The sequence below is a fragment of the Ursus arctos genome, unplaced genomic scaffold (assembly GCF_023065955.2).
Source record: "Ursus arctos isolate Adak ecotype North America unplaced genomic scaffold, UrsArc2.0 scaffold_7, whole genome shotgun sequence".
Lineage (NCBI taxonomy): Eukaryota > Metazoa > Chordata > Mammalia > Carnivora > Ursidae > Ursus > Ursus arctos.
Window position 1 is genome coordinate 77,178,374 of NW_026623089.1, and position 144,179 is coordinate 77,322,552.

The window sequence follows — 144,179 nt, forward strand, 5'->3', positions numbered from 1 at the left end:
TGAGCTAGAAAGCCCACAGAATTTGAATTTATAACACTAGGAATAAAGAGAGGAGGAGCCTAAGGGCACCTGGGTGGCTCAGTCGGTTAAGAGCCCAATTCTTTATTATGGCTCAGGTCATGGTCTCAGGGTCGTGAGATCGAGCCTGCATGGGGCTCTGTGCTCAGCACGGAGTCTGCTTGAGATTCTCCCTCCCCTGACCTTCCCCCTGCCCAAGCTCTCTAAATAAATGAATAAATAAATAAATAAATAAATAAATAAATAAATAGGTAAATGGATGGATGGATGGATGAATGAATGAATGAATGAATGAATGAATAAATAAATAAATTTTTTTTTTAAAGAGGAGGAGCCTTAAGGTAGTAAGCTTGGGCATCTGTGGCTTTAGGAAATCATACATGTAGGCAAGCAGAAACCAAAAGTCACCTGGTTCCACCTTCCACACTCAGAAAAAGTAACTGTCATCTTTCCCATTTGATAACCAGGTACCTGAGGCTGCCAGCAGTTAGATTAACAGGTCTAAGGTCATGAAGGTGGGAAAAGGATGAGGAATCTCTCAACCCAGTACATGGTTTACTTTTCCTATTACATCTGAATAGAGAGAAACTGAGGCAAAATCAAATAGTGCTGGGGGTAGATATGCCATTGCTAACATCCAAAAAAGAAAAAATCATAACTGCTTAATTGCCTTGGTCTGATAATTGCTCTTCTCTTGATGTTGTTGTTTTTTGACACCATCAAACCCCCCACCGTGGAGTTGAGGAGGACACTGAGACACGTGGCAGATAAGCAACTTACTAGGTCCCATAGTCAATGTCTGGTGGTGCTGTCTGCCTCTGGAGCATGCAGTACTATTATCCTAACAACTCCTGGAAGTGTCTGGGTTCCAAATGACTTTTCCACCTTTTTGTGTGTGTTAGTTTAGTACTCACAGGTATCAGACTCTCATCCATGCTACTCATGTTCTTTAAACATGCATCTGCATCTGTAAATATATTACTGATGAACAGAAGAGGGGCGTCTGCAAGTCAGCGAGCACCATAAGCACTATCCTTGCAAATCCAAAGCATGAAGAACCTCTAGAACTCTACATAGCTGGACATGGTCTCAACTTCCAATGTCTCACTTCAGCCAGGATCCACTTCACATCCAGACTCCACTTGAAAATGAACTCTGTCTTGTTTTGTGGGTTTACTGCATCTATTATAGTGGAGAGGACACAATCATGGTGAACATATACCCAAGATGTCGGTGGGGTCTATATGTTTCTAACATAACCAGCTAAATTATCTCTGAAAAAGAGCTGGTTGAATTCAAACAAGAGAAGACTGAGAGACTAATTGTGAAGTTTCTATTTACACTCAATTTGGGTCTTTCCTGGTCCTGATTCCTTTGAACTTGAACCCTGCACTCTCAACATCCACTCCATCCTATTCCCACATCCCACCCAGCACCATGTGGAGCCACCAACCTTCCCTGTTACTCAGGACACAAGACTTTGAATATTAAAACCAGGATAATCACAGGTAAATCAGGACTATTCACCATACTGCCTATTGTTTACTGAAGAAAAGGCTGGTAGAAATACGGCCCCAAAGACCCCTTCCCCAGGGAGCCTGATCCACGGAGCTGGGTCCCATTGCTGAGAAGTGAGCAGACTTAGAGTCTAGAATAACTTTCATGATTATAATATCCATCACTAGCACTGTCCAAACCATTAAAAAAGTTTTTTTTTTTTTTAAATCTCACGCCCCACTGATGGTGGGTCAGTAGTACTGTGTTTGTGAACCAAAGGGAGAATTATTAATAGCTTCTGGAGCAGGAGCAAGGTCTACCCATTAATGCTTCAGAAAGAAAAGCACTAATGGAAAAGTGCCACCTTGTTTCCAATTTTCTTTGTTAATGAGCACATTTCATTCTCAGGCCAGCAATGACTGGTTCAGAGTCCCTGGTGCCGCGGAACTCTAATCTAAAGGCTATCTTGCTCTGTCGTGAGATCACAGTGTGGATAAACGCTTAGATGTCCAGGCTTGAAAACAGATCTGGAAATTACAACTATACAAAATGTTTTAAAAAGTGTTATCTCTTAAAATCTCAAGTCGAGCGCAGTGATTCAATGCAGGAGAAGACGACAATCATTTATTAAAATCTCAGGGTCTGCCTGAGCCCCGAGTTGCCTCATACTCACCAGGGGTAAGGCCGGTTCTCCTCCTGGTCCCTGTTGCCTGCCTCGATCTCTCCCCTGCAAGGATAGAGGAGTATGAGTCACAAAGAGACAAAGAGAAATCCCTATCCCTAGGGAAAGCAACACATTTTGAAGTAGGAATTGATTGTGAATCTCACCACTTGCTGATACCAACCCAGTGCACACCATGACCATCCCTCAGTTTGATAGCAATGACCTCCTGATTCATTTCCCTGCTCCCTCCATTTCCCCCAGAGCCAAGTCCTCACCAAAGAGGCAGACTATGATCTTTTTGAAACCAGACATCAGACTGTGACTCTTGACCTCAGACACTGTTGATTCCCCGTCATACTCAGAATAAAATTCGAACTCCTTACAATAGCTTATAAAGCCCTATGCCCTGTGGCCCCTCCTCTCTTCCCCAACCGTGACCCCTACCACTTTGCCCCTCACTCACCGAGCTTTAGCACCCTGGCTTTGGTTGTACTTGAATGTGTTGAGCTCATCATTCTTTTAGGGTCTCTGTATGAGCTGTGCATTCTGCCTGGAATGCCCTTACCTCAAATCTTTGCAGAGATCTTCAGTGAGGTCTCAACTCAGCTGTCACTTCCTCAGAGAGAACTTTCCTGCCACCCTATCTAAAATAGCATCTCTGCCCCAACCCTGTCACTCTCTTTCCCCTTTCCTGCTTATAGTTTACAGATAGCATGCATTTCCTGACTGCATGTGTGTGTGTGTGTGTGTATTATCTATGACACACACACACATGTTTTCTGGGTCTGAAAATACAAGCCACTATTCTATATAGTAGGGAAAAAGCAGAGTGTGAGAAGGATTTTGGTTGGAATTTAAGTTACTGTTGATATTGTCTGTCTCCCTCACTAGAATATAAAATCCATGAGGGCAAAACCTTGCCTCCACAAGCACTGTCATATCCCCAGTTCCTGGCACACAGTAGGTCTGTGATTGAGGGAGGGAATGAATGAATACATGGATGAACAAAGAAACAAAACACACCTAAGTTCAATGTCTAGCTCTTCCACTTCTAGGCTATGTTACCTTTAGCAATTTACCCAACTTCCCTGGACCCTAATTTTCTTCACCTCTAAGGTGAGCGTAATTACCTCCTCCTTCAAGAACTGTCATGAGGAGTAATTGAGATAATTCATCTGAATCCTCTAGAGAGTGGGCTAGAACTGAGTAGGTGCTCAACAAATGTTCCTGACCCTCACCCATCCCTCCACCTTTCCAGGGCTACCAAATCAGAGTAAGGCGATGCTTCACAAGTCAACAGAGTAGCCACTGGGTTTTGCATCACGAGTTCATGAATCCACCCAAGTACTGAAATTCTACCATTTATTCAATTAGATTTCTGTGTCCCTGCCTATTCCTATAAAAATGCAGCTATTCCTGGAAGAAATATTCATCAGGTTATCGCCATCTTGATAAAAATCATTTTTCAAATAGTTTTTCTTTATGACTAAAAGTCCTGCAAAGAAATAGAAATCAGAAACCAAAGCTGCCAAAGAGCAGCTTCCTAGGTGCCTAGAGAGTGTCCCATCGACCATCACAGCCTGAAATCGGAGTCACAGCTAAATCAGCAGAGATAAAGTAACTGGTTCTTGAACAGGAATGATGAAATCGATTATCTTCAACACAGACATCCCTCGAGGTTGGCAGGTTTGTTGCTAACTCATCGATGGATACTCCTGGGGGAAAATTCGTGAGTGGCCAAGCCAGACACAAACTGAATTGTTTTATTGGCTAGAGAAATGATTGTATTAAATTAAACTAATGGTGATATCATTCCGAAAGACCTTAAGATTTCTTTATAATGTAGCCAAGATGGCCCCAGTCCTACCGTGATTCAGCTTTATACTTGTGCCTTCTGTTCTGCTTTTACTCCTAGAGGGAGAAGGGGGAGGAAGAGGCCATAGTCAGCTGCTTTCTCTTTCTTTCCACCACCCCTCCTACCAGGATGCTCTGAAGCAAGCTCACCGAAGCCACTCAGGACACCACCAGAGCCTCTGACCTAGTCTGAACCTCTGCTGTTGGTACCCCCTCCCCTCATCTCCCTTCAATGGTCCTGAAGTACCTCACCAACGCTGTCTCTCCTGGCCTTATAGAGTCAGTAGCCTCAAAATACCTGGGGTCCCTGGATTATAGAGAATTTAGAATCTGGGAAAAGTCCCCAGAAGCCTATCACGTTGTGGGTAGGGTCTATGACATTGGGGGATTTCAAGGATGTAGCTTTTACTCATTTAATCTTCTTCAAGGACATGCTTCCCTTCCAAACCTCCATCTGCCACCCCCAATCCAGATAAGCTTTTGAAGTTGAAAGCCCTTTAGAAAATAAATGAAATTCTATCATTTTATAAAATGTATTCTGTTTGGGTTGCCAAGAGATATTTTAAAGTCTATCATATTCAAGTATGTGCAGTTAAGGGTAGGTTGTTACTGACCAACCTGGTTTGGCTGAGATGTCGTAGCTTACTTTTGGTTCCCTACATAACCCCTTGTATAGTTTTAAGCCCACATTCCTAAAATAAATGGCTCTTGATTCAGTAAACAGACATAAATAAGACTGCTCTTTGGATAAACATAAACCTTATTTTTATGGAAAGTGTTGTTCACTCTTTATACACCCATACCTGAAATTCAGCCAAGATGGTCTCCTCTCTTACAGAAATCTGTGCTGCTGCTATTTCTTAGAGAAAGACTTCTAAATCAGGGAGCTTGGAGGAATGACCTAAAATCTCATCAGTGTCCTAAATTCTGTGCTAGTAATTTTGGAACCATAATTTTAGACCATGAGATTGCACTGAGAGCTAATAATACTACAAAAACTTGTTGCTATCTTTTCTAAGCCTAGATCAAAGGTTTTATAAGCAAAGAACATTAAAGCTCTAAAAAATGAATCATTACTACGCCATTTTCAGGACAACCCAGATTAATCTTTTGTTTTGAGGGGCCTCCTTGTCCTTTCTATGTACTAAAGGCAGAAGAAGGGATGGACAGCAAAGTCTTGTTTAATATCAGCTTACTTCAATGGTTAAAGAAAGATTTTTCAAGTAAAAATTTCCTGACTTGTGGCTTAATATTGTATAACAATCTTCCTTGCTGTTAAATCTGCTGGTGAAGAGGAGAAGAAAATAGGAGACGGCTCCTGGGGTCATTGTTTATTTCAAGGTCTTCCCAGGAACTCTCGCAACACATCAGTGACAACTCTGCCCCATTGGTTGTTTTCTCTATTTTCAATTCATTTTGTAAGAAATTGAGTGTGTGCTAGAGGCTAAGCACTTTGCTAGGATCTGAAAGGCAAGTTGACCCCATTCCTACTCTCCACGTAAGAGCTCAGTCTTAGAGCTCACTTATTATGATCAGTGCCCTAGTGAGAATGACGAAGTCATCATTATTTGCTTCTGGAACCCCTCCACCTTCCTCTCAGGGCTTTGCTCTCTCCAAAACCTCAGTTCTAAAGCATTGCTTGGAAAATAGTTCATATTTATATGAGTAAATCCATCATTAACTTCTCCTTTATCTTTACCTACAATCCATCTTCCCCAATAAACTAAGAATTTACCATATGGAAGAAATACAGTAATATATGAGTATTTCATTTCCAGGATAACACTTTTTAAAGAAGACCCCAAGAGAGGATAAAGTTTAGCTCAAGATATGCAGCCTCCAGCAAAGAACTTTCAGGCTATGAGGCATCCAGTAACCTCGTGCCTTTCATCTCTTCTGGTTACAAGAAGTAGAAATATACTAACATCAACACAAAGTAGAATTAATGAGTACACATGTTTCATGGACCAAGAGCAGAGAGTGAAGAATAAATAAATGGCCATCTGGTGGCATCTTAACTGGAAACTGGAATGATCAAAGGCAGTTATTGTTCTCCATCCCTCTCTTTCTCTCTCAGGGACAACAGGATTTCTAACACCCATTCCCCTGAGTTTGATCCATCTTCTGTCCTCAACCAGCTTCTTCTTCCGATGCATCTTGCACATGGCTCCCTGTGGCCAGCAGGCCTAACTGTATACAGTTTCAGCCCTTCTAGCCATCACCGACTATTATCAGTCTTAGTTCCTCTATCCAAATATGAAGGAGGAAAACAGCAAGAGAATATATGAGTCAGAGTCTGACTGGTCCGATTCATCTCTTCAAGCCAAGCTATACAATTTGCTGACTAACCAATGCACAGGCAGATACTGGATAAGGTACTCACTTCTAATGCAATTATCTGGACCCATAAAGTATCAAGATACCAGAATATGTAGGGTTGTCTACATGGGATCTGGATAGGGCAGAATGTTCAAGAAGTCTGGATATGGGCCAGGAATGAAACATCCTTCAGTGGACCCAGCCTCTGTATTCCTAAACATGAAATATCTGTAGGTTGTTATACACCAGAATCAGCCCCTCCTCTCTTCCTCCTTTCCAATTATTACAAATGTTTTTTGTTGTTTAAATCCATTTCACATTTGTTTGTTTGCCTCCCACATCTCTTTTGTTCTCCTTTACTTTAGGCTCTCAACCTTCAGAACGTACTTAGCATTGAAATGAAGCAAAATCCACATGGATCGTCCAACAACCATGATTGCCCACTTCTGTGGCAATCAGGAAAGAGGGTCCATCTGCAGTTGGCCGTAACATCGAGTATCATCGAGACAAGTGGGCAGAGAGAATTGGATGTCCCAAAATGCCCTTCACCATGGATCCAGAGAGGAGCCCAGGGGTCCCTGCATTGCCCTTTTTTCAGCTCACAAGATTGGACTGACCCTGTTTCACAGCAATATAATTTGGTTCCTGTTTTATACCTACATGATCTCTTTAAGTCCCGCTCTCCCTTTGTCTTTCTCTCCCTCCTCCCAGTATGTTAGCCCTAATCTCAGCTATTGGTGGGGGGGGGGGAATTCACTGCTGATAGCAAATTCTCCACTTGCGCACAATACAGTGGCTGGACAAACTATGCCATGGGAGATAGAAAATAAAATCTTCCCTGATATAAAACCTCATTATAAAATGTTCCACTAGTCTACAAATTCAACTATCCTTTGGTGACGTCACAAACGTCATGTGATAGTGATGTATTGGATAGCGTGGAAAACTTGCAAAGTAAACATTTTTCTTCCCTTCAGATATGACTTTTTGATGGATAGGAGTCCCTTGAATATTACAGGAATGCTAAACAGAGTGGAAAGTACTCAACCAAGTTCCCTGGCTCTATTATTGCATCTATTATTGACTAATCTTGTGACTTTGGACAAATTGTCTAACTCCTGCTACAGCTCCGTTTCCTTGAAAGTCACGTGCTGAGTTGGATGCTAAATCAAAGACTGTTGGTTGCCAGGAGTAATTTGCCCCGCCCCTTTCTTGCTGGTGGAGCTCATCTCCCACAATAGAGGCTGAAAAATTACCATCTCACTTCTCTAGCCTCCTCTGTAGTTAGGACATGAGCATCTAACCAGCCTTGGCCAAAAGAAACTGATCATTTTACATGGGGTCTTCTGGGAAAGGTGTCCCTTCCTACTGAAAATAAATTTCCCTTCTACATGCCTTTGGAAGCTCTCATGTCCAGAGCTGTGGTAGGCCATCATGACTCAAGGACGAGGAGGAGAAGAGGATTATATAGAATCTGATCCAGAGACCTGCCACCTTGTGAGCTGCTGAATTACAGACCCTAGAAGTTATTAAACAATTTGTTCTCATTCTATTCTCAGCCATTTTCACTTGGGAATTCCATTACGTACAGCCAGAATACATCCTTATTGACTAGATACCTTGGTCTCTAAGACCCTTTCCAGCTTTAACAACATATGATCAGATAAGAGACAAAGAAAGCTGTCCTCTTGATAGATAAACTGCAGACTTGATTTTAAGGATCAGTAGTGAAGGGACTTCAGAAAGCAACCCCAGACTCACAAACATTGAGAGCAGCGTTGTTGATATGCTGTGGCTTGAAAAGCACAGACACGAACCCACCCCAAACATCTCCCACTATCTATACCTTGGTTGGGGGAAGGAGCATCTTTAAGTGCGTGTCTGTAATATTCTGACTGCCCATCAGTTGAACACCCTTCCTATTTTAGGAATCTGCCTTCCACGATGGAAACCCAAGGGACATTTACCCTCTTCCTATGCCTGGCTGCCAGAGTAAGAGAAGATGGCTAAGGCCTAGCCAGTTGAATTCTCCTACACAGAATTGTGAATCTTGGGAAGTGGGGATGAGGGGTACCAAGGCAATACTAAAGTTATTGACATCCGAGTCCTTGGCCTTGACAGGGCAGTGACCCTATCACCAGTGTTGACTTCCCAAGCAGACTATGTCTGTGGTGTGAACTTGAATAAGAATCCCAATGCCCAGTCTCCCTTGGTCCTGCCTGCATTTTGAGACTGGTCCTTCCAAAAACTTCTGGGAGCTATCTTCAATATATTTCGAAAATACTGTTTTTTGGTTTCAGCTAGCCAGAGCCTGCTTTTGTTTATCATAACTCAGAAACCCAACTGACACAGTCAAAATCTTGAATGTGACGAAATATATCTTCAAAAGTCTAGATTTCATACAAACCTGTGAAAATAGAATTTGGAAGAAGAGCTGACATGCTTGAAGGACATCTGGGACTTTACAATACCTCCGGTCCTACTAAGAGAGGAATATCAGCGTTTGGAGGTGCTGAGGGAAGGAAGTCAGTCCTCCCTGAAGCAACCTCAAACATCCCTGAGAACAGCCTCCCCAAAGACTTCAGAATATCATTAGTGGTCATTTATGATGTCAGCAAACACTCTTCATTTCTCATTGTCTCCCTTCAGGGAGAATCATGATTGTCCTTCAAAAGAGTTTTTAACATATGCTTAGTGAGGTGCGTGTGTTTGAGAACCAACGTTGAGTAGAATATGACTTTTATTAAGAGTGACACCTGCCAGGATGCCTGGGTGGCTCAGTCGGTGAAGTGTCTGCCTTCAGCAGACCTCAGGGTCTGGGATCAACCCCACATCAGGCTCCTTGCTCAACGGGCAGCCTGCTTCTCCATCTGACTGCCACTCTCCCTGCTTGTGCTCTCTCTCTGACAAATAAAATCTTTAAAAAAAAAAAAGAGTGACATCTGCAGAATTGGCTTGGGACAAAAAACCCTACACATTCTCCGTTCATGGTGGAGTGGTTTCCCTATCCCCCAAAGACCAGACTTCCTGCTGCAATTATAAAAACAGGTTACAAAATTAAATAAAAGGAAAACATAAATGGGAGCTGTATCAAAACAAAGATAATAAGTTCACTGTAGGCTAACATTGCTGGTAAAAAATACAGTGAACAAAATAAGAGGGAAAAATATTATCATTAGAGAGAAAACAGGCATCAGTACAGTTGAATTATCATATAGTGAAAGAAAAATAAAAGATTCAAATCAATAAAAGAAATCAAAAGATCGGATTAAAATGGATAGTGAAAAGGAAAATAAGGTCACAAATAGAGATCAGAAAGGTAAACTGAATCCAAATGGAAGCACTAGAGTTAAAAACTCTAATTCAAAACAAGGAAATATACCAATGGATGCAAAGCTCTAAAATGTGTGTGTGTGTGTGTGTGTGTGTGTGTGCGCGCGTGTGTGTTTTAAATAAAAGCCACTCCATTCTCAGTAAAGATAAGAAAATGGCAAAAATCAAAGCACCATCTCTATGGGAAGCTTTAGTCTCTTGAGTGGGCTTCAGGAACAGAGACCGAGGGAACAAAGACAAAGCAAGGTCCATCTATAACCTCCTGGGATAATTATCTTGTTCGTTCTTACCCTTAATTAAGCTAATGCTCTGTCTCAAACAGCGAAAAACATCCCCGACAGGTGAGCACTACAGCCGTCTCCATGTTTGCTTTGCTGTCACCTTTCAGTGAGCCCCTCCTGCATACACATGAATATAAAGCCAGTCACTTTCACATAAGTTTTCTTATTTAATTCCGTCCACAACCCTGGTTCAGTGAATCTCGAGCAGTATCCACACGCCGGGTATGAGCTGCCTGTTGCTGCTGTCAGAAATTACCAGAAATAGAGTCACCTTAAACAATACCAATGTTTTTCTTACAGTTCTGGAGGCCAAAAATCCCAAAAGAGTTTTATAGGGCCAAAATCCAGGTGGTGGGGTGGGCTGGTTCTTTCTTCTTGTCTTTTCCAGCTTTGAAAGACTGTTCTCATTCCTCGGGTCATGACCCTGCGTCAAAATGCCTATTGTCTCCCTACTCCTAGCACTACACTGTCTTCTCCAATGCTGAATTGTCTTCTTTCGTCCCTTATAAGGACCTGTGACTGCATCAGGTCAATCCAGATAATCCAGGGCAATCTCTCCACCCCACAAGCTCTAACTTAGTACATGTACACGGTCCTTTTTCCATAGAAGGTGGCATCCACGGGGTCTGGGGCCATCACTCAGCCTCCCACACACCGGTTGTGTCAGACTTGTTCGAGGTGTAGGTAGTTTAGTTAATAATATCGTAACCGCATCACTTTCCCCATTTTGATGATTATATTAAAATGAGGTGAACTGTCAGTGTCGGGAGAAAGTGGACGAGGGGCATACATGAAGTCTAGCTTGGGTAACATTTCTGTGAGTCTACAATTTGGGAAACCAAAAGGATATGAACAACGGCAACAACAAAGATTTTCCTGGGAGTTTTAGGAAAAACAAAGGTCCTCAGTTCCCTCCCAGGATGATGGAATCGCGTCTCCGAAGGCAGAGCCTAAGGGTCTGAGACTGAGACAAGCACGTGACCCTGCTTCACGAGAAACTCCTCCAAGCAGAGCTCATTTGAGATTATGCCAGGACGCCTCCCAAGGTTATCTGGCATCTTTCAGAAATGTCAGTGCTCAGGCCTACCCCTGACTGACCAGTCAGAACGTCCCCTGGGCATGCGGTCTGGGAATCTTGTGTTTTAACACGTTCTCCAGGCGATTCTCTGGCACATCGTACTTTGATCAGCACCTGACTGCACTTTTAAAGGGTGGGATGTAACTATTATTATTCGCAGTCACTTCTAGCCTGAGATCGCTGAGGATCAGTAAATAAAATACTGAAAGTAAGGTAGCTACTAGGTTCCAAAACCAGAACAAAATTCAGCTGAAATCCTCATCAAATTGTCCTTTAATTCTGAGAATTCACTTTTAAGGGTATAGCAGTAGAAAGATTTTACTGATCTTTCCCACAGTGAAAATATATTACTCTGAAGGAACAAATCATTAAGATGAGCCAATTACAGGGGTACTTGGGCGGCTCAGTTGGTTGAGCACCTGACTTCGGATTTCAGCTCAGGTCATGATCTCAGGGTTGTGAAATCAGCCCTGTGTTGGGCTCTGTGCTCAGCATGGAGTCTGCTTAAGATTCCCTCTCTTCCTCTCCCTCTGCCCCTCCAGCCCACTCATATTCTCTGTCTCTCTGAAATAAAATCTTTTTAAAAAGATGAGCCAATTACATTCATTAATCACACATGAATGAGGTAACCTGCTACAACCAGACCTGAATGAGACTCAGGATCGTAGGTCTGACAGCCAGAGGGAAAGGTGGTATCACTGACCCCACCATATACTTCAAACTATCAATCCAAATAGTCCTTCCTGCAATTATTTATTCTACTGTCTACATAAGCACACTCATCGTTCTCAGATATAACTCTCCAGTAATGAGATCCAGAAACTGTGAGACTCTTACTTCTGGAGGGATAGATGAGGGGGCAGTTCCCGATGTGTGCAGGAAGGAAGAGCCTGTTCGCACTCCAAACACTGCCTGCTTCTTGGGCCCAGTGCACCGAAAGACCTAGAGACTAGAAGGGCACTTGGTAATGCAACTCAAAGCAAAGTAAGAATCTGCCACAACAAAGTCTTCTGAGAGACCGACCATCACAGCAGGTGCCAGGTCTGGTCGCAGGCTGGGGGCAGGCCTGCAGGGTCTGAGCACCCCCTCGGTACCACTTTCCACCTTGGCCCAACCTGGGTGGAAGAGATGGAACCTCATGTTTGGCAGCCGGCTCCAGAAGCGAGGCAGGGCCCCAGGAAAGCAGAGATAGACATTTAAAAGCATCCGAAGGAAGAAAGAAGTTTCCGCCAGGACCTTGAGGGGAGTAGTGAGCTGTGGAGTGGGAGGGGCAAGCCAATGAGCCACTCACACCCGCCACCTGCCTGCAGACTCCATGTGAGTTAACACGTGCACATTGAGGCTCAGTTATGTTTTCCTGGACCAGGATGTGTCCAGCTGATTGCAAGGATGTTCACTAATGAGCCGAACCCCCATCCTACCCACAGGCAAAGAGAACTCTGAATGGGCCGAAGGGCAGGAACAGACGTGGGGCTAAGCCCTGAGTAAGCCTTGGTGGGAGAAGAAAATCAACTTCTCCAGAGTCTATGGAGGCTCTGTGGGTGAGCCCAGAGCCACCATGTGGGCCTTAGGCCCAGGCCATCCTCTTCCACCAGATTCTAGAACTTAGCTCTGTGCACTCCATGGGAAGCTGGCCGGCCTCCCTCTCTGAGCTCTTGCAAATACTAGAGACCCTTCAAAAATGTGCTGATTTCAGATCCTCATTTTTCCAGCCCATAAAACCTCAGGCTATAGAGAAAATCTATTGATTTTTGAAGGAACAAAGGTGAGGGAAATAAATTCTAGAAATTATTCCGGGGCCTGTTTGACACTTCCATCAAAACCACCTACAGCCTGATTTGAATTAATTTTAACGTGCTTTGTAAACCACTCAGGTCCTTAGTAGCTCTTGCTGAGGGATGGAGGCTAAGAGCCTCCAAGCAGAATGCTAGGAGGGGAGAAACACACTTTCCCGGCTCTCTGAGCTGTCCTGCCTTGCTGGCCAGCTTCCACACTACCTGATTAAATCAGGACCTAAATTTGTCACTGACCTGTTTTCCCATCTCTGGTGTAGTAAGCTCATGCAAGCCCAGTGCTCTGCGGTTATTTCTATGTGAAACTTAGAGTTAACCTAGTCTGTCTTTCATATCTGAATTTTGCGAACAGTAGCCTAAACTTCTAGTTATCATCAGAAGCAGGGAATGACCCAATGGTGTCAGGGCAAAAGACGCCCAGGAGAGATTCAAGCCAAGAAAAACAAGATGCCCCTCCATGAATGAGCTCATACACGTGCTATTTCCAGATCCCTGCTGGGGACACAAAAGGCTAAGGAGAAATCCGAAAACTCACGGAGCTGACCTGACTCCATTCAGCATTTTTGAAAGCCGTGGCTCTGCACTGATTGAGAACAAGTCTCACCCCAGCACCGTCCCAGCCCCTGGGATTGAGAGCTCTTTGGTGAGGTGTTCGATGCCTAGAATTCTAGAAGAGGGCACACAAAAATAAAATACACAGCTCCTGGTCCCCAAGAGGAAAGACGCATGAACATTGACAAGGGAGCACAGCAGGTGCCTAGTTGGAGGGGAGCCCTTGCTGGAGGAGCAGAGACGATGGGGGGCCTACCCAGACCGACAGGGCGCAAGACCTGAGAGGAAGGTCGGGGAGGGAAGGATACTCAGAGGGAACGAAAGGGCCAGAAAAGGAGAGAAATCCTCCACCGCGAGGACAGTTCAGTGGGCAGAAGCAGCACCAGAAGGCTTTTGTCCAAATGCAGATTCCCAGGCCTCACCCCCTCTTGAGTTTATTGTCAACTGGTCTCTCAGTGGATCCCAGGAATCTGATTTTTCGCAGCATTCGCAGACGATTCTGTCACATGGTCCTAGTCTCCATTTTGAGAAACACGCTGCTGAAGCCAATCCAAGGTCACAGCCAGTCTCTCAGGCACAGTGCTCCAGCAACGCAAAGAAAAGGTGTCAGGACTCACTCTGCCTACTTTTTCTGCTCTTTCAGCCGCCATCCGCTCACACCCCACTCCTGTTCTCCCGGGCACCCTCAGGCCCTCCTCTGCAGACACGAGCTCTCTGGAAAGTACACTCTTGGCTTCCCAAGGTCAAGGGAAGGTCTTGAGTTACTTGTGACCAGGATGCCTTTGCTTTTCATCCTGACCTCCGAAGAACAAAAACCTTTGTCTTTTATGAAAAGATTGTGAAACATCCTCGGGGAGGCAGGATTACTTGCAGGGGGGTCAGGGAAACTTTCGTGGGGAGCAGAAAAATTGTGCCTTGTGGGGGGGCTATTTATTCAGTTTGTGGGAAGAGCTACCCTAGAGCTGTGGGAGCCGAAGGCTCTCAACTGCTCACCCACTCCCGCCTCTCACTGCCGACCCTACCCCACCCCCGCCTCTCAGTGCTCACCCTACCCCACTCCCGCCTCTCAGGGCTCACCCTACCCCACTCCCACCTCTCAGGGCTCACCCTACCCCGCTCCTGCCTCTCAACTGCTCACCCTACCCCACTCCCACCTCTCAGGGCTCACCCTACCCCACTCCCGCCTCTCAGTGCTCACTCTACCCCACTCCCGCCTCTCTGGCTGATGCGCACTGGGCCAGTCATCTCTGTGCAGTCCAATGAGTTTTAGGCCTCCCTCCCTATTTTCAGAAGATAAGGTGTGACAGCCTCTGATAAGGCCCAGGAGAGTCTCCCCGAAGGGTTCTTGAGCAGGCCTGTACAAAGCATCCAGAAACATCCAGAAGAGGAAAGAAGTTTTGAAGGGCTGATGGCGACAGGAGTCCCCCAGGTGGATACAGCTTTGTAAGACAATTCACACCGACCACCCAACCCTGTAAGGAGAAGCTGCTCAGGACACACCACTCGGCACTACCTTCCCCAACCAGATTGGTCTCATTTCTTCTGTCCCCTGTGGTGCCTTTCCGTATCGCGTCCCTCCATAGCTGGTGCATTCCCTGACTCGGATGTGTCCGCCTTCCCAGTCTCTCCCACTCCCATCCTTTGGCCTGTGCTCCTGCACAACCCCACTCAGGGCCTCCTTATAGGTCCCCGGGTGCCCCGCAGTAACCACAGGCTGAGAACCAGCCTCCCGACCCCCATGCACCCCGCCAGGGCTGCCAGGGGAGTATCCGCCAAACATGGCTACTGCCTGGGGAATCCTCCGTGCAGTGGCCCCCAACAGCTCCATGAAAGAGCTTCTGCAGCATGCCTCCCACCTTCACCCCACACAACAGCCTAACAGATCTTCACGCTGGTTCCTTTCAAGGCCTTGTTTGAACTGTTGGGGCTGTTTTTAAACTTTGTTTTCAGAAATGTTCTAAGTGTATGTGGTCCCCATTCAAACAGTGCAGAAGGTATGAGGTAAAAAGTATGTCTTCCTTTGCCTGCGACGCCCCTCTATGCACCCCTTCCCAGAGGCAATAACGCTGCTGGTTTCAGAGCTACTTGCTGCATCTTGATCTCTGTGGATACATGTCCCCCTTTTAAAATAAATAAGAGCACACTACCGACACTGTTTTGCACTTGGCTTTTGTCACCTACTAGTGTCTTAGACATTGTTCTGTACCAGTACGTAAGATCAGATCACCTTCATCCTGTTCAACAGCTGTGTAATTTTGCATTATAAAATTTATCACAATTTGTGTCACCAGTACTCTAATAAACAATTTCATGAGTGCAGACTTTTGGTACTAAAAATTATGCTAACTCACACATCTAGCTCCAGTCAGACGCAAGTTTACACTGAAACTAATGAGGCCCATCTTCCATGTCTCTCCCTTGCAGGAGTCCTTCAGTATACTTTTTCCCCATAAAGAGGGAACCACAAAATTATATATATGCTTCAAGACCCACAAAATCTGGAGCACCACCTGGGTATAATATAAATTGTCTATGGGAGCAGAGGCCAAGGGCATATTTTACATTTTGAATAATGTTGCTGAATTCCAAAATTAAGTCTGTAACCCACTGTTCTCACCACCTCCCACAATAGCCCTGGGCTTCTCTTGACACCCCAGTAAGCTACAACCCTTTGCACCTTGCTTCAGTTACTCCAGTGCTCATCCTTTCTTCTTCGTGGGGCTGCAAGCACCCTGAAGTCAACACTCAGGTCCTCTGTCTACTCTGCCCAGCACCCGTCATAGGGCCTTTGCCCAGCAGACACTCAAAAATGTGTTCCATCTGCTTGAAGTCCTTTTCAGATGCGATGGATATATAATCAGTCAACAAAATACTTATTAGGTGAATATTAATATTCTGCATCGCCTCAAATACAATTTAATTTTAGATCTTGTCCATGAGATACCAGCTCTGCCAACTTCACAGATTTAATGAGTATGCTCTTTCTCATCATTAAAGTCATGTAAAAGATAGTATGGAGTGGTGGCCCAAGGCCAAAGACCTACAAAATACTACCTAATATGTTCCTTTCCCTCTTCGTTATTAATATTAAGCCACTGATACTGTACTGTCAATAGAACCTTGCAAAGAAATTTAATTTGCAAATATGAAGAAGAAAAGCTTATTGAAGCCAACACATACTGGTTACTTCATTCTCATTATTTTCTATTACTTTGCCACGGAGGCAAATCTCATTTGTTAGACAGAGTTGGTTCTTGACAAAACAGTACCAGTATTAGAAAACTCCTCAACTTGCTTGCAGTGTTTGCCAGTAAGTTCGGAGGCATTCAAGTTAAGGTGACCAGAATATGCAGGCAGTTCAATCGGCTGGGATACATCATTTCTCATTTTAAGCAATATTACGTTTAGCGATGTTGGAATCTGTGCTGAAGGCCTCATTTTTCCTTGATCTAATAAAAACTTATATGAGAGAATCCCAATTCCATTTTAGCATTACTGTACATTAATCTGAGCCTCTTTGACTACCATTAGATATTTCCTGGATTCCAACCCAGGCAGTCCCTCCAAGCTTCCTAAAATCTCTTTCCCTTTCATTAACACCAGTACCCTATAACTTTGATATGCCTCATAATCCCCCGGGAAGTTTATTAAAAATACAGCCCCCTAGTCCCATCCCTACAGTGGGGACTCAATCATTTCTCTCGTCAAAGTCTACTCCCTACCACATAGCCTTGACATCACCTGGAGCTCATCAGAAATTCAGACTCTCAGGCCCCACCACAGCCCCACTGAGTTAGAACCTACCCTGTTAACAAGATCCCTAAAAGATTCATACGCGCTCTAAATCGAGAGAAGCACTGAGCTATACCCCTCTTCTTTGCCCTCTTTTCCATTTGTTTCCTTGACTCCAACCCCTCTTTGTCTAGTCAAAGACATTATTCCTTAAATCACATCTTTATTTTCTTCTGTTGTCACCATGTGAGATACTGGAAGCATAGAAGTGAATGAGTCAAAGGTCCACCACTGTGGAGTTTATGTTATCTTCAGGAAGACAGATAATAAGTAAGAGTAACAAATGAAAGAAAATAGGGAATGACTGGGATAGGTTAAGAAAGAAAGAAACACAGCAGAACAAGAATGAGGCAGGAACCACTATTCCTATTTTACAGACGTGGAAACAAAGGTGAGAGGTGACAAAGTAAGGAGAGAGTCACCCAGCTAGGAAGTGGCAGGTCTCTCTAAAACCCGAGTCTACTGTCATGACACCTTTGCTATTACGGCGTCATGGAAAACCAGGTGGGATTCATCCACACCCCCTTTTTGGCCACCAATGAGATTTTGCTCTTATTTTCCCAGGATTTCTGACCCCTTTGCTCCCAATTCCACAGTGGGGAGGAAAAAAAAACCTAACCTTTCACCCCAACCCTAGAAGGTCCAACTGTCCCTCCCATAAATAAGAAATAGACCATTTTGTCCATAATTTTAAAATTCCATCATCATATCTCTGGGGAAAAAAAAAAAACACCTACTTCTCTATATCGACAATAGGGATGCATCCGTATCACCGATAGTGTCTCCTTGAATCTTTTCCCTTAAGTGAAAGAGGTAATAAGCTAAAACACACACCTAGCTTACAGAAGAGAACCCAACTCTTCTCTCTTCCAAGTTAGAAGGACACTTGGCCAATACCAGTCAACTTTAGGCAAATACCTTCCCAAAGAGCAGTGTTCAATTTTCACAGGCACTATGCTAAAATATCCTCACCCAATGCTGATTCTCTGAAATGTTGCTATCATTTGTGATACAATAGAAATACTCAGGTTCTAGAATATTTTAACCAACCAACCACAAACACCATATGTTTGTTCCAAGAAAGTCTTTTACAACTTTGTCCGTATTTAAATGTGACGACTACAAATAGATTTTATTTTATACAAATATTTAAAAGAAAATTTTGTGCTTGGGGCTCCTGGGTGGCTCAACTGGTTGAGCATCTGCCTTCGGCTCAGCGAGCCCCTCTCAGCAGGGAGCCTGTTTCTCCCTCTCCTTCTACTCCTCCCTGCCCTGCTCATTCTTTCCCTCCTCCTCTCTCTCTCTCAAATAAATAAAATCTTTAAAAAAAAGAAAATGTAGTGCTTGTTGTATCAGGTAATGGGAAGAGATTTTGGTTTCAACAATAGTATTAAACCTGAAAAGTGTGCCTTGAAAAAAAAAGTGCCTTGGCATCATTAGTTTAATGCAAAGTAAAAGAAAAGCATTGTATACTTGCCTTTCAACATTTTTTCCACCGTCCCCCTTTGTGTGTGATCCCACGTGGTTTTCAAATTTGACCCTGATTACTCTTAATCATGAATATTGCCAACAACTGGCTTATAAAACCAGACGTGAGCCATGCAGTAGATGGCTTTTCCTTACAGACAAAGGCTAACTGAAGAATGGGCCCATGAAGATTTTTCTCTTCCTCTGGATTTTGCTGTGTGGGCATGTGCGGCCCGAGCCAACCTACTGGTAATGAGGCTGACACATTAAACCAAGAGTGTTGGCTGAAAAATGGAGCCAGAAGTTCTAATACAAGCAGAAAGCCTACGCTACCTGAGGACATCCAGCTACCATGTTTTATCAAACCTAACATGCCAACCATTGTAAGATACACCATTATTTATGCACCACTCAGAAAAACCTCTATCCCTGTGACATAATGCTTTCTTACATTTAGATTTTTTCAAAACTCTGTTATTGAAATAGTTCCTGTAGAGTTATCTGGGCATAGGTTTTCATTATATCTCTTTTTTAGACATAATAATAGGACGCATGGGGGGCGCCTGGGTGGCTCAGTCGTTAAGCGTCTGCCTTCAGCTCAGGGCGTGATCCCGGAGTTCTGGGATCGAGCCCCACGTCAGGCTCTTCCGCTGGAAGCCTGCTTCTTTCTCTCCCACTCCCCCTGCTTGTGTTCCCTCTCTCGCTGGCTGTCTCTCTCTCTCAAGTAAATAAATAAAATCTTTAAAAAAAAATAATAGGACGCACAGAAACAAATTTAAGTTCACCTCAACACTTCACACTTAGCCTGGCTCCCCTTAGATCTAGGTTTCTCCATATATCATCCTTTTCTGGGCATTAAGGGCACTGATGATGGCTTGTTTTTTTTTTTTTAAAGGAATGGTCCACTACCTTCTTCAGGACAGTCCTCCGACCCAGTGGCACCCATTTTTCAAACATTGATAATGCACGTCGAGCAATGACCATGTCGCACTTACTGCCTGGCCACCGGTGATTGTAAGACATGTTGAAATATTAGAATATAGAAAACATGTCTTAGGGTCACTGGAATACAAAAATGTGCCAATTCTTGTCCTTCTTGTTGTCGTGAACCCTAACCATCAACACAGGACCATGACCGCCGAGAGGCCACCCTACCTCCTGCTAACTGCAGCTTCAGAATCAGATCCAACAGTTGGAGAGGGAGGGACAAGAAGAGGGTCTGAGTTGCGGGATCCTATAAGGCAACAGTGATTTTTTGCTTGAATGATGAAACATTGGTGAAACATAGCACTGTGTCAGAAAGCAATTCTTCAAGGCCATGGAAACTGGCTGGCAATCGAGATTATAGCCACATTATAATTCACTATCCAACACACCCAGCCTGACTGAATAGTGTCTGACATTATTTGCCATAATACAAAGAGGAATTTGGTATAACTGGTTTAGAATAAAGTGTTCTTAAGTCAGTGCAGTAAGTGATGGTCTATGTTCAGAGTCATTAAAAAAAGATGTGTTTATCACAGACTATGAGGGATGCCAGGTAAACAGAGCCTAGAAGCAATCTTTATTAATTAGAATATAATTTATATTCTAATTGAATATAATATTGAATTATATTCTAATTGAATATAATATATTCAAGCTAATAATATATTCACAAGAAAAATAGAGACTCATCTTGAAATTAAACGTGCTCCAGAATCAGTTGTGGGCCCTGAATGAGTCCTCAGCTTGTCTCCCTATATTCCCTATCAGTCCTCCATTAAAATAAAATATTTAAAACACTCTAATATACTTTGATCTCCAGAGGAGAAAGGGAACAATATTAATAATAATAAAAACAAAAAATAGCTATCGTGCCCTGAGTTCCTTGTGACAAGCATTGTATCATGCCCTTAATTACACAATGCCCCACTTAATCCTCACCTGTGAGGTGGGCGTTTTGAATAGCATCATTTCCTAAGGGAGAACACCGAGGCTTGCACCTACGTGTTAAGGAACTCGCCCGAGGTCTCTAGCTGGGAAATGTCAGAGCCATGATGAGTCAAACCTGGTCTTTCCATCGCCTCAGCCTAGTTGCTTTCCCTTACACCTCACTGCCCATTGTCGCTAACATATAAGGTGATAAAATAAACCCAGGGGTCCCAACTGAGCCTTTAATGAAGATCAGGAGGGTTCCTTATTCAACTTTCACCAGGACAGTAGAGTCACCTGCATGGATTTATATGCGTAGCTTACTCAAATTGTGGAGTTCCTCATGTAAATTGGGAGATGTGGGAAATGGTTGGAAGATGCGTAATTTGCACATCGAGGGAAGAATTGACAACATTTGAATATTTTCTTGGGATTTGCACTGACCCTTTTGTTTCCATTGACAGCGATAGACAGTACCTGGTTGTATGGAAGTATAAAGAGAGAGAGAGAGAGAGAGAGAAGGAAGGAAGGAAGGAATGATGGCAGTGATGACAGACACACGGACATAACCTATAATTAGACTTTTTGGAGACACTTATCATTTTTCTCAGTAGCAATATTCAGGGCTGCCTATGGGCAGAAGGTGAGGCCATCTTGGGTTCAAGCTCTTGCTTACTGGCTGAGTGACCTTGGGCATATCTGTAAAAGAGGGAATTATGTCTTCTTTTCAGAAGTTTAGGACTGGCATATGCGCTGTGCTGTGCTGTACACGGTGTCTGACACATCCTTTCACTCATTCATTCATGGATTTTTCCACTCTATGTTCACTGAGCACATCCTATGTTTCAGGAATGTCTCTAAGTACCAAGGATACAGCAGTAAAGGGTGAAACAAAGTAAGACACATACCCTACTCTGATGAAGTTCATGTTTTATGAGGAAAACTTCATTAAATAAAGAATTAACTATGAAAACCAAACTCAAACAGAGCAACTAACTAAAAGAGCTCCCAACAGGCAAAGCTGGAACAATAGGAGCAAGAAAACACGTATCTGATTAGAACCCAAAGTATAAAATAAATATTCATGAATCCATACAGATGTAAATGAATGAATGAGTAAACGGGGGAGAAAAGACTAATCTCCCATGCAGAAGATTTCCAAATGTGGACACCGTGGCTTAGTCAGTTGGAACAACCAACTCTTGATTTTGGCTCAAGTCATGATCTCAGGGTTTTAGGATCAAGCCCCACATTGGGCTCAGTGCAGAGTTTGCTTGTCCCTCTCCCTCTTTTCCTCCTCTCCACCCCGCCCCCCACTCTCTCCTCCAAAATAAATACATACATGGCACATTACCTCTGTCATCTTCCTAAAAACCCATCACTCCAGTCTGATCATGAGAAAAACTTCAGATAAATTCCAATTAAGGGACATCCTACAAAATTATTGATCAGGTACTCCTCAAGACTGCCAAGGTCCTCAAAAACAAGGAAATTTAGAGAAACAGTCTCAGCCAAGAACTTAAGGAGACATGATGTGTAAATGTATTTGGTATTCCTGGGTGGAATCCTATGACAGACAGGTCAACTTTAAGGAGATCAGAATGAAGTATTGATTTTCATTATAAATAATTTATCAATATTGGCTCATTAACTATAACACATGTGCTATATTAATATAAATGTTAATAATAGTAAAACTGGGTGCTGGATAAATGGAAAGGTACTGTCTTCACAACTTTTCTGTAAATGTAAAACTGTTCTAAAAATAAAGTTTAGGGGCGCCTGGGTGGCTCAGTCATTAAGCATCTGCCTTCAGCTCAGGGCGTGATCCCGGCGTTGTGGGATCGAGCCCTGCATCAGGCTCCACCGCTGGGAGCCTGCTTCTTCCTCCCCCACTCTCCCTGCTTGTGTTCCCTCTCTCACTGGCTGTTTCTGTCTGTGTCAAATAAACAAATAAAATCTTTAAAAAAAAAACCTTTTTTTAAAATTTAATTTAAAAAAATAAAAATAAAGTTTAGGGAAACACTTGTAAAAAATCCGGAATGCACTTGTTCTAAACTCTAATGATCAGTCTTTTAAAAGCTTTTTAAAAAATTGCTCCTAAAGACAGGCCTCTGGAACTAGAAGAGGCAATTGCTAGATTTGACTTCTGGCTTCTGTTTTTGCACATTTATAAATGGTTTTCCTGAGGCCGCGTTGGAAGAGCTGAATCTGGGCTCATTAAAGAGTAGCTAATGTTTTAATTCTAAGATTTGCTTGTTAAAAAAAAAAAAAAAAGGATCTCCTTCCTTAGCCAGAAATCTATACCACTGACTATTGAAGTCACTCCTGTGAGTCAGGCTTGCCCAGAGCCACTGCCTGGGGAGGGGACAGTGTCCCCCCCAGAGCATGATGGTTCTGTCCAAAATGTTGCCATTAATTAGACCATCAGCCTATGAAGGAAACTAACGTGTATTAAATGCCTGTGTGCTCAGCACGCTGGTGAGGTCCTCAAACAGAAAATCCCTACTCTTCTACAGCACTTCTGAAGATAAGTATGAAAACCCCCATTTTCCAGATGAGGAAACTAAGGTTCAAAAATGATGTGGCAGACTGGCCAGAGCTGACTCCCTGCTTTTTCTATCAGACGTGAAATAACTGTTTATTTTATATGCCACAGGACAGTCCTAATGAGATGGAATCAGGTTTAAAGGCCTGTCCTAGCTACAGGCATATGAGAATGCACAAAGCTCACAGAATGGTAAAAATGTCAATCTACTTTTCCTGCTAAAAATTAAGAAAAAAAAGAAAAGAAAACAACTCCTCTGGCATAGTCAGCAGTCAGATGTTTGAACTCAAAGGAACTCAGCAAAGTAGGTCTTGCTGAATTAAATGTGCCTTTAATTGGTGTTTTGGTTGAATGTCCCTTTTGCAGCAAACGAATCCGAAGTAAGTGCCGTTAACATGGAGCTCGTTTTCCAACTGAGTGAACGGAATTGGGGAGGTTGTAAAGTTTGGTTGTTCTATTTTCAGTGGTGCTCTGTTGTCTGAAGTTAATGGGTTAGAAGTAATCTGTGTGGACAGGCCAATATATTTCCAGCAACCAAATCCAAAAATACTCGAGCTGGCCAAAGCAAACACACAACCTGTTCTGCTTTTTACAGTGCGAGCCGCCTTCTCTCAGCGCAGGGCTCGGGCATCCCAGAGCCCCCCACCCCCGCCCCCCAACACCAGGCAGGGCTCGGGCATCCCAGAGCCCCCCACCCCCGCCCCCCAACACCAGGCAGGGCTCGGGCATCCCAGAGCCCCCCACCCCCGCCCCCCAACACCAGGCAGGGCTCGGGCATCCCAGAGCCCCCCATCCCCGCCCCCCAACACCAGGCAGGGCTCGGGCATCCCAGAGCCCCCCACCCCCGCCCCCCAACACCAGGCAGGGCTCGGGCATCCCAGCGACCCTCACCCCGGCCCCCAACACCAGGCAGGGCTCGGGCATCCCAGCGACCCTCACCCCAGCCCCCCAACACCAGGCACACGGTGTGTGTTTTGACACAAACTGCATATACTGTGAGCCCTGACCCGGTCTCTTTTCTGTTTCTGTCAAACAACAGCATAAAGGAGCTCTTCCCTTCCCGCTTCCTTAGTAAACCTTCCTGGATAGTGAAGTAAATCATTGGAACTCCGGTTTTGCTTCAATAATCTACGGCTAATAGCCTCTGAATACTTCAGAGTCCGCCAGACAAGGGTGAAGCACTTTATATAATAATTCTCAAAATACCCCATTTTGGAGAGAAGGAAATTAAGCATCAAGAATGTAGGGGCACCTGGGTGGCTCAGTGGGTTAAGCGTCTGCCTTTGGCTCAGGTCATGATCTCAGGGTCCTGGGATCGAGCCCCGTATTGGGCTCCCTGCTCAGCAGGGAGTCTGCTTTTCCCTAAGCTGCTCCCCCTGCTTCTGCACGCTCTGTCTCTCTCTCTCATAGATAGATAGAACATAAATAATTTCTCCAAGATTTACAGGCACCCCACCTTCCCACCGGGTATGACCACTCGGCCCGGCATCCCAGTGAGTCCTGTCCCAGCAGAAACTTAGAACCCACCAAGTTCTGAAGCTGGAATTCAAGTTTGCGAGCTGCTTCTCCATTTGCCAGCCTCACCTCAGGTCACTTCTTTCTCAGTTTTTTGACTGTAAAAGGAGAAGGTCAAAGGCTCTTCAAATCTCATTCTTTCTCCCTTCTTTCCGTGGCTGGGAGCTGCTCCCGGGCGCCCCACAGAAAATCCGCTCGGCTTCCCTGCCTACAGCTAGAGCCCCACCCCCACGCCGGCCCTGCAGGGGCTCAGACCACGAAATAAACGGAGTTTGGCTGCTGGGAGGGAAGCTAACACTTAAATGGTGTGGGGATCATGCCAGTGGTCAAGGGCAACACCCCTCTTCCAGCGAACAAAATGTAAAGGGAGCCCTCTCGCCCTTCTCTCTTTTCTTGACCAACTGCATTTCAACACAACAAATTCAGTTTTAATAAGTATTTTTCACCAACCAATGCATTTAGCAAACACTTTACCAATAGCGGTATGTAGATCTTACATTAATAATTACTATTATAAGCAATAACCAAATACATTCTTATATCAAAATGCAAGTAATACTGAAGTACTTTTAGCTGCCCATCATTTCTTTTTCATGGTAACCTATTCTTTGTTTTACTGAATGCTAATTTCTTTCAGATCTTTCCGGGGTAATAATTCTTGGACATTCTATGTTCTGAATTGGCTGCTCAGAGCTGCCTCTTCTCAAATGCTTTTGGACCTTGACTGTTCATTTCTTAATTTCCTCATCACTGTTTTACGATTATTGAATATCTAATGTAGGTTGTCTAGTGAACTGCCTCTGGCGTGCGCACACCATGTGTGTATGTGAGCGTGAACGCTGGCTGGTGGTGGTTCCTTAGTCTGTTGCCTGGATGCTGGGTTTCTGTCTCTCCCAGTCATAAGGTACGTGTGTCAGTCCTTTTCTAGTGGCCGCTCCCACGTGCTGAGCCTTGAGAGAGCGGCACCTGCAGCTTCATCATTTCCCTCTCCCAGTGATTGCCCACGTCTGTCCAGCATCTAGACCCCCTCCCAACTTGCATCTTCCATGATCCTTAAACTGGGAAACAGAACCAACAAGACGTGTGTGAGTGTGTGTGTATAAATATGATTAGAATTATATATGAGAGAGAGAGAGAGATTTTAAGGAACTGGCTCACGTGGTCTTGGAGCCTTGGCAAGTCCACAGTCTGCAGGGTAGACTCTCAGGCTGGCGCCCAGAGGCGGTCTGCATTATGGGAAGTGGTCTGCTTTGCTCAAAGTCTACTGATCTAAATGTTAGTCTCATCTAAAAAAATATCCTCACAGCAACATCTAGAATAATGTTTGACCAATTGTCTGGGTACCATGGCTTAGCCAAGTTGACCTATGAAATTAACCATCACAAAAATTCCCTCGGTGGGTGCAGATAAGAGAATTGAGATTTGGAGACATGACATTTCTCCCTAGCGATTAAGTTACTACGTATAGCACAATATACCCCTTGGGATAAAAGTCCCATGAAAGCAGAGACTGTGAGGTGCCTGGGTGGCTCAGTTGGTCAAGCATCTGCCTTTGGCTCAGGTTATGATCCCAGGCTCCCGAGATGGAGCCCCACATCAGGCTCCCTGCTCAGCACGGAGTCTGCTTCTCCTTCTCCCTCTGCCTGCAACTCCCCTGCTGGTGTGCACTCTCTGTCAAATAAATAAAATCTTTAAGGAAAGAAAGAAATGGAAGGAGGGAAAGAAAAGAAAAAAAAGAAAAGAAGAGACTGTGCCTGCTGCCTCCAGTAACCCCATTATCAAGTGTGATATAAGCACTCAATGAAAATTGTTCCTTCTGCTGCCATCCTATAGGCTAGACATCTTGATAAACTTCTCATTATGGAAAAGACTAGTTGCCCACCCCAAATCTGTCTTCATAGTAAAAAAACTTTATCTGATTTGGGCCAGCCTTGGAAGGACAGGTCCCCCAGATAGAATCTAGGCAAGGCCATATGACCAAATTTTGACCAAGGAGATGTAGGCAGAAGTGTTGAATGGAACTTTGGGGATTTAAGAGCGGGACACAACTTCTAACTCCTCCTGCCTTGCAGTCTGATTACATAGATGACAATGAGCTCAGTCAGGATCCTGGCACACCACACTGAGGGTCCCATCCTAGCTGAGGGCAGGAAGGAGGCTGGGCCCCTGATCCAATCTCACAGCCACCCTGCCCCCTCTCACTGCTTCCTCTGGATTTACGTTACATAAGAAAGAAAGAAACTTTTGTCCTGTTTAAATCACTGCTATTTCTTATTATAAGAACCCAAACTTAATTCAAATTAATATAATTCCCACTAAAAGATCTGGAAATGTGGATAGAACATAGCACATTCATGTCAATGCATAGGTGATCTCACACGAAAGAATACAAATTTAAGGAGGGTAAAAAAAAAAAATCAGGGAGCCAGGACTCTTAAATGAACGGCACCAACCAATATGAAACATAAACTGGAAAATATTTGTCCCCTTGCAAAGGGAAATGAAAGTGGAATTTGTCTCAATCTTCTCTCTGAATGAGATAAAATTTCTGCTATTTTTAACCACTGACCTTTCCTTACACAAGTGTTAGGATCTATATAAGATGTATCTTACATCTCTATATAAAATATATGTACTTACACATGCATACACATATACATATGGCTCACCTACATTCCGCGTTGTCTCAGAAATTCCAAGGCAAGAATATTTAGAAATGTGTCCCAGAAATACTCCCTCACAACCCCGTGGGCAAACTCGGGTGGCCCAGGATTCCCACATATAAAAAGCACCTACTGAATATAACCTCACAACCTGAAATGACAAACTTCGAGGACGGAAGACACTTTCAGAGAGCGAGGACAGAGACAACAATTCGACCGCTAATTGCCTCATGTACTGTAATTATCATGTACAGTCTAGAAAAGAAATATGCTCACCATGTTTATGAAATAAAAGATGGAATTTAAAACAAAGAAAAATAAACAAGACTGCACAGCTCTGTAAAAAGAAACCAAACAGAACTTCTAACACACACACACACACACACACACGTGCATCTATGTTTATGCATATTTATTCAGCCAACTTTAAAAAACTCAATGGATGGATTAAATGGACGGTTCTAAAGCAGATTACAGTGTGGGGAAGGGAATTTATGAACTGGAAGGTGTATCTGAAGAAGTTACCAAAGTGTAATCCGAGTTGTAAAGAGACGAGTAGCTCAGTCCAGGAACACCTGAAGACATGAAGCTCCAGAATGTTATAGAAATGAGGAAAGACACACGTCCCCAGCTGTGGGAAGCAGAAGGCTTCTTGAGCAGTCTGTGCGAAGACAGATCTGGCAGTGGGGAGCCATGCAAGAAGCCAGGTCTGCCCCATCTGGATGGACCACGGTATAGCCCAGAGTGTCCTGAAGAAGAAAAGGAATGTACCAAGTGCTGGGCATGACACGAACACATGGCTCATTTAGTCCAAACAAAGTATGGTAAGCTGCAGATAATCCGTTCCATCTCACAGAGAGAAAACCGATGTTCAAAGACGTGAAGGAAGCTTCCAAGGGCACTCAGAGTAAACAGTAAAAGCCCGTTCCTTTTGCTCCAGCCCTGTGCCATTTCCTGGTGTGAGACCCCTTTGCACAAAACATGAAACCCCTTATTATCTCATCTTCTCTTCTTCAAAACAAGAGGAAATCTCCCTCCTGCTCTAATCGCTTCCCAGAGTGGCCACAAGGATGAAACACAAACAACACATACAACATTTTAAATTCTAGAGCTCTGCGATTCTCAAAGCACATTCACGTAGACGACCCTCCAATGTAAACGCATGCTGTTCTTAACCAACCGTGCCAATGATCTTGGAGCTCCTCGCGGGAGGCTCCAGTTTTCAGAGCCGTACATTTCAAGGTCTCATAAAAATCTCAGTTTTCTGTTTGCTGGCAAAATGGAAGGACAGTTAACCTTCAAGATGCCTTATAAAACTGATTAATATAAAATTAATATAGATAAAAATTTTCTATGAATCTGGCACTGGGCTAAGCATCTTCTGCACTTTCTCTCCTGTGAACCTCACCTGGACCTAGGAGATAGGTGTCCCTGTTGTCCCCATTTCCAGACAGGAACACAGAGGCTCAGGGAAGTTAGAAGACACGATTGAAGTTAGTTCACTCGTCAATGGTTAGTTGATTACTTCAACCCAAGCAGCTGGACTGCAAAGTCCATGCATGTCCTTAAACATTGTACTCCACCAGCTCCTAATACTGATACTGACTTGGTTCCTGTGAAGACCCAACAAAAGTGCTTTGCAAATGGCAAATGCTCACTTGAAAGCTAAGTTTTCATTTTGCATAAACCACAATGAACACAAATTAGGAATTAGGCCAGTTATGGTCACAACCTCAATTTTGTTTGAAAAGTTAATGCTCTCTTTACAATAATCTCACCAGTGACTTCAGCCTTATCATTTGAATAGGTATGAATGCACACAATTAGCATTTTATTATTCTACTTCTGTTATTAATCCCCAAGTTCTTTCAGTCTTTACCAAGGAAATTTTTAAAAATCACCCTTTTTAGTTCATCGATCAATGTTTTCTTACTTGGATGTGTAAAGCCTGGGTTTGCTGAGCTATCCAGAGGTGGTGTTATTGCAAAAACATTCAAGATGCCTTATATGATGCCACATACAACTTCTCAGGTCCTTTGTTGACCTGAAGAATTCAAAATATCAGTTGAGCGTGAGGAGTAGTATATTTGTGTGAAAGGGGAGGAAAGATTATGGTTAGGCCTGGGAGTGCGTGTGGGGGATGCACAGGTGCACACAGATGTTTTTAAGTAAAACTAAATCAAAAGTAAAGTAAACTCAAGGAAATAGACAATGACATGATCATTAAAAAAGATGGGAGGTGCCTGGGTAGCTTAGCCCATTAAGTGTCCGACCCTTGATCTCAGCTCAGGTCTTAATCTCAGGGTCATGAGTTCAAGTCCCATGTTGGGCTCCATGCTGGGTGTGGAGCCTACTTTAGAAAAAGAGAGAGAGAGACAGAGAGAAAGATGATGTAATAACCCCTCTGAAGAAATTATCTGAAAGCTAGCGGAGTTTTTTCTGTGGGAAGTTCTTCTTTACAGTAAAGAAAATAGAGCACAGCAAATTACACAGATTAAAGACCCAATGATTAGTGTTCTCTAATATTAACAAAGGAAAATACCAGATTGGTACTGGATTTTTTTTCTAAAATTGTTCTTTTACAAAAACCAGTATTTGCTTTTGCTTTGGGGCTGAACTAATAATATTGCTTAAAAAATGATGCAATGCGACATGTGGAAACTCTAATTTCAAGATCATTCATCAAACCCAAGAATGACTATGAGAAAGAACAGGAACTGAGAAGAGGAAGATACTCCATTCATGTTTAAAGGACAGAGTGTGGAGTGTCCCACTTGCTGCCATGATTTTTAGAGGGAACCTGGCCTAGATGAATCCTCAAGTCATTTTATCCTACGGTTAGGGCATATTGAAAATACTATTCAAAGGTGTCAGGAGAACCAAATACTATTCCCTAGAGCACAAAACAAAGGAGTGTGTGTGTGTGCACGTGTATGTGCACACGCATATGTGCGTGTTTTAATCAACTCAACACTAGATGGCTCTAGTTGCAAAACCAATAGGTTTCACAAGTCTAAAATCCTAACGTGACAGCAGAGAACAGATGGCTTCTAACCTCGTGAATCAAATTCCGCTCTCTTCCCACATGTTAGAGGCATTAAGATCAGCACCACGCTTTCGGGTTTAAAATGCTGTGCACCTTTGAAAGAGCAGACTTACCTCCTAGAAGTCCTTATTTCACAGATTCAAACATTGCACTGACACAGCCTTGAGGATGTAGGTTTAATTTGCTTGGTAATTATTCCACTCAGCGCTCTGATAGTACTCTATTATTTTCAAATCACTTTCACATATGCCAATTCATTTGACCATCTCCATAATCATGAGGCAAATGTTGTCCTCATCAAAGGCTAGGACACTGAGACTCACACGAGGGGCAGAAAATTGCTCAAGGTTACTCATAAGTGATAGCTCCTAAGTGATATAGCTCATAAATGATAATGGTAGCACTGGCTTCCCCAAATACCAGCACCTGGCTCAGAGTTCTTTCTATACCATAGACAAGGAGAGACAATGAGACATTTGCCCTATGTAGTGTGTCTGGTGTGACCCTTTCCTTTTCTAGAACATTCCATTCCAGTTCATTAAATACCCCCATCAAATACCCAAAATGCAGTTTGACTTCGTAAGAAATTGGAAACAGTGAAGAAATCTTTTATTGAGGTAGGAGAGGGAGGAATTTGGCTAGGAGGGGAACTTCTTGCTCTTGGTAGTCTTTGGCTTTGAATTACATTTGAAGTTTTTTTAAGCTTCATGTTTTACCTAAGCCATCAATAAATAATCAATGCTTTTTACCCAAATATGCCAGCTCTGCTGGGTGGCAAAGTCAGTTTGATATTTAAGGCAACATAAGTTAAAATCCATAAGTCAAATAATTCCCATGCAAATGAGCACTCAGGATGGACCCCTCTGCATATTTCTTCCGTCATGTTCTTTCTTGCTCCAATGCCAACACCTTAATCTCAATCACCATTACTGGCCACCTCCTCTCTAACTGGTCTGTCAAATACTTCACCCGCCTCAAATCCAAATCTCCAGCTCTTATTTGAATATATATGTGAATAAATAACCCTAAGACAAGCATACACTGATTTTTGAAAAAGGAGAGAAGTAGGCAAGGTTATCCCATGACAATTTATTCTCAGTGTTACACCCAAAATACACAAATAGGTCATGTGGTTCACTTTCTTAAAATCCTTCCAGTGACTTCCCATTGCCTGGGGACAGCACTGGAAATCTGCGGCACCAGCCTCTTCCCCCCACTCACCCCCACACCTGGCCTTTTATCAGTTATTTGAATGTGCCGAAGTCATTCAAACTCAGGACGCCCACTGTGCTCTTTCCAACTGCCGTAATGTCCACCTTCATGCCCACCCCTTTTAGGTCACAGATGTTCTGGAAGTTTCCTCAACTCCCTCCCAGTTCCACACTAGCTTAGGTCCCTATGTCCAATGTTTTGTTTCGCATCCTGTACTCCTCCTTTGTAATACTTATTCCAACTCTATGTAATTAAGTATTGTGGGGACTATTTGCTTAATGTATATACTCTGCATCCAGTCTGTCAACTCCTGAACCCCTAAAGACTAACATTATTTTGAAGCTTTTAAAATTGTGCTTCGCAATAAATTTTAGATCATAACCAGTACACACACACACACACACACACACCTGAAAAGTTTCAGGAATATGCCCCTTCTGAATGTGATTCACTTGATAATTTCTACTCTGTTTTTAAAATGTTGGCTACACCCCAGTTTATTGAGTTTACAGCCTGCTAATAGACTCAACCCTCATTTGAAATAACCACTCATCTAACACAATAGATAGCAGATAGTAGGTCCTTGGTGATTATTTATATAATAGACAAATGAAAAAAATACTTACCAGCCACCACTTAAAATGATTTGTTTTTGTTTGCATTGGATAACAGTTGAGCATTTATGGGTTTGTCCCTCCCCGGAGAATGGGGCCCCAGAAGGCCTAACCCTGGCCATTCTGAGTCCAGCTATTTCCCTTGACTGGTCTGACGGGATCAGGGTCATGGGGTGATTTCCCCTTGGCCCCATGCCACAGACTGTCCCCTTAAGTACCCTCCAGAAAGAGAGATTGTTCGTTATTTCCCTGTTTACTGCGACTGTTATATCCCTATCGCTGCAAAAAGAGAGAACTTAGAAAATAAAAAAACTTTTCAGCAATATCCTAATGACACCAAATTCATTACTGCCTTTGCTCTTATGATTCACATGTCAATTGTCCCACTTTATCAGACTTTAGGGCTATTTTAACTTATTTTCAAACACTTTGGTTTAACGTGAGTATAGCCCTATCTTGTTGAATGCAAGGACCCCTCAAATAAGAAACCAATTATTTTTAATAGCTAGTTAATAAATGCCTTCTTTTACCTGTTGCATTTTTCTGTTTCCACCAGATACCTAAAGTCCCGGGCTTTTCTCTCCTCATCTCTACTTCTCACCATCCAGGCACTGACCACACAACACGGCAAAGAAAACCCTCCCAGGACTGACAGTCTTAAAATATCCACCATTCTCTGCAGGACCAGGCAAAGTCAAGTCAGAATCCTCCATCCATGTGGGAACCACTCGAGGCTGGGCTTTCTCCAGAACCACCCAGCAAACTGCTCGGTGGGGGTCCGGTCCCAGGGGCTCGTCCAGAGATGTGTCCCTCGTGCAGCTGTGTATCTGCAGGGGGCATGAGTGCCCCCACCCAGCTCACTCCCAGGGCACAACTCCAGGGGAAAGAGTGTGTTCTGTCTCACCTGGTCATGCATCACTTTGGAAGAAGCAGAGGAAAATCGAGGCTTCCACATGTCTGAGAACTGGAAACTGGAAGCCGTATGAATATTCCTGCAACAAGCTTTATGTCCTGCATTTTAGATTCCCATGTGCTTGGTTGACACCTCTTCCTCTACGTCCATATTATGGAAGGATTGTTCATTCTGCACTTTCCCGTGGCCCACGTGCTTCTGTTAATGGTGGCTCCTCGAAAATTAGATTCCTCTTACTGGAACTGAAGCCAAGTGAGAGTAGCCTCTGGTTCTAGGGGGCTGGTGGCTTCTAAACCCTTAAGCCAAAATGTACTCAAAATTGGGAGGGCTTTGGGTTTTGGGGGTTTTTCGTTTGTTTTTTCAAGCGGGCTTTATACCTTTAAGAAGTTCCTCTATAGACTTGAGCTCTTAACAGAACTTAGAATCTCGAGGTTGTATCTTTGAAAATGTCACTTCCTTTATTCTTCAAGAAACACAGTTCCACTGAGGTTTCAAGCCATGAACAAAAGCTTGGGATCTCAGGTAACCCAGTCCGTGGCTGACAATTACGTGGTCACGGTAATGTGAAGTCCAAATGAGCAGCTTGCATAAAAAAGAAGCCTGTTTCCTTATCCCGATCCAACCCTATTTACTTGGTATATAAATGCTTTGTGTATTTCATTCTTAGAAGCCAGCATTTATCTGCATACTTCACCTGAATCTCCGCACCTTATGCTCTACAGTGATATAAAAAAGCACGAACAAAAGGAAGAAAGACTCTCCCAAATGTACCTTAGACTTCAGATCCCTTTGACAGAACAGAAAATAGGGGAGCTAGCATAAATTAAAGGCTAGTTACCCAAACTGCAGTGAGTTCTGCTTTTTAAATATGCAACTCACAAAAAACGGCTTCAAAAGGATATTCACATCAAGGGGTTTTAACACAAAAATGTACTTTAATGTTGTAAACAAAGGAGCCTGGCCCTTTTGTAGATTCTGTGGGGCTGTAGTGACCCAGTTATCTGGTCAAAGGGCTGTATGGATGCGAGGGACAGAGCGAGTTAAAGTTTAACTCCCAGGAATTGTAAACCAAACCTAAAGCCACAAACCTTTGGAGTTTGATATGTTGATTAGAGCATAACCAGAGTGACACGTTGAACTCGCCATAATCAAGGAAACCTTTTCCGGGTGGGGATCTCTGAAATCACTCAGGTACGGTCCATGTGTTTTGCTTTTTCTTGCTTCAACTCTGTGCAGCTGTGCGGTGTGGCTCAGTGGGAACGCAGTGACAACAGCTTCTAACTTCTTCTATCTAGAGCATAATGCAGGGCACTTTCTGGCTGTTTTTATGCTAACGGAGAAACATGGAAAACAAGAGAATATATTGGAATAATCCTATAATTTCAGAATGAAATGGCAGCCGGCTTCTGCTACTTGATTTAATCATTTCTGAGGCTAAAAAGTAGCCTTACCCCCTCGGGTTCGAGAGTAGGGCTAATGTTTCCGAGAAGTTTATCTAGCAGTAGGAAGACAGCTGGGAGTGTTGTGGTTGGCTATCTGTCCCGGTCCTGCGACCCCCGGAAGCATAAAATATGTCATCACAGGAGGAACAGCATTAACGTCACTGGCAGATTCTGACTTCTCCGTATAGGTCGTAATTCCTATTACACCTTAGATTTCATATTTTCAATTCTCTCCTTCCCTCTCCTTTGTCCTTCACAACCACCCAAAACCAAATCTAAAACACAAAACCCCACAGAAAAGAAACCCACACAAAATCACCTTGGTGAATTCTCGCTATCTCTTTTGCCAGGATCCTATTCACCTAAGGAATGCCTTAAGCTATTTGCTTTTCGTTCTAGCAAAAGAAAAGAAAAAACAAAACAAAAACAGACATGGAAAATGGCTTTGAATGTGTTAAATCTCGACCTTGGGGAGAGCTAATTATTAGATCTTTTTCTCGGGTTGGTTTGGGCCACGGTGCTGCAGAGGCTGTATTTTCACACGACCATTTTGTTCACCCCAGAAAGGCGATTTAGAACCAAAATATGCTATGATTGTATCTTAATATTGCATGGTGCGCTGGGTGTTATACGCAACTAATGAATCATCAAACTTTACATCAAAAACCAGGGATGTACTGTATGGTGACTAACATAATATAATAAAAAATTTAAAAAAAAAAAAAGAAAGAAAGGTGTCAGAGCACTTAACGGAAATATCCATTCCTACCAGAAACCTTTCAAACTCTGATTGAAATACGTTTGTTCCATGATTATGAGAACGAATCCCAAGGAGAATGGGCTCCAAGTTGGACAAGTGTATTGACGGTAGGCTGGTCAGATGTTGTGCATCTTCAAGAAGGGGAGGAACCCAGCGTTATTCGTGCACCGTGCAGGATTGGGGTTTTGCGACATATACACTGACAAGCTCAACTTAGGTTAGAATTTAGAAGCTTCAAAGATGTGCTGGTCTGGTCTGAAACATCCTTTATGATCATGTGCTGAGGTATATACAGTAAGAGCGTAGGTCTGGGTAGTAACCGTGCTTACTAGATCAAATAAGAGCATTTAATTGTTGAAGGGCTGAAGCCTTCCCCTGCTAAATACGGAATAATAGACAAATGACTTATTGGTTCATATTTCAGAGCTATATTTTCCAGAATTCTATGATACTGCCCATTTGACACAATTCTCACATTTTACTGTCCCAATTTATTATTTATCAGGTGAAAGGGAAAGGGGGAAAAGAATTGGGAAAAGGAAAGGAAAAAGAAAAAACCTAACTGACATGATGGATAGGAAAACACTGAATATTTGGTTATTATTTTTAACCAGGCTAATACCAAGTTGTTTGACATGATGGATAGGAAAACACTGAATATTTGGTTATTATTTTTAACCAGACTAATACCAAGTTGTTTGGTGGCATTTCAAATACAACATTTCCTGCACTGTATTCAGTGGATGTTCATAAATGTGGCTTAAATAAAATGACCGTATTGTCAAGTGGAGGAAAGGTAGTCAGGTACTTTAAAGCAGGTCTTGTTTTTACGTGGACGTTTGGAGTGATATTAACTGACAGACGTTGACTAAGTGCTCGATGGCCAGGTGTAGCCCTGAGCACTTTCCATGCATTCATCTGTATTATTCTTAAACCAGTCACATAAGGTAGATACTATTATAACATTTTACTAATGAGAAAATGGAACAGAGAGTAGTTACGTAGCAGGTTCAACATCACCCAGTCATGAAACGAAGAGCCAGATTCCCCAGCCGGGGGGTCTGACTCCAAAGCCCGAGCGTGTCACCATTGTAACTGTCCTCCCAGGGACGGCGGATTTACTGTGTGTGAATGTACGCACTTCTTGTGAGCATCTAGGAGTGTGAGATGTTTCATTTCCTAAGCTTCCTTTACGACAGAACACCTTTCAGGAGCATCTATTAACACGCCTCAGAAATGGGATTCCTCAGAACACAGATTAAGAAAGAATAAATCCCTTTTAGAGCTCACATTCTGCATTCATAAAACCAGAACCAACCGAAATCACCACAGCTGAACACATCTGAGGGACCTGATGGCCTAGCTATCTTCCATCAAACAGGACCATGCCTCTCTTAGAGACTTTCCAAAGCAATTCTAGAAAGAACACTGGACTCCTCTCCTGACAGAGCTTGGCTGGAAGGCGGGTTCCCAAACTCCCGAGCTGTATGACCTCGAGCACACTACTTAACTTCTCTGAATTTCAGATTGAGTGTGTTGTGGGGATAGAATCCACCCTGCAGAATTCAAAGAAGTTGAAATGAGATCACAGAGCCAAATAGTTAAAGCATGATCCCTGACCCGTGGTAGGAATTCCGCAAAACTCTCTTCCCCTTCCCACTGCACTATCCCACAGTCTCCAGAAAAATGTCCTGATACTTTCCAAACTTACCCATTAGTTGCTCTTTGTCAAAACTCTACAGATACAGTTTAAATCAAAAACTATACACAAGTAATAAAGTTCTGATTAGTTACCAAGAGTAACCGTATTCTATTTATCCGAACAAAAAGACAAAACCTCTTTTTTTCTTTTATTCTAAAAAGACAGCAGGAACAACAACAAAACATAGTATGCTTTTGTTTTAGAGAACGTTGTTCAAGGAAACTCGTAGCTAAAAGCCCAATGCCCCTTTCAGCGAAACCCACAGGGCAGCCTGTGGCCATGTGTGTTCATTTCATCACACAGCCAGTTGATGTTACAAATCTGTTTCAATAACTGTCTTTTAAAATACTGCCATCCCTTAGCAAGCTGGGGAGTACGCTGGGTACTGTTGCACAATTGTTGTCATTACCTTATGTGTCTCTGAATGACTCAATCAGTTCAAACAAGACGGTATTGATCGATGGAGGATAAACACCATTTGATCTTATTCATGGAAACAGTAACCAGGCTCCTCTAAAGTGCAGTTCTAACAGTCCCAGCGCCCCCTGGGAAAGCATCTGGAAAAGGAAAAGCACCACTGCAGTGACATTACCTATTAGAAATCTAAATCCCATCTGCTCCTTGGCAGATACTTAAGATCCAGCAGCTGTTAACCAATGTTTCCTGCTGATTGGTTCAGGAGAGCTAATCTATCATTTGAGTCCATCCAACTTAATCCAACTAGAATCTCAGTCCCAAGAACTATGTAGAATCTTTAATAAATTAAGGTTTTGTGTTGAATATTTTTGATTCATCCAAATGGAAAATTTAAATATTTCCTTTTATAATAATGGCTGCCTTGACTAAAATATGCTGGTACCTTGAGCTCCCTAATTTGATTTTTTTAAAGATATATAAACTTAGCTTTTTTTTTTCCTTATATGTATATATAAGTGGAATTTTATCTATGTGGAAAATATTTTCCAGGTTTGTTTATTCCAATAGGGTTCCGTCCCTGGTAATAGTAGGAGGAAGGCCATAATGTGGACTAAGATACTTCCCTCCAGTTTGCAAAGGTACGCACAGTGTTCTGCCCCCAGGAACAATATGGCTAACAGAATCAGCACATGACATTTTGGCCAGAGAGAACGGCTAAGTGAGCAAACTGGTTTGCAATTCTATAAACTCCCACCTTCAGTGATGTAGTAATGTCTCCTCTTCTTCCAGTAGTTAAAATTGATCATTGTTTTGGGATGCCCAACTCACTCAAAGAACACTACACTTAACAAAGCAGAATTAATTACTGTTAATACTTTATTTCTATGGAATATTCTAGTTTACAAAGCATTTTAGACAGAAGCATTTAGACTTTAAAAAAAAAAAAGATTATTTATTTGAGAGAGAGAGCCTGAGCGGGAGAGGCAGAGGGGGAGGGAGAATCTGAAGCAGACTCGTCACTGAGTGTGGAACCCAGTGCAGGGCTCAATCTCACCACTCTGAGATCATGACCTGAGCCAAAATCAAAAGTGAGACGCTCAACCGTAGGAGCCACTCCAGCAGCCCGAGACTTTTCTAATGCCAAATTTCTTCATGCTCAATTCAGCATGCTGACTTTCTTCAAGGTAGGTCAGTCATTATACCTCATTCCAGTTGTGCAAAGCTGGTTAACTGCAAGATGTGCGTGCAGAGTCTAGAAGCCCAGCTGGGCTCATGCAGGGGAGGGCGGATTATGTAAGTTTCACCTACTGTACTGGACATAACTGCACTGGCGATGAGTTAACTAAGACGTTAGACGAAACTGGGAAGAGAGGATGAGAATCCCCGTGGAAGGTAGAGGAAAACTAGTCCCATGGAAGTCCCAGAAGGAAACGATCCTACAAAGATTTCAAGCATGGCACGTGAAAGAAGTGAAGGGAGGGACGCCGGACTATCTCCTGGAACACTGGCTGGGCGTTTGCAGGGTTTTATGTATCGAGGCAACTGTCTTTCCTTCCTCTCAACTCATCTTTCATATTCTTCTACCCATCTTTTCTGTTAGGGTTGCATTTAGTGCTCCTCTTTCCAGAAGGGGGTTTCTGCATGAAGGAAATTGGCTTCTTATATCTGTTTAAACCTTAATCCCTCTGGTTACTTTCCGAGGCAGTCAGAGATCAAAAGTTGATACCATGGGGGCGCCTGGGTGGCACAGCGGTTAAGCGTCTGCCTTCAGCTCAGGGCGTGATCCCGGTGTTACGGGATCGAGCCCCACATCAGGCTCCTCTGCTATGAGCCTGCTTCTTCCTCTCCCACTCCCCCTGCTTGTGTTCCCTCTCTCGCTGGCTGTCTCTATCTCTGTCAAATAAATAAATAAAATCTTAAAAAAAAAAAAGTTGATACCATGGAGCGAGAGTCTGTGTTGGCACATGGCAATGACTGGGTCAGGAATCCTCTTTCCTGAAGATCCCCAGCAGTGCCTCACAATGCGGGCATTGACTGCCAACCAGTTAGAATCGGCACCCTACGATGATGAGGATGATAACAACAATATGAGTAATAGCTCTTACATGCTGACATAGCTCCCGCCCCATGCTGGGCACGGAGATGAACTCATTCAACCCTGTGGGATTCTGTGGAGTGGGTGCTATCGCTATGCCATTTCTCCAATAAAGAGGTCAAGTCTTAGGAACATGGAGAAACTTACCCAGGGTCACACGGCTAAAAAGTGGTAGAAACAGGAGTGAACCCCAGCAGTCTGGCTCATACCACATGGCAGACAAGGTGTGACAAGAGCATGGAGAAGTGCTGAATCTTGGAACTGGAACTAAATTTTGAGGTCCTTTATTGGACAGAGAATAACTAAATGAGTTTCCCAAGAATAAAAGACATTTTTTTTAGTTGTCGTTAGGGTAAGAACCCAAGTGCAGACCCCCAGCCCTTAGGCAGGTCCTGCTCCTTATAACACCCCCCTCCCCCAGTCAGAGCACTTCTAACTCAGCCCGAGTCTCTACACAAATCCTGGGAGACGGACTAGCAGAACCCCTAGGATTACCAGGGAAATTCCCTTCTCTCTGAGTCCGGCCCTCCTTGCTCTGCATGCATGCCGGCACGGCCTTAACTCAGTTAAAGGAGACCCATATCGTGACTTCAAGAGAGTGCCAGGCACAGATCACAGAAGAAACCTGCAGGCACCATGAACACAGGGAGGTATCTCCAAAAACGCAGAGTAGTTGTGTTTGAATGATTTGGCTTCCACACACCCAAATTCTATTAGGGTCTGAAGACACAGCACCTCCCACCTGGAGGACACACCCTTCTCCCAGGGGGGAAAGAATAATTGGGCTGCTAGGTCTATACATGCTCAGGGAGTCCCATATTTAAACTGCCCTAATTTGGAGCTTTAAATGCAGACCCAGATGTTCCCAAATAGCAGCTCCGCCAGCCTCAATGGAATTATTCATTTAGGATAAGAGTGTGCTTCCAGAAGTTCCTTGTTAAAATACACACTAGTTGGGATATGGGGTATAAGTGATAGAGACACTTTGAGGTATTGACGTGCAGGAACACATTAGCCTAAAATCACTTAGCAAATTAACTAGCCTGGCCAAGCTTTCCAAGAAGGGCATTTAGGATAAGTCCATTGTGATGGCAGGGAAGAGAAGATGGAGAAGAGGAATGACCAAGGATGGAGGTGTCATAGGGAACCAAGAGGAAAATTTAAGGTGTTTGAATGACAGCTATTTGTCTGATCTTTGAGGAAGAGTTTACTTATTAATTGCGAGTGATTATTAAAGACATTTGAATACCACACTTACCAGTTTCCTCCATGTCTCTCCCTCACTACAGAACAGGTACTTAAGACAGGTGTGCTGACCAGAATTGGAATCATCCAAGAATGTTGGTACATGGCCTTTTAAAGATATTTTAAGATAAGAGAAAAACCTATAATCTAGAAACTTCTAGAAACTCTTATTTTCACTTGCCTCTCAAAACAAGCTATAACGTCAAATACTTCCTATAATAGTAATTTAGTATTTCAATATTTCAAAGGATCCCCTAAAGCACAGTGATCTAAAGGACAGATTCATAGCATGGCATATGGTGAAGAGAAGACATTTGCTCTGCTAAAGCAGGAGCCTCAGACCCAGAATGCCTGGGCCTGGATCTTGGCCACAAAGCAAATTAGTGAACTTCTGTGAGCCTGTTTCCTCTTCCATAAAGTCAAGGTTATTTTGTGGATTGGATCAGAAATTACACACGAGATGCCTAGAACAATAGCAAACGAGTGTGCACAAACCTTAGCTGATGTAGCTCTAACAGTCATCTCATTCCTGTGTTGCTTTCCCAGAAGAACATGGCTAGAGACAGAGAGAGGCTATGAGGTCAACGTGTAGAAAATTGGAGGTCAGATAGCTGAGAAAGAACTCTCCCCTCCACTGGCCTGGTGGAGCAGATTAGGGACAATTTCTCCTTGACACCGTTGCAGTTTTTCCAAGGCAGAGATGTTCTCTGTCACAGGCGGGGTCTCCTAATCAAGTCAGCATAAAATGATTTGAAGGAACCTGGGTCATTAGCAAGGTAAGAGAATAGAAATCCAGATCCTCACACCAGAGCGCAAGCCTCTAGGCCTGTGTTATTTTCATGGTTACAACAAACAACCTATCAGGACTCAAAGCCACTTACAAAGATGCATATTAAAGAATAACAGGGTTATTAGCATGAAAAAAATGCAGGAATGAGATAATTCAACCTGTCCCCAAGTCAGTCCCCTGCACAGGCACAGCAGCAGACCCCTGAAGAGAAAACTATGGCGGGAAGGCCTAAGGGAAGCATCAGGACTGAGGAGGAAAGGACTAGGGGTTAGCATCTACTTCAAGGGGAGTGGCTGGATGGAAGGGAAGGAAGGAGATTGCTTGGGATTGCTGTGTTAACCTGTCCCCTGGGACTGACTGATGGACAGTCTCCACCTTGCTCGAGTTCAGCATTATTCTAGACACTGTGCTGGATACAAAGATGTATTGTACTTCTGTCCCTAACTTCAAGGGGCCCATGAAGAGTTCCCCAGGGTTCCCATTGCAGTCTTAGGATATTTGATCTCTCCTTCTCCAAAGTCTCTTACTTTGCTGGAAAATGAATACTATTTACTATGCTGCATTGAAGGTTCCTGAAAGGCAAGAAAGTTATCTTATTTCTTTTTCAACGCGCAGACCTAACACATTGCTACGCACATAACAGATTCATCCTATTTGCTGAATAACAGAGCCACCTAACTGGGCGGAGCAGGACAAGAGGTAGAGGAGGCCAAGAAAAACAGCACTGAGTACCCCGTACCCTATTCTGTGCTGTGTACTTGTCCTATCTTTTTGCACCACTATGGTAACACCGTGAGGCAGGCATCATGATCCCCAATTTTGAAATGAAGAAGTTGGGATCTGGTTAAACAACTTGATCCAAGTTTACAAAGTTCTTAAGGGTAGGGCCCCAACATTGGCACCTGAGTCAGTCTGAATCCATGATCCCATGGTGTGTCTGCTGTGGCACTTTCCCCACTTGGGAATCAAGAATGAACAACGAAGGGCAAAATACTGTGTGTTGTATTATTGTGTGGTGAGACTAGAAAATTAGGAGAGAACCAAGTCTGGAGTAGTCAGGCTATACGGAATTTCCATTCAGTCCAGCAAATACGTGTGAGGAAGTGTCTACTGAGTGCCAGGCTCAGTGGAAGGGCTGGAGCTAAAAAGATGAGTGTCCATCCTTGGGAAGGGATGATCCTCCCTCTCTTCATTTTCCCACCTGTCCCTAAACTAGTCCTTCTGCCTCTAACACATTCTCAGCAACACTCATGGAGTCGCCTTCCTAAAGGGCACAGGGACCTGTTAGAGGAGTTCTTCCGTGCTGACTTCATAATAAAGAACACCCTGTCATGCCGGGATTGACGGCATTCTTGCCTGCTCACCAGCCTCACCTGTTGTCCCTCTCACTCCCTATCCCCTCCATTCCACTCACATTCGGCATCCCAACCATACTCAACTTCTCCATCATCCATGCTGTTTTCACTTCTATCTCAGTCCCCTAGAGTCCCTGTCTCCCTTCTTCTCCTGACTCCTAGGCTTCTGGACTGGTCTGAATAGAGAAAAGTTATCCACTGGAAATTAATATAAAGTTGGATACATTTGATAGGTGATGACATTGGTTGATAGGGTTGTAGAATATGGGGCCATGCAAAGTCTTTGAATAGGAAAGTAACATAATAAAATGGTCGAGAAAATTAACGGGTGTTACACAGAGGATGTTAGAGTTGGAAAAAAGGCTGGAGGGCAAGGCAAGAAACAATCCAGGTATGAAATGATGGTTGCATACCTGATAATTAATGGCCATGGGAATTCAAAAGAAGGGCAAAGTATCAGAACTCAGTGGCTGACCAGATGTAAGGAGAAAGAACTTATAAGGACAATTTATGCCAAGGCGTGAAAGTTAGCATAAAATCAGAACCTCTATAATCTAATTTTTTGAAAGGAAACATAAGGCTGTCTTTCATTACAAGTGTCACATTGCCTCAGGGCTACTGTAATATACAGCTTTAGATAGTTGGATTTTTGTAAGCTCTACTGGAGGATCAAACATATTTTATTAATCAGTGGTTGGCAGTCTTGGTGAGAATTGAGTGTTCAACCTAATTTTCCCAGATTGGTCTGAGGAAACCAGATGCAGCAATTAAGCTCAAAAGGACAATCTCAACTAGAAAAAAAAAGAAACATAATAACACGAATCCAAGAGTGAATGAAATACAGCACTCACAGCTCATCAGGCCCTGTAATCGGCCACACAAATAATTGGTCCCAGAGCTATTGAACAAACATCTGCTTTTCGGCTAAGAAACATCTACGTGGCATGCTGTGATTACCACTTTCCCAATTTGTAAGTCAACTTAGAAATTAAACATATATGCAAAGACATTCTGTTCTTAAGCTATGCCATTCTAGAATTTCTAACCTCTGCCAATTCGCTTCCCAGGGATCCTTAAGAGAGTGGGGCATGGTGGGAAGAGTTGGGTATCATTACATAACAGCCATCTGTAGCCTGATCTTACAGTTACTGGAAACATGACCACACAGAAGCCATTTACATATGTGTATTGGCCAGGGTTCTCCAGAGAAACAGAACTGGTATTCCAATCAGTACATATACAAAAATGGTTTTGCTGTTGCCATTGTTCTAGTACCTATAAGATACCAGTACTAGCGACGAGCACCTCTAAGATATATATCTGTCCATCTAAAAGGATTTATTGTAAGTGGTTGGCTCACATGATTATGGAGGCTGAGAAACCTCAAACCCTGAAGCTGGCGAGCTAGAGACCCAGGTGGGACGATGTGTATTTCCAGCCTGAAAGCCAACAGGCATGAGACGCAAGAGCCATTGTTTCGGTCCAAGTCCAAAGTCCAGAAAAGATGTATGTCCCCGGGAAGGCAGAGTTCTCTCTCACTCAACGTTTTTGTTATAGTCTGATCTTCAGTTGACTGGATGAGACCCACCCACATTTGGGGAAGACAATTTGCCCTCCTCAGTCTATATTTAAAGTTAATCTCATCCAGAAAGATGTTTACAGACACACCCAGAATAATATTTGTCCAAACATCTAGGCACCCTGTGGCCCCGTCGAGTTGATACATAAAATTAGCCATCATAGAACCTTAACGGAGTGTAGAGTTCATATGTTGTCTGGCTGTAAATCTCCTCATTGCTTCCCTACTGCCCACTCTGCCCTCTGACACATGCAGTTTCCACCTGTTGTTCAAGATTTCCCAAATCATTCTGGGATTAAAAAACATGTTCATCTCTCAATCTTCAGTGTTACCAACAACAGATCACGTATGAGGGTCTTTCAGAGTTTCTGATAGTCTTATCCAAGCTGAGCCAAGGCTGAAGGATTTGTAAAGGAGTTGGCGGGGTCAGAGCCAGTTACAAAAGGAAAGGGGTGGATGGAGAAGTCTCCCGTGTGATAGCATGGTACCACCACTGGCCGCCAGGAGTTGGTTCACACTTGTGTGTTTATACACATTCATGTCCACACACGCATGCTTGGGAGTTCAGATATACATATATACCCATATACCTACATACCCGCAGAGGGAGCAGCTTGAGTTTGTCCAGCCAGGGAGACTATGGAAAGAAGCATGGGAACTAGGCACAGCAAGTCACAGCAGGAATATAAACAACAAATTGGTCAGTCCTCACGGAAACGGAGTTGAAAACAAACCACTTGAGCCAAAATCTAATAAGAGTGCGATTTTTTTTTTTGGCATTTCTAAACACTAGCCATTAGGAAAACATTTATTCATTAGGAATGATGAAAATGTAAACAATTATTAGAGAAAATATGGAATCATTCCCCCTTTATCACCTAGTGTCTACCTTTCTTTTATAGGCTTTTTCTTCTCTTTAATACAATCTTCTTTACATGATGTCTCTTTAGCAGGCGGGATAAATGCAATTATTGTCCACTGTTTTGTTTTGACATTTAACATATATAGACTCGAGCTTCAATCAGCAGTTCTCAACTCAGCTGCCAATCAGTGTCACTTTGGAGGCTTATAATGTAACCATTTCCAGGGCCCCCGCCCAGACCATGTGAATCTGACCCCCTCTGGGGTGGGGAGGATGCTGCCCCAGTATGGGTGACTATAATGTAAGGCCAGGCAGGGAGTCTGCTCTTTCTCCAAAGCTCCTGCATCTCGTATCTGCTGTCAGCTCATGTTGACTAAAGCTATTCTTAAATGATTTATTTTTAGTGCCAGTTTGGAGTATGCTGTATAGTGGTACAATATTTTAAGGATAGGGCCCTGCTTAGCAAGTTATGGCAAGTCACAATTAAGGAATTTGTTCAAACGGGACACATCCTCTCAACAGGAGATTACAGTGAAGTTGTTTTTCGGAGTATGATAAGGGGCACCTGGGTATCTCAGTCAGTTAAGTGTCTGCTTCGGATCAGGTCATGATCCCAGGGTCCTGGGATCAAGCCCTGCTTCGAGCTCCCCACTCAGTGGGGAGTTTGCTTGTCCCTCTGCCCCTCACACCCGCAACCCCCCCACACTTGTGCTCTCAAGTGTGTGCTCTCTCTTTCTCTAATAAACAAACAAAATCTTTAAAAAAATTGAGGAGGGGAGATTTAACAGAGTGAATATGACTTGCTAAAATCCAGGAATGCTTGCAGTTAAATCCGAAAGTTCTATTTTGACAAAGCATGCGTCCTTGCCTGCACATCCTTGTGTAATTTACAGTTTCAAGCTAAATTCCAGGGATTTAATGGCTTCTTGTTGATATTTAAAGGGCATTTTAAGCAAATAAATGTGAAATGTCTTTTGAAATGGATCAAATGCTCCTACTCTATTCTATCTACTTCATAACATGCTAAAAAGCGAGAGGTGGACCTCATTGGACCACAAATTATGCAGTTTTAAATACAAATTTTAAGTGAAAATATATGGTTCTATTTGAAATTAACTTTTCCCTCAAACAAAACAAAATGAATGTCTAGGCGTCAGGCCTGTTTTGCAAGAATGATGATCTGTGCTCCAGATGGACATGTTTAACTCTCCCAAGAGTTGGGTAATTTTTTCTTTTCAAATGAGATTGTATCTGGTTCTTAATTCTAAATTAGTACTTAAAAAAATAAAAAGAAGAAAAAAATTGGAAGGACACACCTTCTCACTCCTTGCATGTTCATAATGCTGAGATTTAGTCCAGGGGTGTAGGTGTATATAGAGAACACACACAAAAATTACAATACAGTCACTTGTCTATTATACGTGTGCTTGTTCCTTTTCTCTGATAATTTCAAGTCAATAGTTCCAATGGAATTTTGTCTGGTATAGTTTTAGTTTCTCCATAGATATGTTCACAACAGTGCAATTTCCCTAGTGTCTCAGGTTTTGCTATTTTAAGTTACTCTGTCTAGGACTTCACATGACTCCAAATAAGACGGTATATAGATTTAAGCATCAACAAACAGTCATCAAAGTATCAGCTGGCCCAAAGCATCTTTGCCAAAATAACAATTTCTTGACAAAACTACATCATTAGCATGGCTTCTCTATGGCTGTTAACACCTTGTCTTAAAAGTAGGCTGTACCTTCCAGGTGGAATCAGCAAGTTCGTTAGTCAGGGCTGTCACCAGGGGAGGAGAGAGAACAAAGTCAAGGATTAAAGAGAGTAAGAGATAGGAAAAGGAAAAGAGAAACTATAGGGACATTTGAAGGTAGAGGCAGAGGGACAGAGAGGCTACCCCACCCCCAAAATTGTTGTGTTTGGTGCCTATTGGAAGTACTTGTGTCTGTTAGCAACCCATGCCCCCATCAGATGTTTGGCCCATAGCCACTCCCTCCTCTTCGGCTATCTACAATCCAGAAGAGCTAAAGGTCAATGGGAAGAAGGAACCAACACTTTAAATGGAAGAATACAAATTAACATGGAATCCAAGTCACATCCTCCCAAGTGATACATCCCCTGATCATCTACGAGGGCTCTGCATTCTGCCAAGGAGCATGAAGTATGAGGTTTCGGGGGGTATGAGCAAGTGCATAGCAGGGAGCTGGCAATGACCATGTATCCATTTTGGACCATGTCCAAAGGGGGTCAGATCCTGAATGTGTCCCAATGAACCATCACACAGTCTACCCACAGCACTACTCAGATGATAATAGCTCCTTTTCTTTCTAGCAAAGAAGCTGTTACCTGTGCTTTTGATGACCCAAACCACCTGTCCCTATGAAGAAGACACAAACTCACAGTATCTGCCTCATCAGGTTCCTCATGGTCATGGGGTTCCTCACAGAAACTCTTTAGGAAAAGCTGGACAGATATTATAATCTCCCTACTCCTTCTGCACCATGCACCTATTTTTGACTACAGTAATGAGGAGCACAGACTCTGACCCCAGAGTACCTGGATTCAAATTATGTGTCTGCCACTTGCACCTGGGTGACCTTGGACAGACACATTAACCAACCTCCCTAACTTATTACCTGCATCATAGGAATGATAATACCTACCCCACTGAGTTTTTATGAGGGTTAAATGGTTTAACATATAATAAGTGTTCAGGAAAGGTTAGCTCTGTTCATTATTTGCTGTGTAATAGGCAAAGCCAAGGTATCTTGATTTTTTGTTTTAACTTACCTTTTCTGATCTGATGACTATATTTAAATAAGTTTACAAACTCTTTTTATTTCTTTTTTTTTTTCTGTGAATTGACTGCTTGTGCCCTTATTTGTCCACTGATATGGGCAAATTATTATTCAATCCATTTTTATTATTGATCTAAAAGTATTCTTTGTATATTACAAATACTGATTCTTGGTCTATTGTATAAAAATAGCAATCATTTTCTTCCTGTCAGTGGCCTCTTTTTAACTTTATCGTACCATTACAGATATTTATATTTTTTTTAAGATTAATTTGAGAGAGCATGCGCGTGATGGGGAGGTGGGGCAGAGGGAGAGGGACAGAGGGAGAATCCCAAGTAGACTCCCTGTTGAGCACAGGGCCTCCATAGGGGCTCTATCTCAAGACCCTGAGATCATGACCTGAGTTGAAACCAAGAGTCAGATGCTTAGCGGACTGCACCAAACAGGCTCTGCAAATCTGTTAGTCTTTTCATTTGTGGGGGTTGAAATGCCTGGTTAGGAAGCCCTTCAGATTATAAAAACGTTCCCCCATCTTTTCTTCCGATAGTATACAGTGTTTTAAAAGGGTTTTTTTTTTATGAATCCACTTAGAATTTTGATATATGCTATGAGATGATAAGCCAACTTTTTTCTCAAAGTGTCTATGATCTATCCTTTGAAATAACTTCTATCGGCAAATTCCAACATAGGCAAAACTATAGGTCTAGACTTCTTTTTTCTTTCCGTTAATCTGTGTATTCTTATGCCTGTTTTAATTTTAACTTTTAATTAGGTGGGTTCCCAGCAACGCTACACACTCAGTACATGTTGTGGCATTTCCTGAATGTTTTTCCTGCCAGATGAACTTTAGACCCAATTTGTCAAATTTAAAAATAATTTACTTGAGGTTTAAATTGGTATTGCATTAGATCAATAAAATGGGAAGAACTGAAAATTTTCAATAATAATGCTTCCATGCATCCAGGCCTTAGATCCTTCAGTATGATTTTATTATTTTCTTCATAAAGAGTTTGGATACTTCACGTTACCATTATTCTTACAAGTTTTGTTTATATTGTTCAGATCTTTTCGTTTCATTTGCCATTTCTGCTTCAATGACAAACTTGTTTTTACTGTTCTTGTAGTATTCCTTTATTCTAATTGTTCTGCACTGTTGATTTACTGTCTTTAATGAGAATGAATGATTGCAGCGTTTCACTATTAAGTATGTTTGCTGGGTGTTTCTGATGCTCTTCATCAATTACTAACTTAACAAGTTTTTTTTTTTTCTAAACCTATAGTGGGTGTTGAATTTTATTGAGTGCCAGTTTTAATTTACTGGGATAATCGTATTTTTTCTTCCTTATCACTGAAATGAATTCATAGAATCCCTAAAGTTGAATAGTCTTTGTATTTTGGTGATAAATGCATTGTTTATTGTATAGTAGTATTTTGATACTTTGTTGTATGTAGTTCATATCTAGACTCATATGTGATGTTGGGGTCCTTAGTTTTCCATTTTGTGATATATTTGTCTGGTTTTGTATCAGAGATATGAAATTGACGGATTTAGTATAAGTTTTCCATTATTTTGTATGTTCCAAAAGCTTTATATAATGAAAGAATTATTTGTTTCTTAAATGATTTATAAAACTTGCCCAGTAAAACCATCTGGACCTTGTGCTATTTCGGAAGAAGACAGTGAGTTCTTTCATTACAGTGTGTGGTTATTAGCTTATTCAAATTTTTATTTCACTCTTGAGTTTTCTAGGTAACTGATCACTGCATCCATATTTGTGAATGTAGTGATAAAAATAGCAAGAGTCTCTCGTCTGTGGTTACATCCATTTTTCCCACCTGTTTTTAAAATAGTTTTCTCCTTTTTACTTTGTTAAGGTGGCCAGAGGAGCTGATTCACCAGTCTTTCAATCAGCTCTTACATTTATCAAGTCTACGGATTTTTCTGTCTTACTGATTTACTTTTGATTCCTTCTGATTTCATTACGTCTACTTTGTTCTGTTCCTGGCCTCTTTAGCTAGATCCTTGTAGTAATTTTCAGTATTTTTTTCTAATTAATGATCAACACTTTCCCCAGAATAGAATCTTGATCACATCTGAGTCTTTGTTCTCATTGGCATTCATTAATTAGCAACATTTAACTTACTTTTTAAGTTATTAGAGTAAGAGCTATATATTATACAAAGCTAAAAATAGCCAAAAGAGAATGACAAGCTGATTTGTTTCTCTAGTTAGCCTTTTATAATGCCTTACGAATATCAAAGTTAACACAAATGAAATCAGACTACTCCTGGTGTTTTTAACCTGCCTTTTTTTTTTTTTTTACTTGATGCTATTCACAAATATCTGTCTGAACTATATATTCTACTGGCACAGTTTTATTAGATGCACTGTACCACCACCTGTTCAAATATTTCTTAATCACTGATATTTAGATCATATCTCATTTTCATTACAACACTAACATGCATGCTCTCTCACTCTCTCTCTCTCTCACACACAGACACACACACACACTGAAGACTTTAAGGATTTTTCCTACTGAGAAGTGACAACAAACACAAGAAACCACCAGATCAATTATTAAAGCAACATGAAAGAAGTCAACATAACACATTCAAAACTGCATTTCTCTGTCCCTCGGACAATTTTTAGAAAGGAGAATAACCTTGCCGAAGACCCCAGATGATGCTAAGATGAGTCAACCCAACAGCAGACAAGGAACAAGAAGGAAATATTTATTGAGAATATTCTGAATACCCAGAACTTTATTCGGTGCTCTCATATCCATTATCTGATTTATTTGCTCCTTTGCTAAAAGATAAAACAAAACAAAACAAAACAAAACAAAAACAAAAAAACAAAACCTTCAAGTTAGGTATCAGTGCTCCTGTTCTTAGAATAGGAACCAGAGTCTTGGAAAAGTTACAATCATGGTGGTAGGATGGAAATTTCAATGCAAGCTTTTGTTTCTCTGAAGACGTGCAGCCTATTATAGACAGAGGATTTTTTTTAATAATTGTAAGCTAAAATATCTACTATGAACAACTGTAATTTTTCTTTATTTTAAGCCTTGTCTAGGCCCAAATTGACCAGGCCCAAATTAAGGTAGGATTCATTACTAATGCCTTAATAACACAGAAGGGATTCTGGTTAACTTAATTTTGGGGCTGATAATATATTGATTTTTCAAAATAAGATGCCACATATTGGGATTTGGTGAGATGTTTTTATGGCCACATTTTGGAATTTTATGTATGCATATTCTCTGTTAATTTTGCTATGGTTCGTGATACATGGCCAACTAAACAGCTATCACATGAATTCACTTCCAAAGTAAACTTAAGGCTGATTGTAAACGTTTCCAAGGAGAACGTTAGAGCTAGTTTCTATTTTTTTATCAAGTAATGTGCAATAATATTTTCTTAGCATCAGTAGGGAAATGCGTAAACTTTGGTCATCAATCCTTCACAGACCATGTCGATACAACTGGAACTCCTTCTGTGTAAAATTCCCAGGAGATACTAGATGCTTGGAACTCATGATAAGCTTGCATGCTGTGAGAGTTATCATGCAACATCGGTGTACAAACAGTGGGGAAGCCCGGATTGGGTCTGGAGAGGTCCCAGTGGCTCGCAAACACCCCAGTGTCTTCCGCCTGGTTACAAAGGAACATCTCTCCTCTGCTTACCAAATCAGAAAGAGTCTTTCCCTCCACTCTGTGTCCTTAATCATCCTCTTTGGAAAAAGTCCATAAAATACATACAGAAACCCTAACATTAACAAAACTACTCGTTTCCTGACTTAATCGCCTAGCTTGGTGCCCGGCACGTAGTAGATATTCCTTTAAAACTTGTGGACCTTTTTGTTAAAGTTGAGGACAATTACTTCATTGCGTTTTTAAACCAAGGAAGCTGCTAACTTGAATCTCTGTCTTCAACCTTCCTCTCCATGTTGTTCTTCTCGGCTTCTCCTTCATACCATCAGGCCTGACTTTGCTTTTCCAAGCTTCTCTTTCTGCACACATTCAGCATATTTTCCATCCTGCCCTTCTTACCTTTGTCTGTCTTGCCCATTTTACTATTTTAAAAAACAAACTTGTTTTCCCACTTTCTCTGTTACCACGCTGCCAACTTATGTCCCACCAGGGCTCTCGTCCTCCAACACTGCCTAACTTCGGGCAAACCTAGGTGACAAATATCACTCACAATCCCCTCGTAGTTTCCCTTCCACGACTTGCAAGCCCATCAATATGTACAATTTTTCCATATGCTTTTCTTCTTTATAGCCCAGGATTATAAAGTAAGGGCAGCATAGAGTATCCCCCTCACAGCTGTAGAGGCAGAAAAGTCAGCATTTGCTTCCCTACCTGCTTCTCTCTCTTGTCACCTTATCTTTGTCTCCCTGCCACCTTCCCTGAGCCAGGACCCACTGGTACCTCAGTCACCAGGGTCAAGGGTCAAGAGCAGCAGCTCTGACCTTGCCCAGCAGTGAACTCTGGAAATTTCTACTGAAAAGTCTCAACCAAGTGGAATGAAATGTTCATTTCAATCCACCTGTGACTTTCAGGAAGGCAGAGATCTTGAACCCTCAATAATTTCTAGGTCCTTCTTTCCTGAATCAAGTAGGCTCCAATGTTGCAAATAAAAAACGAGAAAGGCATTGAAAAGAAGAAAAGTGAATTCAAATTGTCAACTCTAGTTTTCATCACTTTGTACTTCTTGGCTCTCTCCCAAAGTCAAGAACGTATTTGTTAATGCAGTGAAACCACTGACATTGATTTCTCACAAAACACAAATTCACTCCAGGACAGAACTTTCTGGAAGTGATTGGAACAAGAAGAATAAAGAGTAGGAGATTAGAGGCAGATTCAATTAACTTCAGATCAAGTGTAAGTTACTCTCATTTATAAAATGCTAGTCCAAGGTCTTTCGTTTGTTCTCCAGGTTATTTATTGAGCACTTAGCATAATGCAAGGCTAAGCCTTCTGGGCAAAGAAAGAGGAGTCCTGCATAGTCCCCACACTCAGGGAGCTCACAGTGTAGCAAGAAAGACTGCCGAGCAAGCAGATAATTACAGTATCATGTGCAACAGTACATGGATGTATGGGCTCGCTTGAGAGCATTAAAGTAGCAGCACCTAATGTGACCCAGAGAGGGTATTGCAGGAAGGCCCCCAGAACAGACGTTTCCATCTGACCTGGAAGGATAACAGGCCAACATAGTGAAAGTTAGATGTGGGAAGGGAAGGGGAAGGAATGACATTCCAAGCAGACAGCCGACAAGTGTTAGACAACATGGTAGCCCCCAGTGGCAGGAAAGGGAATAAGATCACCAGAAGGGAATGTAGGCTTGGAGGGACGATGTATCATGCCAAACACGCGAGACTTTATCTTCCCAGAAAGTAATTTTGAAATCTTACCCCTTAGAGATTAATTATAATAATAATAATTAATATAATAATTAATATAACAGATAACCCTCATTGAGCTGTTATCAAATACCAGGAACCACTTTAAATATTTTAAATCTATTCCTATTTAATCCTTAAAACAACACTGTGAAGTCGGAACAATTATTATCCTCACACTTGATATGTAAGGAAATAGAGACTCAGAGTCTCCGCTTGAGTGACTGGACGCAGAGGAACAGAAGAGGGGAGCATCTTTATATAGAAGATTTGCTGATGAGCATCCATTTGAACCAAGTATTCCTTTGCTAAGAAAACACACGAAGGACCAGGACACATCGATGGCAGAGCAGTGAAAGTTGGCAGAGCTAGAAGAGTCCTCCGGTTTCCTGGATTATGAGTCCCTCCCTCACCCCATTTTCAGACTGAATACAAAGAGGAAGGAAGGGAAAGGGACCTATGCAGGATCCTGCCTCATCCAGTCGGGGGGGGGGGTTTCCCCACAGTCACTGTGCTGCTCCTGCTTTGCACCAGCTCCTCCCTCCAACAGGAGTTACTAAAAGACGTAAACTAAGCCCTTCATCCTCCTAGTAGCACTGCTTGCAAGCCCCATTCACAAGGGAGTGAACCAATGGGGGGGTCCCCGATTCTTTCCTGTAATGCTGACTCTGACAGTAAGTTTTCTCCAGTGACTTCCATTCACTGCCCCTTTCTTCGCTCAGCCATTCTCCTCAGAGTAACAGTGCCTTTCCACGAATCCATGTACTTTCTTACTGCAGAACCGGGAAGTTGGGGTGCTCAGTGATTATGCTGTCTCTCCCTTTCTCCTTTTTTTTTTTTTAATGACAAATATCTGTGCCTAACACTAATCTAGCACTATGTGCCAGGAACCCTCTCAAAGCTCGTTCAACATATTTATACACGTAGCACTCACAAACCCTGAGAGAAACACTACCACTTCCTGAGTTGAGGATGCACGGACGCCAAGAGGTTAAGGCATTTCCAGGAACACAGCAAGAAGCAGAATGAGGATTTGAATCCAGGGTCTAGCCCCAGGGTCTGCATCCCTATTCAGTTCATCTTCCTTGACATGACAGGGCGTGCACATCTCATCACTCATTTATTCTCAACATCCTTTCTGTACTTGGCTTTCCCCATCCACCTTCTCCTCCTGGGTCTCCTCTCCTCTGGCCTATCTAGCTGTTCCAGTTCATTCTCCTTTGTAGGTTCCTCCTCGTCTCCCTGACTTCCAAGAGCTGGAGTGCCCCAGAGATCAGTCCTTGGACCTACTTTCTACACTCAGCTCGTAGATAATCCCACCCAATTTCACAGCTTCAATATCATCTCTAGGCAGATAGCTTCCCAACTAGTCTCTCCTGCCTGGAACTCTCCCAGGAAATTCCAGCTCATGGACCCAACTGTCCATCAGCCTCTCCATGTGGCTATTTACTGGGCATCTCAAAGTCAGCATGTTGACAGTGGAGCTCCTGCTCTTCCCCAAATTGCTCTTGCCCATCTGAGCTAATAGCAGTTCTAGTCTTCTCATCACCCAAGCCAGAAAACTGGATGTCACCCTTGACTCCTCATGTTTTCCTCTCATGATGCATGCAGTGCATCTGGAAAACATATCCAAGATACCCGCTCTTCACCACCCCCGTCCACCCCTGCTCCCTCTTCCCCAGAAGGTGCAGTGGTTTCTGACTGGTCTCCCCACTTTGCCCCGTGAGCCATCTGCTGACTAGAGTGAGGTCAGAGGTGAGTGAGGCCCTGCCTCCAATGTACATGTAGGGGTATCAAAAAAACTCAGGAATCAAGACAAGTGGTGTTTTCATGCAATATTTTTTCAAATCAGAATCCATGCCAAAAATATCCTAATGAACAAAATCGCAAACTCTTTCATGAAAACAAGATAAGAGTGTTGGCATCACTTCCCTGCATCCCAGCCCGGCCAGAGTCTCTTCAGTGTTAGAGGGATCTTGTCAAACATCGTGTTGATCCTCTGGCTTCACATCTCAGAGCAAAAACCAAAGTCCTCACCGTGACCTGCAAGATCCTTTATGGTCTGGGCCGCCATTATCTCTCTGATAACTCCCACTTCTGACCTCATTCACTCAGCTCTGTCCCCTCCCCACAGGTCTGCTCCCTGTTCCATCAAGAAGCTCCCACCTCAGGGCCCTCATGCTTGCAGGCTCTCTGCCCCGAGTGGTCTCCTCCAGACACATCGCTCACGTCACCAAGTCTCGTCCCAAATCCACCCCATTGGGATCACACCATCTAACATTTCACTCCCTCCTCCCACATACACACTTCATATTCCTTATCTCTTTATTTTTTTTCTCCTGAGAAACTCTCCTCGACACCTGCATGTTTCACTTGTTTATGGTTCTCTGTCACCCACTGGAAAACTCTGAGATTTTGGCAGGAGAGGGGTTTGTTTTGTTCTCTATTTCCCTAGTGTCTCAAAAAATTCTTGACCGATAGTAGGTACTCAGTAAACTTCGTAATGAATAAGTGATACTTGCTGAGAAGTATATTCATATACTTATTACTCGTGAGTGCTCGCCTTCGGTGCCAATGTTCCTAATACCTACTTTGTGTCGGTTTTGAATCCTATTGCCTCCATAAATTATACTGGGGACTACTCTTTCAAAACGCAGTGGTCTCAGATCTGAACAATTACGGGATATTCAATTAAAAACTGTATTGCACAATCTTTCTTCCAAAATGACCAAATTTAACATAAGTTTGACTTGCTTAAAAAAATATTTATCTGGGATCCAAGTTCATTCCTCAGATTAGATCAATGTTGGGAGAGGGGATTGTTTTTGAGAAATAAACATTGAAGATGAGGTGTCTCTTGCAGCAAATTCTGAATTTTATTTCTATACCCTGATTTCTAATGACTTGGTGCTATGTCGAGATGTTATAGAGATTTTCTCAACAGTGTCAGAGTGAGTTTGTGTGATCAAAAGACCTTTCTGGGTAACAGTGTCTTTAGTTACCTTTACTAATCATTAACCAAAACTAAAGGTAGGTCTTGCAAATAAAACTTGTCGCTTCACCATGAACTGTTACGTTTTGATGGAAAAGATGAGGCTCAGCAAAGAGCCAATCTGCACCTTGGCCAAAAGACAATAGACTTTGCCTTCAAACATCTGGAAGACACATGATGACCAAAGTGACTCGCCTCACCAGATCCCAGTCCGTTGGTGGCCTCCCTGCTTTTGCAGGTTAAATCCAGCACTGGAGGGGAGGAGTGGTGGTGGGGAGTTGTTGAGAGTTTCCTGATGAAAAGACAATTTTAGCAACATTTGGGAGAAGTGCAAGAGTTACATTTTGTCCTAAAGGCTAGTGTTCTTTGGAAATATTCCAAATGCCTTTTGTAGTTTTACTTTTTAAGAGGATTTACTTTGCTTCATAGTGTTTTCTAGAACTGGAGTCAGCAGCCAGTTAGCCTTATAAGCTGAGTACAGATTTCCTTTCACGCCCTACCCTGTACATCCGTAGAAAGATGGTTCATATTACAAAGTTGTCAGTAAAGCTACGTGTCCCAACCTGGATGCTACATGGGTATCAAATCACCACCATCTGAAACATAGTTTCAAATTTGCCTTAGCCAAGGTAAAAAGATAGGATTGGGGGAAAAAAATTACTTGGGGTGCCTGGGTGGCTCAGTTGGTTAAGCCTCTGCCTTTGGCTCAGGTCATGATCCCAGGGACCTGGGATCGAGTCCTGTATTGGGTTCCTTGCTCAGTGGGGAGCCTGCTTCTCCCTCTCCTGCTCCCCCTGCTTGTGCATTTGTGCTTTCTGTCAAATACATAAAATCTTTTAAAAAAAAAATCACTGCCTTTTGCAAAGGATAGCGACAGAAACTGGTACATTAACTTAATGGGCGTTCCTTAACACACAGCACCTTAAAACAGGGCAGGGGGTGAAGCTGGCATGTGGACAGCACTGACTTAACACTACTTGAGAGAATGAATGAGTCCAAATGGAACTGGCCAGGGTGAGAAGAAGGCAAGAATTACTAGAACAATCAAGGGCCGAAATGGCCATGCTTATATGTGAGGCATGAAATTATTCTGTCCCTATAAGAGCTGATGAATAGTCCCTCTGAAATTGTATTTTTCTTTTGTTCTCTATGTTTTATTGAAAGTATTACTTTCTAGACAATGCTAGATGCTGCTTGTCTGGGAGTTTGTCTATTAGTTAATATTTTAATAGAATACATTGAATCTTTTATTGACATGATCACCTCAGCTTTACTTTTCACCCATTTTTTAAACCCATTTCCTACACTATTAATAGGTCCATTCATTCTGAATCTTTAAATGACCACCAAAAGTAGTGTAGGACAACTCAACACACACACAGCACCGAAAAGTCTTTAAAGGGCCTATGATGAAAGGCATTCAGTCTGCATGTGATTCAAAGCTCTGTGAAATACTTCTTTGGTTTTGGTTGGCAGAGGACAGTAGGCAGAGTGAAAGCCAAGCACAGAAATTTCCTGAGCCCCGACACTAAGCAAGCAGGTCAGTGTAAGCCCCTATGCCCCCTGGGGGCCTCCAGAGCATCACACGACCACAGCCTGGACCATTCAGGATGGCCACACCCTTGCCCTGCGAACCTCAATTATCACATTTGCAATGGGGTTCAAATTATGTTCCCAAATAAAAAGTACAGACGATAAAATGCTGAAATCGCATCTTCATCTCTACATAAGCATGGAGATGTGTACACATTTAGAATTTCTTACATTTTTTGCCAAGGGCTTCCTGTCCTCTCCGGAGTGGTCTAAGTGATAGGTGATCCGGGTGTTAGCAGGACCTTCTAGCCCCACGTAAAAAAAATCTATTGCTCTTGTTTTGTTAAAACCCAAATGACACCTTTATTACACAGACTAGTTTGCAAGATGACTCCTATAGACCTGACACCAGCACACTCCGTTCTAGAAATTTATCTTTGGAGGATAAGTAGATAAATGTCTGAGGTAACACACTGAGTAGACAGATAAAGCTCACTCTCAGGATTTTCATACTTTACCCTCGTTGGTTTGACTTAGTAACCACGCTCTCTTCCCACATCTGCAAGGACCATTCTGCACATTTGTCATTGACATGAGCTAATTTGTTTTTGAGCATTTGGTGACATTCTAAAATAATTGGATTGCGATTTACTGATCTGCATTCTAATTGAAGGAGTATTACTCCTTTGTGACTTCTAAATTCCAACTAAAATGGAACCTTCCTAAAAAATTCTTTTTTATTGAGGACATTTCACCAGCCGTGTTTGTGTGTGGCTGTTCGTTGCTCTAACCTGAATGACTTATTTATAGAGAATGTTTCCGAAAGATGTCCTTCATGAGAAGGACAAGTCTGGCAACAGTAATTTACTTAATTTATCTTAAATTTGGTTTCAGTGAGCAACCCTAATTAACCTGATTTTTTGCTGATAATCACTCTCAATGGAATCAAATCACAAATCCGGGGATGGATTGAGCGGCACTCAGAAGGAAGCAGCCCTCCGCGCCCTGGTCCAGCGCACAGGATATAGCTTGGTCCAGGTAGGCACTTGTGACATCTGCTGAGATCCACCATGGAATTCACTGAATGGTGCAAATATGTCCTAAGATGCAAAATGTGAATGGTCAGCTGTGTAACTCTTGATGAATGTTCTTTCCCGGGGGGGGGGGTGGGGGGAGAAGTCACATAATTTCAGTGTTACAGGTACCCCTGCACGTGATGTTCCTTCTACTCTGGGTTATGAGCTTCACCTCAACTGGTCATTTGAAAGCAGAATCCGCGTTCACAGTCATAAAGACAATCGTAGCTTTAAAAGACCACTTTGATACATGAAATGTCAATTGGAATTTACTACCCAAAGCTTTCTCTGAAGTAGAGCCATGCTAGTCTTTCAAGAATCAGCAGAGAACCAACTACCCCTGAACTAGCTTTAGTTTCCAGAGAGATTCCCTACTGCAGATGCAGGAAGACTCCTAGATGTGGGATCCCAAGACCGACCCTTTGGTCACCCCCTCGCTATTCCATGATGTTTTCTCATAATACCTACCCAGCCAAGTTTAGGATCTGTAATAATTTCTATGTCTAGCATTTTTAAAAAGGAAAAAGTCCTACAACTGACTATTCATAGATGTAGGTTGTTAAGAATTATCTATAGATTATTGCTGTTTCTATGGAAGCCTCCTTTAGAGAGGTTTGGAACCATTGAAAAGAAAGCTAGTATTAGGCATATTAATGACCTTACTTGAAGAAATAATGTTGCCTTTTTACAGTAAGACAAAGTATTTTCATTCCCAGCTGTAGTCTTTCACCCACATACTTTTCAAACTTAACCAAACCCATATGCTATTACAAATAAAAATTTCATTTAGATAACAATAAAACATACAGCATCCTTTTATTACATATTCCTTTGTCAGTTTGTTACAAAATGTACTACATCTAGTTATGTTAGAAATGTTATCAAAAATACTTAATTTTTTTTTCTTTTCACCTTCTTTGTATCTGAAACACTAATGCAAAGACAGTGGTAGTAGAAAGCACTTAACCACTTTTGAAAAGCAATTTATTAATATTTGTATATAAGGATTTTTGCCTTCTGGAAATAAATCTGTAATGGTCCAAAACATAATGATAGGAATACATATAAACCTGTCGTCTAGCATGGCATTATTTTTAATACCTCAATATCACAAACCTAACTGTTTAAAAGAAAATTATTAAGTAAACTATGAATATATAATCATTATATGCATCAAGTAGAACTTTATGAGAATTAACCACCAAACATGTAAATTGTCTATTCAATTTTATTCAAAGCACTACTTCCTCCTTTTCTCCCAAATGAAGTTCAGGGCATGTCTCATGACTTTTCTGGTAACTTTCAGGTAATTAAAAAAAAATCTTCCATTAAATAATAATATGTCTACAGCAGTATAATAAAAACTTCAGAGTTAGAGCTATTTCCTTCCCCAAGTATGTCAGGGTAGAGGGTGATTTCTATGTTCTTCCTTTATGCTTTCAGAAGCATAATTTCCCATGCCAGTTCTGCTAACTATGCTTTCTGACTCAGAGCTGAAGCAGAAGGAAGGGATCGAAGCAAAGGAGAGGGGGCAGTGTGTGCTTGACCCATAATCAATACTGGGCTTTCTGGGCCTGGCAGGTAGGATCATGAGAGATATCCTTCATTCCATTGTTAGGCATCTCTCACCTGGCTTCACTCTCCTCTGGCAGGCCACTTTCCTGGGCCTCTGACTCCTTCTGCAGAGCTCTTTTTTTTTATTATTAAAGATTTTATTTATTTATTTGACAGAGACAGCCAGTGAGAGAGGGAACACAAGTAGGGGGAGTGGGAGAGGAAGAAGCAGGCTCCCAGCGGAGGAGCCTGATGTGGGGCTCGATCCCGGAACTCCGGGATCACGCCCTGAGCCGAAGGCAGACGCTTAACGACTGCGCCACCCAGGAGCCCCTGCAGAGCTCTTTTTGACACTCCAAGCAGCCCTCTTGGGGAAGACAGAAGAGAACCCCTGATTCCTACATGTGGCCAAAGTCTAGTTCCCTGGAAGGACTCACACATTCTCTGACCAGTAAAACCTGGAGGTATGGTTGCCACAAAGCAACCACCTCTCCTTCTCACCAACATCAAAGCAGCAGAACCCAGTGCTCTCACCATTAGGTATTTCAGGAGTGAGTTAGACCTCCCAGCCTGGTGTGTTCCCAAACACAGGGGATGCGTGTCGAACTCTCTGAGTCGCTTCCTTGTTTCCCCTGCCTCGGGTAGACTGAAATGCACCTCACGATTCCTCTTACTTGGGGGATATTAGGATCCACAACTCACCAGCAGTGGTCTCTAAATGTCTTTGAATGTACTCCAAAAACCCCTCTCAGACTCCCCCATTGCTTTTCTAAACTCAGGGATGGGGAGCAGGAGCAGGGAAGAGGTGCTCAGTCAAGGATGTAAAACTATAGCAGTTTCTTGCTACCTCCTCACCCTGCTTGGTGGTCCAGTGACTTGGTTTCCTATCCAAGCCAGAGGCCAAAAAGAGTCCCATCCATCTTAAAATCCTATTGCAAATGAAATAGCATTCAGTCATCAAATAACCATTTTAAAAAATTCTGGCTAACTGAACATAATAAAAAAATAATAAATATTATTCAAAGTTTCAAACAAAATCTGCAGGACAGAAAATTGTAACATATTATTACAGCTATGTAAAAAGTTTACAGATAGCATATTTTTTAAAGACTCAAATAGTGAAGGAGATGATTTTACAAACCGAAAGCAAGGATTTAAGAACATTTGCAGTGTAGAGGGAAGGAACCGATAGGGCTCTTTAACTTTTATAATTAAAAATGTTTCCCAAATAACCCTAAAAATATATGGCCGATCTGCATATTACTTTGAACTTAAATATTCAATTACATTCAGAAAATGCTAATAATGAAATCACAAGTTAATAGCAACTAAATAATAGTAAGCATTTAGTGGGCACGTCTATTCTAGGTGCTTTGTATAAATTCATTCATTTAATCCCTACAATAACACTATGATCATCTTCAGTTTCCAGATAAGAAAAACAAGGCACAAGGAGGTTAGGTACCTTGCCCACCATTTATAGGCTATAACTGCACTGCTATTGGGCAGAATTTCTGGCAAGATTTACAGAACTAAGAGCTGTTATAATATTATCTTTACGATGCAATCTTAGAGATTAGCATGACAGGGCATGCAAAAACTATTTTGTTGGGCCTAAACTTTGTAGCATGATTCACTTTGAGTATTACTATTTGTTAGCAGAATGACTAATTGAGCCAGAAATTCTTCAATAATGTAAAAGCTAGAATTCTAAAACGTAGCTCTCCAGATCGAAAGCCTCTAATCAAGGTCTAAATACATAACATGACTCGGTTCAAACATTTTGGATGAATTGGAAAATCCCTCCTGATTTTGGCTGCAAAGTATAGGAAGTCACCCAAGACTTCAAATGGGGGACCTGTGGTTTAACCTGCTCCTTGCCACATACAAGTTGTATGATCTTTGACATGTCCCCTAACCACTCTTGGTCTTAATTTCCAGAATACTGGCTAGGTCCTGCCCCCACTCTACTGGTCATGATGTGGCAATCCTGGGATCTGCACACTCTAGTCACTGGTCAGCAGCCCAGATGAACTGGCTGGAAAAGGAAAACCTCATGTTGGAGGCACAGTCTCAGCGTTTTGGGACTTAGGGGAGACTCTTCAGCCTTCCCCTACTTCAGCCTTCAAAAAGAGGGCAACATCAGGTTTCCTTTTTCAAAAATCTCTGTACAAAAAAAAGTAAGAAAGAAACAGCTCAATACAATTCCAGGAACATACCCATAAAAAGACCATTCAAAATTTGATGGTTTTTGCTAAATTAGGTTTTGAAGGATTTATTTTTTTTGGATCTTCGCAGCCTTGGAGATTGAACGTTGAATACTTGCAAAAGGAGAACTCAGAAACCGGAGGGTGACTAATTGGTGCTCTCTTATCACTAGCAGGACAAATACTGCCATCAAAAATAGAATTTTGCAGGTTACTTAATAACGTGAGCCAGTCTTTTATATCCCAACTGATGCAACACTTTGTGCCTGTGAGGGTTTGAATCATTGTTAAAAAAAAAAAAAAGAGAGAGAGAGAGATCACAAAGGACATCTTTGCATATTGATAGCTGGAAATCTCATCAAAGTACCTTGAGAATAAAGGAAAGTCAATGCCCTACCCTGCATTTAGTAGACATTCAATAAATATCGATAAAAAGTGATAGAAATTAACATTGACAACTTAAACTTTCAACTTTACATCTGCATTAGCACCACATAGAAATATTTTGGAAGGAAGTCTGCTGCAATGTTGTTACTTTGTCAACAGCCTTTGTCTCCAGACGATGGAATTATGTGTGGTGCTTTTCATTCCTACTTTTTCATTCCTAACTGAAGTTGCCAGATTTCCTAAAACAAGGGTATTTTTGAGAGTCAAAGGAAAAAAATCAGATTATGCTGATCCTTTCTTCAAGAATGCTTTAATGATGTGGGTCATAAACTCTGATCTATGATGATCCTTCCATCTGGAATTTTCTCCCTACAGCCAGAAAAATCCATTTTCATAGATGAGCATTTTCAGCAAACTTCCCACCCAACATGTGATTAGTTTACATCAATTTTAATTCTAGTAAAACTAAAACGAAAAATATATTTAATTAAGATCACCCTCGAGTAGTCCAAATATTTTTAAAAGGATACTTTATCACATATTATTTTAAAATAATTACCATATTTATCATGTATTTACCATACTTATATGGTATATACTTATATATTATTTTTAAATAATTCAAAATATGGTCTGTATTAACACTGTTGTCCAATCACCCTGATAATCTGTTTTCTAAAAATCATTATGACACAAATTTTTATGAAGTATGACAGGCCCATTGCTTTCTTAATCCAGTGGTTGTCTTTAGTACGCATAAAGGATTTTTTTGTTTTTCTGTTCATTTCCTTAGTCCCTCTAATTGAACACAGTGTGTTAATGGAAGGCCCTGGGTTTATAGAAGATGCAGCGACTGCCCTAAAATGCATAAAAAGTAGTTGCGATGAAAGTGAGTTTATCCAAAATTAAAAATGGTAACATAAGAGCCATTGTGTGAGCAATACAGCTATGGGTGCCTCCTTTCTGTATGGAGCCATAGAACAGACCATACCCGACCTCATGAGTGGGGACAAATATTTAGACATAAGGATGTTCATCATAGTGGAATTTATAATGTCAAAAAAATAGATATACCCTAAATGCCCAATAAAATATTACCAGTCACAAAAAATACGGTCACCCTTCTATTTCCCAATTATATAGTCACGGAGAACTAGGATTTCAAAGAAAGACATGGAGAGACATCCAAACATGAATGTTGACCTAAAACTGAGAATGCAAAGCTGTACATAGTTTCCATATAATAGTCTGAGAAATTCTTTACACACAGGAAAAATACCAGAAAATAAAATGTAATCTCTGATTAGAGTCAGCTTTTCTTGCTTGATGCTCTTTTTTCCCCCCAAACTTTCTATAATGAGTATGGACTATTTTTATTATAAGGGGGAAAAAAATCTCATGAAGTTGAAAGATGTTCTACGCAGCATTCAGTCAGCAGTCAACAAATTGGGAAATTTTCATGGAGAAAACCTCATTATTAAAGGTACAGGATAGGTCCCTGGGTCCATTAGGCTGGTCTTTCAAATCTTTGTAATGCTTGAAATTTGCTTAATATTGATATCGTCCAACCCGTTCATTCTGCAGTCAGAAAACAAGCCCCAGAGTTCTACAATTCAGTAGAGACATGAGCCAGAGGTCAACATACTGAGCCAGGACTCAAATTTGGCTACCACCTGTTTTTGTTGTGATTTTTTAGATTTTGAGGTTTTTACAGAATTGTCTTTTAACAAGCCAAAAATATCAACTACCTGGCCCTTTCCAGAAAAAGTTTGCTGACCTCAACCTAATGCTTACTCTAGTACTTTGTTGGAGAAGCTAATCCACAGTGTTTAAAGAAAATTCCCCATAGCACAAATGAGTGTTTCAACTTCCTTAATAGAAGCGGGCACACCCTCTTTGTCACCCACTCCTACCAGCTCACGCCTGAGCCTCCTTCACTCACTCATTGACTCCACAAAGAGGGCCACAGTTCCCGCCTTCATGAAGGCTATCCTCAAGGGGAGGCAGAAAATAATCAAGTAAAGAAACCAAAAAATTACAGATGGTGGTAAGTGCCATGGGTATCATAAACCGGGCAGTGTGACAGAGCGTAGCAGGGAACCCTCTTCAAGCAAGAGGCCGCTGCAGCTGGAACTTGGAGGATGAGCACAAAAGCCCTAGACAAAACAGCGTCCGTGGCAGAGGTGGCCACAGCACTTCTGAACAGCAAAGACATTAGTGTGTCTTCATTCCGAAGACCCAGTAGGATTGCACCAGATAAATAAGAGAAATAAGTGGGCTCCCTCCTTCCTTTCTGCTATGAACCAGCCATGAGGCTGGGTTCTTGGGAACAGCACCCTCAAAGTAGGAACAAAATGCAGCTTCGTTCCCACCCCTCAGACTTTGCTTGCATGTTCTCTTATGTGGAATTTCAATGCAACCACATATTTTAATTCTCATGTGCTCATCTCAACAAACGTGTACAAGTCAGAAGGTAGAAAGGATGGTGCTAGATCCACATATATGGGATTAGGATACCATCCTTCTCCTAAGTGTGCCCCAAATTAACCCCCTTCAGCTCTCTGGTTTTGGATACTGTCCTTCACTAATTTTACTTGGGTAGTTAAGTTGCAATTTTTTCTAATGAATAATGCAATGAAAATAAGCAACTGAGGATACCCGTGTTTACAACCGGCTTCATCTAGATGAGCACAGGGAGAAGCAGAGGGAAGAACACAGTGGCATCGACATTCTTTTCCAACCACCACACAAAAATCCTGGGGACAGAAATAGGAATTTGACTTCATGGTAAAATATAGCTCCCGGGTCCTACTTCTTCCATTGCCTGGTACCACCTGCTCACGCCCCTGCTATCCAAGGACTTAAGTCATTCACTAAGTGTGTTAATACTAATTCTTTAAATAGGTAGACTGAGCATGAGAACAGGACGGGGCCCGTGGATCATCACAGACACGTGTTTCCCTAAGCTTATCGCCCCAGCCACCCACAGACCAGCTTTTAAACTCCTAAGAAGAGTTTGCTCCTACTAGCCAGAAATGCCAAAAGCATGGTGTGGAAGACTCCAAATGAAGGAACAGCTCTGTGAAGCTTTTTGTGGAAAATGTATGCCTGACAGGTGATGGGAACTTTGGGATCCCAAGAAATGGGAATGGATTCCCGAAGCTATTTTCAAACAGCAATGAATTTCTTCTCAAATTGCCTGATAGAGAATTGGTTAGATGTGAGCTCTTCAACTGAAGGTTCAAAATCTTTGCAAACTATGTCTGAGAGTGTCTTCCCTTTAACTAGAAGCCCATGGGGTTTTCCATGTAAAAATAGGTGTTGATTTCGTGACTTAAGTACAGGGAAACATGGACAGCTCTTTGGGACTATGGACTTGGCTTGTGGACAATTTCAGCATTTCTTAAATTGTTACTTTAATACTGATCAAAATAAGTAGCATTATCCAAATAAGTATTTTTTTAAAGATTTTATTTGACAGAGATAGAGACAGCCAGCGAGAGAGGGAACACAAGCAGGGGGAGTGGGAGAGGAAGAAGCAGGCTCATAGCGGAGGAGCCTACAGGGACTCGATCCTGTAATGCCGGGATCACGCCCTGAGCCGAAGGCAGACGCTTAACGACTGAGCCACCCAGGCGCCCCTCCAAATAAGTATTTCTAATAGTGAACCCAAAATAAGTGACTCTTCATCTTCAGAACCCAAACTTTATCAGGAGATTCAAAGATAGCTATCTAATGTAGGCAAGGACAAAAATAGTGAGATCACAGCACCATACAATCCTGAATTTGCATAGGATGTCAGTAGTTGTGAATCTTTTTAATATTGTTTCAGAGGTGCAAGGTAAAGAATGGAGACAACGTTGAATGGCGCATTGACACAGCATTAAATGACTTTGAATCTCAGAGGAAGAATTTATTTTACAGCTGACCCCTGAACAATATGGGAGTTGAGGGGCTATCCCCCACACACAGTCAAAACTGCCTGTTAACTTTTGACTGTCCAAAACCTTAACCACTATTAGCCTACCGCTGAAGCCTTACCAATAACCTAAACAGTTGATTAACACATACTTAGTATGTCGTATTATATACTGTCTTCTAACAATAAAGCTAGAGAGATGTTACGAAAATCATAGGGAAGAGAAAATATATTTACAGCACTGTAAAAAATCAGCACGTAAGTGAGCCTGTGCAGTTCAAATCCGTGTTGTTCAAGGATCAACTACACTTTGGATTCTCTTTCAAACTATCTGATAAGAAAAGTTAGTTGTGGGAGATACGTCTTCAACACCTCCCCTTAAACACCTTCTTAAACACAGAGAACAGGACTTGGGCTCAAAAGTTCTAGAAAACAAACCTCGCTAGAAGGTGATCATGATTTCCCGCTTTGCAATTGTTTTTATAATTATCTTCCAGTTGTGAGAAAGGATCCTGGTATTTCACTTATAAGAATGATTGGGGTTTTTTTTATAAGTTTCTATAAGAAAGGGAATTGATGAAAGAAAATCATTTAGTCATAGCCTAGGTGGCAAGCAATCAGAGACATATTGGGAACTTAAGGGTGCTTTTGACTAACTCACAAAACAGTCTCTGAACATTTTCCCACCTTCAACTGTGGGGTCAAGGGCAGTCTCCCTTTCATCAGCATCCTACCACCCTCACAAGACCTTTGCCATTACCCGGTCAGCCCTGTGCTTTGATAAACGAAGAATTTAAATTCAGGAAAGTTTAAGTGCCCTGCTAAATCCCTCAGCTCATCAGAAATTAAAATTCATGGCAGATTTGGTAAGGAGAATAATTACTGTATAAAATTCTTCTCATGCCAAAAAACAAGTGCATTAGGTGGAATTCTTCTTGGCCCGTGTTGAACTCAGTAGGACAGGACAGGAGGGCAATCACCCAGACCAACATTCTTCATCTGCAGGTGGACAAATGTCTTTATCTGTATGTGCACAGCTTTCTATACTTTAACCAAATCTCCATCAACTATAATATTACTCAATTTGAAAAGGCAAATTGTATCTATAATAAAAAGTTGGATGGGCCTCTTGAATAAATTACACTTTCTGAAAGGTAAAAAGACCAAATGGACAAAGGAATCACCAAAGCGTTCACCTAGTTATTTCCTGAATGGGATGGAGAGGCTCCTGCAGACCACAGCATCGTCAACAGACATGCGCGGAGCCGGAAGCCGGAAGTGAGTGTGAGCACGGCGAATCCGGTCTTGCTCGGATAGATGCTGTGCGGCCCCTCGTTAGCTGGTCTTCCTTGCAACGTGTGAACCCAGGGTCTTAGAAATGAGTTGGCATTTTACTTTTCTTCTTTTGTAAAAGCAGATACACTCCAAAAAGTTTTACTGATTTTGAGTTGTGTGTAAGGATAACCTTGAATTTAATATTCCCATGAATTGGCCCAAAACTAGTACTGTAAAAAGCTCTACAAAATACAAGCTATGCTTAAAAGACTGTTTGCTTTTGAATATTTCCAATATTGAGATACTGAATTCCAAAAGAGTAGTTTGCCACACGTAATCCTTTAAGGGAAAGGGCAACTATTACAGATTATTAAATGCATCATTTGATAGCACAAATTAGTTCTGCCTTTACAAGACCATGAGCAACCTGAGATGATATTAGGAATATTTTAGTAGGCAATAGGGCTTCAGTAGTCAGCTTTCCAAAGTGAAACAAGAACATGATTCCTATTTTGCTAAAAGTCATTTTCGTGGAAGAACCATGTCACACATTTTTTTTAATAAAGATCAAATGTAAGGGCTCTGTGGAGAGTGAAACAAATCACTGTCAAGAGCCCAAAGCTATGTGCATTTTTCATTGTGACTTTTGCCATAAACATAAACAATAACACTATTCAGAATTCATTAAATCAGCTATTTCTATTCTAGTTAATTCTAAAAGTAAACTTTTTCTCACGTAAATGGAAAAGCCACAGGTTTTATACGGCAATTACATGTTTTCTATGTACAATAAAATGCATAACTATTAAGATAAACCAATGGCCTCTAAACTACCTCCTATCTCACACACTGTACTTTCAGAAACACTAAGCTATATGAGGATAAAGCTAAATTCATATTTGTCTATTATGTTCATGCTTTAGCTTTTCCTCTCAGTTTTGAGATGTAGTCTCGCAGTTCTATAAATTTTAACATCCTATTTACTCAGCCTTTACATCACAATTATTATTGTTCTTCTTTTTTTAGAAAAATGATACCTGACATGCCTATTGGATATGTTTTGTAAGGACTGTAAAAAATATAGCTAATAAGGGTAATGTCAGGTTCTACAGTATATAAGTTAAATAAACTCTGCTTTCTAAAATTTCTCAACGTAAGAGAGATTTAGCCAACCTGAGGTCACTGATCTTATGATGTAAAGGTAAATAAATAATACACAAGACAGATCATTATCTTTATATAGTATTAACAAAATGAGTATTCCCCCATAGCACTGTCTGTTGGCTTCAGGGGACAAAAAGGTCATAAGCAGACCAATGGTAAAATCACATCTAAGAGAATCCTTTTGGTCCATCATTTAAGTACTCTAAGATTCACACTGAACTCTATGATATATGAGATGTATAGGTGGTAAATAGATGGGAATAGAGCTCATGTCTAATAGAGAAGTTTATTCACTCTCACAAATCAATAACTGGGAAAATATGGTATTAAGTCACAAACTTCAAAAGACACAGTCCTGAAACACGTTCTCGATACACTGACATCGGCTGTTGAGAACAGTGTCCAAGAGTCTGGACACAGAACCAGTGTCCTGGGCATGACCCTGGTGACTGCCATACTTGTGAAGGTGAAAAATGCCACCAAGCATGAGTGGATTATCCAGCACTAACAGGAACAGAAATAAATATAAACATAGCCCGTTGGAAATTGGGCAGGAGAACATCTGAAAGCAGTTTAGTAAGGGAATATACACAATTTCTTCTCCTTGGCAAGAAAAAACAGGGACCAAAGAGAACCACAAAGAGGATTATAGATGTTTTCCAAAGACTCGTTCAAGGAATGCAAATTGTTGCTCAGGAAACTTAAAAAAACCAGACTGTATGAGGGCTTATTAATTAATCTCCTTCTAGTTTGTAAATGGGCTCACTTAGAGGTCTGGTCTCCAGGTTTGGTGAAACTAAAAAGTAGGCATAGCACAACATGAAGACTCGTGAGCCTGAGAAGAATGCCACCATGACCTTGAACAGTATATATGCCATGAAATTCACCAGAATGAGAATCATAGGACCTTCATTCTAGTGTTTCGTCCAACAAATTAAATCAGTGTGACTTTAAGTAAGTCACATAATATCTCTGATCGCAGTTTCCTTATTTGTAAAATGAGTATATTGGGTTAATATAAATACCAAAGAAAAATATTATTACAAACGTGGGCTTGGGATTCAAATTTTGTCTTTGGCTCTTACAGCTTGAGTGACTTTGGACACAGTCTGTGCCTTGGGTTTCTCATCTATAAAATGAATAATATCACCCCCATAGGTTTGTTGAGGAGATTAAATGACTTAATACATCGAAAACCCTTAGCACAGTACCTGACTCAATTAGGGTTAGCTGTTGTGGAGTGGTTTTTTTGTTGTTGTTGTTGTTGCTGTTATTATTACATGTAACAGAAGTCCTCTTTCATCAATTATACAGGAAAGGAGTTTATTAAAAGAATGTTTGTGGAAACTTTGATTTGGAGAACTAGATTTAAGAGTAAGCTTTTAGGAAGGTTTTCAAGGTTTTTTGATGGTGAGGTTTCAGGAAACCACATCACAAATCTGGAATGATAAGAAAATGTATCATGGGGTGTTCAACATTGAAATTTGCACCATTATGATTTCTGCACCAGAACTCAATTTTACTTTATTGGAACCATGACTATCCCAGCAACAAAAGAAGCTGGAATAGCAAGTATTTGGCCTTTTTTAAAACTCCTGTAGGAAAATGCAATTTGTCTCAGATTCCCCAGATGTATAAAAAGGTCAGATGCCAGATGGCCAAAATGAACTCAGTCCATTTGACCTCATGCTAAGATTTATTGTTTACAATCATTTAAGAAAGTTTGGGTGGTTTTATTCATCATCAAGAAGATGGTATACATCATTTTTTAAAAGACTCTTGTTCCATAATGAAATGCTTAAAATATCTGTGACAGAGAGACTCTCAAATACTCTTGATATATAAACTGAGTTACTAAGTAGGCTCAGTATCCAGTATGTGAATTACACCCACTGGATTTATAGTTAGAATTAGGTCTTCATTTTTTAATTTACGTAGTTGAAGGTTTCTATCTATTTATGTGCTACGAGAGTAAATGGTTTCCAAGTCTTTGATTAGAAAAATAGAAGTTACGGAGCGCCTGGGTGGCACAGCGGTTAAGCGTCTGCCTTCGGCTCAGGGCGTGATCCCGGCGTTATGGGATCGAGCCCCACATCAGGCTCCTCTGCTATGAGCCTGCTTCTTCCTCTCCCACTCCCCCTGCTTGTGTTCCCTCTCTCTCTGGCTGTCTCTATCTCTGTCGAATAAATAAAAATAAAATCGAAAAAAAGAAAAATAAAAGTTCCCAGAATTTAATGAACATTCTCTCATGAAAAAACCTATATTCTTTTCTCTCTGAACTATTAATACATTTGTGCTACTGGGGGAATGCATCCCACGAGAAGGACTTCAGCCAGGAGGGGAAAGAGCCATTATAACTGGGCTTTATCTATTTTAAACTCAACTATAAAAACAGTGCCAAAAATACTAGCAATCCAGCTCCCAACTGTCCTTTCTGAGTAATGGACAGCTATTCTAATCCCATGACTAAGGTCCTGCGCTGTCTTAAATTGGCTAGACTGCCACCACTGGTGCATTCCAAGCCCAGCGGGTGGTTCGTAGAGCAGATCTCCCCCATGCGTGAACTTTGTGTTGTCTCTGAACCAGCCAGACTCTGTAATCCCAAAAAAATACCCTTGGGGAGTTTTTGTCAAATGTTTATAGAAACCATGAAAAGACAATAAGCTTTCCTGCCCAATCATTTTGGCTCATCAGCAGACGAATCCTCCTATTCACATGACGAGCACAAAATAGTTCGGTGATATTTTTAGCAATTATAGCAAGAAAGAAAGTTGAAGGGGAAATTTAAAAGATCAATCTATTGGTTGCCTATTTATTTTCAAACTATCAGACAAAGCCTCTCAAATCAGAAATTCTGGAATGGCTACTTTAGTATTATGGGATGAAAGTTTGGTTTCTTCAACCTAAAGAATAAAAATACTGCCAAATTTCTACTATGTTTATTCCAATAATCCACTGACTAGACCTCTAGACATCTAATACATACAAAAATGGCCTCAGAGGGATCATTATTAACCAAATGGCAGACCAAGCAGGTGGATTTTGGTTTGGCGATAGAAATATGCCTCCTTGTAAGCAACAGACATCAGATATGTCCTTCCAAAATTTGTGTAGGAAAATGATTGGAAATTGGAAAGGATTTGAAATGTAGCAGAGTGTTTGCAATTTAACAGCATGATAATTTTTTCACAAATGAGTATGTAAACGTATGGATCTGTTATTAACAATTAGACTTCCATATAACAAGGCAAAATGTGGGGATTAAGCTGATGGTCTCTGAAACCAGACTGCCTGGGGGCAAATCCCGGTTGTGCCTCTTCCCAACCATGTGACCTCAGCAAATTACTTCATCTCTCTGGGCTTCAGGGTTTTCCTTAAAATGGGGACAGGAGTAGTCCTTAACCTCTGACACTGTTGAAGGGTTACAACAATGTCTGGCATGTGTTAAGTGTCATATAGGTTTTTGTTAGAAAATAAGTAACTAGAAGTTTTAATATATCTCTGAAAAAATCAACTTCATATTTTTCAGAAAATTCTTGGTTGAGATAGAGTTCATTTAATTCTTCAGGCATTTTTTTCCCCTAGAAGTAATTCTCTTTGCTACAAAATTCTGCTGCTAGATGATTCTGTGAGAATATAGGGGAAGAAAAAAATACAGGAACTCTTGAGGCAAATATTTAAATATTTAGTAAAATAAATAAACATCCTGTTGTTGGAGAAAAAACAATCACGACAACGTAGAACACCCATCTGACACCTTATTTTTTAATTTAAAGTAATATTATATAAATTAGGCATAAAAAAGTGATCCCAACCAGAGACATAATTTATAATGTGATCTAAAAGCCTTTGAGCTAATACTTATAAAATAATTGAGAAAATTCCGAGTTGGTTTATATAAAGATTTAACAGTGAAACTGGAAGCTGTTTTACCTTTGATTTTAAACAAACTATCATATAAAACAATGTATTTAAACAACTACTATATGACTTTTAAGAATACACATAGAAAAATATTTGCAAAATTGGAAAAGCAAACAAATTTAATAGGAACTACTTCCATAGATGGGCAGGGTGACGCATTGAGAAATGTTTCTCTTTATCTGATACGTTACTATGTTTTTCGTCTTCCGTATTACTGTTTTTTCCAACATGTATCATTTTATAGTATAAAACTTCTTAAAGTATTACTTACAGAAGTTAGCAATGAATGCTGGTATTTGGTCCCTTATATTCACTTTTCTCCAAAAATCAGAGTAAAGTCTAATGATCAAGGGCTCTGTCTGAACTTAAGCGGGAAGTAAGTGTACCCTTCCCCAGAAAATATGCTATTTCAAATCAGCAGCAATGGATCAGACAATACTCTACTTGGGGCCCCTGAAGTTGCTTTCAGGTCTTTAACCTCTAGAAAAAATAAAGATAGCACTGCTGTCTTTAATATCTAATAAAGAGAAGAACCAGAACTACTCCTCCCCATAAAACGCCAAGGGTTTTTACCAAAGGTTGGTTGGTTTTACCAAGGGTTGGTTGGTTTTACCAAAGGTTGGTATTCTATTTGGACTGAGAACAGTACTGGTCCCCACAAAGAGATCTAACATCAGTAAACCCCTCTCACCATATTGTCGGCTTTGAAAACAGATTGAAGTCCCTCACTAGCTACCCCCAATATTAGCCAGTCCGGTTCTTCGAATGTTAATCTTTATAATGTTTCTATTTAGGGGCTCACATGGCTTTGCTTGGCACATGAGACAGCCCAAATCAAAGGAGGCAAGAAGAGAATTAGTAACTGCTGACTATATATCACATGCCTAGAACAGTGCCATGCATATTTGATGTATTTTCTCCTTTAATCAAAAAGCCAATGTTATCCCCACTTTGTATATGATAACACTGAGGTTCTAAGAAGTCATTTGCCCAAAGTCCCATAGCTAGTGAGTCATGGAGCCAGACAGCCCCACTCCGGAACCCTCACTGCCATACCACAGAGACTCCATATTACAGCAGAGCCCTGGATTCAAAATCTAGTCAGATCCCATGATGATCAGGCATTGGTAAGTTTGAACGACAATAATCATAATTAATTTGTCCAGCACTTTACATGTTTTCACGATACTTATCGCAAGCAAGTTGTTGAAGCACAGAGCACGGTATTCAAATCCACATAAAGGAGACCTCGACTTTATGCTCTGCCCAGTTCACTACTACTCGTCAATGGTAAATAGGTTCCTTATCATGATTTTGAAAATAATTGAGGAACACAAACTAAAAGTTTTATCGTTTTCTTCTCTGCCTCATACAATCCACCGGGATTTGCAGGAAAATGGACAAAGAAAATATGGCGGCCCTCCACCGGGCTGGGATGCTGCACCCCCAGAAAGAGGCTGTGAAATTTTTATTGGAAAACTTCCCCGAGACCTTTTTGAGGATGAACTTATACCATTATGTGAAAAAGTGAGTCCAAATTTAATCTTTTCTTATCTTTCAGGGGAAAAATATGACACACTTTGCTTAGCGCTCATTTTTCTTGGTCCATAATGCCTTCTCTTCCAATTGCCATTCCTCAACATGGACAAAGTCAAAACCTTCCTGTTAGTGGCTGTCCCCTTATTGTCACTGCCTTGAGTAACTCCTCCTGCTACTGACAGCTTGACCTACCACTGCTGCTCACTTTCAAGTTCTGATCCTTGATCCTCACAAGTGCACCAAGTTTGCAGCAAGATGACTATCAATCTATAATAATACTACCACGACCTCTCCAAAATAAGATATTGCTCCAACTTAACATTTTAATATGGTTTTCTAAAGTGTACCATTTCACATTCAAAGAGTGTGTGTGTGTCTGTCATGGCTCAAATGTGTACCTATACATATTGCTTCAGAATGAAATTTCCCTCTACAGGTTTGATTTGGCTGCCCTCATGCATCAACAAGATTAAGAATGGGGTTTCTCAGAGTCATTATATAATTAAGGAACACATTTCCTCAGTTTTAATTCCAAGTCATATATTGTAACTAAACCCAAAGCTAAAGGGAGAACAGAAAATTAAAATTTATTTTCAATATTTTACCAAGCAGTGCTTCAACAACCACATTCCCGGGAAATTTAGAAAAATTAGAGTCTAGCTATTTCTTTCCCTAAATGCCAAAGTCAGTTGTGTGCATGTGTTTAACTCAGCCTCCAATTCAGAACTGCTCCTAATTTTATACAAACAATCTCATTTGGCATGTGCACAAATTATGAGGATTTAATTCTGGAAGAATTTTATGTACTGAACTTGAAAATAGCCCCAAGAAGCACCTGAAACTGATGAAACATGCTTGAACTCTTTCCTAATGAGCCCTGAATAGATAGGTGTCCACCACTGAATACCGTGGGGTGCGGTGGGGTGGGGTGGGGTAGGGTGGAGAAGGCTGACACACGGGGTAACCAACCACTAAGAAACACACATTTAATGACACCTCTTCTTCCTGCACATGCCTGTCCTATCTATTAGGGCCACTGATCATATAGCAGCCAGCAAGAATAAGTTACTGAGTCTGGGTTGCTGGAGAACATGTGGGGTAGCAGGAAGAAACAGTATATAGGCAAAGCAAAATAGTTATACTCAGAAGAATAGAGTGCCCTCCTACTGTGGAGCTCCTGACGTTGGGCTGATTGTGTAAAACTAACATCTACCTTCAGCCTCCAGATCAAAACAACAACAGGAATCCCCAGATGATCCTCTGAATCACATCTTCCCTGGGCATCTTGAGGTCATGGTGGGAGAAAGATAAGAAATCAGTTAGCAAGGTTCCAAGTGAGCGTCCCCTTCAGTGGTAGAGTATGACCAAGTAAAGATGAAACTATGGAACCTTGAGAGGGCAAGGCAGAGGACAAAGACAAATCTATCAAGAAATTGTGCTTCTGATGACAAATGTGTTTTCAGGTCCCGAGGACAATGGATAAATCCACAGATATTTGTGTGATGAAAGGCCATTTGCTCTGTTGAAAACATATTCTGTTAAGTCAAGCTGAAATGCACTTGTACACGTTTTCTTTATTTAACTTGACTTTGCCCGTGAGTCAGATAACAGATCTGAACCCAGCCTGAAGATATGCAAACCATTCCACACGGGATGCAAATGCCAAATACGGCGAGATAAGACTTCAGAAAACAGTGTGTGTGTGTTTTCATCTGGAAGTACAGATGTACAAATGTGGATTCTCTCTCTCTTATTTATAGATTGGTAAAATTTATGAAATGAGAATGATGATGGATTTTAATGGCAACAATAGAGGGTATGCATTTGTAACCTTCTCAAATAGACAGGAAGCCAAGAATGCAATCAAGCAACTTAACAACTACGAAATTAGGTAAGATCCGCCTCTTGTGATTAAAAGTGAAGCAGACACTGCACCTGTATCCATTCTACCATCAAACATATCTAATAGAGTATATGCAAAAGACAGGCAAATAAGAAATTAAAAAGCTTTCATTTCCTTGGTGAAAATCAATTTGATGAAATATTTATTTAATGTCAACACTATATAAAATGTCAAACTAAGTTTTGTAAAATGCTCAAAGAAACAAAAATCATTAACTCATCTGTTTCACAAATATATTCGTGGGCACTGTTCAATATATTGGAAATATCAAGATGCCTTTTCCTAACCTCATAGTAAGCAAATGGATATAGATTTTTTTAAGAGAGAAAATCATATGAGGACTCTAAAAAAGCAAATAAAACAAACAAAAAGCAGAACCAGACCTATAACTACAGGGAACAACCTGATGGTTGCCAAAGGGGGGGCAGGGGAGGATGAGCAAAATGGGTGAAGGGGAGTGGGAGGAACAGGATTCCATTATGGGATGAATCAGTCACAGAGATGAAAGGCACAGCGTTGGGAATAGTGTCGTATGATGGTGAGCAGAGCATAATGTACAGAGAAGTCAAATCACTGTGAAACTAATGTCACATTGTGTGTCAACTATACTCAAAAAAATTAAGGTATGAGAAAACAAAACCATCTCTGAGGAACTGGCTACTCTAACTTGGTGTATTGAAGAGAATACTCTCCAGGAAAGTACACTTTTACCTGACACCTGAAAGAAAAGAGTCAGCCGTGACAGCCAGATATGGAGGAAGATTATTCCAGAGAATAAGAACAGCACGTGCAAAGTTCCCCAAAAGAGAACAAGCTCGAGGTGTTAGACAACAAAGCCAACAAGGTAGAAACAGAGAGGAGAGCTGAAGGCAATGTACTCCGAGAGCCTTTACTCCACGATTCAAAATTTGCCTTTTATTCTAATAAAAAGGAGGAAACATTTCATTAGATTCATGCTTTTAGAAATGTAATTCTGGCTATTGGGTGAAGAATGGACTGTAACATTGCAAGAGGGAAGCCAGAGGGGAAGCTACAGCGGAGAGGAGTCTAGGTCTAGATAAGGGATGACGGCAGGTGCACAGGGGCCGGTGGTGCAGGTGGCCAGAGAGGTCAGACCCGGGGTATGTTCTTCAGGATGAACAGACAGGACTGGCTAAATACTGGATCCAGAGTGTGAGCAATGTATTAGAATTCAGGGAGAAAGGCTAGGATGTTGGTCTCAGTATCTGTGGAAGAGATAGTGTCATTGAGATGGGAAGACCAGGAGAATAGCCGGAAATGTGAAGAGCTTAGTTTGGGGGAATTTACATTGAGATTCACATTAGACATCCCCAGAACCATCCTAAATCATCTCTTAAAGGAAGCCGTGGGCCACCTGGAAGAAAGATCAGTGCAGCAGTTGAAAAGCAACAGCTTTGGGGTCAGACAGGCTTCACCTGGGTGTCATTAAGTGGCTTCACCTCTCCAAGCCTCAATGTGTTCATCCCTAAAGTGGGGCTACTCGCCCTCATGTCAGAGGTGTCGTGGTGGGGATAGTATTGATTTTTAAATGTTTATCCCAGTGTTTGGAACATGGTAATAGGTCAATCAATGACAGAACTCTTACATATTAGCACATTCAGCAATTCTAAGATGTAATTGTCATATACGTCCTTTCTGCATCTTAAAATTAATGTCATCTCAATGTGAATACAGAGAGATCTCCTACCCTTTATTGTCTCTCACTTCCTACAGGCCCCAAGTAAGTCCTTCATTATCCTGAGAATTCTGTAAGTCAATCAATTACTGGGTCATTTTTCTTAAATCCCTTAGTCGCAAAAAGATGGACTCTTCAGCAACCATAGTAGCTTAGCCACTCGGTCTCAAGGTCGGATCTTGGAACAGAGTTTTGGAGGAAAGTATAAAGGAAGTTCCCCTCCCACACATGCCTCCATAAATCCAAAAGAGCTCTGTCTGGTATGTGGAGGGTTGTCTGGCATGGGAACCAGGCGATCAGGACACAGCTTTCTTTGGACAAATCCTGGGACCTCTTCCAGCAATGGTTTTACCGTCAGCACCCAATTACTCACACCTTCTCAGCGTCTGTTGTAGGAGATGACATACACCAAACTGTTTTTGGAAAGGGCTCCAGAAAGCTCCATTTTAATATAGCTTTTTAATGGATAGGTACAAGTTTTCAGGGATCGGGAGAGTTCCCATTCCTTGGTCCTTCATGGAGCCTAGACATCTTAAGAGTGAGGGTTATTCTCAAAATGGCTTTTCGAGTGAGATGGATGGAGACTTGGCCACGCAGGGAATCAGCACGGTTTGCTGTATGTACTCAACACTTTGTACACACTGGGGCCTGTCAACGCTTTCTGAGAACAGATAGGGTGTGAAAAATGAGCACAATGAATCCATTCCAGTCACTGATATGTAACAGTACTCTCTGAATTTCAGTGTCTTCATCTATAAAAAAGAGACAGATATACTTACCTCATGGGGGTATTATGAAAACTAAATAGATAATGCAGGCAAAGCTCACATGGTCTGTGAGTGTTTGCTGATGATCACGGTGCAGGAGGGGGAGGAGGGCAGGGAGAAGTGGGAAGAGGAGGAGGAGAAATATTACAAAGCATTTGGAAAGAGCAAGCTGGTGGCCACATTCCAAAGTTCAGGTCGGATGCCAGAAACAAGGGGGAGGCACAGAGGTACTTTAAAAATCAAGGTGTATGATAAATAGAACATGAAATAGTAGCAGAATAGACACCCCAGAGCCAACGTCACCTACGTCCACTCCGCCCGAGACCAGTCCTGCCAGACAGAGAACCTTGCCTGTGGAGGAGAGGATTATCTTCGATTTGCTTTTAGCCACTATTTCTCAGGGGATAGATAAGGTTCTTATCCGGAAAAGACCCGTAATTGTCCTATCGTCCTCCTCCTCATCAAATATTCACTAAGATTTGTCGAAAGGCCTGGCTTCTGGAGACATTAAAGCCTTGCCCTCAGCGTGTGAGAGATGGCTTTTTGTCTCCAAGCAGTTCTGGGAAAGTGCCTGACAAACCACATGGATTTAAAAATAGGACACGGAGACTCCAGGCTCCACCTGCTGGTCACTGATACCTGATGGGCCCTCCATCAAAAATAATAGAATTTCTAAAGAAATAATATTTTGGAATAGAAGGGCTTCTTAAGTAAAAACAAAAACAAACGAACAAAAAAACAAAGACAAAAACCCTGAAAGATGACTCTATCCACCCTTTCCTACCCACAAGGAAAAGCACATTCCTCAGGCGACGTTCACCAGACTGTAACAGGCCTGTCACAGATCTGATCGGTGGTCCTCAGTTCCTCGGCAAAGCCTAGAGGACGATTAGGACAGGAGCCAATCCTGGTGAGCATACCTGCCACCCCATGAAAGCCACTAGTTCCAAGAAATCAGAGCAGCCTCCCACTCGCCCAGCTGAGCACTTCTCTCCATGACATGCAAGTCGTTTCTGTGAAAGGAACTTTACCCACTTTAATAACTTTGTGTTATTACGAAAGTCACACAACAAACAGAAAAAAAAAAAAGGCAATAAAAATTCAAACCATTCCTCCACAATCCCACTGCCCCAAGATACTCACTACGTTGGATTTTTACTTTTTAAAGTGTCTCTAGTCCTAGATTATTGGTACAGTGTTCATCAAAGTAGTCTTCTCACATACTTATCTTAAAGTCTTGGTTTTTTTTTTAAGCCAGTAGCATATGGTGAGCTGGTTTTTTAACCAATAAATATTTTTCTGCATTACCATGTTGAAATGACTATCGAGCATTGTACAGTATAAATCCCCCACGTTTGATTATCAGTGATTCTCAGCCAGGAGCAGTAACGTCCACCCCAGGGGACACTTAGAAACACGAGGAGGCATTTTTAGATGACCTAACGGGTGGCTATTAGCATTTAATTGCACAAGAACCCGGGGTGACAAAGATACTATGGTGCACAAGGAGGAAAGTTCCAGCCCCACAGTCAATGTGCACCTCAGCCAAGATGCATTAAACTGGTCCTGGATGGTGGGATATTTTGGTTATTTCCAATCCGGGGACTATTTTAAATAATAGCAGTGAATATCCTGATACAAAAATGTTGGTTCATCTCTTTCCTAAAGACAATTTCCCAGAAGAGGCACTATTTGCCCCAAAATTGTACAAAAGATTTATGATACATTTCCCCAAGTGTCCCCCAAAAAAGCTTAATCTGCACTCTCCCAGTGAAGGCGGACATGAACTTGCCCATCAGCAACCGTGTGCAGCAGCATCAGGAACGGACTGAGAGTCTGGAGGCCAATTTCATCCCTTAAAATCCATAAAATCTTAAGCAAGTCATTCAATTTCTCAGGGTCTCAATTTCTTCATCTGTAAAATGGAAACAGCACCTGCTCGGCCCATCTTCCTCATGTAGGGCAAGGAAGAGAATATGTGAAAACTTGTTCCATATAAGGGAGAATTTCTAAGAGCAGTCATGTCAGAATCACTTCCCTTTTTGGCTGGTTAGGAAAGGGAGCAGCGGGCTCTCGAGCTCATGGCCGTCTGGGGCCAGGCAGCCTACGTGAGTAACGGGGGGCAAGGTGCACAGGCCTCGGGAGCAGGGATTATCCTGGGTAGTGAGGAAACAACAGGAAGACCAAACATCCCACATCCTCAGGCCATATCAGGTCCAGGGTCAAACATTTTACAACTTCCATCTTAAGCCTCAATCACACAAGGATTCTTGCCAAGCAGAAAGAATGCCTTTTTTTTTTTTTCCAGAAATGGGCGGCTCTTAGGGGTGTGTGCCAGTGTGGACAACTGCCGATTGTTTGTGGGGGGAATCCCGAAGACCAAGAAGAGAGAAGAAATCCTAGCAGAGATGAAAAAGGTCACCGAAGGCGTTGTCGACGTCATCGTCTACCCGAGCGCTGCAGATAAAAGCAGAAACCGGGGCTTCGCCTTCGTGGAGTACGAGAGTCATCGGACGGCTGCTATGGCCCGAAGGAAGCTGCTGCCAGGTCGGCACCCCCTTCTCAAGGAGGAGACCCCCCCACTCTGCTGCCTGCCCCAGGCCGCTGCACACCTTAGCAAAGGAGACACATGCTGAGTGTTGTGTGTTTGCTCTCGAGCTCTGCTTATGTGGTACTTAAACCCCTTCCCCTTCTTATCTAGGTCACACTAGATGCAGCTCCCCGAAGTTTTCACAGACCAGGTTCTGAAACACATGCACAGAGTCTAATACACGTGCGCTAACCCCATGACGAAGCGTTAAAGGATCTTCTCAAAAGTGAATCTATCCGATGTCCTTCCATACAGAGGTGGTTACCAGGCTTACTAGAAATAGAGTGGATCGTCCATTACGGTGTAGAGTGCACCTGCAAGGGACACATTACCCCGATGACAGCTAAATGACATGAACTCGTATTAGGACTCCCCAGGGTCTAATATTTGCTGATGTGGGGGGGATAGAAGAGCCCTCCACAGAAAGACACCTGCTAGGTGCCACCACCACCAGGTAGGTCCCATTTGGGCAATGACCATCAATTCCTGAGTTTAAAAGACTCCACACCAAGGCCCTGCCTCGGTCAGAGCAGCTTAGGGAAATGGTTGAAAAGCCTCCGTGCATTCTCAAATATTCGCTAAAACTTACACAAAGTAAATTATTAAAATGAATCAGTATAAAAATAAGAGGATTTCAAGAATGACAGAGTGGAGACAATGGAATCCACTCTTCTCTTAAACACCATGGGAGAGCCACCAGAATGAAAGACAAGACCAAAACCACCTAGATTTATACTGTCCCTGTGCACAAGCTTAGAAAACAAACCATGAATGAGTCACAGGCATGAAAGGTACAGCATAGGGAAATAGTCAATGACATTATAATAGCGTCCTATGGTGACAGATGGTAATGACACTTGTGAGCACAGCATACGCATAGACTTGTCCAAACACCATGTCGCGCCCCTGACACTAATGTAACATTTTGTCAACTCTACTTCAAAACATAAAAAAAAAAAATTGACTCGATAAGAAGGTTAGCCCTCTATAAGTTTTCAAAATTAGAAGATGGCTTCTGATCTTGGGAAAGATTTTTTTTTTTTTAAGATTTATTTATTTGGGGCGAGGGGAGAGTGAGAGGCAGAGAGAGAATCCCAAGCAGACTCTGGTGAGCACGAAGCCCAACGCGGGGCTCGATGTCATGCCCCTGAGACCATGACTTAAGCCGAAAGCAAGAGTCGGTCAGAAGCTCAACCACCTGAGCCAGCCAGGTGCCTCAGGGAAGATTTTTATTAACATTTTCATGAAGGCAGCTAACGTGAAAAGATAGGACATAGCCCCCAAAGTTGCCAAATCCGTTAGAGAGATGGGTATTTTTAAGGTCGATGCTCCCTTTCACTACTCTTACCCCCCGGCGGTCAGACCCTGTGCCACACAGGCACAGAGAACCCCTGACACTCCTCATGAGGCGTCCTTAGCCCCTCGGTGACCTGAACTTAATCTTTGGGGTCCATTTCAACTCTTCTCTCTTCAACAATTGTGCCATGAAAACGTCCCTTGTATCCATCCTGATCTCAGACCATCACTGGAGTCTAAAAACATATACTCTTGAAGAGACTGTTTTCAAAAACTCCAGATTATTTTCCCAGCTCTGCTCTCTTTTGCATGTACCCCACTGTCTCCCCCACCCTGAAGATCCCCACCAGATTAGTGTTCCCAAAATATCATGTCATCCTTTCGACAATTCTGGCAAATAGTAGGGCTGAACGGAGCTGCTCACTCATCAGTTCAACAATCATCACCCACTGCTTGCTGCAGGGGAGATGGAGAAAAAATTGAGCCTGTTACTCAAGGCTCCAGTCCTTTCCAGCCACGCTCGCTACCTTCCATTTCCCAAACACATTTCCCAACAAAACCCTTCTTTCTAGCAGGACAAACTCCCCTATGTTTCAGACAATGCCATGCTGATTTTTGTCTCCTTTAATTCCAAAAATTGTGTCCCCCACTAGAATGCCCTGCCCCCTCCCTTCCTCCGCTGAACTATGGCATTCAAAGCCCCCGCTGAGCCGCTGCTCAGCTGAGAAACCAGCCACCACTACACCAGCCCACATTAACCACTTCTCTCCATTACCTGTGCAATCAGATACGTGCCATCTTTTAGGCGGTCAGGGAGGCTAGCAGTGAGAGAGGGTCCAAAATGGGAGAAAGATAACTTTCAGGGGCCAATCAGTGTTCCTAGAGAACCAGAACTTTCTCTCAGCTTCCCCTCTTCTAGGAAAATAGCACACTGACCCACGAAAGGGCTCCTCTCTACCTGCCCCGAGCGGACTAGGCCCGGCAGGACCGGGCAGCCAGCCTTCAGGAAGTCTCGGGAACTTTGTTAATGCCTGCACCCCAGGCTGACTTTTCCTTAGAGGTCGTGCTGCAGGAACCGGCAGCATCCAGGCCAGCTTGGTCTCCCCAGCCGCTGCTCATCTTCCTGAGAGTCCGAGGCAGCCCGCCCCTCGCCTCCCTCGGCGCCGCTGTCAGCTGAGCTGAGCTTCTCCAGCTGCATGCGCGTCTCAGGGCGCCCAGCAGACGGAGCGTGAATAAGGCAGCCAGGGACCGTCACTTCTGCTGCACCTTGTGAGCCAAGCCTGCTACCCACTTGGCCACCCGACCTGCTACCTCCCTGGAGATTCAACAGCAACGAAGGAGCTTGGTCACTGGCCACTCTCTGAGGAGCCTCGTTTGAGAGGAGGCGATCTTTAGCAAGCATGATAAGCAAGAGCCGCACGCAGATTCTCCTTACCTGAGCCAGACTTGGAGACAGAAAACTGTCCTCTAACGTGACCCATCGCTCCCCCAGCCACCTACCTCCCCTGCAAACAGTGGCAGCGCTCTCCCGATGCCACGTCCTTGCAGACGTGTGTGTGGACCACAGTCCAGGCGTCCAGCTCCGAGGCTGGCAGGGCATGGTAAGGACGCTCTGAGGAAAGTTCTCACAGTGGTTCCACCGTCCACTCCAGGATAGCCTGGAGGGCTCGTGGAAGTGCAGAGAGCGGGGCCCACCCCCAGGGCTCCTGAGTCAGTGGGTCTGGTGTGGCGCCTGCTCATTTGCATTTGGAACGAGTTCCCAGGATGCTCTGCTACCGAGACCCAAGTTTGAGAACTGCCATCTGAATCAGTAGCTACAGATCTGCATAACCTGAGGAGGCGTTTAAACAAAACCAGAAACCAAGTCAGCCTCTGATTAGCTGAATCTGCTTCCCTGGGGTGCAGAGCTGTGGCCCTGGTGTTTTAAGTTTGCCAGATGATTTTGTTGTGCGGCCAATGTTGTGATCCACTGCTAACGCCCTCAACTCAGGATACTGGCCGTCACCTGCAGGGGAGGCCAGTAAGAACGCCTGGGGGAGTAAATGGGAACCTTTACTCAGCACGGACAGTGGGCATTGCTCCCTCCCAAAGGAAATCCTTAAAAAGAAAAAAATGCTAACTATTGCACCCAAAGAGTAACTCCGAAGAAACTGTGCACGCAAGAAAAGAGACCAAAAACCCCAAAGCAGTCAAGGGGAGAGTGCATCACTGGAAAGTGAGTAAGTCCCTCACGTGGATCATCTTTTGTTTCCACAACAACACTAGGCAGTGACTTCTATGATCCTGATTTTCTAGACGAGGAGATTGATGTTTAGAAAAGTGGCTTTCTAGCCAGGATCGTGAACTGATGTTTGAATTTTTTCAAAGTCCACGTTCAAAGCCCATGTTCCCAAATCCCTTGGCAGCCCTGACTTCCATGGGGATGTTTGGGGAGATCACTGCTAACCATACCTGCTCCAATTCTGTCCACTGCAGCCTTCTGCCGACCTTCAGGCTGGCCGACCGCTTCCTGTGGTCCCAGGCCAGGATGGCAAAGGCCAATGGTCTAGACCAGTGTTCTCAATTTTGGCTGAATTAACTGAGATGCTTTTAAGAGTCCTGAGGCCCAGACCACTCATATCAAATTTGAGAAGGAGAGTCCTGGGGTCAGTGATGAGCTGGTCAATCTTTAATAGACAACTCCCAGGGTAAATCCAAGCCCTGACTTGTAACATTGCAGATCGCCATGGAATGAATGTTCCCATTGTGGCTGATTCCAAGCTACCAAGAGGGCCTCAACTGGCTCACAAAACTCTGAAAATTTAACAGTCTAGTATAGCGTGGAAAGGAATTGGATCTAGCATACCAATGAATGGGACTCAGGTTGGGTATTTCTTAAAGCTCTTCCAAAACAACTAATTAAAAAACACGCAAGATTTCCAATCAAATTTAGAAATTGAGTTGACCACCCCACCCTATTCCCTCCCCACGGAGTGACTATGAGTGGGAACTGAGGTAGCGAATGGAAAACACATTATATAGGGCAAGACGCTCAATAAATTGCAACTTTAGAAATGCAAGAATAGATGTAGTCATGGGTAACAACTACCCCCTTCCAAAAGAGTTCAGTTTCTCATCACAGACCCTTCCATTGCTCTTTGTCTTCTTGAATGCCATAAAATATGTTTCTGCAGGCTCCCAAGTTGTCCATGTGCTGTCAGAGAACTAGGAGGGAACACAGCTGATGAGAGCCCTGACCAAGTATAAGGGACAGAGAACAAACTGAGGGTCCCTGAGCTCTGCTCATTCTTGCCCGCACACCAGTTCTTAGACAGCTTGGTGGTAGCAACTGGTCACGCAGATCCCAACAGCAGCAGACCTAATTCCCAATGACCTCCTTAGTGCTTTGTGAAGTGAGACTCTGTGTCAGAGCCCTAAATCTGTTTTTTCCTTTCTCCCCTTCTGCCACCTCCCTTTCAACGACTACCTTCCTCCCCTTGTGGAGACCTGGTCGAAGACACAAACCTGCCCACTGCTGCCTCATTTCTCTTCCATTTCAAACCACATCCTAGTTGCCTTTATGCTCAATCATTACAATAAGCCATCTGTCACACGGAACTCCCCTCTAGCCAGCTCTTCCATTTATTTGGAAGCTTTCTTAAAATCAATCATCACCTCTTGTAATATCGGTCTTCATGCTCAATCAAGACCTCAAAGCATCCATTGCATTTAAAAGGCCGTCTCAGTGAACCGAGACGATGTTGTCCTGATTTCTGTGTGACTAATCATACTTGTGATCTTTTGAACAGGAAGGATTCAGTTATGGGGACATCCTATTGCAGTAGACTGGGCGGAACCCGAAGTGGAGGTAGATGAGGACACGATGTCTTCAGTGAAAATCCTCTACGTGAGAAACCTGATGCTGTCTACCTCAGAAGAGATGATTGAGAAAGAATTCAACAATATTAAACCAGGTAGGACATACCAGAGAAGATTAAGTTTTTGAGATGTACTTTCAAAACACATGTGTTTGAGAGGACTTCCCGTGACTTTAAACACAATAGCTTTCATTTAGCATTCTTATAATTGCATGTGGACTACAAAAACCATATTCCAGGCCTGGGAGTTGAGAAAAAGGGATACATGGTTCTACATCTATCGACATCATAACTCTACAATTATCTGTGTGATTACTCAATTAACGCACATTTCCTTCACTAGACTACAAATCCCATAAAGGTTTCTTAGCTTCGATCATCTCAGCCCCTGTCTCTGGGCCTGGGTCATAGTAGATGCTCAATAAACATTTACTGGGTTGATGAATGCATGGCCAGAACTATAGATCTGAGGCAGGGCTTCTCAGCCTCAGTGCTCTTAACATTTTAGGCCAGTAATTCGTGGTCATGGGGGGTCTATCATGGGCATTATAGGAATTTTAACAGCATCCGATGCCTCTATCCACTAGATGCCAGTAACAAGCCCTAAGATGTAATAACCAAAAATGTCTCCAGACATTTACCCTGAAGAGCAAAATTGCCCCCAGCTGTACCCACTGGTCAAATGGAATATGATTACAACTTCAGGTACATCAGTAGGGAGGTGAGGATTAATTCTAGGAAACTCATTTGGGTGAAGAGGAAGGGAAAGAACAGCGGGAGGTGGAGGGGGATAATTATTGCTGCTCATCTTGTCAGTACTTTGCAGCATCAGTTTTATCCCACGAGACTCAGCCCTTGTCGCTTTTTTCTCCTATAGGAACTACAATAGTGATACAGGGAAAGCATTTCAGGAAGCAATGTCCAAGCAAGCATTTCCCAAAGCCAATTCTGGAGAACAGTAATTCTGTGGGCTGTCAGTAGATGCTACTGATAAAAGGGGTCTATGGTCAAATAAATCCGTAAACACCAGATTCAGGAAAATCAAACAGGTTCTTTTTTATTGCAGGACTTATCAGAGTCCTTAACCTTCTAATATGCTTTGAAAGTCTCCAAAAGGAGATGTAGGATGGCTCATTTCACAAATTTTTAGACCATGGATCTCATTTTTTGGCAGCCATCTTGCAGAATTATCATGTTTGGGAACACACTCTGGTCTGAGTTTATCACTGTGGTAACATCTTCCCACTTTCATGGCACGAGTCACCTACTCAGCGCCATGACCCTAGGATGTAAGATACTGTGTCACTTCCATTATTGTAAAGGTGAGAACACCAGAACGCAGAGCAGTTATGGTTGCTAGCTCAGGGTCATACAACTAGCAAGTGGCAAATCCCATATCTGAATCCAGGTCTGGCTAAGACCATGTTCTTAGCCACTCTGTGACCTCCATGCCCCATCCTCCTTCCACTCACTCCCTCATTCATTCAACTATCACTACTTTAGTAGGTCCTATGTGCCAGGAACTGTGGGAGGAGTGAACAGGTGTGATGTGTGTGTGGAAGGAGTTTAAGATGTTCCAGAAGAGGGACACCTGGGTGGCTCAGCCTGTTAAGCATCCAACTCTTGATGTTGGCTCAGGTCGTGATCTCAGGGTCCTGAGATCAAGCCCTGTGTCAGGCTCCATGCTTAGCAGGGAGCCTGCTTGAGATTCTCTCTCACCCTCTCCCTCTGCCCCTTCTCCCCCCAAAAAAAAAGATTCTTCAGAAGATTAACAGCCATGACAGCCTACCCTAGGGGCACAGACAAGACTCGTGCTTAGGAGAAGTGATGTGTGAGCTGAGATCTGAAAGTTGATGCATTTGTGGGCAGAGGAATGATATGTGCATGTGTAGATGTTACCACCTCCCACTTTGTGTTGACTTATTCCCTTATTTTTATTTGATACTTCCTTTTTTTTCAATCTTTTCAACAAACTATATTGAGAGAATGGTGGGTCCACATGCAAATAATAAAGTTGGACTGAATTTATATAATATGTAAAGTTAACTCAAAATGGATGAAAGACTAACAAAAAAAAAGCTAATTTATAAAAAACGCCAGAGGAATATATAGGGTAAAGCTTTGTGACATTAGATTTGGTAATAAATTATCTGATGGTGATAAAAGTACAGGCAACAAAGAAAAAACAGATTAATTGAACTACATCCAAATTAAAAACTGCCTCAGAGGACACTTTCAACACCGAAGAAGCAACCCACAGAATGAGAGAAAACATCTGGAAATAATACATCAACCAAAAATTAAGTCAAATTCAAATCTATATTTGTCCAATGAACAATATTGTCCAATTGCCACAGACACATGGCCAATATGCACATTAAAAGATGCTCACCGTCACTCGCTATTCACCCTGGAAATGCAACCCCCAAAAGCCATTTTCCACCTGTCAAGATAGCAATAGCAGTAGTGGTAGTGATCATTGAAGAAGACGACGACAAGGACACAGATGTTGGAGGAAGCTGGAGCAGTGAGAACCACGTGCCCGGTAGATGGAAACACAGAATAACACCGTCATGGAGGAAACTACACACTGGGTCCTAAAGAACAGATAATCACCATATCATCCAACAGCTCCACTTCAGGGCACACACGTAATAAACACAAGCAGGGACCTGCTCCTTGCATAGCATGCTCACAGCAGCCTTAGCCTTCTCACCCCCGATGTGGAAACCACCCAGCAGGGGCTGGAGCAACAAAACGTGGCGTATGCGTGCAGTGGACCAGCACTCACACCTAGACTGCATGGGAATTTTGGGACATACGATATGGATGCCTGTTAAGGCATGAGTGCAATGACCCAAGACAGTCAAAAGGACACACGCCAATTATGGAAATTTCCTAAAGTAGGCACAGTGCTAGAGACAGACGGCAGCATGGTGACTGCCCAGGGACAGGGGAGAACGGACTCAGAAATGATTATTTAATAGATACAGGGTTTCGGTTTGGGTTTACAATGAGGTTCTAGAAATGCACGGTGATGACAGTGCACAATGTATTTCTTCCTTTTATCTAATGAAAACATTACCGTTTTGTTTTTGCTTTTTGGAAAAGCTGGAATGAGAAACAACTCAAAGACTGCTTCCTTTCCTGATCACTGGCCATCAGCTTATCATGTTAATGGGAGACATGGGCTCCCGTCCTCCTAGTTATAATGAAAATAATAAATGCTGGCTCTCTCCCCCTCTCTCCTTCTCTCTCCCTCTGGTGGCACAACTCAGGGCTCTATAGTGACTTGTGGCTGCTTGTCAGCACTCCTCAGAAGAATATGAACCATATAGCGGGTGAAGGACTAGCTGTATTCTTCCTGCTGTATTAGGAAGAAAAAGTCAGTGCTAACCAGTTTATTTTCCAGTGAAAGGGTGTGTTTATGCTTATCTAGGAAAATTTTCGGAGAGAAACAGGAAAATAACCTTTTACAAGTCCTACTGAAAGTGTGGATCCCTCAGAGGAGCCCGAATATTCCCGGCAAATATTTGACCCTATTATTTTAACCCTGATTAACCTGAAAATACTGCCATTCAGAGAAATAAGTAACAATCGGAACAGAAATTGGGTCTGAAAATGTAGGTCCTTCCCCAGTGTAGCCTAAGGCTATCTGCTAAAATTCCAATTATAGTTATTCTACAAAATCTGATTTCCCTAAAACAGTTTCATGTCTGATTCACCAAGAGGGCTTAAAGCAGCCTGCGGGCCCCACCCCTGGAGTTTCTGATTCAGGGGGTCTGGGGTGGGCCCAGGCGTGGGCATTTCTCCTAAGTTCCGGGGGAAAGCTGATGCTGCTGGTCTGAGGACCGCACTTGGAGAAGCATGGCCCTCTGATCATCTTCCCTTCGGATAGCAGGTGTGTTTCTCTTCAGGTAATCGATGCGCTGCTGACAAGTTGCTCATGAATAGAGTAATATTTGTCCAGGTCCCTGTATTATGACTTCAGAGTCTTTTACATCATTGCTGATGATGACACCTGATATTTTATTGCTTCTACCCTCTGCCACACGATGAGCCATCAGTAAACAAACTCCTGTAGACTAAAGAAGGGACATACTATAATAAGCCATGTGGTGAATACTGTTGAGAAAACCAAACTCTCACTAACTTGTTTCATGAGGCTAAATCTTCATACATTAATGTTTCCAAAGTCAAGTGCAGCTGAACAGTGTGGCTTAACAGTGCAAGCCGGTTCCATCATCCATGAGCAGAATTTGGAGACATTTAGATCCATTACCATCCAAAACGCTGCCTAACGAATGTGAATGCTAGAAGCTGGAGTGTGAATTGACCGGTAATATTCGCTCATTCCATGTATATTTATAGAGCAGCCTCTGTGCACATGGTCCTGGGTAGGACCTGGGTAGGATAATACCATGACACCCCTGAAACAGGTCCTGTTCTCAGGGAGCTAACAGTCAAGAGGAGCCTCGATGAAGGGCAACATTGAAGAACAGATGGAGCCAAGACTGGAAAGATAGAGACCCTCATTGGCCCCCCTTTCACTTCTCAATGACCAGGACAAGCCATGGGTTTGTGTCATGATAGTTACCCCACCTGACACTGAAGGACGAAAGAGACCGTGCTGGAAGGTCAGCTCATTCCATGTACCATGCTTTATGGTCTCAAATACTTTATGTATTTTCTCAGCCTCGCCAGACAATTGTGCTCTGGACAACCACTGCCATCAGAAGTCAAGGGTTGAACGCTGAGGAATGAGAGAAGTACCACAATGTTTTTAAATGATCCCTACATTACAGCCCTACCATTATTCCAAAAGAAGACAACTTAGAGCCATTGAAAACTGTGGTAGAGGAAAAAGTCTAATTGCCTTTGTGATCTTGAATCGAAGAGGATAGGTAACTGAACCTGGATATGGAGAGGACAAAGGAGAACCCTTATCTGCTCTTCTGGTCCTCCCTGGGGAAGCGTCCCATCGTAGGTTATGTCCAGTGATTAGGATAAGAGGAGAAACCCAGTCTTCTCTCGAGATACACCCAAGTCAGCATCACTGAACGGGGACGATTGGCAAGCTAAACTGTTACCTGCTAACAAGTTACACAAGTGTCCATTTCACCTTCACTCCAGGAAAGCTTCTTTTTAAGGTTGAGGAATCAACAATATTCTCTAGCAACATTTTAATAATAAAATGTAAGGTTCAACCATTTTGGTAAAACTTTTTTTTATATATGTTACCATCAACATATGCAGAAGCTCCTCAATATAAAAATAGGTTAGGTTGATTTGTTATTTTTTATTACACAAATAATATCAATAAACATTATAAATGTTTGCAAAACACCAAAGCATATAAATTAAAATATGAAATTTCCCATTATTCTCTCCAAATTTTCTCCCCATTCCTAAAGTAACCTCTATTTTAACAGTTTGGTCTCCATCTTTCCAGTTCTCTTTCTGTGTGTGCATTCCTATTTATGTGTGCATATATATGGGTTGGGATTTTAAAAACATAAATGTTATAGTATTGTACTTATTATTTTACAATTTTTAAATTTAACAATAGGTCTTAAATCTTTCCACGTAGTATACATAGGTCTATTTGTTCTCTTTAAAGACTCATTTTATTTGATAAGAATGTACTAGGTCTAATCAATCTCATAAGAATGGACTTTAGATGGTTTTATTTTTGCTATTTCAACAGTGATAGAGTTAATATCCTTCTGCATGATCCTTTTGCATATAGAAACGCTTCTGTAAAAGACATTCCTCAAGGTAGAATTAGTGGATATCTACATTGTTTCCAACATTTAGATTTTATGAACAGCATGTAAGGAACTATCTTGGTTTTTCATGTTCTTTCAGAAACTTTTTTTTTTAATCAAAAGAATATCAGGGGGTGCCTGGGTGGCGCAGTCATTAAGCGTCTGCCTTCGGCTCAGGGCATGATCCCGGTGTTCCGGGATCGAGCCCCACATCAGGCTCCTCAACTGGAAGCCTGCTGCTTCCTCTCCCACTCCCCCTGCTTGTGTTCCCTCTCTCTCTGGCTGTCTCTCTCTGTCAAATAAATAAATAAAATCTTTTAAAAAAAAAAGAATATCAGGTAAGCAGTTAAGAGATCTGTGTTCTAGTTCCTAGCTGTGTCAACTCTTATGATCTCACTTCGTTGTCAGAACTTTAGATTCCTAATCTTTAAGTTAAAAATAAATCATGAAGGTCAAACGAATTTTTTAAAAACTTAAAGTAAATCATTGCTAAAGTCTCTCCTAACTCTGAAGTTTTATTCCATAAATCAAGAGAGACAACATTTTTCTGGGGAAAAAGCCATAAAATTTTAAAAGGTAATCACCTAAGTATACATTTATAGGATGACCAATAGTTAAGTTCCAATCAATTCAACAAGTATTTCACTGAATGTAAGGTACTATCTTTTATATTTTATTGCAGACAAGATAAGATACCGCTTCTCTCCTTAAAGATCTTAGAATCTAGGAAGTGGAAAACACAAATCCATAACCAACTTTAAGGCAGAATATAGGGGATATTTAAAAATTTACAAACAAATCCTCTGTTGAATGTGTAGAATTGTAAACCTGGACATAGCAAATATTCTTGATGACATCTTTACCTAACTACTGAGTCTCAAAAAAAAAAAAATCAAATCATTCTCAGGGCTCTGAGAATTAGGGTTTGCTAATGGGACTGCTTCCTGTTTCCAGGTGCTGTGGAGAGGGTAAAGAAGATTCGAGACTATGCTTTTGTGCACTTCAGTAATCGAGAAGATGCAATGGAGGCTATGAAAGCTTTAAATGGGAAGGTAAGGTAGGACAAAACACACACACACACACACACACACACACACAGAGGTTTCACCCAAGTGTGGTGCGCAAATTTTATTCAGAAGAAGGATCCCGCGAGTCTGTGTCACTCGGGCTTTCCCCACCTCTGACAAGACTGCCTGGGTCCATGAAGATGAACAGAAGAGAAGTGATAGAAACACGGTGGAGATGCAGCTCATGTGTCCGGCTCCATCTCTAGTTTAGGGTGATTCGAACAAGTCACTGACCCTCAATTTCCTTACAAATTGGGAGATTGGAGTACATTATTTCAAGGTGTGTTTCTCAGGCCCCGTTGTCTCTAGTTACTTCAAGAGATCATCACCTCGCTAGTGCAGTGCTATGGAGGCTGAGGACCAGAAACTCAGGTCAATTCTGTTGTCCTTCTGCCCTCTGAGTTTGCTGTCCCTACTCTGGAAGGCTCTGGATCTCTTGCCCTTGCCAAGAGTGGGGTCTGGGCAAAAATTAGCTTCTAAAATCCTTTCGCCTGACTTGTACATAGAGACCAATATCATATTTACTTATCAAAGCAATAAACATTTAAACCCTACTATAGACCACTTATCTTACTAAACAATGTCTGGGACACAAATAAGCAAAGATACTTGTCAATAAGCTAGAAGTCTATGGTGGAATAAGACGAGTGCACAAATATCTTTCATAGTTCAGCCAAGTAAGTTTCATTAAAAAAATTTATATATATAAAAACTTATATAATATAGATTATATATAAAAGGTATAATATTTATATACAATATAAAATATTGTATATTTATATATAATATATAAAATAAAAACTAATATATATTTATATATCATCTATAATTAATATATATTATAATTATAGTAATATTATTATGGTTAATATTAATTAATGTATATTAATATACTAATTATTATATTAATAAATATATATGCGGTAAAAGTCCAAAGGAAGGAGGAGTGGGCCATAAAAAATCAGAAAATCTTCATGGAGATAAGAGATAGTATCTTTGAGAAGCCATAAAAACTGGGCAGAATTCCCAAAGGAAAAAAACACGGGCCGGTGATGGGTATTAAGGAGGGCACGTATTGCATGGTGCACTGGGTGTTACATGCAAGTAATGAATCATGGAACTTTACATCAAAAACTAGGGATGTACTGTATGGTGACTAACATAATATAATAAAAAAATATTATTATTAAAAAAAAACACACGGAAACAGATGCAGTCTCAGAGGCACGGAATTTGGCAAGAGCAGGAAGTGACTGAGGAACCATGAATGTAGACCGATTCGGTTAGAACGTCACACACGTAGGGCTGCGTCACCTGTCTGGCTTTGCACAGTTAGTCCTAACAGCAGACAGATGGCGAAGGGACTAAGTACAGAAGGGTGAATGTGGGGGAGGGGAAACGAGTGGAGGAACCAAGGCTCACAGCACTACCAGAGTCAAGGTGACAAGGGGCAGGAGAAGTAACAGGAAACCTAAAGGAGAGAGGACTGTGTGGAGCAGGTCTCTTTGGGAGAAGCAGAGATCTTTGGCCGAAGGACACAGCCAGGGGCTAAAGGAGCACCTCCCCGAGCAGGTCGTTCAGTCACAGGCAGGTGGGCTTAGGGGCCACACACACATGTTTGAGCCCTGGAGGAAAAAAATGTACTGACTCCAAAACACAAAAAGAAAACTGTAAAGTGAAAGCGAATGCGAATTTAAATACACGTCCGTGAAGCAAAACATCATTTCATCTCCGTCAGTGATTACATTTAGTATCATAAAACTGTTATTACCTTGAAAACAATTTGTAGGTTGAAAATATTCCTGAGGATACAAGCTGACTGCTGAGAAGGGGCAGTCAGTCATAAATTAAGTGCTAAATAATTACATTGAAATAATCACGATGGAAAAATACTCAAATTTTTCCCAATTTTAAGAGCTGGACGTTTTATAACAATGTGATATATGATGAGTTTAAATATATATTCAATATGTTAAAATATATACCAAATATTATAATTATATTTAACTAAATGTGGTATGGGAAAATCAAAAGTAAGTTTGCCTAGGAACTGTGCAAGCTTTGAGTATAGATAGGCATATTAATAGTTAACTTATTAAACAAGGTGAGACTCCGAAGCTTTTTGTGTAATGGAGTAATGATCATATATAATTAGGGAAATGAATGTACTAACAGTTGCAATTTTATGGAGTAGGAAGAGAGATGTCACTGGAACTACTTGAAAAGCTATTACAGTCACCCAAACAGGAAGAAATAGGGCATAAGTAAGGGCAGGAATAGAAAGTAGGAGAAAGCTCTACACAGGGCGATGGGAGATGAATTCAAAACACCCAAAATGATTGGATGTTGGAGTGAGCAAGAGTCTTTGGTTTTCAATGTGGGAGACCAAGATGATACAGTCAGGGAAGCCAGGAAAGGAAACCTATTTGGAGAGAAAGGTGATGAACTTAGCTTTGCATTCGATTATTCATCTATTCTAGAAATACTTGTGGATGTCTGTGATGTGCAAGGAATTTTGCTGGGCTTGGGAATATACAGATTAATAAGATATCACCCTAGCTCTTGAAACATCTAGACCAAATAACTAAAATACAATACTGAGTTTAAACCTCTACTACAGGGTTAGATGAATGCAGCACAAAAACTATTATAAAATGAAATCTGACTTTGCAGTGAAGAATCATTCCATTAAAAATGTCTCTTGCTATGGAAGTGCCTAGAAGTAGAGACCTATTTGGGTCTCTCACCTTCCTCAAGACAGGACTGAAGATAAATAATTTTATATCTAAGACCACCCCATTCCTTTGGATACTCAGGTCTGTTTCTTCTAATTACATCAACACCAGTGTGAGATACTTGAATATCATCAGGATTCTCTCTCTCGGTGTATTACAGCTAACATGCCTGATACTGGCTCTTGATCCCAAAAAGTAGGGCAGATATAAGAAACTAGGAACAAGCGACAACCAGGAAGCTCAACTCTGTCCAGCAGACTTCAGTGATCTCAGAACCATTGAAGCGCTCACAAAATGGCGAGCTGCCACGAAACGGAATTCTTGAGGGAACGTTTCATATTACTTCTTTTCTTTATAAAAATAGAGGCTTATAATAGTCTTATGCAGAAGAAGCTACAAAGGCTTCCTCACAACACCTTGTCCCATCAATGAGAAACACCTCAATCCTTCAAGCATTTGTTGAGAGCCATCTTTGTCTCTTGTGTAGTCAAGCAATACAGAAAAGTGAGTCATGCTTGTAGCTCTACACACAGCCCTTTTCTTCAACATCTGGATCTGTTTGCAAACTGTCAAAAGCTTGCATCAGAAAAAAACTTCTCTAATCATTCTTTTTTTTTTTTAGGATTTTTTTTTAATTTTTATTTTGTTACATTAGTCACCATACAGTACATCCCCAGTTTTTGATGCAATGTTCCATGATTCATTATTTGCATATAACACCCTGCGCACCATTCAGTATGTGCCCTCCTTAATACCCATCACCGGCCTATCCCAATCCCCCACCCCCTGCCCCTCTGAAGCCCCGAGGACAAGTTTTAAGAAGCGTGTGACTTGAGAAATCTCAGTACTGCCCCTGCCATCCCTGCCAGTTCCCAGCTCTTCACCAGATCCAAAGGTACCTACAACTATGGGGAACAACACAGTAGCCTCCTCAATTCCTCGTCCTCAAATAGGGCCCCACTTTTAAGCCTCTCTTCTCTTCCAGTAAAAACTTCCCTATCGTGTGGCTGCTCTAAGGAGTAAACCCTTTAGCTGGCTAGGATGCCCGTGCCACAGTGTTAGCAATTGATAAGATTTCCTTATTGGTTTCCTTCCACCATCATTGTGCTGTGCTAAGTAGTAGACATTATATCCCACCCATTATTAACCTAAAATTTCTTAGAATTATATAATATGTAATTTAAAACATGTATCACGTAAAAGTATCACATAATTCTCTGTCACAGTGATTTCATCACATAATTTATAACCTGTACGTCAGTGGCCAATAGCCAGTTTTTTCCCATCAAACCTGTTGCATATTATATGCAATTTTCCAACAAAACCCTCAGGAAGACTCAACCAGCACACAAACATGAACCCATGAAGAGACAGGATGCATATAGGTGAAGGGCTCAGCCACCCTTGGTTGTCTTCATATCTTCTCATGTTGCTTCTTTGCTCTCTACGACAGGTGCTGGATGGTTCCCCCATTGAAGTGACCCTAGCCAAACCGGTGGACAAGGACAGTTACGTTAGGTACACTCGAGGCACAGGTGGAAGGGGCACCATGCTGCAAGGAGAGTACACCTACTCTTTGGGCCATGTTTATGATCCCACCACAACCTACCTTGGAGCTCCTGTCTTCTATGCTCCTCAGGCCTATACAGCAATCCCCAGCCTTCATTTCCCAGCCACCAAAGGACATCTTGGCAACAGGGCCATTATTCGAGCCCCTTCTGTTAGAGGTAACGCTCATCAGCTCTTTCTCTAGTATAACTCTACAATTTCTAATGATTTATACTGCAATAGCCTTAAACACATAGGATGGACCCACTGGGAGAAAAGGACTGGAAAATCGTTTATGAAAAATCAAGTATTATTATATCAATAGTTGTCCTTCCATAAAAATCTTTTTCTACATTACAACTGGTTATTGAAAAACTTTGGTCAGAACATAGCACAAATGAGTCTAATGCATACATTTGATCTTTGCCTGGGCCCATAAAATTTGTGCAGACTAAGTAGTTAGCTTCTCCCTTAATCATTGGACCACCATATTGCAGTCATATGTGACTCATTAGAAAACCCAAAGGAAAGCAGGATGGTCTAAAGGAAACCAAGTATCTCAAATGACAAAAACAGTGTATTTGATGGTAACTCAGTGACATCATATTCATACATAATCACAAATTATCATACGTATTCTAACAGATATATGAGATATTTTCATCTGACCTCCTGCCAGGAATATGTGCTGTGCCTTCCAAAAAGCCACACTAGAGGAAATCAACCTATTTCTCCAGGATATGGGGCACTAAATAGTAATATAATCCTACAAAAATTCCAAATGTTCACGCAGCTCTCTGGGCTCAGTTCAAGCAATATCGACGATAAGGCAAGCATTTCTTATTCCCAATAAACTACTTTTTCTCTGCCTAATGGGATCCTTCAGAATGGTTCTGTAAGGATAGAGTTAATGCCAAAAGAATCCCAGTTCTATCTTCCAAATATGACAGCACTCTGGGCAATTTGACAATAAACTATATTTAACTCTATCCTTGGGTTTTGCTTAGAAGCAAAGGGGCATATCCAGATTACTGTGAAAATAATTTTTTACTATTTTTCAGGAAAACTGAATTGACCATCCTAGGAGCTCTAGTGGTCAACAGTCTTGAAAGTTCCATAATCATAATAAAATCACTCCATGCAAAATTATTATGCAAAAGAAATCATCAGGTTTTCCTCCAGGATAATTTATCTATGTGATGACAAATTACGTCGTTAAAGTATTGTGCATTTATAATCTGAAATCATATTATTAAATAATCCATACATTAAATATAAATTGTCAACCAGTTGTAATGTAGGAAAAAAAAAACTCCACTCCAAGGGAAAAAATACCTTATAACAAGAAAGGAATCAATGAATGATATTCAAGGATGAAGGGTAATCAATTTAATTTTTTATCACTTTACGCCACCAATGAGAAATCCAAGTAGCAAAATGACAAAACAAAAAAATGAAAAGGAATCTATTAATGAAACTCAATGGAAATTTAAGCCTCGAATTGAACAGAAAACAGAAAATAGTGAACCTATAAACATGGTTTCTAAATGTTCAATATTTCCCAACTGATCATTGGGGATGAGATTATTGGGGAAGCTAGAATTCATTTCTGATTTACTGATCAATGATAAAAATGTAAGGCTTTTTTAATACATGTGGTCATATCATGCTGGGATATTTAAATACCTTCCCAACCTTTATTAGTGTATAGAGAAATGTCAACAAAAGGTCAACTGAAGATAGAAATTGCAATTTTTTCCTCTGTGCCAGTTTTAAAGTTGCTCATGCACTTATCAATAGCTTTGAGAGTATGGCTTTCTTCCACAGATAGAAAAAAAAAAAGACAAAAAACATAAAAAACAAGACACCTATGGTGAACCCTGTTATGTTGAGTTTCATTACATTAGAATCCTAGAGTTTTCTATGCACCTTGAGGGCAATGATCAATGTGACTTGGGCTAACTTTTCCATTACAGTAAGATTCAGGGTGATCTTCTGGTGGTTTGATTCAGTTTAATGCCTTCTTACATTCCTAGAAATTTACATGAATGTACCTGTAGGGGCCGCGGGAGTGAGAGGACTGGCTGGCCGTGGCTACTTGGCCTATACAGGCCTGGGTCGTGGATACCAGGTCAAGGGAGACAAGAGAGATGACAAACTCTATGACCTTTTACCTGGGATGGAGCTCACCCCAATGAATCCTGTCACTTTAAAACCCCAAGGAATTAAACTTGCTCCTCAGGTAGGTAAAGTTATTCCAGAGATACTTTCCTTAAGTCAGGCCAAAGACCATCCACATTTGCCGTTCATCAAACGATTTGACTTGATCCCTTCTTGGGCTATTGTTATGTTTTGTTTTGTTAAATAGGTAACGTGGTCAATCAACATAACGTAGTGTGAGAGAATGCTGAATGTTGAGTGCCACTGTTCCATCATAGGCTTTCCTATATTTCCTAAATAATCTGAACAACTGGAATGCGAAGCTCCTGAGAGCATTAAGAATTATCAACAGATACCTTCCATGAAAATAAAATGAAGCAAAGACCCTAACTCAAAATAAATGCTTACAATGTACAAGCTGGCTACTGGAGAGTCTCCATGACAAGGAATGAATAGACCACTTTTGGTCTATTCATCTTGACATCTTTTACTGGAAACATTGTGTGTGAGAGAAAACACCATGCCATCCATGGACTTGTGTTAACAATGAGATGCCATCCGTCATATCCAATTAGTCATATCCAATTAGGTCTCCCACGATGTTTGGGGAGGGGCATGATGGTGAATTTTTAATGCTTTATTTCCACAGCTCCAAGTTTCCATGTTTCTGCATGAGGCTGTGATTTTTATTATTGGAAAATTAGAAGTTATAAAAGCTGTTCCAGGGTGGAAAGTGAATAACAGGGTTAAAAATAAAACTAAACAGGATCTCTGTGAACCCTGAACCTGTTCCCTGTGGGTGTGCAGTATATGCCGGACTCTCTGTAGAGACACTGGCTGAAGAACCCATACTCAGGTGTTCAGAGATACTGTTTGTGGACCCTAAAGGAAACGTCCCTACTCCAGGCCCAAAAGTATAAGCCCCAAATGTACAGAAGTAGCCTTATGATTGCAATCAAGTAGAAAGCATGGCTTTCTAAAAGCTCATCATGAGTATTATTTTTGTAGGATCAATGGCTGTCTTATACATACAAATTAGTTCATCTAAGGTTTCTGCTAACCCTACCCAGGCAATTAAAAATAAGGATGTCTAGAAGAATGGTACACAGCAATCGTTTGTTTGTTCAAAAACCATTTATTGGGTATCCATCATGCACCAAGTATTGTGTTAGGTGCTGGGCATGGAAAAGGGAATATAATACAGTCTTTGCCATCAAAAATCATAAGGTAATCCAATGAGAGGATCCAGACACATCAACAGATCATTATTGTAAACTCCACTAAGTGTCATGGCGGAGAAAACGCAAAAGCTTGTCATCCAGTCTATCTTGAGTTAAAATCCAAAATAAGGAATATTAGAAATGTTTTAAGAAAATAAAAAATAATCATTATAAATTCCACATAATAGTTCTAAAAGCCGCCATAGGGTGAGAAAGAGTCTCTGCTTCTTACATTAAACCCAGGTTAGAAATTGGTCATGGTTTATAGGGATATGTAAAGAACCACCTTTCCCAACTAACTACTGAAAGTTCTTTATTTAGCCTCTGAATCTCTACAAGTACGGCTTAGAAATTGAGGGCTATGCCAACCCAAACCAACATAAATGGAGCCTTAGCAACCCCACGGTGGGGTCATGGGCATCTGACAAGAGCCAGGAGACAAAGTGTGCCCAGCAGAGTCAGGAGTTACAGTCCATACTCTTTGAGCACATGTTTGCATAACAGGCTCAAACAGGCAGGCAGAATGTCTGCCAGCTAACGCAGTCTACTGGTGCCCAGGAACCTTCAGGAATGCTTTGTAGACGACAAGAGATGTTCCAAAGCCAAGAGTGGTAACAAGCAAAAGTCAGTAGAGGACATAGGAGCAATCTACAAATTTAATAAACTGGAAAATGCCCTGTTATTGCAGCTGGATTCGTGCCAGAACCAATGAGATAAGATACTCCATGGAGTCAGCCAGGGGCACTGTTCTGTCCCCAAGTCTTATTCTTTTCAGACTTAGGCCCTGTTTGGCACAGTTTCCTGAGTCTGCTGACTCATGGGAGCATCGGGGCTGGTGGGCCACTGAAAATGGCTTCAGGATGAAAAAAAAATGGGTGCCTTTAGACAAGATACAGTTTGGAGTAGTGATAAAGGCAGAAAAAAAGCATGCAGAAAGATTCTAAAACTCAGATCTTTGTAAAAACAGCCAGAAGTGGTATTTTGCCCAACAAAGACATTGCAGCTGTCAACATCCATCTATTAATGCTCATCAGTAACTAGTAACCATTAAACTTTTTAACTCGAGTTTTTATGAAAATGTGAAGTTAAAACCCTATGACAAATGATGTGAAGTAAGGTTATTCTTAGGTTATTTTCTCTAAACCAATATAAACAGTAGGATTGACGGTAGTCACAAGGAAATCCAGCCACACTAGTGCTGAAATGTCCATTTTTTTAAAGGAATAAATATATCAAACAAATCATAAAATTAAACTATTGGTAAAAGAGTTACAGCTAATGGACTAAACGAAAAACATATTAGAATAAATGGTGTGAAAATGATTTTTATGAATTAATCGACATAACATTTTAAATGGAGTTCAAGTTGAGTTCATCTTAAATTTTATGAGTCATTAAACCATGTGGCATTTTATATTTTCTTGTATTAGCTTAAATGCTGAAGATTAGAGTTTAAAACCCTGAAAGCTGGAGAAATAATGCAAATGTGACATTTGAAAGGGAAATCACTTTTTTTTTGTTCTTGTAGATATTAGAAGAAATATGTCAGAAAAACAGCTGGGGACAACCAGTGTATCAGCTGCACTCGGCTATTGGACAAGATCAAAGACAACTATTCTTATACAAAATAACCATTCCTGCCCTGGCCAGCCAGAATCCCGCAATGTGGGTAACATCTCCAAATTCCTAATCTTTTAAGCTTTCTAGAATAAGAGTCTCTTGTAAATCAAGTGTATTTTATCACTATCCAAATAAGAGAAATATTTACGTCTACTACTTACTCATTTTTCATTAAACGCAAAGTTTCAGAGGTATAGTTGGGATGTACGTGCAAAGTGGGAGACTGGCATCTCAAAGGTTGAGAATTTCACACAGACAATGAAGACCATGTAGTATAATCAACCAATAAAAAACTGCAGACATAAAATGGAACAGGACTCAGAACAAAGCCCATTCTTTTATCTGTGTAGTATTTAGGTTGAACCATATGAAATTGCCATTCTGTACATGACAGCACCATGCCTGGTCACTTACATTTTGGAGCAAAGATCCTCTCCGTTGGAGAGTATCACCACCACAAGCCTGCGTTTCTACATATTTTAGGAACCATCCTGTTTCACATGTACCTTAGAAAAGCCATATGTTACTAAAAATCATTGAATTGTGCACCTAAAAATATGTGCCAATCCTTTCACATACCTTGCTTATCTATGTATCTATTTTTTATCTATTTATTCATACCTTTTTTAAGAAATTTAGGTATAATCGACCTGCAACATTATATTAAATTCAGGTATACAATAGAATGATTTGACACTTGAATATTTTACAAAATGGTCACCACAATAAATTTGGTTGATATCCATCACCATGCATACTTAGGAAAAAAAAAAAAGAAGAAAAGAAGAGCCATGTGTTGAGTTACAGGTGTGCTCCAGGAATGTCCTATCAACCACTGCTGTCCTGGGTCAGGTCACAAATATCCCTACATGCATATACCTGTAGGAGTCTTCAATGCAAAGAGAATGGAAACCACACACATAAAATTCCATCATCTGCTCATCACAGCATACGAACAGTGGCTTGGGTTTTCTCCCATCTCTGCACTTCTAACGTAATGACTATTGGAATATACATTGCAGCCACCCCTTCACACCTCCGAAGCTAAGTGCCTATGTGGATGAAGCAAAGACCTACGCGGCTGAGTACACCCTGCAGACGCTGGGCATTCCCACCGACGGGGCCGATGCCCCCAGCGCAGCGGCTGCCGCCACTGCCTTCCCAGGTAGGGAAGACGGCACCCGGCCCCGGGTGTTTGAGAAACCCCCCTCAGTACCAGGAACTCTGAGAGTTGTTTTTGAACTCTACCCACAATAAATCTGATTTACACCATCTGTGACCAAAAACACTGGGCAGATGCGTGAACCATCAAAGTACAAGATAAGAGGAGGGAGAGGGGAGTGGAAGTGGGGTCTAGTCTCAGCTCAGCTTCAGCAGCTTTGTGACCTTGAAAGACCAGTCTCCACGTCTGGTTGGGTAGGGTTTTTACTTTCTAAGTAAGAGAGTTCGGAACCACCTATTAATAGTTGTTCATCTGCGTGCCAGGCGCTCACCTAAATGCTCAGCGTGCTTTATATTATGGCCAGTAATGCTCATGGCTCCACAAGACGTCGGTTGTAGCATGATGCCCATGTACAGCCGGAGGAACCCAGGACAGGAGCGATGGAGGAATTTAGCCAAGGTCAACTGTCTTTTAAGGAGTCCTTGGACTCCCTGCACAACCCTAATCTTCAACTCAACTTGACTTTTTTTTTTAAAGATTTTATTTATTTATTCAACAGAGATAGAGACAGCCAGCGAGAGAGGGAACACAAGCAGGGGGAGTGGGAGAGGAAGAAGCAGGCTCCTAGCAGAGGAGCCTGATGTGGGGCTCGATCCCATAATGCCGGGATCACACCCTGAGCCGAAGGCAGACGCTTAACGACTGCGCCACCCAGGCGCCCCTCAACTTGACTTTTATTGCTTTGCTTTCTGGAAGAAATGTGTAGATCACATTTTTCTTAAATTGTTTTAAGTCAAAATCTCTGTGAGAGAGAGAGAGAGAGAGAGAACCTTTCAATATGTAGATAATCAGCTCTCATTTATCTGTTCTGTAATTTTGGACGGGAGCATATGCTGTTTGCTCAGAGTAAAGCCTCTCTGTAGGTTGACCTGACTTCAGGGTCACATTTAAAAGGCTCTCCCCCGTGTGTTATGTACCTACAACAAACACTAATAATTTTTTTAAATGAACCCTCTAGAGATTAAAAGTGACCAGACAAGAAATTTGTTTCGGAAATCTTCCCTTACCAGTTAGTTTGAATAACCCCGTTCTTTTTTAGCAATCAAAGTTCATTTCTTTTGAAGAAATTGGTCACTCTGACGTGTCATTGTGTCAGCGTACCTCCCTGAAGACCAATTTGAGATCTGACTAGACCCAGACACAGGGTGTTTCTATCAATCCATTCAGTCATGTGTTGGTCACGTTCGGGTGAGAGAACTGCTATATTCCTCTCATCCGTAACACCTGGGCTCACTCTCATTTTCTTTTGTTTCTCAAAAACTGCAAATATGTTTTCCATCCTGGCAATTAACCACGCTTCACACACAAACACGACCTCAATTCCAGCTTTGTTCTGTAGAACATGGGAAGATGGGCCCTGCGCCCCTGCGAGGTTACCACGGCAACAGCTGGCACTACAGAGGGCAGGTCCCCTGGGCTGCTCTGGGGCTATCAGTCCCATGCTTGCTTTCCACAGAATGGGGTGTTGACATGTCCGTCTACTGGGGACCTGTGCCAGGGTTTCTGGGTTCTTGGAGAAGGTTGAGCCCGTCTCATGGAAAGCTGCACCCCAAAGACAGCTAACTAATGTGCTGTAAAAATGAATGAGCCCCTGTCAGAATGTTACAGTTTGCTTGCACATTAGAAAGGACTCACTTTCACCTAAGAATGTGTGATCTTGTCCTCCCTTCTGTTTGCTCCTGCAAGAAGTAAAAAAGTATTTAGGGCATGAAAGTTGTCTTGGGAATGCCTAAGAATTTGAGAGCCTCTCTTATAACTTTGCTGTGGAGTCAAGCAAAGAATAATAGGCTCCAGAGGAGAGAAATCTGTTTAAAATCCAAACACTCTTGCGCTTAAGAAAGTAGCCAAATTGAAAAAGAAAATTCAAAATCCCCAAAGATAAAATCTGCATGACACACACACATATGCACACACTCTCACACATGTGTATCTCTTACTCACTTATCTAGAAATACTATTTCCAAAATTATGAAAGTAACTGGTAACACAGTTCTCACATCCTGGGAAAACATACCAAACTTCAGTAGTGCATTAGTCAGCATTACTGGCCAAAGTGCCCAAGCCGAGGAGTGGATTTAATTTTTTAAAAAATAGTCCAGCCAGCTTCCTGCCACCACTTCCTGATAAGCCACCAGAAAGAAATCAATGTGTCTGGGGTTGGGATGACTGCCACAGCACATAAACCAAATGGACTGGGGTTTTTTGGGTTGTTTGTTTGTTTTAAATCAGGTCCCCGTTTGTTGCTTAAGTACATTTTTCCCCTTTTTCTCGTCATCTTCGCACTTTTTGGATCATCTCAGAAATAGCTTATTTTTTATCTAAAACATCAACAGGGAAACATTGCTTTTGTATAATAGCGGTTATGCCGTCTTCTCTAAAAGTGAACGTCAATCAGCCAGACATGATACTAATGTGACCACACATGATGCCCTCCGTACCACTCAAAGCCCTGGGCTGTTTGATGGTGAGGACGAGCATCATCTGAATACACCGGACAGCTTGGTGGTGAAGCAAGATGGTCTTTGCCCTTCACGGTTGGGTCTAAATGTAAACAGGCCAGGTATTTGCTTTTATGGAGCTATGTAGAAACACGCTAAAAGTTTGCATATTTTTCCTACCGGTCTACCCACTCCCTATACGTCTTGGGTAAAAGCAATGATTTTTAACATTTCGTTTCGGTAGGGGTCATGGGTACAGAAGCAGACCCACAGAGCCCCACCCCTCAGCCCTGCCAACCCATCAATCACATCCCCTCCTTTATAAACTCCGACAGCCTCTGAAAAAGTTCTAAATTTCAAGCTTTAATCAACTCGGCATCCTGTTAAGTTTCCGTTTCTTGAACTCTCTCCCCAGTGTTTCCAATCTTCTAAGCACGAAGTGGTTCTGGCACATGAGGCTGACCTCACTTTGAGGCATGCTGTCCCCTAATCAATGAGTCTAGATATTAGGTCCCCTGAGTTCACTTTTTTAAATGTACGTATTAACTTTTGGCTTTGAGCAATGTTAACTTTTCATCTTCCAAGGAGAAGACAATAGAGCAAGAGGGAGCGAATATAAATGGCTTCTGATGAAGTTTTCTCTGCCTTCTCCTCCTCCAGGATATGCTGTCCCCAGTGCAACGGCGCCCGTGTCCACAGCCCAGCTCAAGCAAGCGGTGACCCTTGGACAGGATTTAGCAGCATATACAACGTATGAGGTTTATCCCACTTTTGCAGTGACTGCCCGAGGGGATGGATATGGAGCCTTCTGAAGATCTCTTTCTTTTAAGTTAAGACACACAAAACTCTATCTAGAAGAAATAAGCCTCTCAGTTTCCTTATGATCACAAGTCCTACTTTTTCTCAAGAGATGCCTTTCCCAAGACTGTACAGCTTATACTAATGGTAGAATCAGGATACGAGGATATATTCCCTCTGAAATCAAATGTCAAGAAGCCTTTTATGTGACAGAAAGCTTAAGAGCCATTGTCCGAGAAGTTGGTTCTCCCAGGTTCCTGAGTCCCTTGGGTGTCTGTTTACGCACCCTGACAACGTGGAGAGAGAGCTTTTAACCAGCAAGTGTTCAGGGGCTGAGCAGACCTGATCAGTTAGGAGCAACAAAGGGAGCCAAGTAAACTCCAGAGTCTCAAGCCCAGCTCACAGCTGCTTTTGTGATACACAAAGTCATGGACAGGCAGCGGGGAAGGTGGGAGGATGCTTTTATAAAAATGCTTTCCTTGTTGTTGCCCACTGCATGGGATATGTTCTCAGGGCAGAGCCTGTGAAGGACGGCCCAAGGTTTGATGGGGCCAGCATCGCTTCCATCTGAAAATTCTGCTGCATCAATCTGTCCCAGGTCACCATCTCCCTGACCCCTGTAGCCCCTGGGGACCACCTGGAAATCAATGGGATGTGTTGTGGATAAGGATAAAATGAATCCAGGCCCACTGTTTATTAAACTCATCAGCCTGCCCCTCTTCTTCCCTGGACCCCCCCATCCTTCCCAAGGGTCCCCCAACATAATAATCACCCCAACTTAAAATGGCTTCTTCTCATCTTAAACATTGACTTGTCCATGTGGATTTATTTTCGTATCAGTCTCATTTTGCTCACGTCTAACACCATAAAAAAGTACATCCAGTCTACAGAATATCACTGAGGATGCTTTTTCCCATCCAGCAAATGGGCTGAAAAGTCATTTTGAACAGAGAAGTGAAGGTCCTCTCATTCCTTTGATCTTTTTGCAGCAGCCAGACCACCATCCAGCGTTCAGAGACAGTTATATTAATGTGGGGTCAGCCTTGGACTGTCTAACCCACTTACAGTAAATCTGCCAAGAAATCTTCTCCCTTTCCTTCCTTCTACTTTCCACAAGTATCAGACAGCTTTACTGTATCTGAGCCCTTTGGTCTTGAAGCGGCCGCAGAAAACCTTACACCCCCCACTGCTGATTAGAAGCAGATTTTTAGACACCAGCAAGCGTGTTAGTGACCAAAGTTCCCTAGAGCTTTAGGCCTCTCTCCAGGAACATCTCATGGGGATGCAGGAGCGATAAAAACTGGGATGGAGGGAACAGAAGGCACTGCTTTCTTGCCATACTTATAAATGACTGCTTTTTGTTCAAAACAGAAGTAATCGAGGTCTGAACTCCAAATACTTATCACCACGGCTTCTGTCTCATTAGTGGTTTAAGATATACAGCACCAGAATTTCCAGTTAAAAAAATCCCTGGGCCCTGGTACAATCCTATAGGACTCAACAGAAAACAGAAACGCAAAGACAGACAAATTTGTCAACTCTCGAATGGAGTCCTGTGATCCAACATCAGCCCAGATTCCAGTCAAAATCAGCTAAATTCCAGTAACAATTAAAATTCCCTATAACCTTTCAGTTCTGTTAACTCCAATCAGACATCAAAGGCCTCAAGGCTACAGCTCACACTCTGAAAGGCTCAGTGCTTTTGGCATTTACGTGTTTTTCCCTAGGCCAGTGGTTCCCAAACCTGGCTGCACTTCAGGAACACCCAGAGTGCCTTGCAGACCGCCAATGCCAACATGGCGCCCAATACCCATTACAGTAGACTATCATGGGGCAGGAGCCTGGCGTCAGTATTTAAAGATCTTAAGTGATTTCGATGTGCAACTAACTTTGGGAATGACTATAGTCTTTCTATTTCAACCCTCTCCCCTAATGTTTTCCTTATTTATTTCACCTTCATTAAATAGAAAAATGCAAGAAAAATTTGCCTAAGTTCAAACAGATAGCCAAATCATATTTTTATAAATATTTATCTCATAAAAGGTACAAATTTGAATATAATTCATATTGGCTTCAAACTAACTCTTGGACAAAACTAATTTTAAAAATGAGAGAGAAAAATTCCTCCATCAGCAATTCTTAGGTCCAAATCAACATTCCCCTATAGACCTGCTTTTATACTCAAAAAGAGTAATGACATTGGGGCAGGCAAGTTCCTGTTTAGTCCAAAAAAAAGATTCCAAATTCCAAGAGCAAAAGTTTTCATGTTCTTTAAAATCTTTGAAAATAGAAACAGTGCCCTGGATGTCTAGCCAATGCCAAATAGAAGGTCTGATCCAGAGGAGTTTTAAATGTAATCAGAATGAACAGTTAGTTAATACAGGAATCTCTTATGAGAAAATTCTTTATTCCAGATCAAATCAACACGATTTTTTTTAAAAGGCTAAGAACAGAAACCTAAATATACAAAAACAGCAAAGTATCAAGAAAATTGCTTCTGGAACACCGTCTCATTACTTGCTTAAGGAAACACAAGTATTTGTACACTTGCTTCCTAAGGACTGATTTTATTCAAGTGAGTAGATGTGGTTTTGCTTTTTACTGAAGTTTTACTTCCCTCTAGTAAAATCTAGAGAATACTTTGAATTCCATTAGAACATATTCATAGAAAGTATCAATGTGTCCACTGTGCCATCTGTATCTACTTTGCCCAAATTAAGTGCCGTAGGACAACTATCCAGCCCTATAAACTCACAATGCAGCTATAATGAGTTTGAAACTTTAAAAAACGCGATCGTTAAAAATCATGTGTGGAACCAAAGGTTTATTTGGCATGATGTTTATATTTTTAGACTTCAGAAATTAGCCCCTATCTAATACCTATTTTATCTTGTGCATCAATATCTATTTTTTTGGTTATTTCTTCCTTGCTTCCTCGAAAAAAAACCTCTTTACATAAAGAGGAAATTAAAATGAGTCAACCAACCAAAAATAAAAATAAAATGAGACAACCAACCAAGTGATAACAGAATACCCAAACCAATAATTTAGAAGCATCTAGTAAGAAAAGAGTTTCCAAATTTTGGTAATTAATAGCTTAGTGAAAATTAAAATCAACCAATGTTACTTAGAAGGAAGTGGAGCAGCAGTCAGATTGGACATCTGTTTTCTCACCTGTAAAAATGCTGCCTATTCTGAAATTGTTATACTTCTCTCTCACCCCATTGCTGTAGCTAGAAGACCATCTTTAACTGCAACAAGATACCCATTCTTTCACATCGCCAGTTTTCTTCTCCCACCCCTGCCCAATCGTGGTATCATGCCAAACCACACTGTGTTTGGATAAAAGCACCCAATATGCTGCTAGAAAGCTACCTCGTGTTAAGAAAATACTGACTTAAAAACGTATCTAACAAACCATAGTTCCTTAACTTTTTAATGGTGAATGGAGATCACATTATAGCTATGTATTAGTAATAGTTACTCAGGAAACTAGTTTTAGTTTTACTTAAAAGTTTAAAAAAACACACACACATTCTTCCAATCACATAGATGAGCTTTTCATAAATATTGCTTCAATATAATTTTCAATTCATGTTCATTTTCACTCTGTTTTTCAGTGACGGTTTTATAGTTTCGCCTTGAAAACTGGGTCACAATTTGAATCCGTGGGGGCAGGGGGATTCTCCAGGGTGCCTTTTCAAGAATGAGGGTTAGTAAAGAAAGTTAGTATTTTGAGTAAATTGTCTTTGTATCCAAAGCTACAAAGTTTGATAAAATGCATTATTGCCGTGCAACTCCAGGCTTATCCAAGATTTCCCAAAAGTAACTCACAACTAAAAGTGGACAGTGTGTCCCAGGATTCACATGAGGCTATGATCACTCATCCCCTCCTTGTATTCCTACAAAAATTCCCAGGAGATGAGATGTACCTACAACTTAACCTGGAGACTTGGTACTTTTTCTATCTTGTGGATACATTTTTACCTATTGTAGATACATCTGTCCAAGACAAAACTAAGTTTCAAATGTGACACCTTAAGTGAATTTTGTGATAAATACTTTTAAAAGAAAATACTAAGAGCATGATTTAGGCATTTTAATGTACTTACTGGAAGACAGAGGAACTAGGCAACCAACATTCCCAGCTGATGTGTAATAGTTACGTGTTTCATTGACCTGATCACCAAATTTAATGTTGAGATTTTACTTCATTCTAGTGACGTCTTGAGAATGCTTCAAGCTTTACAAGAATATAGCCATAAAAAATGTAATATGTCCACTAGGATATATGTTTATATTTGCCAACATTAGAATACAGCAAAGCAAGTCCTGCTATAATGAGTAAAACCATTAGAAGCATGAGAGACTATGGACTCTAAGAAACAAACTGAGGGCTTCAGAGGGGAGAGGGGTGGGGGAATGGGCTGGGCTGGTGATTGGTAGTAAGGAGGGCACGTATTGCATGGTGCACTGGGTGTTATACGCAAGTAATGAATCATGGAACTTTACATCAAAAACTAGGGATGTACTGTATGGTGACTAACATAATATAATAAAAAAGCATTAAAATAAAAAAAATTACATTAAAAAAGAAAGAAAGAAAAGGAAAGGAAAATGAGATTTTTTCCGACCCCCCATGCCCTATCACTTTACTTATGGAGTAAGACATTTTTTAAAAATTCCATTCAGTAAAAACATGGATACAGAATATTCCATTGCTCCCAAAATGTCCATTTTCAAAGCCATCTTTTTCTTACGGTGTTTATACAGAAAGTAAAATGTTTGAGTTTAATAGGGACAGCAGTGCATACCTAGAACACATAGACTCATTTATGGGAGAATGCAAACTTTATGCGTTCCAAGGTAACCTCAGTTTTGTAGAAAAGATAAAAGAAAACCTTAAACTTCAGCTAATAGTGAAGAGAAATTAGTAGCCAATACAGAAGTGAAAAATAATTCAGTTATTTTTCTGGAAGCCAAACGTCTCCATTCATTCAAATGTGCCTGGAATGAAATCCAGAACATTTCCACATCTCCCTCACTTTTCTCCTATTTTGGGAGATAAATCCAGAAAAAGAATATGCCTTGTTCTCTCTTCACATATGTTACTTTGTCTAAGGGGAGGGGAGATGCCAAGAAACAGCGCTTTAAAGAAAGTAAGCGGCGGGCAGGAACTTCTTGGAGCCTGAAGAAGGTCAGTCCCACTCAGGGTTTAGCCACGTCTCCGGGGTGACGGTACGTCCTGGCTTGCTGGGACAGCCCCGCCTTACGGCTGTTGTCCCATTTTCTCCATGTTAACAATAGCCCTTCGTACTCACAAATGTGTCCCAATTCAGACAATGTACAGTGACCCCATCTTTATGGCTCCTTCTTTTTCTTCTCTCTTTTTTAAATCTTGTAGAATTGGCTTTATCCTCTCCAGAGCAGGTACACGTTAAATGAAAGGGCCCAATGACTTCTTTGTGACTGGGCTGGGAGCCTCGTGAACAGAGAGGAACACGTCATCTTCTCCTTCCTGATCACCCTCAAGCCACTCTCCAGCCAGTGACTCCACACTCAACCCCTTCCAGGTCCCATTGTCCTTCACAGCCCCTGGGGTCTGGGTCCCAAGTTCTGCCTCCAGTGGACAGAGCAAGCAGCCCCACGGCCAGATTGGACAGGAGACAAGATGAAAGACAGGGCATTCGACCCCTCTAGGGCCTCAAAGGATTTGCTGGTTCCTTTCTTCCTTAAACCAAGTCCCTCATATCTCAAACCAGAAAGGATTTCCAATGTAAACTTTCATCTTACAAGACTCATTGCCTTTTTCCCTTCCATGTTTTACAGGTTTGCTCAAACCTTTGCATCTCACTTTGCTGTTATAGTTGCTCATGAGATCTTCTTTACCAAAATTCCTCCTATAATCTCATATCACTTTTCAAATATTTCTTAATGGAAAATAATATTGACAGATATTTTCCTTTATACAACTTCCTTTTTACTCTTTCATTATTTTCTTCACTAAGAATAAACAAATCATAATCTCTATTGCTATAAACCCACAAACCTCTACTTCGAAGAATGGATGATCTGTCTGTATTTACTATGCACCTTCTCTCATGCCTGAAACTATGAGTGTATGTGTGTGTGTGTGTGTGTGTGTGTGTGTGTCCACAGTGGGGGACACAGTCTAGTGACCTGTTCTGCATTTTTATAAACAATATAATTGCACTTACGTTCACCAGTCTGTAGCTTGTTTCACTTAGTCAGAATCCCCACAATTAAACCAACTCTCTTCTAAATTTTAAGTTTCAACTATTATTGCCAAATACTAGGCGGGCAGAGTAAGCCTTTTTAAAGATTCACGTAACTCTTCACCTACTAGTGTTATTCAAGTAAGATGAGTTACCAAACACATTCCCCAAGAGGAATCCAAAAGTGCAAAAAATTTAAAAAAAGAAGCGATTTTCATTAGCAGCCCAGAAGCTTTAAAATATGCTTTAAAAGACAGAATTGACAAGTTCACATACTGATTTCTGATGTTAAAGGGCAGGTACCCATGCTTTGTTAGTCACTTGAAAACATTTTGGTTATTAACTATTTTTGTTTTCTAAATATACTCGTGTTTATAAAATTCAAAAAAAATTTTTAACAAGCCTTATCTATACTTATATGTTTTCAATAAACGACTTGCAAGGATGCATACATGCTTTTTTCAAATGTACATTTTATTTTGAAATTTGGCATTTTCTACTGTAATTCCTAAGAGATTTGGGGGAATCTTAGGAGAAGAGCCACCGATAAGTGTATTTCGATAAATGTATTTAAATCCATCCATCATTGTCACTGGTTTAAATGTTTCATGTAATTATTGGTATTTTTGTTTCTATTCCTTCATGAGTTTTCAAATGTACATTTTTTTTCTACTTTTCTGACTGCAATAGAGCCAGACATCATTATCCCCTATCAATGAAAACAATGATGTTATCAAAATGCGTTTCTGGTTTCCAGGTGTTAAACCGTCCCTTGCTTCTTTTCCTTGTTGTTATTAATGACTTTATTTATGTGAAGTTAGTTAGCTGAGGTACCAAAAAAGAGAGAGATTAAAAACAGTATTAAAGAACGTGCATAAGGCACTTATTTTTGTACACTGAGTACAGTATTTTATAGAGCTCTGATCTATCTAAATATACTGAGTAGAATTACAACATCCGTTCATTAGGAAAACGATCGTGGGTTTGGAAGATATAAACATAATGGTACCACAGAATCATAAATCACATGAAATGAGAAGTAATGCAGTATTATGATGACTAGTGTAATTTCAAGATGATAACATGGTTTCAATTGAATTTTCAAGTAACATTATAAAGTTTTAAAAAGTACCAACATGAGTTGCTGATTTTTTTTCTCTCTCTCCTGAATGTCACAGTTTTACTTTTTTTGAGTAAATACCTCAATATTAATGACCTATAATTACAGGTACCCTTTTGGTGATTTCTTTACATTTGCATCTTTTATAAAAGTTCCCTCTGGAGCATCTTCTGAGAGGAAAGTTAACGTTTAATAATTAGGTGCATTATTTTTCAATGGATAAAGAAAACAAGAGAAATACTCAGAAACTACAGATAATGAGACAGCATGCCTCAAAAGGTCAGTGGGCATGAGGCCAGCATTTGCCCATCCCTAATGGACAAGACCAGCAGTCAGAAACTATCCTTCCCTCAAAGGCCAGAACCGGTTGCTTGCTGGTCCTTGAGCTAAGAATGGTTGTGAGCTTTTCGAAGGACTGAGCCAAGACATTGTTTACATTTTAAAAGGTTGTTTAAACATAAAGGAGAAATCTGTGACAAGACCATGGACAGCCCACAAAGCCTAAAATATTTACCATCTGGCCCTTCACAACAAGTTCTCCAACCCTGCACCAGGCCAACACCCCTATTTTGGCTTCTGTTACAGGCGGCACCCCACTTCTAAGTGCTACATTCCGAATTCACTAGGACTGGGCACTACCCAGAATGGTTTACATCAGGTAACAATGTACCGTCCCTCGCCCCGGAAGTCCCAACAGGTAGTACAATGTTGGTATAATGCCTCACGGTGTAAGGAACAGAAGGTCTTTCTTCTTGTCATCCTTACTGGTAGGAGGTCGATCTCATGGCTAAGATGATGAAATGTACATTCCAAATAGGGTAGAGGAAGACGTAAAGAAGGAGAGGGAAGGATCCCTAACTAGTCTTCCCTTGAGGAGACTGACTGCACGTTACCACACTTTGCAGTGGCTGACACCCCACTGAGCAGCACGTGAGCACATGGCCATGCCGAGGGACAGGGGAGGACGTGAAATGTCATCCTCATCTGGGCAACCATAAAAAATCACTTTGCTATGGAAGAAAGGAATAATGAATAGTGAGAACTAGCAGAGCTCACTGTAACACCTACCCCCGCCCCGGGAAAGTGGTGAGGGCAACATGAACTAAGGCCCAGGAGGTCAGCTGACACCCCTTCCTTCACCAACGACAAGGAAACCGGAGGTTGATCTCAGAATTTCTTGATGCCTTGCAGGGGTCCCCCCTCGTGGTATTCCCACCATTGTGTCATCTCCTCCCCCAAAGGCAGGCTGGACCTGGTGGCTTGCCTCTGAGGAACAGAACTCAGGATAGCACTTCTTTTTTTTTTGTTTTAAAGATTTTATTTATTTAACAGAGAGAGACAGCCAGTGAGAGAGGGAACACAAACAGGGGAAGCAGGAGAGGAAGAAGCAGGCTCCTAGCAGAGAATCCTGATGTGGGGCTCGATCCCAGAATGCCGGGATCACGCCCTGAGCCAGAGGCAGACGCTTAACAACTGCGCCACCCAGGCGCCCCAGGATAGCACTTCTAAGATGAGGTTGTAACACACCATGCTTGCCATCGTGCCAGCCTCTCACTGGGTCTTCCTCGCTCACTCTGATGAAGCCGGCTGCTGGGGCCATAAGTTGTGCTGTGCAAAGGGCCTTACGGCAAAGAACCGAAGGCAGCCTCCAGCCAACAGCTTGTGAAGAACCCAGGGCTGCCCACAGCCACGTGGCTGGGCTTTGGAAGCAGGTGCGGTCTCAGGAGAGCCTTGACAGACCACCGCCTGGGCCAACACAGTGACTGCAGTGGAGGAGAGGGCCTGGAGCGCAGGCTGGAGCTGTGGGCCGCCCCGAGGTCTGCCCTACCGAAGCTGTAGCTTACTAAGTGTTTTCTGAAGTTACTAGGTTTCAGGGTAATCTGCTGTGAACAGTAGACAACCGACACAAAAGTAAAGAGGTATAACGTTCCACGGAAAGCAAATGTGTTTATCAGCAGAATCGCTGAAGCTGTTATGCAAAGTCAGAGAAACCAACCCAAGTTTTTTGAAGTTTTTATTTGAATTCCAATGAGTTAATGGTGTTCTATTAGTTTCTCAGATGCAAAGTATAGTGATTCAGCACTTCCATGCAATACCCTGTGAAACCCACCCGAGTTCTGAGTTTATGAATAACTTGCTGTTGTCAGTGTGCAGGGGCAGATGCCCAGGGCTAAGGAGAGTAAAAGCTAAGGAAGTTGTATATGCCTCTAGGAGGTGCTCAGAAATGCTGACTGAGTGGAAAGAAAAAAGAAAGGGAGGGAGGGATTAGAGTGAAGGATGCTGGGAAGCAGAGAAGGAGGGAGGGAGGGGAGGAGGGAAGGAGGGAGGAAGAAAGGAAAGGGAGACAGGAGGGGAAGGGGAGGGGAAGTGGGAGGGGAAGGGGAGATGAGGGAGGGGGGGTACTGAGGGGAAGGGGAGGAACAGAAGAAGGAAAGGGAAGGAAGGGGAAGAGGAGGGAAGATACTAACTTGCTTCTATTCTCGCTGTGTTTTCCTCCTTTCTCAGCAAGCCCATCTATCATTGCTTCAGTGAAAGTATCTGGCCGAACATCAAACGGACTCCATGCAAGCCTTTCTGGCTCTGGTTTTCCAAAAGCTTTAGCAATTCAAAAAATTTACAGGGTTTTTGGAGGAAGTTAAAGAGTGGGAGAAGGTGATTTATGGTGGAGACAGAGTGTCAGGGAAAAGCCAGGGGAAGAATGCATGCGCCTCATCCCCCAAGTAGAATGGGGACACAGAGAAGAAAGAAATCTGAAAACTAAGAACATCAGGAATCTGGGTCCATTCCCACCACTATGTCCAGTCGAGTTACAGAAAGATAACATCCAATGTCCACCTCGACGTCGGTCCAATTGTTCTTCTAAATCCCAGGCCACCTTGTAGAGCGGTGAGAGCAGAGGCCTGGGAGCCAGTCCTAATGGAGTCTGCTCTGCCGATGACTAACTGTTGGAAACACGGGAAAACCGTAAACTGCCTGAGTGTTTCCTCATCTAAAGAGAAATTATAATATCTCATTTAGAGGGTGATGCCAGAATTTATCAAGATCCTGTACATTAGAGCATTCACCCCAGTGTCTGCCATGCTGAAAACCAAATACATAGAAATCGGTGGTTACAAAAATCTACAAAGAGGACATAGGGCTCTGATGGAAAGTTCCAGGCTTGCTTCTCTAAAGAACAAGGGAAAACTGAGGGTCACAGACTTCGGGTGCTGTACAAACAAGTAACCCAAGAGCATTCTATTGCCCCCACTGGTTACAACAGAAAATTCTAACAGGCAGCTTGAGGTGGAAAGGCAAAAACTTGAAGGTTGATCCATAATGGTAGTGACTTTTCTGGTTTTTTTTTTTTCCCCTCTCCTTTATTGCCTTAGGATTTAATGTGAGGGTGGCCTGAGTCACAAAATTTTACAAGTATGAACACTAAAACCTCCAAGAAAATGCCCCCTTTCTAACCAGAGGCCCAAGAAAGGAAGAACCAGACAGTATGGGGGTGGGGGGAGGATTGTCTTCCCTTTTTTCCTTTTTAATTCTCTTTTTTTCTCTCCCAGTCCTGTCCACCCCTGACCTCCTTGCTAGAATGCAGTGGCAAGACTGGCGGCGACAGCAGCAGAGAGGCACCCCCAACACCCCCCACCCCAGAAGACTCCTCTCTCCAGGCAGAGGAGGAAGAGTAATGGAGAGAACCCTCATTGTAACTATTTTCTCTGGCCTCTTTACCCAGAGAGCAGACCCAGTGGTGTGGAGCTGCATGAGAACACAGGAAGATAAGACTCTGGGAGAAACACACTCTTTTAGCCAAAGGGACAAGGCAAAGGAGTCCCTGGAGACAGAACGTAAGAGAAATCCCAGAAGGGAGAACGGGGAGGGGAAATTCCTCAATCTGTGTATTAAGAGACATAAATTCCAGGTTCACCCCAGGCTACACATACTCAGGAAAAAACTCAAAAAGACATGTCAAAGATCATGGCCAGGGATAAAGATGTCTATTTCATAATGATTAAGAAGTTAAGTTGAAGAAGACAAAACAATCCTAAACCTTTATATACTTATTAATAGAACTTCAAGATACACGAAGTAAAAACTGAGGGAGTTGGAAGGAGGAATAAACAAATTCGTGATTATGGGTGGAGATTGAAATGTACTCTCAATAACTTATGGAACAAGTAGAAAATCAGTGAAAATATGAAAGATTTGAAAAATGCTGTCGATTAATTTGACCTAATCAACATTTATAGACTCCTGTACCCAGCAACAGCGGAATATGTATTCTTTTCAAATGCACAGGGAGTATTTACCCAGATAGACCATATTTGGGGCCATAAAAGAAATCTCAGTGAATTTCAAAGAATTCCAGTCATACAGAGTACATTCCAATCACAATAGAATCAGATTGAAAATCAGTAACAGAAAGATATCTGGAAGGGGCGTCTGTCTGGCCCAGTCAGTAGAGAGCATGTGACCCTTGATCTCAAGGTTGTGAGTTCAAGCCCCACATGGGGTGTGGAGCCTAGTTGAGAAAACAAAAAAGCAATTTTAAAAAAGCCAAGTCCCCCACCCCCCCCCAAAAAAAAAGATATCTGGAAAATACCCAAATATTTAGATACTGAGTAATATACTTTTCAAAAAAAAAAAAGAGTCAAAGAAAAAAATTGGAACATAAGTTGAACTGAATGAAAATGAAAACTCAACATATCAAAGTCTCTGGGATAGCACAAAAAGGTACTTAGGGAGAAATGTATAGCATTAAGTACCTAGATTAGAAAGATCTCAAATCATTTTTTAATACAGAAAAAGAGGACACACTAGAGCATGCTGAAGGAAATAATAAAGATGAGAATGAAATCAATGAAACCAAAGGACAGTTCTTTGATAAGATCAATAATATTAGTAAGCCTCTAGCCAAACTGATCAGGGAAAGGGGAGAAAAGACAACAAATTAAGACACAACAGATCCTGCAGATATTAAAAGATGATAAAGGAATATTACAAACAAATATGTTAAAAGAAATTCGGCAATTTATAAGATGGGCACATTCCTTGCAAGACACAAATTACCAAAGCCTACTCAAGAAGAAATAGATAACATGAATAGTCCGATGGCTATTAAAGAAATTAAACTTGTAGATAAAAACATCTCCACAAGAAAACTTCATGTCTAGACGGCTTCACTGATGAACTCTACCAGATAATTAAGGAAGAAATACCAATTCCATAAACGCTCTTCTGGAAAATTGAGAAGGAAGGAATATTTTCCTGCTTCTTCTAGAAGGCCAGTTTTGCTGCAATATCAAAATCAGACAAAGAAACTCCAAAACCTTATGGTCATAATAATGTTTAGCCCCATAACAGTTAAAGAGAACTTCCTCAAAATGATGAAGGGCATCTACAAAAGAATCTACAACTAACCTTATTATCAATGGTGAAAAACTCTAGGCTTTCCCTATGAAATCAGGAACAATTCTACCACTTCTTTTCAGCACCGTGCTGGGGGTTCTTGCCGGTATAATAAAACAAAACAAAACGAAAATAAAAATAAGATCTGTACTTGAATGTTCAGAGCTGCTTTTTTCAGAATAGCCAATAGCTGGAAAAAGCCCAAACATTTATCAACAGATGAATAAACAAAGTGTGATTCACTTATACACGGAGTGTCGCTCAGCAGTAAGGAGAAGGAACTACCGATACAAGAGATGACGCAGATGAATTTCAAAATAAGTCATAAAGGAAGCCAGACCGAGAGTGTGTACGCTGTGTGATCCCGTTTATATAAAAAATTCTAGGGTATGCAGACCTTCCACAGTGAGAGAAAGCAGAGCCGTGGTTGCCTGGGGGAGGGCAGAGGGATGGATTCAAGCAGCAGCAAACTCCGAAGGGGGAAGGGCTATGCTCATCCTCTTGGCTACAGTGTTGGCCTTGGGAGTACATACACGTCAAAACATCAAACTGTCCGACTTTATTATGTGGACTTTATGATGTCAGCAATACCTCAATATAAAAATAAAACAAAAACAAACAAATGGGTATAAAAATTGTGAAAGCAACAGGGTAATTAGAGAAGTCAAGGGATGAGGATTCTGGTGCTCTGGGTACAAGAAAGTATATTAGCAGAAAAAGAAAAAAAAAGAAAAAAGAAAGGGAAAAATATAGGCTCAGCTAATTGCTACCACCAGGAAGTCCTCTCTCACCTGTGGGCCCGCATTTCTAGTTCTGTGATATGAAATGGCCGGACGTGATGCCCTTTAATATTTGCTCTAAAGGCTATACTATCTTCTCTCATTGACATCAGGATTCTTCATAACAGGCTTTAAAGAGACGGTCATTATGATTTCTTAAGAACCTTCAAAATTCATATCAACTAACGAGATAGGGATGGTTCACCGCCCATGTTTCCGGCCCCCAAGGAAGGCACTGTATCCTCCCCAAAATGTGCGGAACCATGGAACAAGTGCTCTGGGCAATAAAACATTTTCAAGGGAAGCCTGATTTCCTCTTATCTTGGTAACTCCTACAGGGGATTCGATTCTGCTGACATAATCCCAGAAATAACCTTCTGCTGTCCTAATGAGAACACAACCAGGGAAATCTAACTTTGAGAGACAATTACCCTCTCTGACCTGCTCTTTCCAAAGGCAGTGGGTAGTGTGTGAGCACTATTAGCCTATCCTCTATCTGGTAGTTATGAAAATTTAAACGTGTGTGTGGTTACATTGTAACTTATTAGTACCCAGAGTGAGTTCCCTTGGCTTGCTTTTTCTGATAAGAGCTGGGATAAATCATGACCCTTGGCTTGTCTTACTGGTTTCCTGTTAGAGGTTGTGGACTTTCTTGTTAGCCTAATATATCTCTGCTGAGTGCCTTGGGAAACATGCTGCAGTGCCCAACCACGGTCCCATCCCCCAGCCAAATTCATGGGATAAAACACTCAATCTAACGCCGAGGTGACAGCCAAAATATTCTGAAGCTTGTCGACTGGACAGAGCTTAAGACAGAGCCCGATAATGACGCTTCTCACCAGCTTCTGCACAATAGAAATGTCCTAAAGGTGCGTAATCTCGGTTTATCTCGAAAGTGCCTGGCTTAGTGCTAGAGGCCAACCTGGGAGTCAAGTGACAGCAGTTCTAGTCCCACCTTGACTATGAACTTGCAGCCTGTGTCCTTGGTGAAACTGTGAAGGCGTCTGGGTGGTGGGTCTGTAAAATGAGATCAGGGGCTCCTCACTTTATTGCCTCAAACCCACATGAGTGAAGGGCCCAAGGAGGACTCTGGGGACTGGGACAGTCTTAATGCATTCAAGTTTCATTAAAACTGAAAACAATAAAACACATGGGAAACAAAAGTTGCCTGTGGCCTGCAGATGACTCTGGTTCGAAGATCACCGCGGTCTACTCCATCTCAACAAGCCTAAGACCAGCCAGGCCAAGGTGCACGGGACACGGTGTCTGTGCTAACTTAGATCAAGTGTGACATCCAGTGGTCTACTTGGCTAATGACACTTAGAGACTTGACCAGCCTGGGGATCTCACAGGCGCTTAATCTTACTAAAAAGACTTCAGTTGAAGAAAGGGACTTGGAACTAACAAATATTCTCTACAGAGTTGCCAGACCCCGTGAGGGGAACTTCCCCCTGTGTGTCCTAGCCACACTCCACCGCAACTGCAAGACCTAGACCACTATCCACCAAAATGGAGAAGGAAACAGAAAGACGCAAAGGAGTTCACTAACTCACGCAGCTAATTTGCCAACTTGCAAGACGAGACATTAGGGAATCATAAATACAGTTTGGTGCCTGAATTTATGTTGCGTTCATCACTCTGAGACCTCAGGTTTCCAAATATCTGTTTCTAAATGTGGAAATTAGTCTGCCAAAGGTTGTGTGATGCCCAAAAATTAACTACTGGGGGACAGGGCTGAGGGCAGAAAACTAATCTTGCAGGGGGTCTGCCTATTCATTTTCCCATCATCAATTGTCCATGCTAGAAACATCCTTTACCTCCACTCAGGCTTCTGAAATGCAAACTGATCCCAAAGGCCCTTTGCTTTAATTCAAAGACAAGCCCCTCCCCCCACAATTGGCATTAGCAATGACCTTACTAACTGCTTCCTATCAAGAGTTGGCAGCAGCAAGGACACCAACAAGAATTAATAAGAATAATTTTAAGAAACTTGAATGTGTAGGTAGCACCCTTAGTCCGGGGGCAAAAGGTCTAACACACTTTAAACTCCAAACGTTTCACTCTTTATAACTCAGCATGATAATTAATGTCCATAATGATGACCCTGAGCCATTAAGAACAATTAAATTATTCTTAGAGTCCTCTGCTTAATCAAGTAAGGAAATAGGAATCTAATTTAGAAAGATTTAACCTCCAAAACTCATGAGAGTGAACATTTTCTGGGTAAATAGCTTATCTTGAAGACCGGCTTGGATTTCCTACCTTCTCACCCCTGGAAGACAGTCTGTAGGAGTAGCCATGTGACATCGCCCCTCTCCAGACATTCTCCAGCATTGGTCTTTAGTTTATGCGACAAACATGGGGGCACTGTTCCCAGGCAAGAACAATTCCCAGGACCCCTTGCCTGTTCGGCCCTAATAAAACTCAGTTCGGTCTCCTAGCAGAGTCACATTGGAGAAATGGCTTATAAGGAATTCTATTCACTTTATTTCCCAAGTGACTTTGAAGGGCATTCAAAAAGTCCACAGTAATCTTGGTAAAAGGTATCTTCTATCCTATTTTCTTTGCTCACACACTACCTGCTCTGAGACCCACCTCTTCAAAACCGCCAGGAGAAACTTCCCCTGCTTCTCTACAGGTCGTGTCTTGTCTTCCACCTGGAACTTCTCCCCCACATCTACCTCCCTTCTTGTCCCCCTTACCTTTTTAGCTAGCTATTCCCACTTGTCACAAGGTACCTTCTGCTTTAGGGTTCAACTCAAATACAGTAAAACCTCACCCTTGGAGGACTCCCTGATCCCGTCATTGAGAAAAGTCCTTGTTCTGATGCACTGTGTCTGCATTTTTCGTTCCTGCCTTACCCATCCTCTCATGTTCTTTCTCTCAATCCTGCCTTACATTTTTTTAGAGATTTTATTTATTTATTTGACAGGGAGAGGGCGTGAAAGAGCACAACCAGGAGGAGCAGCAGAGGGAGTGCAAGAAGCAGACTCCTCGCTGAGCAGGGAGCCTGAGGCAGGGCTCGATCCCAGGACCCTGAGATCATGACCTGAGCTGAAGGCAGACGCTTCACCCACTGAGCCACCCAAGCGCCCTCACACCTTACATTTCAATTATCTGTCTTATTGCTGTATCTCCCCGTTAGAATCTGAGTTCCCTGAAAGGGGAAGGAAACGAAAGTGACCCCGCAGTAGCCACACATTTCGAGTTTATGAGGATTTCAAAGAATTTGCAGAACACTCCTGAGTGACCTGTAAGATGGCCTCATGGGATGAGCAAAGTCTTACGGTGTACAGAGGAGACTCTCCCCATCATTCGTCAAATGTGTGAAGAGGAATAGAGCAACAGCGAGACTCCCAAAAGAGAACAGGTTCTCTAGCCACCCACGCTGTTCTGTTGATTAGTTCAGCCACCACTTCCACGCCCTTGCTGGGTGCCAAGCTGTACCCTGTGCATTTTCCACCTGCACACTCATTTGGGCCTCCCCGCTTGCCTGTGAGACAGGTGCTCTGAACCTCACGATCTGAAAGGGGACAACTAGGGCTTGCGGAAATTGATCACAGGGCTAATGAGCGGCACTGTCACGTTTCGAACCTGGCAGCTCCACTCCAGATGGAGGGTAATCAGCCCACCGTGGCCATGGCAGGGGAGCCCCTCAGACCTCCTGTAAGGGAGCAGGGATCTGCCACCTGACTCATGACGGAGCCACACTTTCCTGGGGCTGCTCCCGACAGTGATCGAGCCCAGCAGGGGGACGAGGACCAGACCAGGGCTCCCCAGCACGGGAGCCACCTTTCAAGCAAGCTTTTTTCAGGGATTTCCCATCAGCCTGACCGAGACTTTCTCAAGATGCCCTGGGGTCTGAGGATCTTCCAGTGCAATCACTCCCTCCCCCCACCACCTCTCCTTTCACAAATGCCAGATTAGCAAGGCCATCTGCAGCTTCTCTAACCCGTGTCTTCTCCCTCCCCTGGATCCTCAACAGATGGTCTCTTGCATCTATTCTCATCGGGCACCTGCTTTTTGGAGGGCACAGGTGATCCCAGAAGTGGTCCCAGAAAATCACTATGGTGTTGATTTGTTCAGCTACCGTTGACAATGCCCTTTCTGTGTGCCAATATTGTGAGGTTTCAGGACCTGCTCCATCATGACCCAACGGGTAGAGATGACCCCATCCTTAATGGAACATAGGGCACAGAGTGTCCTTGCATGGGTGGCAGGCTCCTCGCTGAAGATGTCACTGCTGTCACCCTGGGGAAATGCCCTGGTGGAAGGGAAAGCCCTCGACAGTACGATGACTCAGGCATTTGAAAGATATTGGGGAATAAGTCTTAAAGACGACAGAGTTGGTGAGTCGTTACTGGTTGTATTAACGCTGCACAGAAGGACAGTGTGAAACTGAGGGTGGTGGACAGACAGCTCCGGGCTGAGAGAACCCGAGGGCTTATCTCTCGCAGTGGAAAAGCAAACAGCTGAGAGACTATCCCGAGCCCAATAGTCAGCGTTGCAGAACTCGAGACATTTCAATAATAAAACAGGGTTAGTGGTTCTAGACCCTGTTCTCATCTTTTCTCTGAGCGTACCTATTGCTCTTGGAATATCGTAGTGTCCTTTCTTCCTCTTTACCTCACAGATATTTATTGAGTCTACTATGCACGGTATCTGATTTTGCGGACTCGTGTAGTGCCATCCTTGAATTCATACAGTTACTCACATTTAAATACTCACCCAAAATAGGTCAGTTAAGCTGAAACCATGTCTCTGGTTGGGGAAACACGGGACCCAGGAATATGGGATGGTGACGTCTGGGTGGATACCCCAAGGATCTTGGCTCAACAGATACCCCCACCACCAAAAGCTTGCAGAAGTGGCCCACCCTCCACAGAAGAGCTAGCATGTCCTCTGTGTGGGAAGACACTGCATAAGCTTCTCCTGCACCAGGCAACGGGCGTCCCCCTAAGGCAATGCTTCCACCTCCTCTCCTGACTGCCAGGCCAACAGAAAGGGTCAAATTCAGCGTAACTCAGCTTTGGACATGCTGGGGCTGATAGAAGAGGAAAGAAGTTATACGCCCAGAAGGAATGGCAAAAATTACCCAGCAGATTGAGCAGAAGCCAAAGGAGAACCGCTGGGGCTGGATTATGTGGGGGCTGGATTCAAGGGCCAATGGGTCAGGCTGGAAAAGGCAGAGTCCTTTGACTTGAGGCACTTTGGAGACAGATGGACAAACCCCTAAGGAAGGGGGGAACTCACGTCAGGCGCTTTATTAGTTCTTTGCTGCTGTGACAAATCATCACAAACTATAACGGCTTGAAACAACACGAATCTCATACCTGACAGCTGTGGAGATCGGAAGTCCAACATGGATCTGACTGGCGAAAATCTAGATGTCGGCAAAGCTGTGTTCCTTCTGGAGACTACAGGGAAATCCGCTTCCTTGTCTTCGCCAGCTTCTAGAAGCTGTGGGCATTCTCTAGCTCATGGCCCCTGCCTTGCATGGCACCTTCCAGTCTCGCTCTCTGACCATCCGTTTCCGTCTTCCGCTAATAAGGACCCTTGTGACCACGTTGAGGTACACGTGGATAACGGAGGCCCTTCTCCCCGTCCTTAATCTTAATTAAGTTAAGGTCCTTCATCACAGCTGCGAACTTCCCTTTGCCAAGGAAGGTAACATATTCACAGGTTCCGAGGATTAGGACACAAACACCTTGGGGGGTGGGAGAGGCATGATTCTGCTTAACTCAGATGACCTTTTTTCCCCGACGTATAACATCGCTTAATTTAAGGCGTACAACATCACGATTTGGTGAAGTAATCACCCCAATTGGTCTGGTTAACCTCCACCACCTCACAGTGTTCCAATCTTGTCTTGGGATGAGAACTTAAAAGATTGAATCTGTTCGCAACTTTCAAATATATAATATGGTGTTCTCAACCATGGTCACCGTGCTGTACTTACACCCACGGAAACTATTCATCTTATAACTGGGTGTTTGTATCTTTCAACCACATAAACTCACCTGGCCCGCCCACCACTCTCCACCTCTGGCAACCTCCCATCTGTTCTCAGGATCTATGAGTTCCATTTTTTTTTTTTAGATTCCATATATAAATGAGATCAGACAGTATTTGTCTTTCTCTGCCTTATTTCACTTTAGCATAAAGCCCTCAAGCTCCATCTATGTTGTTGCAAATAGCAGGATTTCCTGCTTTGTTGTTTGTTTTTTGGTTGGATAATATTCCATTGCACGTAATACATGGCTCTTTTTTTTTTAAGATTTATTTATCTATTTTAGGGGGAAGGGGAAGAAGGAGAGGGAGATAGAAACTCAGGCAGGCTCCATGCACAGACTCTATCTCATGACCCTGAGATCATGACCTGAGCCGAAATCAAGAGTCAGACCCTTAACTGATGGAGCCACCCAGGTGCCCCGCACGTAATAGGTGACTCTTAGAGCCTGGAGAAAATGATGACCCACTCCAATTGAAGTAGAAATGCCTGCGTTGCCCTGGAAAATGCTAGAGGAAATGAAAAGGTTCAGAGAGGTGGCATGGTGACTGGAGATACTGTGGGTCCAAAGTCCTGTCAGCCGAGGGCCCAGAGCACGCGCCATAAGGGATGTACTGGTGCGTGACTCTCCTCTTCGGGCCAGGGCTGAGGGTAGGAGAGGGTCACAGAGCTGCAAGTGGTAGGATACCCAGAGCAATAGAGGCCAGGAGACAGTGCTCCCATGCCCGAGGCCAGGGAGCAGCCTTACCTTAGTACCCAGCAATGTCAGAGGGGCAGCCACGCGGAGTCATGGAAATGGTTAATAGGCTATTCCGAATTCTGTTTGAACGTTCTCTTGTGTCCCTCCAAGCAAGCTAGGCAGACAGGCAGCGAGGCCGTAGAGGAGCAGGAGGCTGAGAGCAGTGGCCTCAATAACAAGGCAAGGTCCTTTGCTCAGTTCCCAGACCAGACAGATGGTTCAGATCCAAGGCCCACTGACTGAAGAGATGGCCAGATCCGCAAAAGGAAAGGCCCCGCAGCACTGTGGCCAGAATACAGTGCAATGATTGCCTTCCTGAAAGAGACCTGTTTGCTCGGGTGACTGCAGGCTGGCAAGGGGAGAACTCAGGGGCTCTGAAGACGATTGTGCACAGGATCTGAGTTGACACTGATGCCCAGTGTCCCCAGAGTATCGTCACTGCCTCCTGGTAGAGTAGGGCTTACGGAGTGTCAGATATTAGAGACCGACTGAAGTCTGGCTTACGGGGGCTCTACCCCAGGTTCCCCTCTGGCCACTTCCATTCACCTGAGCCAGTGGTGGTGAACAACTGGCTCTCTGGGGGGAAAGAGGGGAAAAAACATGGTGCCTGCCAGGCCTCTCGGGTCCTGGAACCAGTGCTCCCACACTTAGAAATATTGCCCTCGCCCGTGAAGATGAACCGCCTGGCACCTGCTTCTGTGGCTGGAACAGACGCAACCCTGTGTTCAATCGGTCCCATCACAGCGCCCCTCCTCCCAGACTCAGAGATGGTCCCAGAAGGCTAGGGCTTGGTTTCAGTGACTCCCCTAAATGGAGAGGGTGTTGTGGAGGAGCTGAAGTCCAAAAGTCAGTTCTCCCTTCCTCGAAGCTCCTGGACTCCTCAGCAAGTAGACTTCTGGCAGCCTTGCCCTTCCACCCGCGGAGCTTTGGCCTGTGTTCTGGGCCCCCCAGGGTACTTGCTCGGCACTCTGCCATCTGATGCCAGGTCGCCGAAATCCTCCCCGCCGGCTCCCTCTCAAGGCCATAGCAGCTCAGAGGCGGGCTCTGAACATGCAAGGTGGCAGGAGCACCTTGAAGGTGAAAGTGGGCCAGTTCGCCTTCTCCCTGAGGTATGGGAGCAGAGAATGTCTTCTCGTTTGGCTACTCTGAAGGAAAGGGAGACACCAGCCAACCCACGCGGGCACCTAGCTTCAAACCAAGCACACGATAGGAGGGAATATAATACACGCACATCACTTATGTAATATAAACTTATTTTCGTGATGTGCTGTAATCGTATTTCTAATCCACTTGAAAAGTCTGGATTTCCTCCTGTCTCCTCAAACTTCTTAAATTCACCTTCTTTTTAATCCACCGTTTGAAGGGGGGGGTCCAAAATATTCTCTACAATGTGGGTCAGACATGCAGGTTTCCACAGCCACTTCGGCAAATCTTGTCAGCTTTTTTTTTTTTTTAAGATTTTATTTATTTATTTGACAGAGAGAGCACAAGCAGGGGGAGCAACAGGCAGAGGGAGAGGGAGAAGCAGGCTCCCCAGTGAGCAAGGAGCCTAACACATGGCTCGATCCCAGCGTCCTAGGATCATGACCTGAGCCGAAGGCAGATGCTTCACCCACTGAGCCCCTCAGGTGCCCCACTGTCAGCTCTTTTTTATGTGGTAGCCTTTGTTGGGTTTCATGGGCTCATAACAATTTGGAACGAGAGAACCAAAATAGTCAGGACCTCATCCGGTCCTCAGTTCAGCCTGAAGAATGAGGTACATTTGCCTCCTTTGGCCGTGTGATGAAACCAAGACTCAGGGTCACAGAGTGTGAGGGATAGAGCCACGGTTCAAAGAGCCCGTCCTGCCCTGCCCCCTCTGCAAAAGGCCTGCTCTCATTCAACTTTCATCTACAAAGCACCCAAAATAGTCTGCCTAAAAATAGCTTCTGGACAGGTGACCCTCTGGAACTGTTCTTTCACAGCTGCTCCTTGTTGGTTAGATTCAAAATCTGTGCTCCCTGCAGGAAATGCCTTTGAGCATGAGACTCAGAGAATTCGACTGTAAATTCTGCTTTCGTGGCTAAGAAACCCACGCCCGGTACAGACCTGGGAAGGAAGGGGAGCTGATGTATGTTGCACAAATGACAAATTCCCCAGAGACATCCTTTCTGCCCAGATAGCCTGCAAGATGAGGCCAGCTTTCGAAGGAGACAGCTGAGGGTGCGAAGAGTGACACAATGCACCTGTCACAGGCAGGTCACAACACCTAATGTCCAGGAGAAGCAAATCTCTTGCTTCTCCAAGAGGAGCCTTTAAAGTGTCTCTATCCCACGGAAAGGCCAACTGAAAATGGGGGCTCCTGTGATCACGCCTCACCTTGCCAAGCAGAAGATTCTGCCCTCAGCCATGTGGAAACTGCAGCTGTGTCCAGAGTCCATGTGGTGGAGTTGGGGACAGCCTCTGCTCAGGCATCAGGCAGGCCTGGCGTTCAGGTCCGGCACCGTTGCTAACAACATGCACTGCAAAAGTCCCCTCAGCCCTCAGCTCCACCCTCTGTAAAATCGCGGACAGCTGTGATTACACCTAATGAGGTGGAAATCAGCTCACGTTATGCCAAGCACCTGGCACTGTGGCTGGCGAGTGAGAGCCCTGTATCTGAAACGCTTTAAAATAAATAAGTCATGTTCAACTAAGTTTAGGAAACACTGTATTAGAGTTAAATGGATTTCTTGCCGTCAGGGAATCTAAAACCCTCTACTATCCTAATATGCGTTGTGAGTCAGTGAGAAAGGGATCCCTACGTAGTGGTTCTCAAACTTGCTACATCATGGTACTCTTTTGTGACACTGATACCAACAGTCCTGGGAATAGCAACTTGGACAAAAACATAATAGACGCTTGACAAAAGTCACTTGCCTTTTGTTTCTCCCTCCCAGACTTGTTTACCTCCTAAAACCAACATCCTGGCGATTACAAGGACGTCACAAGTGTACAAAAGGGGTTTGGGGTGTTTAATCTTCAATTCTATCACTTAAAATGATCTTTTTTAAACATGAAACGACGTTTCAACAGGTATTGACAACCTACTCACAATTGTTGTTCATACTGAATTAAAAATGGTGTAAGAGCTTCTCAAAAGGATTCACCTATGAAAAAATTATCATGTCCGTGCAGCTCAATTATGAGATGAAAATGTGTGGTCTTCAGTAGAAAGCAGAAGAGTTCCTCTCACTGTGATCGCATTCCTTTCACAGGCTTGGCGTCGCTTCCCGGCCGTCTCAGTAGGTGGCACTGAAGATTCAGGGCAGAGAAAATCCCACAGAGTCCACGTGGACTCGTCCCGGGGTGAATATCCAGCTTGTTTCTTACCCTCTGCAATCTCTGATGCTGCCCATCAGCCTCGAGGAAATGGGCTATTTTCCCGGTGGGACTGAGGGGTAAAGTAGTGTCCGAAATGGTCTCTGCCCCTCCAGCAAACTCTGCCTGTGTCCCTAATCGCCTTGAAGGGGGCAGGGGGAGGGCGGTCTGTAGAATTCTGGAGATCAGGAAGGGCAATGCAAGGCCGTCAGTTAGCCACCAGCCCCCACCATGTCAGCGAGGGCTAGTGAATCAGAACACACTTTCCCCCGGACCGAGACATCGGCTCTCTATCTTCTCCCACACGCTTCTCCGGGCAGCTGCTGTGTGAATCAGCCGACAGACACGCCCGGTGAAATCCACATGGTTCTAAGACTTTGGAAATCAAATCCTTGACAAGGATCAGAGTCCTTGAGAAATGTACCCCGAATTCACCAGACGCTTTATGGCAGAACCAGGACGGGGACCCTGGCCTTCTGACCCCCCACTGAGGAGCTCTTAATCCATGTGCCTTCAGCCTCTGCTGCTGGGAGTCAGATTATTTAAGCAGAAGCCCCTAGGACAGGCCCAGATGATGGAGCCCCAGGGTCTGGCAGCTCTCTCTGGCCCCTTCCTCATTTGGAGAAGGGGCAGGCGGGGGAGTGGAGGCCCAAGTTAAGTCCAAAAGCTGTCTGTGGTGGGGGGAGGTTGTGTTATTGTGCAAGTCGCCTAGCAGGCCAACTTTACATGGAGAAGCAAGTCTTCTGCTGGCCCAGAATGACCCAGCCCTCCAGGGGCTCCTGGCCCAGAGCTCACCACCTCCACCTTCTGTGGCTTTTTACCCCTTGCCTTTGAAGGCAATCAGGAAACATCTTGAGCTAAGTGGCAGGTCCCTTCATTAATACTGTTCTTTTAGGAGATTTCTATGGTTTTTGTATGTTTTTTCCCCGTGGTTTTTCAGTTTTGATATTGTTGCTCTAAGGTGCTTCTGGAAAAGCTGAGTGTGAAGCCCATAAACCACATCCTGCTACTTCTCTTCTCAAAACTACTGATGATGCAGAATGAGCGTTCCCAGTGGGCTTGGGGCCCTCGTAGATGACATCCAGCCAGAATTTTAAACGTCATGCATACCGAAGTGGTGCTGTCCCCCTCCGGCTCGTTCCTGATTTTCAGGTGGCAAGTGCAACTCTTCAGGCACTGCGGTTCTCCTGTCAGGGGGATCTGAAGTCTCAGCCCTTCTCAACCCGCTCCGCCCCTCACCCCATTCTCACAGTCACGCTCACCCCCGTCTGTTCTACATTCACTCCTTGTACAAATGTCAGTGCAATACTTCCAACATACAGAAAAGACCAAAAGAATAAGAACATAATGGACCCCTGCGTCTCCCCACCATTAACTTCTAGCAAGTGGTCATGTTTTCCCATAATTACTTCACATTTTTTATTTCTTTATTTCAAAATAAACTTTAATTTTTTAATTTTTAAAATTTTAACTCCAGTCTAGTTAACATACAGTGTTATATTGTTTCAATAGTATTATATTAGTGTACTATAGTGATTCAATAATTCTGTACCTTACTCAGTGCTCAACATGACAAGTGTAATGACAAGTGTGAACCCCCTTCACCTACTTCCTCCATCCCCTCACGACCTCCCCTCTGGAACCATCAGTTTGTTCTGTATAGTTAAGAGTCTGGTTTTTTGTTTGTCTCTTTTTCTCTTCATGTGTTTCTTAAGTTCCACATATGAGTAAAATATTTGGTATTTGTCTTATCCTGACTGACTTATTTCACTTAGCATTATACCCTCTATACCCATCTATGTTGTTTCAAATGACAAGATTTCACTCTTTCTTATGATTGAATAATATTCCAGTGTGTGTGTATATCTATCTATCATCTATCTATCTATCTATCATCTATCTATCATCTATCTATCATCTATCTATCTATCTATCTATCTATCTAATCTATCATCTATCTATCTATCTATCTATCTATCTATCTATCTATCTATCTATCATCTATCACATCTTCTTTATCCATCCATCAACTGATGGACACTTGGTTTGCTTCCGTATCTTGGCTACTATAAATAATGCTACTATAAACATAGAGGTGCATGTATCCCTGTGAATTAGTGTTTTTGCATCCTTTGAGTAAATACCCAATAGGGTGATTGCTGGATCATAAGGTAGTTCTATTTTTAACTTTTTGAGGAACCTCTGTTCTGTTTTCAACAGTGGCTTCTGCAGTTTGCATTCCCACCAACAGTGCATGAGGGTTCCTTTTTCTCCACATCCTTGCCAAAACCTGTTGTTTCTTGCATCGTTGACTTTAGCCATTTTCACAGGTGTGAGGTGATATCTCATTGTGATTTTTATTTGATTTTCCCCGATAAGTGAAGATGAATATCTTTTCATGTGTCTGTTGGCCATCTGTATGTCTTCTTTGGAGAAATGTCTTCTGCTCATTTTTTAATTGGATTATTCATTTTGGGGGGTATTGAGTTGTATAAGTTCTTTATATATGTTGGATACTAACTCTTTATCTGATATGTCATTTGCAATATCTTCTCCCATTCAGTAGGTTGTCTTTTAGTTTTGCTGATTATTTCCTTTGCTGTGCGGAAGCTTTTTATTTTGATGAAGTCCTTATAGTTTATTTTCACTTCTATTTCCCTTGCCCCAGGAGACATATCGAGAAAAAGTTGCTATGGCCAATGTCAAAGAAGTTACTGCCTGTGTTCTCCTTTAGGACTTTTATAGTTTCAGGTCTCACATTTAGGTCTTTCATCCATTTGGAATTTATTTTTTGTATGGTGTAAGAAAATGGTTCAGTTTCATCTTTTTGCATGTTTCTGTCCAGTGTTCCCAGCATCATTTTGGAAAAGACGGTCCTTTTCCCATTGGATATTCCTTCCTGGTTTGTCAAAGATTAATTGACCATACAATTGTGGGTTAATTTCTAGGCTTTCTATTCTGTTCCATTTATTTATGTGTCTATTTTTGTGCCAGTACCACACTGTTTTGATGACTACAGCTTTGTAATATAACTTGAGCTTTGGAATTATGGTTCCTGCAGCGTAGCTTTTCTTTTTCAAGACTGCTTTGGCTCTTCAGGGTCTTTTGCGTTTCCACACAGATTTTAGGATTGTTTGTTCTAGTTCTGTGAAAACTGCTGTTGGTATTTTGATAGAGATTGCATTAACTGTGTAGATTGCTTTGGGTAGTAGAGACATTTTAACAATATTTGCTCTTGTAATCCATGAGTATGGAATGTCTTTCTGTTTGCGTCATTTTCAATTTCGTTCATTGGTGTTTTATAGTTTTCGGAGTACAGGTCTTTCACCTCTTTGGTTAGGTTTTTTCCAAAGCATCTGATTATTTTTGGTGCAATTGTAAATGGGACTACTTTCTTAATTTCTCTCTTCTGCTGCTTCATTATTGATGTACAGAAATGCAACACACTGGCAATAAGCTCTTTGACATCAGTCTTGGCAATGATTATTTGGATCTGACACCAAAAGCATAAGGCACAAAAGTGAAAACAAATATGTGGGACTATATCAAACTGCTTCTACACAGCAAAAGAAACCACCAAGAAAATGAAAAGACAACCTACAGAATGGGAGAAAATATTTACAAAACATATAGCTGACAATGGGTTAATATCCAAAATACATAAACACTCATACAACTCATCATCATTAACAACAACAAAAACCAATTTAATTTAAAAGTGAGTAGAGGAACTGAGTAGACAATTTTCCAAAGAAGACATACAGATGGCCAATGGGTACATGAAAAGATGGTCAACATCACTAATTACAAATGCAATTCAAAACCACAAGGTATCTCACACCAGTCAGAATGGCTATCATCAAAAAGACAAGAGATAATGTGGTAACAAAGATGTGCAGAAAAGGGAACCCTCATGCGTTGTTGGTGGGAATGCAAACTGGTGCAGCCACTGTGGAAACCAGTATGGAGGGTCCTCAAAAAGTAAAAATAGAGCTACCATATGATCCTGCAATCATACCTCTGAGTATGTATCCAAAAGAAATGAAAACATGATATCACAAAGATGTGTGCACTCTTGTGTGTATTGCAACTTTACTCACAATAGCCAAGACATGGAAAAAACCTAAGTGTCTATCAATGGATAAACAGAGAAAGAAGATGTGGTATAAATATATGGAATATTATTCAACCATGAAAAAGGAAGAAATCCTGCCATTGGCAACAACATGGATGGACATGGAGGGCATTACTCCAAGTGAAATAAGTCAGATAGAGAGAGACAAATACCACATGATATCACCTATACATGGACTCTTAACAACAACAACAACATATAGAAACAGAGTGTAGAATGGTGGTTATGAGTTATAAGCAAAGTCTAAGGATCTAACGAATACATGGTGACAATAGTTGAAAAGACCGTGTTGCATAGTTGAAATTTGCTAAGGGTAGAACGTAAGCGACCTCACCAAAAAGGAGGAAAAAACATGTACATATGTGAGGTGATGGATGTGTTAATTAACTCAATGGTGGGAATCCTTCCAAAATAGATACATATACCAAATCATCACGTTAGACATTTTTAATATTTTACAAATTTGTTTTTCAATTATACCTCAGCAAAACTGAAAAAAAGAAAATTACCATTTTGTAATCCCTAAAGAAATAGTGGATCTAATTAACAATCACTTTGGCTGTGAAAACCAAAGATCAAAAGTTGACAGGAACTTTTATAATGAATGGATCAAGCTGATGACCCCTGAATGTCAGGTCAATCTTAAATGAGACAACCAGACATGTATTTCCTGTTTTATGAAATAGAAAACAAAGAGCCCTTCCAACAAAGTATTCTTGCCAAAAGAAAAAAAAAATTAACCTGAATCTAATCAAGCGTTTACAGCTAATGTTTACAAGAAACAGTAAGAGTAGAAGAATAATTTAAAACCCATCATGAAGAAGCAAAAGTTCATAATGTAGGAAAATCTATTAGATACCATGGTTTCTTAAATAGCCTGGAAAGGAGGGTGATATGAGGAGAAATGTTATATATTAAGTGTAATTGAGGAGGTTAATAAACCAGGGGCACCTGGGTGGCTCAGTCAGTTAAGCATCTACCTTTGGCTCAGGTTATGATCTCGGGGTCCTGGGACCGAGCCCCACATCCAGCTATCTGCTCAGAGGGAAGCCTGCTTCTCCCTCTGCCTCTGCCCCTCTCCTCTCTCGCACGTTTTTTTCTGTCTCTCTCATAAATAAATAAAATCTTTTCAAAAAAGAGATTAATAAACCAAATGCTGTGTACAGAAATTGTTTGACCCTGATTCAACAAACCCACTGTGAAAGGTATTTTTTAGACAATCAGGAACATTTGAACATGGACTGAGTACTAGATGAAATTAAGAGGTTATGGTCAATTTTGTTAGATATGAGAGTGACCTTCTGGTTAAGTGGAAGAAAAAATATTTTTATTTGTCAGAGAAATATGCTAAAGTTTTATAAGAGAAATAGTCCAGTTCAACCCTACACCCCAAAATGTGAAGGAAGAGATGAAACACATTTGGCAAGCTATTATACTTTCTGAAGCTGAATGATGAAATACACAGCAATTATTGTACTATTCTCCATATTCGTAGGTTTCAGGTTTTCCATAAGAATTTTTTTTTTTAAGATCTCAAGAAGTTCAACAACAGTCTAAGTTTGGAATCACAATGTGCATTCTCCTGATGTCCCTACCAGAGTGGAGGCACAGGATGGAAGATACCTACAGAAGAGCAAGACTCCTTTTGGGGGGGGGGCTTCATGGCACTCAACCAGGAGGACACAGCATATTTCCCACAGGACCCCAATAAATTTTATGCAAAAAATGGACATTGAGATATGACTTAGTTAATTCAAAGAAAATAAAATCCCTCCAAAAATGAGATTTCTTTTCGATAATCTTGAAAGCATTCTCTTATTCACAAAAGCATTTCTTGAAATAGAAAATATTCGTTTATGTAAGTATTAAGTAAATTATTCATAGAGAGAAAAAACTCACTGCTCCTACTTTTTGCAATAACCTCTCTAATACATGGAAACAGCCGTCTTCTGCCTTGATTTAAAACTGGCACTACCGAATTCCTAAATTATATTATGATTCCTTTCTAGCTTTGTCTCCATGTAAACAGAAAGATAGACTCTATTCTGACATGTCCCTCATTTGCTGCAGAGCTTATAATACTTGTATAATAGATTGGAGAGGAAAAAACCCAATTTAGTTCAATAAGAACTGAGAATAAACATGCATAATTACATTTGTCCTGATTCTGTCATCTTGTAAATATATATAATAGATATTCATGGTCTCACCCACAACCCATAAAAGATCAATTCCCAAAATTATGGAATGTTTATTCTCCATAAAATTTTAGTTAGAGCTGCATCATAGCTGATTCATTTGGCTTTTTATGATATGTAAATTAGTTTTAGAACTTACTATAGTCTTTGACAGTGACAGATGACACTAATAGGCAACCAAAGACAGATGAGACCAGTTGTCATAAAATGATCATATTATCCAAAAGAGTAAAGAACAGATATAATGACTATGTCTTCTAAACTAGAAGGTACCCAAGAATCTCTTTGGGTGGGTATCTGTAGGAGTGGACACTAATCCATTGGCCATTGTATTCATTTCCCAGGACCACCATAACAAAATGTCACACACTGGGTGGTTTAAACAACAGTAATTAGTTGGCTCACTATTCTGGAGGCCAGAAGTCCATGATCGAAGGGTCACCAAGTTGGTTTGCTCTGAGGGTTGTGCAGGAGAATCCACTCCAAGCCTCTCAACTTGATTATGGTGGTTTACTTGCAATCATTGGGATTCCTTGGCTTGTAGACACAGCACTCAGGCCTCTGCTTTTTGTTCACATTGCGTTCTCCTTGCCTGCGTCTCTTTACATGGCATTTTTTTTATAAAGATATAAGTCATATTGGATTAATGGCCTACTCTACTCCACGATGATCTCATCTTAACTCATTACATTTGCAATGACCTTATTTCCAAATAAGGTCACCTTTGAGGTATTAGGGGTTAGGAACTTCAGCCATTGTTTTGGGGGGACATGATTCAACCCATAATAGCCAGAGAGTCAAAAAATTGAAAAAGGTCACCACACCATTTTCCCCTGGTCAGTTAGTAAAGATCTGCTTTCTGATTTTACACAACTATGTTGATATTTGTCCTCACCACAGTAGAAGAAAGAAAGGGTCTCAATCATAGCCTTTGTGAAGTCTACAATCAGTATAGTAGTTAGAATTTGGGTTTCTGCTGCTCTAACAATGACGTGAACGGTAAAAGATGAGATGGCAGTTTGTTTCCCCCTCAGTTAATCATCTGAAATGAAGCAGTCAAGGAATGATTTGATTCTCAAGGACGAGCAAGGACCCAGGCATCTTTCATAGGATGGCCATCCTCAACAGGGAGCTTCCACCTCTACGCTCAAGATGGCTCCGGCTCTTGCCACCTTGTCCATTACTAGGAAGGGAACTGGCTAAGGGAGTATATGAGTATCACTTCTGAGGGTACAAGTAGGAAAATAGAATGTACCACACCTATCTTCCCACTGAACAGAACTTAATTCGTTGGACGGTTATTCCCAGCTGCCAGATTCAGTCCTCAGATACACTCAGGCTGAGAAATGGAGCCCTGTCCCTGTAACCAACACAAACTCTCGCTCTGGATGGGAGATCAGGTACAGAATGGCCACTAACTGCTCTGCCACATCCCACGAGCCCCATAGATAACTGCACTCTCTCTTGCATGTGACTTCCACAGTCTTAAGAAATTGCTCCTCTCAAGCATTAAAGGCTTAACTCAATCCTTAACCATTTTAGTTTCTCTACAACCTTTATCTAATTGACCTTTTTGGAGTTCTTTCTTCCTACTCTCCAAATTCTACTAATTGTTCTTTTAGTAATAGTATTTTCTGGTTGTCCTTCTCCTCCCCTTTCCTAAAAGTTGTGTTCCCCTCAGGCCTGTCATCCAGGCCCTTTCCACGTCTTTGTCCTCCTTCTTGCAAATCATCAACTTCATTGATTTCTGCTATTGGGTTGAAATGGATGTTTCCCGTGTCTCTCTGTTTTGCCCTACTTTCTCTGCAAAAGCTGAGCTCCCATTTCTCACTGTGCGCTGGACTTTGCTGTCTGAACATCTTGTCAAGTCTCAGGCACCCAAACCCAGATTTTCCTTCATCCCTCTGCAACCCTCTTCCTTTTACTCTGGTGCTCATTTCTACTGTTACTGTCACCCAAACGGCATTTTAGGGTTTTAAATTTTCTAAACTATCTTTCTTCCCCTCCCCATCCCGTCAATCAGTAAGACATGACCATTTTAACTGTAGAGTTTCATACACTCACATGTTCTGACCCATTCCTGAAGCTGCTTCTGGTTCTGGTTCTGACCTCCACTGTCTCTCAGTTGTCACGCATTCCAACTCTTCCTATGCTAACAACAGAGATGCCAAAATATCAGGAAAAGCATAATGTCTCCTGGGCAAATGATGGATTCAGTTCACAATGGAGAATTTATTTTTTATTTCCTACTCTTTTCTAGGTATGTATATGCATCACCTTACATAATACTCAGTGACAGCTAAGTTAATTAACAGCTAAATAAATTAAGCATATTCCATATGCCAGACACTCTGCCAACAACTCTACCTTATTCTAATCTCACAAACTAAAAACGTAAGTGCTTTTATTGTTTTCATTCATATATTCGGAAGTTGGGATGCATTAAGAAACTAAGGTTTTAAGACATTGAGTCAATTACTCAGGATTGGATATTGGATAAATGATAGAACTAAGATTTGAACCAACTGGTCTCCAGAATTTGTTTCCTATTAGTTTCCAATGAGCTTTCTCTCTTACCCATTAAATTCTACAACCCCGTATTAATAACAGAAGGGCATAATTGTTACACCATTTTATAAACCATGGATGCTCAGTAACCCTCCCAAAGTCACAGACATAATTCAATCCAAGTTAACCAGACTTTAAAACCTAGGTTCTTTCTTCCACATTATACAACTTCTCACTTATGTCCCATGGTTCAAAGCTACCACCTAGTCCCCCTGAGATATTTTGCATCTATGGACTTGAGGCTAAGAGAAACTGATAAAAGAGCGGCAATGGGTCAGCACAGCACCATTCACAGTTTCAGAAACACATTCAAAGTACATACTTTCCTTATTGTGGTGGCACCGACTTATAAAATCATACATGCCAGTTTATTAAAACTCCACTTAAGAATGTTGTGGGTCCATGCTGGACATTTTTCCAAAGTTACAATGGCTGAGATCTTAAGTTCTGATGTTCGTTAGCTTACCCTGGTCTTGTATTGAATAAGTAAGCTCCAATAGAACAGGGAATATGGTCATGTCAATTTTCCCTGAGAGTGGGAATCCAGAGAGTGGGGTGGTAGATTTGTTTTCTTCTGGTGGTGTTAAGCCAATATCCCAAGTTTCTGATTGCTCATTATCCTAAAATACGGCCCCCCCCCCAAAAAAAATCAACGCTGGCTCAGTCTCTGATAACTTGAACTTCTGTACACCAAGGTATTTTGAAGTTTATGTGGGTGGGTCAGTTTTTTAGTATTAATAAGTACTTAAAGGATGTAGGCTGGAACTCTGGACTCCATCTAAAGGGAGAGAGTGGTCTTTATGGGCTATACTCACCCACTTAATAGGCATAAAAAAAGCAAAAGAAAATCAAGATTTGGAAACATGAGATGGACAGAAGCAAAAGAAGTCTTAAATCCAATTTTAAGAAATGGTTACAGCCTATGAAGACAGAAAGGCGATCTTCGATGTCACTGGAGACTGGGAACCAAAATCAGTTTCCTTAGTTCTAAAAGATGTATCTTATTAGTTTAGCAAAGGGAAAATACATTCAAGTGCATTCAGATTAAAAAATGAAGTGTCTTAAGTGTGAAAAGGCTAATATGAATATAACACCAAATTGCTATTTATGAAGGTGAAGTTCAGGGCTACATCTCTGATCATCATTTCCCTCTTGCACTGTAACTACAGCCTTGATAAACTATTTGATATTCCCCTTACCTGAAAAGTGTAGTCATCCTGGATCCAAGCATGTAAACACACACACACACACACACACACACACACACACACACCCATTACCTTTCTTCTAGCTAATATCCTTTGGGTCTTAGCTTAGATGTTATTTCCCCCAGCAAGCCTCCTGCAATATCCCCAAGACCCTATAAGGTGCCATCTCTAACAGCCTGAACAGCAACAATCTGGGTCACTCTGTACAGAATTGCCTATCTACCTGTCTGCTTCTTCCATTAAGACTCGATGTTCCTTGATGGCAAGAACTTTCCTTCTTGATCATTACTGTATCTTTAGGGGCTAGCACAGCACCCACAAAGTAGTTAGGTGCTCCATGTAAATTTGTTGAATGAATGCATAGATTTTGCAGTATAGAGAGCAAGTCCTGTTACCATCAAGGTTCCAAGATGTGTTCTTTCCTGAAACATATTTGCTAAGATAAAAGGAGTGCCGATTATGTCAAAGAGCTATTAAGTTGGCTCTGCCATTACTATCAGTTGCCTATCGTGGTAACAGGAGTGCTGGTCACCAAGAGTCTACTGACCCTCTTATAGAACAGCTACTTGCACCATCTCTTTTTCCCTGCTGATCAGAACTTGCCTCCCCATCCAGAGGCAGAAAACGCCAACTATTCTCTTCCTCAGGCTCCCTTGAAGCTATGTGACTCAACTGTAGACAAGGAAATGTAAGGAGAATTCTACTTGGGTTTCTACTAAATAGTTTTCACCTTCCAAAAAGGGGTTGCAGGAACTCTCCTCTTCCTTCTTGCTGCTGGAAGACATGAGGTAGCTCTCTTGAGACTGAGGCGACAAGCCTGAGAATTAAAGTTAGTATGTTAAGAAAAAAAAAAAAGCCAATGACATCGTGGTATGGTTGTGGGAAACCTGACTTTGTCACCTTAAGACTCACTGCTATGTGTGGTTGTTCAATGTCTTTCGTGTTTGGAACCCTGTTGATCAGGAATATTTTGTTACTTACAGGTGAACACAGCCTAACTAATCATGTAAGGAACATGCAAATTTTCCTCTGTGGCATCATGATAGTCCAAAGCCAGTATAAAGTGGCAGGTGGGATTGGGATACCCAGGAGCCAAAATCTCATTATTTGCAGAACTAAAGACATGAAAGGATCATCTAATGATGAAATCTTTTGGCTAAAGATGAAATCCATGTGCTCCTATTAGAGAAGGACAGTATGTTAGCCTACATTGGAGAAGAAGCATGAGAGGGTAAATTGGAGAAGGATATTCACAAGCATATTCATTCTTGGTGTCTTTGTTCAGAATTGGCTCATGAAACGGTTATATGGATAATTACCTGCCTGGGCAACTCTCAATGGCCCTAGTAGTAAAAAAAAAAAGTTCAAAAACCATATGTATTTTTCCAGCAATAAATCTTTGGAGGGCAGGAAGGAAAGGATGAAGGGGACCCCCATATGTTTGGGCAGTTACTTAGAGATACCATTCATATCACTTTCCAGCCTGACCTACGTGGAATCCAGCACCATTCATTCCATCTCTTAGAAAAACAAGTATTCATGTGTCTGCATCACTTCTCAATAGAACATATGTTCCAAATTTTACTAATTTATTATTAAATATGATATTGCATATTAGCAATTTTACATAATACTCATTGAAAATATAGAGGGATCATTCAGTATTTTTTGAGGAAAATCACAGCATCCTTCGAATCAGAGTGGACAGATTTCAACAAACTGAACACAGACACTTTGACATGAGACACAAGAACTTCTGCAGATGCCTTCTCCCACCAACCACATTCCTTTTCCCCGTGTTCTCCAGCAATTTCAGGAGCTTTTGCCACATGGTTTGGCTCCAATGAGCCACAAACACAGCTTGGATGTAGGTTTGTATATTCACAGATCAGATCTGCCTCTTTGTGGTGTTGCTTAATGCAGGAGTGAATAGCTATGGTTTCTATCATGCAGGATCTGGTCTTATTTTCCTATACAAACAGAAACGGCACTGCGTGGGTTGGAAGAGACAGCAGCAAGTGAGCAAACACATTTCTGTGGGTTATCTGGGGCCAGGAGAACTGGTGGACGGAGGGCTGGTGCAGAAGGCTCAGCACCAAGGCAATGCTGGATCTGGCTTGGCACAGTTGCAAGTAACCAACAGGGAATCACAGGCCCACTGGAGAGCTTCAGTGGGAAGCATGGAGGTAGTGAAAAATAATTCAAAAGCTCTTCTGAATCATGAGAAATACTTTATAAAATCTTATCATCTGTTCTAATATCATTCATCTGTCTAAGGTCAACTTTCAGAATTTCCTGTTCCTCGAAGCCTCTGAACTGTTATTCTAAACACTGTGTGTCCTTAGGGAAAATGATCACTAGTCTTTGGAATCCAATTAGCTAATTCTCCAGCAGTGAACTCCCACAGAACCAGAACCCTGGTCCATCAGAGTGTCCCAGGTTCATTCCAGTGCGATAGAGCACGTTTAGTCATATGGAAATGAACACTAGGATTATTGTTCTTAGTATCATTACTATTTTCAAGCCTTAACATTTGTTTTGGAAATAAAGGGCATTTTCCCCCCTAAAATGCTAAAGCTTTTACATACATACAGAAGCATGACTTAGTTTTTGGAAATTTACTTGGTAGCCTGGGAACCAGCTCCTTGTTAACTTGGATCATTTTTTTTTATT

At 42.1% G+C, this 144,179-nt stretch overlaps 1 protein-coding gene across 4 annotated transcripts; it reads left to right on the forward strand.

Annotated features, from left to right (window-relative positions):
- Positions 1-34,176: 34,176 nt before the first annotated feature.
- Positions 34,177-110,783, forward strand: A1CF (APOBEC1 complementation factor). Of its 4 annotated transcripts, none has more exons than XM_048219010.2 (11): positions 34,177-34,264; positions 74,949-75,083; positions 76,856-76,986; positions 81,770-82,008; positions 87,136-87,300; positions 93,927-94,024; positions 98,228-98,501; positions 100,383-100,564; positions 103,231-103,367; positions 104,345-104,487; positions 107,643-110,783. In XM_048219010.2, the coding sequence occupies exons 3-11, from the start codon at positions 76,874-76,876 to the stop codon at positions 107,792-107,794; spliced, it is 1,503 nt and encodes a 500-aa protein (XP_048074967.1). In that variant the 5' UTR covers positions 34,177-34,264; positions 74,949-75,083; positions 76,856-76,873; the 3' UTR covers positions 107,795-110,783. The 4 variants fall into 4 exon arrangements, with proteins under 4 accessions (XP_048074967.1, XP_044241955.2, XP_026359900.1 ...); XM_026504115.4 differs by lacking the exon at positions 34,177-34,264 and adding an exon at positions 58,945-59,088 and having other exon boundaries at positions 100,359-100,564; XM_057308556.1 differs by lacking the exon at positions 34,177-34,264 and adding an exon at positions 58,945-59,088.
- Positions 110,784-144,179: the final 33,396 nt, after the last annotated feature.

Excerpts from the sequence above, each read along its gene's own strand:
- A1CF (XM_026504115.4), top strand. The coding sequence starts at position 58,990 with ATGGAATCAAATCACAAATCCGGGGATGGATTGAGCGGCACTCAGAAG. Across the intron at positions 100,565-103,230 it reads GAATTAAACTTGCTCCTCAG|ATATTAGAAGAAATATGTCA; the intron begins GTAGGTAAAGTT and ends TTGTTCTTGTAG. Across the intron at positions 103,368-104,344 it reads GCCAGCCAGAATCCCGCAAT|CCACCCCTTCACACCTCCGA; the intron begins GTGGGTAACATC and ends TATACATTGCAG.